The 144,179-nt window shown below is 32.2% G+C and overlaps 16 protein-coding genes and 1 long non-coding RNA gene across 17 annotated transcripts; 2 read left to right on the top strand and 15 right to left on the bottom strand.

Annotated features, from left to right (window-relative positions):
* Positions 1–6,327: 6,327 nt before the first annotated feature.
* On the top strand, positions 6,328–7,031 carry LOC140043959 (uncharacterized). Its single transcript, XR_011844450.1, has 3 exons — positions 6,328–6,361; positions 6,731–6,820; positions 6,938–7,031. It is a non-coding gene; the product is annotated as an uncharacterized lncRNA (long non-coding RNA).
* A 47,307-nt stretch (positions 7,032–54,338) lies between these two features.
* On the top strand, positions 54,339–71,055 carry LOC140043263 (uncharacterized). The gene is made up of 20 exons (XM_072087766.1): positions 54,339–54,380; positions 55,561–55,668; positions 58,266–58,350; positions 58,588–58,744; positions 59,458–59,561; positions 59,946–60,116; positions 63,607–63,759; positions 64,258–64,425; positions 64,771–64,982; positions 65,351–65,440; positions 65,555–65,746; positions 65,933–66,178; positions 66,799–66,993; positions 67,097–67,243; positions 67,706–68,008; positions 68,263–68,367; positions 68,457–68,661; positions 68,832–68,912; positions 69,462–69,500; positions 70,142–71,055. Exons 1-20 carry the CDS (start codon positions 54,339–54,341, stop codon positions 70,669–70,671), a joined length of 3,333 nt encoding a protein of 1,110 aa, XP_071943867.1. The 3' UTR covers positions 70,672–71,055.
* A 9,259-nt stretch (positions 71,056–80,314) lies between these two features.
* LOC140044896 (lachesin-like) lies at positions 80,315–83,933 on the bottom strand. Its single transcript, XM_072089593.1, has one exon. The coding sequence runs from the start codon at positions 83,931–83,933 to the stop codon at positions 82,479–82,481; it is 1,455 nt and encodes a 484-aa protein (XP_071945694.1). The 3' UTR covers positions 80,315–82,478.
* Positions 83,934–84,134: 201 nt separating this feature from the next.
* Positions 84,135–85,594, bottom strand: LOC140044894 (roundabout homolog 2-like). Its single transcript, XM_072089591.1, has one exon. The coding sequence runs from the start codon at positions 85,592–85,594 to the stop codon at positions 84,137–84,139; it is 1,458 nt and encodes a 485-aa protein (XP_071945692.1). The 3' UTR covers positions 84,135–84,136.
* Positions 85,595–85,800: 206 nt separating this feature from the next.
* On the bottom strand, positions 85,801–87,333 carry LOC140044898 (lachesin-like). Its single transcript, XM_072089595.1, has one exon. The coding sequence runs from the start codon at positions 87,253–87,255 to the stop codon at positions 85,801–85,803; it is 1,455 nt and encodes a 484-aa protein (XP_071945696.1). The 5' UTR covers positions 87,256–87,333.
* Positions 87,334–88,930, bottom strand: LOC140044897 (lachesin-like). The gene has a single exon (XM_072089594.1). The coding sequence runs from the start codon at positions 88,896–88,898 to the stop codon at positions 87,444–87,446; it is 1,455 nt and encodes a 484-aa protein (XP_071945695.1). The 5' UTR covers positions 88,899–88,930; the 3' UTR covers positions 87,334–87,443.
* Positions 88,931–90,759: 1,829 nt separating this feature from the next.
* LOC140044893 (cell adhesion molecule 3-like) lies at positions 90,760–92,264 on the bottom strand. The gene has a single exon (XM_072089589.1). The coding sequence runs from the start codon at positions 92,230–92,232 to the stop codon at positions 90,769–90,771; it is 1,464 nt and encodes a 487-aa protein (XP_071945690.1). The 5' UTR covers positions 92,233–92,264; the 3' UTR covers positions 90,760–90,768.
* A 93-nt stretch (positions 92,265–92,357) lies between these two features.
* On the bottom strand, positions 92,358–93,967 carry LOC140044895 (uncharacterized). Its single transcript, XM_072089592.1, has one exon. The coding sequence runs from the start codon at positions 93,906–93,908 to the stop codon at positions 92,451–92,453; it is 1,458 nt and encodes a 485-aa protein (XP_071945693.1). The 5' UTR covers positions 93,909–93,967; the 3' UTR covers positions 92,358–92,450.
* Positions 93,968–94,111: 144 nt separating this feature from the next.
* On the bottom strand, positions 94,112–95,619 carry LOC140044891 (cell adhesion molecule 4-like). Its single transcript, XM_072089587.1, has one exon. The coding sequence runs from the start codon at positions 95,589–95,591 to the stop codon at positions 94,122–94,124; it is 1,470 nt and encodes a 489-aa protein (XP_071945688.1). The 5' UTR covers positions 95,592–95,619; the 3' UTR covers positions 94,112–94,121.
* A 156-nt stretch (positions 95,620–95,775) lies between these two features.
* On the bottom strand, positions 95,776–97,276 carry LOC140044889 (cell adhesion molecule 3-like). Its single transcript, XM_072089586.1, has one exon. The coding sequence runs from the start codon at positions 97,271–97,273 to the stop codon at positions 95,801–95,803; it is 1,473 nt and encodes a 490-aa protein (XP_071945687.1). The 5' UTR covers positions 97,274–97,276; the 3' UTR covers positions 95,776–95,800.
* Positions 97,277–97,431: 155 nt separating this feature from the next.
* LOC140044892 (cell adhesion molecule 4-like) lies at positions 97,432–98,960 on the bottom strand. The gene has a single exon (XM_072089588.1). It carries the CDS (start codon positions 98,948–98,950, stop codon positions 97,484–97,486), a length of 1,467 nt encoding a protein of 488 aa, XP_071945689.1. The 5' UTR covers positions 98,951–98,960; the 3' UTR covers positions 97,432–97,483.
* Positions 98,961–99,097: 137 nt separating this feature from the next.
* Positions 99,098–105,994, bottom strand: LOC140044032 (uncharacterized). The gene is made up of 2 exons (XM_072088513.1): positions 104,343–105,994; positions 99,098–100,613 (listed from the first exon to the last, which is right to left on the bottom strand). Exons 1-2 carry the CDS (start codon positions 105,809–105,811, stop codon positions 99,134–99,136), a joined length of 2,949 nt encoding a protein of 982 aa, XP_071944614.1. The 5' UTR covers positions 105,812–105,994; the 3' UTR covers positions 99,098–99,133.
* LOC140044899 (uncharacterized) lies at positions 100,610–102,396 on the bottom strand. The gene has a single exon (XM_072089596.1). The coding sequence runs from the start codon at positions 102,394–102,396 to the stop codon at positions 100,945–100,947; it is 1,452 nt and encodes a 483-aa protein (XP_071945697.1). The 3' UTR covers positions 100,610–100,944.
* LOC140044900 (cell adhesion molecule 2-like) lies at positions 102,639–104,302 on the bottom strand. Its single transcript, XM_072089597.1, has one exon. The coding sequence runs from the start codon at positions 104,088–104,090 to the stop codon at positions 102,639–102,641; it is 1,452 nt and encodes a 483-aa protein (XP_071945698.1). The 5' UTR covers positions 104,091–104,302.
* A 3-nt stretch (positions 105,995–105,997) lies between the features above and the next one.
* On the bottom strand, positions 105,998–107,492 carry LOC140044888 (limbic system-associated membrane protein-like). Its single transcript, XM_072089585.1, has one exon. It carries the CDS (start codon positions 107,490–107,492, stop codon positions 106,002–106,004), a length of 1,491 nt encoding a protein of 496 aa, XP_071945686.1. The 3' UTR covers positions 105,998–106,001.
* A 1,849-nt stretch (positions 107,493–109,341) lies between these two features.
* On the bottom strand, positions 109,342–110,853 carry LOC140044031 (limbic system-associated membrane protein-like). The gene has a single exon (XM_072088512.1). The coding sequence runs from the start codon at positions 110,851–110,853 to the stop codon at positions 109,363–109,365; it is 1,491 nt and encodes a 496-aa protein (XP_071944613.1). The 3' UTR covers positions 109,342–109,362.
* A 27,988-nt stretch (positions 110,854–138,841) lies between these two features.
* On the bottom strand, positions 138,842–140,245 carry LOC140044029 (cell adhesion molecule 2-like). The gene has a single exon (XM_072088511.1). The coding sequence runs from the start codon at positions 140,243–140,245 to the stop codon at positions 138,842–138,844; it is 1,404 nt and encodes a 467-aa protein (XP_071944612.1).
* Between the last annotated feature and the right edge of the window lie 3,934 nt (positions 140,246–144,179).

Genomic DNA, 144,179 nt, shown 5'->3' with positions numbered 1-144,179 from the left:
GATAAAATACAAATGCAACAAATATAACAAAAAGGCAAATGTCATATAACACGATACATACACATAGCTTGCATTCAAAAGCCTCATAGCAAATGGGAGAAACGAATTACGTAATATTTTTTTTTATTGTAGGATGAAGGTGGGATGGATAGTAGATTAATAATATAACAAAATATTTATTGAATTCACCGTAGTGTGTATTGTTGGAATTTGCAATTATGTTATGTAAATACATACATATCTACAAATTCAGTATTCATGAAAGTTTACTTGAATCTAAACGAAATGTCCAGGTGTAGGAATATGTTTATTAATTTAATAAATTATATTATTTTTAGTTATTAACCATCACCATATAATTTACGATATTTAAACATCATGTACAGCTGTCGAATTTTAGATTAAACAAGACGCTAACATCAATACATTCAAAATGATGTTCATTGCTAAATCCTCTGCATGTCTTAATTGAAATCAGTTAGTCATTATTTTTTTAATACCAGGTATTTCCATATAATTTACATTCCCTCTTAATGAATTAGAAAATGAATGTAGAAAAGAAAAATATGAAATATAATAATACTAACTTTCTTCTTTCCAGAATGGAAACACACCGCTACATGATCACGTTAGGTTGGGCAGTGGTAATGTTGAGATAGTGAACAGTCTCATAACCCATGGAGTATCAATCACAGCAACAAACAATGTAAATTACTCTTTTACAATGAATTAAAAAGGATTAATGTAATTATTTGTATTAGTTAACACTACAAGTTAATTTACATTATCTCCCGTTATAAGCAAACCCTAGATTCATTGATTGTGTTTTTCATTGGAAAAATGTATAGTTATTATCAAAGCAAAAATACAATTTAAAATATATTAAACATCGTGTAGCTGTAGCGTTTTAGATCGAAAAAGACGCTAAATTAATACTTTTAAAATGTGTTCATTGCTAACCCTTCTGCATTATAATAATTTAAATCAGCAAGTTTTATTATTTTTTTAATACCAGGTCATTCTATATAATCTACAGTCACTTTTAATGAATTAGAAAATGAATGTAGAAAAGGATATATATGAAATATAATACTACCTGTATTCGCATAAAAAATGCGTCAAGTTGTTTAATCTAACTTTCTTCTTTCCAGGATGGAAACACACCGCTACATGAACACGTTTGGTGGGGCCGTGATAATGTAGAGATAGTGAACAGTCTCATAGCTCACGGAGATTCAATCACAGCAACAGACAATGTAAATTACTCCTTTACCATGACTTAAAATCATTAACGTAATTATTTGTATTAGTTAACACTACAAGTTAATTTACATTATCTCCCGTTATAAGCAAACCCAAGATTCGTTTAATGTGTTTTTCATTGGAAAAGTGTATATAATATATCTATCTATATAATCTACAGTTAACTCTCAATGAACTACACAATTGATATAGAAAAGGAAAATATGTAATAAAGTAATACCTGTATTCTTGAAAAAAAGCGTCAAGTTTAATCTAACTTTCTTCTTTCCAGGATGGAAACACACCGCTACATAGACACGTTGCACTTGGCGATGGTAATGTAGAGATAGTGAACAGTCTTATGGCTCACGGAGCATCAATCACAGCAACAAACAATGTAAATTACTCTTATACAATGATTTAAATCATTAACGTAATTATTTGTATTAGTTAACACTATAAGTTAATTTACATTATCTCCCGTTATAAGCAAACCATAGATTCGTTTAATGTGTTTTCATTGGAAACAATATAATAGTTATTATCAAAGCAGAAATACAATTTAAAATATATTAAAAATCGTGTAGCTGTAGCGTTTTAGATTGAACAATACTTCTAAAATGTGTTCAATGCTAACCCGTCTGTATTATAATAATTAAAATCAGCAAGTTGTATTATTTTCTTAAAATGTGTTCATTGCTAACCCGTCTGTATTATAATAATTAAAATCAGCAAGTTGTATTATTTTCTTAATACCAGGTTTTTCTATATAATTTACAGTCACTCTTAATGAATTAGAAAATTAATATAGAAAAAGATAAATATGTAATATAATAATACCTGTATTCTTAAAAAAATGTCTCAAGTTTAATCTAACTTTCTACTTTTCAGAATGGAAACACACCGCTACATAGACACGTTGAACAAGACGCTAAATTAATAGTTTTAAAATGTGTTCAGCGCTAACCCGTCTGTATCTATATAACAAACAATGTAAATTACTCTTTCAAAATGATTAAAAAATCAATAACGTTATCATTTGTATTAATTAACAATATAAGTTAATCTAAATGAGCTCCCGTATAAACAAACCTTGGATTTGTTTAATTTATTTTTATTTTGAAAAAAAGTCATATTTATTTATCAAAGTGAGTTTAAATTATTTTAAACATCATATAGCTGCCGCATTTAACAAGACGTTAATACCAATACTTTCAAAATTATGTTCATTGCTAACACCTCTCCACGTCCCAATTAAAATCAACTAGTTGTATTATTTACAGTAATGATGTACTGTGGTCTATCGTAGACAATTAACAACATACTCCATTTACTTGACAATTTTTTTACCATAAACCATGAGGACTATGATGCCGAACCAATAATGGCGCTTATGTGTATGATTTCATAAAAAATAATAAAACGATGGGACCCCGTTTACATTAATGAAGTTAATTTTTTACCCCAATTAAGATTTATCATCTAACTTTCATTCTATAATCTATAATCAATAGACATGCTTCACATCCGTTGGACTCATTCCCTGCTGTCCACTTGTCAGACGCATTTCCAGTTGGCCTACACCCACCAGACAAGTCCTGGCGATTTGGCAGGGATGATCATCGAAGTCCTACTGAAAGATAATAATACAATATATGTGTTTAAACCTTAGTTCTAGTATCAAACGTGTAAAATGTATATTATAATACATAAAACTTTCTGCTTTCCAGGAGGGAAACACACCGCTACATGGACACGTCAGCTTTAGCAGTATTGGTGATTTAGAAATTGTGAACAGTCTCATAGCCCACGGAGCATCACTTAGAGCAAGAAACAAGGTACCGTCAATTAATGCAAAATTGAATTTGCATTTTTAAATTGTGCTTATTAAGCAAACCATTACGCCTATATCCAAGGTATACTCTTATTTTGATTAGGAGTATGTTATTAACATGGAGCTAAAGAATATCAGAAAGGGCGCTAATTATTTAAAGTCATTATGTTAGCATTGGGGTACATTCTCATAGATGCGATAATTAACATGTACATTTAATCAGTATCGACTATTCTTTTATACAAATTTTCAATAGCATTTTTAAAGTGTACCGTATTCAATCACATTAAACATTAAATGGTAGAGCAGTTAGTGTTGGTGTTGGCTAGTGCAAAGGTACTCAGATTGTGTCATATTAACGTGTGCACGTTATTGGCTTATAAATGTATTCATTACAATCCGGATTATGTACATTACTAGTATTAGTAAAGTAACAGTGGATAATACTTTAATACATTTTTTTGTATAGCGAGGAGAAACACCTGCATCTGTTTGCTTTGAAGGAAAATATTCTAATCTCCCAACAGACGAAAAATAAGATATTGAAGTTATTTGACAGTAAGTTTGCATTAATACACTTTTCTTGAGTTTTGCATCATGAATATTAAACAGTATATTACTAATGACACACATTTAAAATTGTACTGAACCTTTGAACTGTATGAATGTGACAAAGATGAGCAGTCATAATGACATTGTTAAAACTATGGCTTCGAATTGATTCTTAAGTGTAAAATATTTGTATTTTTACATTTGTTTTTGTATATTTTGCATTCATTTTAATTGCAATTTAGTTCCAGATGAAATATTAGCTAGAGGTGAGAGGGCAGTTAGATCATTTCAAAATGAACTTGAAAATGGTGAGATTGCAGTTGTAAATTCAAGATGTGTGTTTCTCGGGAAAGAAGGTGCTGGAAAAACTAGCTGTGTAAAGGCCATGCTTGGACTAAGGTAACAAAAGAACCAAGTTATTTTATAAGATGCACCAATAAAATATATATGGTCTTCATCAATATACAGCTTATTTACTTGTGATCTTCACTTCGTTTTTATTTTAAATATATTAATATTTTAAGATGAACAATTGGATACATTCTACTTTCATTAAATCCGACCTTTTGGAGTTCATTATTCATTATTATAGATTTAATTCCAACGAACTATCTACTGATAGTATTGTTATTACAACGACATTGTTTCAAGCAATTGGAAAAGACTGTGACAAGTGGAAGAAGGAAGATATCGACGGTAAGTTTGAAAAGAAGAATTCAACCATAACAAATGACACATTAACTGTTCGTTCAAAGTGGGCTGTCCCCACAAAAGAGAGAAACTCTCTCTTCCTTCAACATACGCATACTTGCCTGCTTTGGCCAATTTTTGTATAGAGATTTATTAGTACCATAATTAAGGTAAATAAGTACCGGTAAGGTACATTGGAAATAATATTTTTAATAAATACTTAAAAATGCATTTTGGTCAATAATTACATAAATGACCTACATATTATATTTATTTTATTTACCGGTGATTTGATGATATATCTCATTTTTCTAATTTTAGTATTTAATTTATTTTCTATGATGTGTACCGTACAACCTTATTTCACCTTGTGTTTTTTTACAGTTATGGAGCTCAACAAGAAAATACGGGAAGATGCACTTGCAGAAAAACTTGCAACACAGTTAATAAAAGAAGAAATGGATGATGGCGAAGGAAGTTCAGATATGTCAACATCTAAATCTGATTTCCAACTGGAATCATCAGCAATCTCTTCTTTGGATCCAGTAAAAACAGGTATGATGAATGTCTACTACAATTTATATTACAAGGGTATTTTTATTATTCTAAACAAACTGTATTGGTTAAGATGCACTCATACAGTATAGAAACATACATAAAAGTGAAATGTTAGACATTTTATATATTGTATCAAAAATATATATGAATGAATTGCAGGAACATCCCAGAAAACGCCTGAACACATCACAGCAAAGATGGAAAAACAAACGTCAACTGGAACCAAATTCCATTTACAAGGTGCAGTTTCAACACCTTCAATATCTGATTTTGAATGTTCTATATCTTCTGACTCTGTGTATTCAGTAGAAGGTTTGATTATTTTTTTAAATATTTTTAAAGTGTTCAAATAAACATCAATAATATAATACGTATTGACGATTATTTTGCATAAATAAAGTTTGGTTTTTCGCATTTTAATCACTTTACTATAGACCTATCAAGTCAGCACGCGAATTAATAACAGCAAATTAATTTCATGACAAGAAAGAGAAATTAATATTTTAGTTTATTGTTTAGGTTTTGTAAAGTAAATAAACCAATTTAATGTAAATAACAAATTAATGTAGTGTATTATACATGCTGATGCTGAAATAAACACTATAACTTCATAGGAGTGTTGTTTATATTATTGTTTCATTATTATTAATATAAAGTAGTACTTTAGAGCTGTGGAGCTTATACAGGCCTATAAGTGATATTTCAGTGCTCTAGTATATAAAACTATAACCATTTTATTCGTTATGAGTGCAACATGACACAAATAATTATTTTTAGTTATACATTTTCGCCGACAGAAAACTTGAGATTCAAGCAAACCCAGCGAATATTTGAAGACGCTGTAGTGGAAGAAATTACATTAAAGATGAAAGAAAGAACATCTTTCAACGAACTTCCTTTATGCGAGGCTTCTACATCAGATTCTAGAGAGTCTGATTGCACGTCATTGGCAGAGAATTCGGCAAAAAAGGGTTGGACTCTTTATATTTAATAAAATAATATGTATGGAAGAGTGCGGTTGTTCTTGTTGCAAACATATAAATGTATTAAAATGCAAATATTGCATTGGTACCGGTATTAAAACTGGGCAATGAATAATATTCGCTGCTCGTTCAATTCTTTAATTATCCTGACTAATGTATTTATTTATTGTATACACTTACTTATCCTTTATAACATTCATTATGTCTAATCACAAAAAATCAGACCAGTCCATCTATCCATATCCATATCTAATTTACACACACACCATTGATTTGTAGTAATTATTTGAATGTAGAGAGTCAACTAAATGAAAATCTGACAATTCCCGACTCAATTCAAAGAAAAGTTGTTGCTAAAATAAAAAAGCGAAGACAGAAAGATAGTTGGGCGATGAAAAAGTTTAGGAAATTTGTAAAAAGTGATGATTCAGAAAGTATTCCAAGTGACGTAACTACGATATGGGACTACGCAGGTCAACTGGACTACTACATAACGCATAGGGTATGTTCCTATTTTGTTATTTGCTATTACTTAAAAATGTCTTAAAAATTAAAAAATAAATTTATTGCTGCATGTTTAAAAAAAGGGTCTTGATTTGCTTGTTTACGTATCTATTTTATTAAACAGACCTTTAAATTATATTTTAAAATTTTATTTGATTCATGTATTTTTTCGTTTGTTCTATAGTTTTTGTTTCATATGTTAAATGATTATTAAAATATAAAGATATTTGCTCATAGTGACAGTACGACATTGTGTTGTGGTATAACATTTTCAATAAAGTATTATTGCATGTATCAATTAACACATCCCTAATAAATGTGTTGGAGTATAAAAAAAAGTTATTATTATCAATTGTATTTTGTTTAGTTTTTCCTCACAAATAGAGTATCCTACTGTGTAGCGTTTAATGCGTGTGATAACTTGGATGAACCAGCTAATCCGCGAGATTCAATTACAGTAAGTGCCTACAGTACCTACTTATTTGCTCGAATACACTTTATTAAATATGCATATCTTTGTTATTGAGAATATTTTAGATTACTTTATAAGATTGCATTTTATTTGTGATTTTAGAGTACACTAGGAATGACCAATTCGGAAATGAATATGTTCTGGATAAGGTCCATTTATGAACATACTGTGGCACAACATGGTCCAGGAAGTCCCATTAATATTGATGGCAAGATCATTGAGTCACCTCCTATCTGTTTGGTTGCTACACATATGGACACATTTAGTAAAAAGTCAAAATCCAAAAATTGGATCAAGGTAACAGACGTACATTAACATTAAATAAGCTTACAATTTTTCAATGGTACAGTATGTGGTATACACGGACAGGATTAATTCTGAATTAGTTAAAACCGATACAGTGATGAAATTTAAATAGCATAGCCTACGAATTAAATCGTATATTAAGTGTAATTATCTGTTAGACTTATTCAAATCAGAATATGAAATAACAGTTTGTAAGAATAATTACATTTTTGTTGTTGTTATAGCTTGTATTTATGAAAAAACTTTTTTATTAAAGGAAGTGGAGGATAAGTTTCGTAAAATGTTTGAAAAAATGGAAGGAATGCCATATGCCGATCCTGTAGATCGTGAGATGTACATGGTGGATAACACTGTAAAATCGCATGAAGGTATAAAACAACTAAGGAGAAACGTTGGTCGTTATATGAAGGCCATGGTGAGAAGTGTCCCATTAAAATGGGCGGATTTGCAAGAACAGTTGCAAGAAATTGGAAAAACAACACTGTGTATTACTTTTACTGAGGTAAGTATTTTGTTTAAATGTATAATCGTTTATTTTATGTTGTCACAACTGTAAACACAGATTTATAAAACACATAGAGTATGAACGCTGGTACAAAAATAATTTATTATCTTATTAAAAAAAGTGTACTATACGGTAACAATTACTTTTACTGGATAGGCTACCCTCAGTAAATATGGTAATAAATAAATAAATAAAATAAATAAATGTTGCCAAGTTCTTTTCTCGAGCCAGTGATGTGAATTAATATTACAATAGTAAATATAGATGTCTTGTCATTTTTTAGTATTTGGGAGTCTTCATCATTATTGTACTATTTTTCTTGTTTTAGTTGTTCCCGCAAAACATGAGCAACTAAAATTATTAATGAAATCAAACATTTTAATTGTTTGTTTCGTAATGTTAATAAAAGCTAGTTATCATCCTAAAAAAACTGAACAAAGATAATGTAAAATAAATATAAAAAATGCAAGGAAACAGTTACATTTAACCAGAAATAGGCGTTCTCGACAATGCGATTTCTAAAATGTCAAGTCAAAAGGAAGAATGTTAGATAAAATTATGTTTTATTCAACAATAAGCTGTTTACAATTATTTTAAAGGAAAATAACAATATTTAATCATCAAATTCAATAAATTCTATTTTGTTATTAATTTGCATTAGACATCTAAAATCGGCACTGAATGTGGAATTTCAAAAAATGGGCTATACACTGCCATAGCGTACCTGAATGACATTGGAGTTATCATGTATTCAAGTACTAACAAGAAATTAAGAAACACAGTGATAACAAATCTTTACATGATTGAAATGGTGACAAAAGTGATCACAGTGGTTGAACCAACTATTGAAGTGGTAAGTAGATAAGGTTAGCAGCAAAATAATTGTCACAAAACGGATTTAAAATATTGACATGTGGATACATGATTACTTTTAGTTAGTTGTTTGTTGTCAACATTTATTGTGGTTGTATGAATACGTTTACAAATTAGTTTTTGTATTTATTATTTGGAAACAGAAACAATTAAGAAATCTTTGGAAAAAGCTTAACAAGGAAGGGATCCTTGAGAAAAAATTGCTACGGCATTTATGGAAAAGAGAATTAGAAGAAGATCCAAATCGTTTTGATATTTTTACTGAAGTGATGAAAACATTTGGTTTGCTCTATGAGAAATTAGAAGTAAGTTGAACAAATTTGCTCTTAACTAAATCTGAGATAATTTTAGTAATATAGTTCGATGTTATATATTATATTGTTCATAACACTACAAATACTTATTTTACATTAGCATGAAAGCGAAGATAACCGGATGTTCCTGGTTCCATGTCGGATGAAAATTAAGGATGAAAGCCTTAAAGTTGAAATGGACAAGAAACAGAAGGTATCACTTTATCTTACACCTACGGACTTCCTTCCTGATTCTGTGTACAATACATTAGTTGTTGCATTTCTAAACCTGGTGGAGCTTAAAGGTAGAGGACGGGACCCAGTTGTATTTCAAAATCGTAGTGATTTTGACTTTGGAGATCATGAGGTTCGTTTAGGTCCCGTGAAAATCGACCATCAAAATGAAAACATGCATGCGTTGAAGGTACGAACATTTATTTAACTCATTATTTACAATAATTTGAATATTTATTATTTCTGTTGATTAGCTAGCATGTCTTTAGAAAGATTTTAAACAAATATCAAATTATCAATTATTTCCGATCATTTTCTGCATGTAGAAATTTGGTCTCCTAAACATTCAATCAGTTTTAGCAGTAGTGAGAGCTAAGTACGTCTGATCATGACTACACAGATGGATAATAATACAAGCTGTGATTACAACATAATTTATGTATTCTAATAATATGTATTCATTTAAGATTCTTAGAATAAAAGTAACTTAGACAATAAAACAACAAATAATTTTATAATAATATAACTAAAATTAATATAGAGGCTATTTTGTGTTACAGTTTTTAATGTTTTGGTATCTAGGTTGCCCAACGGGTATTTTTAATTCTCTGAAAAATTCTAAAAATTAAATGATACATTATATTCACCAAATAAATTTACAGTAATGAATATACGTAGACGTAAGCAGTGTGAGATAGAATATGTTAAATAATTCAACAAATCAATACATCTTTTTTAACAGCTTGAAATATCCCGTCGAAGTAAAGTTGACGAAAATAACACAGAGGAAATATTTGAACTAAAACCGAGCTTATGCATTGAGGTAAAGATTCTAATATTGTAATGTAATAGCTTATCTGAATGCAGTTATAAGAAACGTTTCATTCAAACTTATTGATTATGTATTTTTTGTTTTAGATACTAAGCTATTTACAGCTTCAACTAAAGGCTGTGCTGAAAACTAATGAAGGAATCGGTTACAACCTACGTGTGTTGTGTATCGCCTGTTATCCAGAGCACATTCATTTACACGATCTGGAAGAGTGTTTAAAAGAAGACAACAGCACTGTTCCATGTGGTGAGAAGTCGATGAAAACTGATCGCTTAAAGCGTTTATTTTTGGAAGGTGGGATTACACATTCATCAATATTGTGTTTAATGACAAAATAAATATGTATTTTATGACAACTAACTATATTACTTATATACATATTTAACCTACAAATAAATAACAATGATATATTTCAGTGACAAATGTACGTGAATATCTATGTAATGATAATAAGTATATCTACACAGCTTTTGAAGAATTAAAATTAAAATATAACATCATTTATTATCATTTCATTTCCAGGCAGAAGTAGTGTGGAGCCATCACCAATTTATCCAGGTAACTAATATACCAACGCACCACAATAGGAATGATACTAGTGAATTGAATGTGTTTATGTCCATGGTGTTCAACGATATACACTGTGTACCAAATAATGCGTGTATTCAATTGATAGTATTCATCATATTGCGCAATATGATTATTACAATTTCTAACTTGAAAATCTGAATGTAATTGTTTTCGGTTTTCTTTTTTACAGGATCATCCGAAGAGTTTGAAAAAATCGTGGTAAACATATCAAGCTGGTATGATGAACATGGCTCAATTGATAAACTGAAGGTGTTATGCAAAGATCTGATAACACCTTACAATGATTTGCAGGATGCTGACTGCATACATTTCTTCAACCTATTGAAACGATCTGGCCATCTTACCAGTACAAACGTTAAAGTTCTTGTTGACGCAATTAATGTCACTGGTACCAATGGTGTTCTGGAGGTCAACAAACTGTTAAAGGAGAAATTTGATAAAACCAACCAGTGTATCACCTCCTTCTCAACATATCGACAACACCTAATTCAGTTTGGTGACGCACTTTCGAAAGAAAATACAAGAGATCTCATCCGTTTGAAAAGTGTTCTAAAAAAACAAAGTAACAACCAATGGACTGTGATATTAGATCTTGAACAAAGGGGGATTCTAAGGGAGGATAACTTGCAATCATTTATTGCATTTTTAAAGGAGAATAACTTGACTGTTCCTGCTGAAAAGTTAGAATATAATGCTTAGAATTGATGCCGAGTATATTACCAAACTCAATGTCGGTAAATCAATCAAGTGTTTGGGTAAACAATATAAAGCTCAAAGTATTTTGAGCAAAAAAAGGTGTGATATGCCCAGACATCATCACGTCCATATATGGGTACATCAAATTTGTTTTAAAGTTTAATAATGTAGACAGAGCTTTGAAGCCAGTAAATGTTATATTAATTGATTTAAATTCGCCAAATAAAAAGATCAGTTATAAAAGGCAAGGAAATATTATTCGATAACTTTCGACTAACATTTCGGGGCTGTTTGTAAAGCAAACTAGAGGGTACTCCGAGAGTGTATACTCCCGCCTACAGTATTATTTTCTTACATAAAAATATCCAACTAAAAGAAAAGGTTTTTCTCTACACAGTTAGTAGCAGTTTTGTCCTTCCATTTGAAAGTACCTATAAATCATTGATAATTGTGGTAAGTTAGGCGAGATTCAGATGAATACTGTTGTTTTTATGTGGAAATTATTAAGAAACACTATTCTCTTTAATATTGCACTTGGTATTCATTCAATTTTAGCCAAGTTTGATGACATTATTAAGAAACGCTATTCCCTTTAATATTAAACTTAGTATTCATCCAATTGTGGCCAAGTTTAATGAGATACAGACATACGGAGTAGTATCGGTATGGTATCTACAATTCGTGTACTGTATGTCAGCGGAAAAGCAATTTTTAAGAATGCGTATAGGCCTAACTAATAATGTATATAAAAAATCTTAATTAGAAGAGGTCTCTGATACCATTTCATTTTCATTTTCTTCTTAGTTAAAATAAGTCTGATACTATATCATTTTCTTAGTTAAAAGAAGTCCGATACCAATTTCATTTTCTTAATTAAATGAAGTCTGATACCATTTTCATTTTCTTATTAATTAAAACACCTCACTTTATAATAATATCTAGTATAGTTATTAATTGTCTGAAGCACGAACATTAACAAGCAACTGAGGCTAGCTTATTTATAAATTATATTTCTTTTTTTTAATGAAGATTTAGACAACAGTGCATCACTTTCTTATTGTGTAAAATAAAATGTTTGTTTTTAATGACAAAACATACATTTTTTTTGTCTCTTTTGTGGCGCAAACACCACTTTTATTCACATTCATATTATTTCATATTACATAAAATCGTATTATTTAACTTGTAAATGTCGTAACAGTTCATAAGTAACATTTTTAGATATATGAATTCTGTATTATTCCTTTTTTCATTAATTTTCTTATATTTTGCTATACACTTTAAAAGATCATCATTATCATCTATCCCGTTTTAAAATAGTTCACACATTTTCATTTGTTTGTTTTCATTTTACAACCCGGATTATACAATATATTTATATACATGATAAAAAGAAAATAAAAAAAAACAATAATAGCTCAGTACCACCAGTACAAAACATACATTATCTACAGTTCTAAAATTATCTTATAGAAATTCAATGTGCATAATGTTAGATTTGAAAATAAATCTGCCACATAACATGTGATGTCATTATTTGATAATTTAAAAATCGTCAATATACTATATGCAAATAATAGCGGTCACAATAATTGATTCAAACATGGAATGGGTAACGATATAAATTGGTTTTGCTTATTTAGCAATGAACTGATTGAACTTATAACAGGTTCGGTTTCACACTTATTGATTATTTAATAATTCGAATTGAGACTAACTGTTTTCTTTTAGTTATCATTCTAATCAATTATTTGTATTATTTATTAAAGTGTACATATTATTATATCACATAACATAATAGTAAGATATTTCATTTACCGATTATTTCTGAAATCTTATTTAAAATGGAACTTGCAGTAATAAATACAATGTAAAAATGTATGTGTATGTATTATACTGTATTATTTACTTTCACTTTGTTTGCTTAACCTCTTTGTCGACGCTATCACCAGCTTATTGAATATGGTGCAATAATATCCGTTTAAAGAAAATCAAACGGTTTAAAAAATTCGACAAAAAGACGCTATGCGACAAAAAAATAGGGTGTCACGAAAGCTCAGACCACGAAAGCTCAGACCCCTTAAGACCTAAGATCACGAAAGCTAAGACCCAACACCTAAGATTACAAATATTTATCTTTCGCACCTGCCTTGTATTTTAACTCCCAACATTTATTCTGAATACCACACCTTAGAATTGGCACTTTCATGAAAAAGAATCACATAAAAAGTAACAAACACATTTTTAAATTGATGATTTTACAGACGTTTTTCTCGCACACAAAATGACTAGCCTACAGTACAGTAGGCCTACCCCATGGGCCATGTTCAATGTTTTTGTTTCTATGGAACGTCAAAAGAGCAAAAATTATATAGAGGGCTGAAAACTCTGCGGAGTCCATCTACAGTGTGGATGGAACAATGTAAAATTAAAATTGTAATGATAATAGTATAATCATGCAAGTACGAAGAAATAAATACTGGCAAATAAATTTTAATTTAAAAATCATGATAAGTTTTTTTGTTTCGTTTTCTTTCTGTTTTTATACTTGTACTATTATTGTTGCTTTTTTGGCGCTCCATAGAAACAAAAACATTGAGCATGGGGAGCTCGAGGAGGAGTTACATTGTCATTACAGTATACAAAGAAACACATCTGTAAAATCATCAATTTAAAGTATTTATTTATATGTTATTATGTGTTTCTCCTTCTGAAAGTACTTATAAGTCCTAATTTTAAAGTGTGGTGTTCAGGATAAAGTTAGTCAACAAATTTGGAGTCAAAATACAAGAAAGGCAGGTGCGTAAGAAAAACATCCTCTGAAGCAACACAATGGAGTAAATATATACCAACAAACAACCCGTCAAGTTTGTTTGTTGTAAAGAAAAAATATACATTTACTCAACGGGCGAAAATAATGTGAGTTTATCTATGTTTTGCGGTAGTATTAAATTATATTTATGGTAATAAATGAAACCTACTGTGTTTAAAATTATGTATGGATAAACAAGTATTGTTTTTAAGCTGTAGTATATCTTAGTATTTGTAATCTTAGGTGTTGGGTCTTAGCTTTCGTGATCTTAGGTCTTAAGGGGTCTGAGCTTTCGTGGTCTGAGCTTTCGTGACACCCCAAAAAAATACATATTGAATGAAATACATAATGGTATATCAAATTTATATAGAGTCCTCTTGCGGGCTGAATCGTTCAGAAGATATTTGAACGTAGAGGGATAAGTAAGCCACGCCTATTTATTATAACGACTCTAATTAGTCGTAGTGCGCCATCTTGTGCTTGAAATGAAAAACAAAGATGATGAGAAGGTTTAACAATGGCGACTGAAATTAATTACAGCTCAGCCTTACTGACAGTACGTACACTAATGAATCAATGGTACAAGATGTATGAGTTGAATTGAATCTTCTTTGAAATGTAATTCAAAATTGTTAACAGACCGTAATTTTAAAAAGAAGAATGCACATGATGATCGAGCTCTCTTTGTCCTCATTCTTGTCACCTTGGTGTATCATTTTAATAACAAACATAACATTATTTTTACGTTTAGGTGTATCTTATATTATTTTAAGTGTAATGTTTGTTTTAAAATACATCTTCTATAAACAATAGGTGATACACACAACAATTATTTTATGTTTTTGTTATACAATTTTACCTCTGAATTTGTTAATAATGTTTTTATTTTATTTATTTAATAAACAAAACATCATTATGTCCATTATTGCCATTGATATGCATCGAAATGTCATTGTTATAATATTATGAATTTGTAATACTTATTATAATACGAATTTATAATTAACATCACAATTGTTAATATTTAAACATATTTAAACATATTATTTATCGGACATATATCGATGCTATGTTAAAAAAATAAACTAAGAAAAGGTGGTCGATGATAGGCCTAATAATGTTAATGTTAACAATATTCAACAGTAAGTAAAACACAAAATGTAACACACGATACTATTTGAGGCGACAAACAATCGATAACGGGTTATAACCGAAGACTAATGTAAGTGTTAGTGTGCAAAATAATAGTATTATGTTACTTTTTTACCCAATTTCAATTACTTAAGGCTTTTATTTTTAACATGAAACATCTTAGTAAGGTTGATTGTACCCACAGATCATACTATTATGCTGTATACTGACGGTAACCAATATCCATAACTAACATTCCACTTGATTCTGTACATACAATTTTACGTAGTACATTTAATAATAGGCTGAAACATATAGTTTGATTGTTACAAGAATGATAAAAATGTTAGCATTCGAATTTAAATTATAGCAACCTTTATAAATCCATTAGCCAACTCAAATCAGATTATAAAATACACTGTATATAAACCAGTTAAAACAGTAGAATTAAATAATTATAAACCATTAGAATATAGTTTTAATCATGTGCTTCGAATGTTTAGGAATTGTTTAATATAAAAAAGAGAAAACAAATTATTATTAATTAATAATTTGATAAATTGTATTAAAGTTTTGAATTAATCAAAATTATCGTTACGAAGAGGATTGACGTATTGCATGTGGGCTTATTATTTGTAATAAGGCATCAGTGCCTTCTGGTAATGTCACGGCTGCAAATAGTGTGTTTATTATAGTAACAGTGTACACTGATATATTACGTTATATGCTATACACTATTTATCATAGCAATGTTGGTTGAAATAGGGATTTAATATGTGAACACTAAATTATGTTAAATGGAGTAACTAATTAAGTATGTCTATTAATCTGGTGTATTTCCAGGCTTGTTCTGTTAATTATTTGTTTTTGCTTCTTTGGTTTGAGTGGTTCATAATTGTTTTTGTCTTCCACTGCATCTGTGTCTACTGGTTATAGAAGAAATTGTAGTGCAACACACGTTTTAAAAATGAAACATATGAATACTATAGTAAATTCCTACATGTATACATTGTAGAGCAGAATAACTTCCTACATGTATACATTGTATAGCAGAATAACTTTAACCATTTAACGGACCATTTCCATCTAACATCTTTTCTCTGACTCGTGACTACAGTGTACAGTTGTTGCAATTGATTAACTTTACCATAACTCACACCTATTAGGTTTATGGCTAACTATTCATTACGTTAGCATTTTTAAAACAATGTAGGCCTAACTAAAATTTGTCTGGAAATTATGTTCAATAAATATACACATATCTATTTATTATTATATTATATTTAAAATATATGGTATGTTTTTCACACAAATGAAGAATCATTTTGAAGAACAATTGCTTTTTACTTGAAAATTAAAATTAAACTTGAACCTAAACTAAATGTCAATTTCTTATTTTAACCACTTGACACATAAAACGTATGATAATCGATTATAATACGTTAACGCCCAACACACAGTAATTGTTTTGTTCTTCATAGATGTTCTTAGAAAATGTATCAAACATTTAATTTAATGGTGCTTATTTAACAATATACCTATAAAAAACAGTTGTGTTTCTTTTCCTGTATATGTTTGGTCTTTACAAAATAAGCTTAGTCATTTGTTAAACCCATTGAGTTGAAATTAATATATTCCACAGTAATAGTGTGTTTCGATTCATTGAGATTTCACCTATATTATTTGTTTTGCTGCCTTTTGTATTGGAACAAAAACCTGTTAGCTGATCTCTGATCTGTTACGTTTCTATAAAGTGCGAATGGTAATGCAATGCAGTTACGACCCATATGTAATTGAGTGTTTTAGGGCATAAAGAACAGCTAGAGTTTAAAGGTCATGTACACATTTTGTTACTAGACTAGTACTTGTACTTCAGATCAAGATCAAATGTTAGTAAAAAATGTTTTTCTCTTTTAAATGTAAATTAAATGAGAGGTACATGTGTACATAATTGGATACATATAGGCCTAGGTTACCTTAGTTAACAAGGTGACTATTACTGATTCATTTAAAAAAGTGTTTTATTAACCATGGTCGTACTTTATGCTTGGTTTCTTATTTTTATGTACATTCTAATTTTTTATTAAATTATTTTTCTCAAACATAATATTTCTCTTTCAAAATTTTCTTATTCACAAAGTTCTTTTTACTGAAAACAGAGATTAAATTGATTTCATAATTATTATTATTATTATTCATATTCAATATTTTATAGAAAAAAACTTAGATTGTTGACACTGAGTTATCTCCACTTTAAAGTAGCAATATATTATGATTATTCTAAATGTTCTTTAAATCAGGCCTACTCATAATATTATCAAACTTGTTTTAAATGTTACCTTTGCATCATTTTCTCCATTAAAATAAATGAACCAAGCACTCTATTACCAATGCTAATAATAACGTACTCTCTATCAGGAAATTGAGTAAGAATTAAAAATCAAAGGCTGCTCTAATGGAATGCTAGCTATTCGTCTCATAGTAGACCTACCTCTTTCTGCTTCGATAAACTTCTTTTTAATATCAACAATACATTGAGTACAATATAGTTCGGTACCTAATATTGTTATTCGACCCCTATTATGGAATTATTGTTATTCAGATCTACTACCTGTTGTGTTTATTCAGCATGCCATTTCCAGTCGCTTTTATGTTTTTGAGCGAAAAAATATACTCGGTATTCTCTGTACCAATCTAGTCACAAACAATGTTGTTGATATTGTGCAAGTCGTACACATACACGGCAACTTATGGAGAAATAAAGGATTTGAAATAAGGAATAATCATTTACTTATAAGATGAATTGTAAGTATTTATTTTATTGAAATACTGTATTACCGTAAACATATAATCATTAGAGATTACTGTAAGATTACACACTCTATTATGTACGATAACAAGTCCTAATGTTGACCTAAATTAGGAATACGCTAGCCATTTTGCATTCCTTTGTAAGCAGATAAAGACAGGATGCGTAGACGACGAACACATCAATACATTATATATTACGTTTTGAAAGAATGAATAAACGTAATTTAAATGTTTATAAAATATATAAAAAGTGAAATTCCACCTGTTTTGAACATAATGTTATAGGCCTACTAAATTCAATATAGAGCAAAACAATGTATTACTTAGTAGACAAGTAGGCCTAATTGGTGAAACTTCTCATAAACAGATAACGGACAGTAAAACAAAAATTAAATTTTCTATTATAGATTGGTAAGCCTTAAATGTCTCTTAGCGGACCGTGTAATTTTTACAGATTTGTTAGACGAAAACATTTCTCAAAACACTAAATCAATATATTTTATAAACAATTTTATAATGATAAATAAATCACAATATATTTAATTTTACAGTAGATGAACTTTAAATTATCTCACAGGATATTCGTTATAGTTTAGAGTTAAATTATAATGTTTAAATTGTTTCTAAAAACAAATACAATTGATTGTAAATGATATGTTATATAATTTAGTTACCGACAATTTTAAATTTGTGATTTATAATTACTGTTTTGAAAATATAATGATGAATTACAATAAACAGTTAACATAACATATTATTATCTACTATAGATTAGCAACATATTAAAAACTGGGGTATATTACATAATCGCCCAATTCTTAGGCTGCCCTAAATGTTTTGAAATGTTTACGAAATTAAAAATAACTTTTATAAGTGCCCACAGATGTACTCACAACTATGAAAATAAATGTTGTAAGCTAGATACATATCGTCAACATGGAATGGCAGATACAGGCACGATGTTGATATGTAGTAAAATAGAATTGTCACTCCGGGAATGACATATCGAGAGAATTGAATCCAAATATTGAATTAAATTAAGTCGAAGAAGAAACGAATTCTACTTATTGCAACATGGTTCTAACCGATTTCTTGTCTTGACACTTAATGAATTCGAGAAGGTACTTTCACAAATATAACATTTTTATCAAATAACCGATCATTGAATGCCACACTGAGCGCTTCTGGCAGCACAGTGTTGATCGCATTTATACGCTTATTACACTTATTTCACCAGTATATAAAGTTATTTATATATTGTATCATCTTAGTGACTTACATGAACAGTATAATAATTAATCAGAGATTTTGTACCTGAACTGTGTGTTAGGCTGTTTTTAGCTTACCTAAGCTACCATTGTCTTAGCTGTTATTGTTCTGTAGCATAGGCTGTGTAGGCTGTTGTGTGCCTATCTGCTTTGTTGTTGTTTGTGCTGATATGTGCTGACATTCTTTAGCCTAGCTAGGAATGTGTACTCTTCATCATTTATTTATTTATTTGGTTCAATGTACAACTACACATCAAAAGTTTTATACAGCATATCTAGCTGCTGTTTGAAATCTATCCGATTGGATTCATCTACTTGGAGTTACATATGTAGGCTTGGACTTAACAATAAAAAACGAACGAGACGGAGATGCCGTGGCGGCGCATCAAAGCGGAGAAAGCAAAATATATCGTTTTTTCAAGAATACATCCCAAATCCAAGCAGTGCACAAACCAGAATTTCTTTTTGCTTACTTAATGCAAGATCAATTTGTGATCCGAATCAAACCGGAAAATCCACTTCAATATTTGAGCACATTATAGATAACGATTTGGACATTTTTGCGCTAACTGAGACATGGTTGCGTGATGATGACTCAATTTCTGCTGGCTGCATAACTCCAGATGGTTACATGTTTAACCATGTTCCTAGAACATGGTCGTCATGGGGGAGTCGCCTTCATGTACAAAGCTGGTCTAAAAACACGCTCTCTGGACTTACCTGACTGTAGTACTTTTGAATCGTTGGGAATTCAATTTAGTAACGGAATTCGAACACTGCAAATTATAGTTATCTATCGTCCTCCTCCTAGCAAGAAAAATGGTTTCACCGTCTCACATTTCTTCAATGAGTTCTCTAACATGCTTGATACCATTGCATTAGTACATTCCGACTTGCTCATTGCCGGGGATTTCAACTTTCACCTTGACAAATCCGAGAATAGGGAGGTTATGCAGTTTATGAGCCTTCTTAAAGTTTATGATCTTAATCAACATGTTAAGCAACCAACCCATGAGGCAGGTCATACTCTTGACCTGCTTATTACCAAATCAACTGGCACTTTTCTAACTGATGTCAATGTGGGCATCCCACGTATATCTGACCACTCAGCCGTACATTGTAAGTTACAGTTAAATAAACCGCCGCCAACTCAGAAAATAGTTTCTAGTCGTAACTACAAGAATCTCTGTGCTGACTCTGTTGTCAGCGAGTTACTACCACTAACACTGACTGTATCTCTTCCATGTGACATTGATGATGCTATATGTATTTACAACTCTACATTGCGTTCAATCATAGATAAACTTGCTCCAACTAAGTCACGTCTGGTGACTATTCGACCGCAAACTCCATGGTATACTGATGAAATACGAAAACAGAAAAAAGTAAGAAGGCAGCTGGAGAGGAAATGGCGTAAGAGAGGTCTCGAAACTGATTGGCATGCTTACACACATCAACGCCAATGTGTATCATCACATATTCATACTGCAAAGTTGGAATATCACTCAGCTCTAGTAAATAATGCTGTAGGCGACCAGAAGCAATTATTCAAAATTGTAAACACGTTACTGCATAGAGGAAATAAGACACCCTTACCTACCTGTAAATCAATCAGTATTCTTGCTGAACGTTTTTCAGAGTTTTTTAATGAAAAAATCACTAAAATTCGATCAGGATTTCCTCAATCTGTTCTCCAAGATGCGCATACATTTAGTACAAGGGCTCCTTTAAGCTGTCAACGGTCTATTCTTGAACCAACCACAGATGAGGAGATCGAGAAATTGATCAAGGCATCCCCGATAAAGTCTTGTGAGCTAGATCCTATTCCAACTTGGCTTTTAAGGGATTGTGCTCCTGTAATAGTTCCAGTGCTAATGAAATTAGTTAATCTTTCACTTATCACATCCACAGTACCGCAGAATTTAAAGAAATCGCATGTACGGCCTTTGCTGAAGAAGACTGGCCTCAACCCAGAAGTTCTTAAAAATTATAGACCGGTGTCAAATTTATCCTTTGTTTCGAAGCTTATTGAGCGCGTTGTTGCAGTTAGACTCTCTAAGCATATGTCAAATCACAACCTCCATGAAACTTACCAATCAGCATACAAAGCTAACCACAGTGTGGAGACAGCGCTTCTACGTGTTCAGAATGACGTTTTGACATCAATAGATAATCAAGAACTTGTTATTCTAGTTTTACTAGACTTATCGGCTGCTTTTGACACAGTAGATCACTCACTGCTTCTTCATAGATTGTCACATGATATTGGGGTAAGAGATCAAGCATTGTCTTTGTTCACATCATATCTAAGGAACAGAACCCAGGCCGTCTGCATTGGTGATGTTTCATCAGATGACCTTCCTCTATTATGTGGCCTCCCACAAGGGTCGGTGCTTGGACCACAGCTGTTTTCCATCTATGTTGCCCCAGTTGCTGAAATAATACGAAGACACGGATTATGTCATCATTTCTATGCAGATGACAAATCTACGTTTCTGTCAAGCCTTGCCAGACCAAGTTTCTGTCCGCCGTAAAACGGTTAGAAGTATGCACTGCTGAGATTAGAAAATGGATGGGCTCCAACTTCCTCAAGCTAAATGATAAAAAGACCGAGGTGATCCTATTTGGTTCTTTTCAGCAGAGAAAAAAGATCCGGTTTGATGGCCTACATATTGGTGGCGTACTAGTCAATCTATTATCAGAAGTTCGTAACCTTGGTGTACAACTTGATTGTAAAATGACCATGGAATCACATATCAACAAAATCTGCCGATCTGCTATTTTCCATTTATGTAACATCGCCAAGATCAGACGTTACTTGAACCATTGTGCAACAGAGCAGATTGTACATGCTTTTGTTACCAGTCGGCTTGATATGAGAAATTCCCTGCTGTATGGTCTGCCAAAGAAGCAGTTGCGGACTCTCCAGAAGGTGCAAAATTGGGCAGCTCGCTTGGTGATGTGTGCCAAGAAGTATGATCACGTCACACCATTGTTCAAAGAGTTAAATTGGCTACCCATGGAGTCACGTGTTAAATTTAAGATCCTGCTGCTGGTGTTCCGATGCCTAAATAGTTGCGCTCCAAAATATCTCTCAGAATTGTTGACAGTCAAGAAGGGAAAGCGAGAACTAAGATCTAGTCATCAGGTGCTACTGGGCATTCCAATGAGCAAACATAGTTGGGGAGATCGGCCTTTCAGTGTTGCTGGACCTAGGCTCTGGAACCACCTACCCTTGAACATTAAACATACATCATTATTGAGTCACTTTAAGTCACTACTCAAAACTCACCTTTTCTGATTTTTTACAGCGCCATGAGCAATGAATGTTGGAATGGCGCTATATAAATCGAACGATTGATTGATTGATTGATGGGTTTATTAATAAATACACGTTTCGATCAGTTGGAAACAATGGAACATATTCTAACATCCAAGTTTATACAATACAACAATTAAGTTTGCTATCATGTCGAAGCTTGTGCCACGCTTTTCGTGAATAATAATACCACCACCGTCCGCATATAATACTAGTGTTTGGCACTGACCGTGCTCTTGTCTTATCAGTCTTTTCATTCATAAGATCCAAAAATATAACAGAAATAAATGTGTATGAATCCTCTTGATTTATTTATGCATAAATTTAGGATACTACCGTTTAGAACGATAGCTAATTACAAAAACAAATAAAACATAAATAATAAAAGTAAATAAAATAAATACAATGGAAAAAGATTATGACAATCCAATAAAATGGTTCAAATGCAGAATAACTTGAGACATAAAGAAATGAGATTTAGAGGGGGAAAACCGTCAAAAATCTCCGACCAAGTTTTTTATGTAGTAAATAAGTAAACACTACTTATTATGTAAATAATACGAAATCAAATTTCCAAATATTATTAGTTTGGTATAAAAAATAATCTAAATATTTCATAATGCAGTTTCGTATCCATAGCCTAAAATTGCTATTGTTATTAAATATTGAATCGCTAAATTTATTTTATTGCTAATGCTATGCTACATGGTTGGGTAGGTATCGTATCTTGCTATGTGCAAATTTGTCAAATAAATTGTAGACAATTAACTTTTTTGTTTGTATATGTATTTTTTTTTTATTACATATTTCCCTATGCCCTGTCGGGTATCCCCTGCTGCGTATAGACGTGGGATACCACCTACTGTAAATTCATCACTATATACTATGACATTCTCCTACCAAATTCACAAACGACATTTATTTTATCTCTTGCAATAAGCCCGCCAGATCCCCTAATGAGGACCTAAAGAATGGGCAGTATATATGAGTAAGATACCACTCACAATTAATGTAAAATAAATAAGTTGAGTTCATACAGTACTAAATGGGTAACAACAGACTAATTGTCCACGGCACCGCAAGTACCAGACGCTCTATAATTTGACTATAGAGACCCCCTTTCTCCCAACTAAGCTATTCTATTGTAGATAGCATCAGAAACCATTATGATCTAGCACATTGGAATACCAAAGGACCCGCTTAATTTTGATTACAAACCCCCGGACGCGATATTTCTTTTCGTACATAAGTTGGGGGGGGGGGGGACCCCTCGTGAAACGTCACAAAATAAACATGAATATTCATTAGTCATATCTATAAGGTGTGACGTAAGAATTAAGATAACTACAATTCGCTAATGCAAACGATTTCTGTCGAACCTTCTGTGTAGTCGAGTGGATAACACTATGGACTTTACATGCCGATGTATGGGGTTCGACTCCCATGAGCTGTTTGCTTTACTTTATAGTATAGGGGTTGATAGTTACTTTTGCCTTTTTACTCTTCTGTTAATTGTTATATTTTATATTGTTATTGTGAAGGATGCACATTTGTGCTAAGTGTGCCACCGATCTAAAGGTGTAATTCCAAATAAATAAATGATTACATAGTGAGAGAGATTATTTATAGGGTTAGGTTTAGTTATATTTAGGAAGTCGTTCGGCTATCTTTCACATGGGGTCCCCAACTTATGTACGAAAAAAAAATCGCCCCCTGGACCAATGGAGCCTACCTTAGATACAGTATTGCATATGCCACCGGCTACCAATTTTAGGATTTCGCACACATGAATACATAATGAATAGTACATATACATTTACTATAATGCAGTGACGGCTGTGAGTTTCTACTATGTATACGGTTTCAATACTGTAAAATACAGCTTTCTAATTCGCTTATATGTCTGACTGGTTTAGGCATTCAGACAACCTTTTTGAAGATGTATCTGTGACCGAAAACAGTAAAGATGATACAAGTTCTGAGCAATGACTAGGACAGGACAAATTTAAATGTAAAAATATACTGTTTTTAGGTAACCATCTAATCGTGTAAATTTACAGAATAACCCATATTTCTCTCATATACCGATTTTATGGTTGCCATCGGTTTAATATAAATATATATATACTGAACCTAAACAAAACTATTATTTTAAAGTTATTTTCTGTAAAATTGAGTTTGGTCAGTGAATATGTTTAAATGTTAGATAGTGGATTCCAACCTCATCATACGTTGGAAACTGAGATTTTCTTATTAGCTTATACATTTTAAAAGAAACTGTTAAACAAGTTTCCCTTTATAATGGCTTTAATCTATTTTTGTTTATGATCATTTTAATGACTCTAATTTGCAAATAGATGAATGTACTGATATACATCAACTTTATTCAATTAAATTTGTTTTATTTCTTGCGGGAAAATTGGTAATTATATTCTGGTACCAAAGTATAGCTCAGATGAGATATTGTACCCTATATTCAGATGGGGATGATAGAACTAAGGCAGTACTGTTACAGCTTGAGTACGACGCATTTGGCGTCCCATACTTTATATTTAAATTACCTTTCTTGCTTCTCATGTTACCGAGGTTACTGTGTTGTTTTCTCCGAAAGAGAGCAGTCATCTTCACCATGTTTCATTCCAAAAGGCATAGTCACAGATAGATGTATGTTTTTATATGCTTTTAATTATTATCATACATTTAATTAATAACTTAGGAATCATATGACGTAAGATTTAGTATTTGTAACTTTATAGTTTTCTTTATTTTGTAAGTTTAAGTTTCGATCATCCTTGATTGTTACCATCCATTGTGTACAGCATTATGCTAGCCTAAAAGATGCGATTAGCGCTGTTCGCCCGACTATATAGATTAGTTGGAAGCTTTTAATTATATTATAACTTTATATATTATGATTGACATTCATCGTATTCTGTGGTAGATTTACCCACGATATTGTAGTTTATGTGATCAACATTTTAGTAGTTCATGTGTAGTTAGTTTAGCTATGTAATTGGAAACTTATATTTCATAGAATTCTTCATGGATAGACCATGTGAGTTATCACGGCGTGCAGAATTATGTTCGTTACGCTTGACTGATCACAAGTAGTGCGCAGCTGCAGAATAGGCCAATAAGATTGTTTATATGTTATATAAAGGAATCGACTATAGAAATCATCAGTATGTACAATACAGTGCTTAATTAGTATTTTGATGTTAATTCTTGTTTATTTTTTCTATTAAATTTCAGTTAAAACCGTTTGACACAATAACGCGTTACAAGTTTCTGTTATTTGCCTTTTACACGTGACTGGAGGTCACATTTTAAGTTTTAAATCTTTGTGAGTGGAAACTTGCAAGAATACGATGTCACAAGCGGGATCGTCAGTGAGCAGGAGTGGTAGTCATGTGAGCATAAGCCATGCTCGTGCGAGAGCTGATTTGGCCATGGCAAAGGCACGTGTTGAATTTGCTAAGAAGAAAGTTTCTCTATTAAGAATCAAAGCTATAGCTGAGGCAGACGTTCAACTGTTAAATGCAGAAGAAGATGAGGCAGTTTGTCAGGCAAGAGCAGACTCCTATTTGCAATCATCTGAAGATGATGATTATGATTTCGACACCTACAGCGTGTGCGATGATGTCAGCGATGTGATGAGCAAAGAGTCTAGTATTGAATCTCTTGAACCAATTCAATCTTCATCACACCTTGACCCTGAACAATTACCATCACCATTGTTGAACCAAGTACCTGAATACAAGCCAATACCACCACCACCATTATTTACCCAAATTAAAGATTACAAGCCAGCTTCACCACCACCACTGATGAAATTTGCTCCACCTCTACCAAACCTTGACCAATTACCACCAACATTGTTGAATCAAGTATCTGATTACAAGCCAGCTTCACCACCACCACTAATGAAATTCACTTCACCTCTACCAAACCTCGATCAAGCACCAGAATTCGAACTGATTGCACCTCCACTGCTATACAGAGATGAAGTACCAACCAAGCAGCCCGACCAAACTCAAATAGTTATGACAGAAATTGGTAATGTACTATTTCGAAAGGAATTATTAAGTACCAGTCTCCGGCAGTTCGATGATACTCCAGCCTCATACCGTGCTTGGAAAATCACACTTTCCAATACAATCAAAGAGTTGAATGTTCCGGTGAACCAAGAGGTAAATGTTGTAATGAAATGGCTTGGCGATAAATCAAGAGCACTAGTTGCTCCTCTACATGCAGTTTATATAGAAAACCCTAGTGAAGCCTTACGACACATTTGGACTTTACTCGATGAAACTTATGGTGCCCCAGAGGCAGTTGAGCTAAGCATTACTAAGCGACTACAGGAATTCTCAAGGTTTAATCTGAAGGACGTGGAAAAGCTGCGTCAATTAAGTCATTTACTGTTGGAGGTTCTCCACGTAAAGGAGACAGGGAAATATCCAGGTCTTGCGAGTCTGGATTCGTCTCAAGGTATAAGTCACATTATACAAAAGTTGCCACCCAATCTAAGAGAAAGTTGGGTCAAGAAGGGATCTAATTACAAGGCGACTCATCAAGTGTCTTTTCCACCTTTTCGATTCTTTTGTGATTTCATACGGTCGGAAGCCAAAATGCGAAATGACCCAAGCTTCATTACTCTGATCAACACATCAGAAGTTAAAAAGTCCTTCACCGCATCGACCACAACAACCACAACCACAAGAAATGGTATCAAGTGCCTGATGTGCAATGAGCAACACTGGTTGTCACAATGTAAGGATTTCAGGTCAAAGTCTGTTGAGGATAGACTTAAGTTTGTCAATGAAAAGAAACTCTGTCGGAACTGTTTAACGCATGGACATTTTGTTTCTTTGTGCCCGAAGAACAGTTTTTGCAAAAATTGTACCCTGAAACATTCGGGCTTCCTTCATACTCCAAAACGACCTGTTAGAGCTGATGCTAATGCGACTGCACATGCAGCAGCAGTTCCAACTCCAGATCAAAGTAGTAGTGCAATCACCACTCAACTCAATAATTCAAAGTCATCAATGGCAGTTAACGGAAATGCGACACGAGTAGGTCTAGCTGTAGTACCTGTCAAAGTAAGGTGCCCAGGAACCAGAAAGACAATCAAAACGTACGCATTTCTGGACAATGGATCAACTGCAACCTTCTGCACAGACGCCCTAGCTCACAAATTAAATGCGAAAGGCAAGAGAGTCCAGTTAAAATTAACCACAGTAAACGGTCAATCATCATCGGAATGCAACCTCATCTCATTAGAAATTTCAACCCTGAATGGTGATGCAGTCTTTACAGTACCAAACGTTCACACAAAACCAAAATTGCCAGTCTTAAAAAGTGCAATTGCCACGATAGATGATATTAAGAATTGGGTGCACCTGGAAGGGGTAAACATAGATACCATTGATGCAAATGTTGATTTGCTGATTGGGGGAGACCTACCAGAACTACACCAACCATATGAAGTGAAACCAGCTATGAATGGTGGGCCATACGCCACACGAACAGCTCTTGGTTGGGTTGTGAATGGTCCGTTGACTTCAACTAGATGCCAAGTTCAAAACTGCAATTTTATCTGTGCAGAACCACTGGAAGAGCAGTTTAAGCAATTTTGTAACATTGAGTTCAATGATATCCCAACTGAGAAGACAGTTATGTCTCGGAACGACCTTCAAGCACTACAGATGATGCAAGCATCGACTAAATTCAAAAACGGCCATTACCAAGTATCGATGCCATGGAAAAGCCCACCTGAGGAATTTCCAAACAACAAGGCTGTGGCGCTGAAAAGACTCAATCTTCTAAAATCTAGGCTGATCAAGGACAGTACACTTCACACGAAGTACACAAAATTTATGAACGACCTGTTGTTAAAGGGCTACGCAGAAAAGGCGTTGCAGAAAGACCAACCTAGATGGTATTTGCCGCACCATCCGGTGTTGAACCCACAAAAGCCAGGAAAGGTTCGAGTAGTGTTCGATGGGTCAGCTAAGTATCAAGGTGTTTGCTTAAATGATAAACTTTACCAAGGTCCTGATCTTACAAACACATTAGTCGGCGTACTACTGCGCTTTCGTCTGGGACCCATCGCCTTTGCAGCGGACATCGAAAAGATGTTCTACCAAGTAAAGGTTGGAGAGACTGATAGTCACTACCTATCATACTTATGGTGGGAAGACGGCAATCTGAATATGAACCCACAAGAGTACCAGATGGTTGTACATCTTTTCGGAGGAAAGTCTTCACCTAGTTGTTCCAATTTTGCTCTCCGGAAGGTTGCCAAAGACCATGCGGATGATTTCGATCCTGTTGTAACTAACGCAGTCAACAACAACTTTTACGTAGACGACTGTCTCAAATCCGTAGACAGCGAAGAGACAGCCATTGAGCTTGCCAAGGGATTAAAGAATTTGCTGACTCGTGGAGGTTTCAACTTGACCAAGTGGGTCTCAAACTCCAACCAACTTGTATCCACGCTCACAGACAGTGGACAGAATGCTTCAACATCATTGTTTGGAGGGGAACAACAAAGAGCACTGGGAGTACACTGGTTTGTAAAACAAGATGCACTTGGTTACGTTATTTCTCCAAAGAAGCAACCCAGCACAAGAAGGGGAATTTTGTCTGTAGTAGCATCCGTCTACGACCCTCTAGGACTAATAACACCATTCATATTAAAGGCAAAGCTGCTACTCCGAGAACTGTGTTTGATTGGATGCAAATGGGACGAACCTATTCCAGTAGAACTACAGATTAAATGGCATGAATGGTTAAAGGAACTTCAGAGTCTCGATAAGTTGAACATTCGACGTTGCTACAAACCGTCAGAGTTCGGCAACGTCACGTATAGAGAGTTACATCATTTTGGAGATGCATCATCCACGAGCTATGGAGCTGCATCCTACCTTTACCAGAAGGACGAGTGTGGAAACGTATGCGGGACCCTTGTGACTGCGAAGTCAAGACTTGCTCCGGTCAAGACCCAGACAATTCCTAGATTGGAACTACAAGCAGCTGTCCTGGCAAGTCGCCTTGACAGAATCATTCGAGAAGAGCTGCATGAAATAAAAATCGATAGAACAGTTTGTTGGACAGACAGCACATGCGTGTTGAGATATTTGAACAATGAAGAAACGAGATTCAAGACATTTGTTGGGAATAGAGTGACAACAATTCTTAACCAAACAACTAAGGAACAGTGGCGACACGTCAGTTCCGCTCAAAATCCAGCCGATCTAGCCTCACGCGGAATGTCTGCAGAGGATATGATAACAAGTGAAATGTGGTTCACTGGTCCCAGTTTCTTGATGGAAGATGAAAGTGAATGGCCTCAAATGCCTACCGACTTTAATACTATCGTAGAAGATCCAGAAGTAAAAACTGTAAACGCTGTAACCGTTAAATTAGATGACGACAGAATAAATGACCTCATCAACCGCTTTTCAAGTTGGACCAAGTTGATAAAGGTTTTTGCTTGGATACTACGATGGCGACGCAGAGTAAAGAACAAAGGTACCAACATTAACAGTTTCATATCCGTTGATGAGTGGAAAAACGCTGAGACAGTAATTTTCAGATACATACAAAATCAAGCACTTCACTCAGAAGTTAACCATCTCCAAACCAATCAACAAGTCAAGAAGGGTAGCTCTCTCATAAAGCTAGATCCAATTGTAATGAACGGTTTGATGCGAGTAGGTGGTAGATTGAAAAGATCTGAAATTAGTGATGCAGCAAAACATTAATTATCCTTCCAAAGAATCACCATGTAACCTTACTTATCCTACGACACTATCATGCTATTTCCGGACATTCTGGCGTAGAGCATACACTGGCGGCGATACGTCAACGATTCTGGCCGATCGGTGGAAGAGTAAAATTGAAGTCAGTTGTTCGCCGATGTGTTAAGTGCCGTAAGAATACAGCGCCAGTAATGCAACAAAAGATGTCCGATCTACCAGCTGATCGCGTTAAATCTACACCACCATTTACCAACATTGGAGTGGACTGTTTCGGTCCATTTTACGTGAGACAGGGAAGGTCAAGTGTTAAAAGATACGGAATCATCTTCACTTGCTTAACTGTCAGAGCAGTTCACCTTGAATTATCAAGCTCCTTGGACACTACCTCGTTTATTAACGCTTTAAGGAGATTTATTGCCAGAAGAGGAACTCCAGTAGAGATTCGCTCTGACAATGGAGGAAATTTTGTCAAGGGGAATAAGGAGTTAAAGGCTGCAATTGAACTGTGGAATCAAGACCAAATTCACCAATACCTCCTGCAACGACATATTGTGTGGAAATTTAACCCTCCTCTAGCCTCTCATTTCGGCGGAGTGTGGGAAAGGTGTATTCGAACCGTACGTAAAGTTTTAAGTGGATTAATACAGGAACAAATATTGAAGGAGGAAGGATTAAGAACCCTGTTTTGTGAGGTAGAAAGCATTATCAATAATCGACCACTTACAAAGGTGTCTGATGATCCGAAGGATAGCGAGCCATTGACTCCGAATCACCTATTGCTGTTACGCACAGGTTCTCAACTACCACCAGCAACACTTACGCAAGATGATGCTCATGCAACCAAGCGCTGGCGGCAAGTTCAGTACCTGGCCGACTTATTTTGGCGTAGATGGAAACGAGAGTACCTGCCCTCTCTACAGGAAAGGCGCAAATGGCATCACAAGCATGGAAACCTCAAGGTCGGTGACGTTGTAATCGTTGCGAATGAGTTAACTCCACGGAATTCATGGCCGCTGGCAGTTGTCGTGGAAGTATACACAAGCACTGCAGATGGTCTTGTTAGATCTGCTAAAGTGAAGACTAAAATGTCAACTCTCGTTCGACCAATCTCAAAATTGGTATCGCTTGAAGTCGCAAGTGATTTGTTTTAAGATATGAACTTTATGAACATTTATTTAATCTTTGTTAGTGTAACTCAAGCTTATTGTTTGAATTTGTAAAGGCTGGTTAGTGGCGCCTTTAGGGGCCGGTGTGTTACAGCTTGAGTACGACGCATTTGGCGTCCCATACTTTATATTTAAATTACCTTTCTTGCTTCTCATGTTACCGAGGTTACTGTGTTGTTTTCTCCGAAAGAGAGCAGTCATCTTCACCATGTTTCATTCCAAAAGGCATAGTCACAGATAGATGTATGTTTTTATATGCTTTTAATTATTATCATACATTTAATTAATAACTTAGGAATCATATGACGTAAGATTTAGTATTTGTAACTTTATAGTTTTCTTTATTTTGTAAGTTTAAGTTTCGATCATCCTTGATTGTTACCATCCATTGTGTACAGCATTATGCTAGCCTAAAAGATGCGATTAGCGCTGTTCGCCCGACTATATAGATTAGTTGGAAGCTTTTAATTATATTATAACTTTATATATTATGATTGACATTCATCGTATTCTGTGGTAGATTTACCCACGATATTGTAGTTTATGTGATCAACATTTTAGTAGTTCATGTGTAGTTAGTTTAGCTATGTAATTGGAAACTTATATTTCATAGAATTCTTCATGGATAGACCATGTGAGTTATCACGGCGTGCAGAATTATGTTCGTTACGCTTGACTGATCACAAGTAGTGCGCAGCTGCAGAATAGGCCAATAAGATTGTTTATATGTTATATAAAGGAATCGACTATAGAAATCATCAGTATGTACAATACAGTGCTTAATTAGTATTTTGATGTTAATTCTTGTTTATTTTTTCTATTAAATTTCAGTTAAAACCGTTTGACACAATAACGCGTTACAAGTTTCTGTTATTTGCCTTTTACACGTGACTGGAGGTCACAAGTACTATGCAAAGTAGGTAGTCTGTAATAGCTTATTTTATATTCCTTACAATGTGCTAGATCATTCTATCAGCAATAGGTAGGGGATGTCTATCTTTTGGAGTGTGGTTCTCGGAAGAACCAAAGCAGTGTATATGTATAGATCTTTAAGGTCATTTGTAATTAATTACAATGTAATTGGGTTTCTAGTCTAACTTTTATTTTGTGGTCTGGCAGGACCAAAGCAGTGTCTTACTTCACTTAAGGCGAGTAGAGATGATATGTTTCTTATCTTTGGGAAGAAACTTCTTATATCTGATATTAGCAGTTTATCTATTAGCTCCCACCGAGAATTATATAATTTATGTTAAAATACAAACTTGAAAAATGTATATAAATCCTAACATGTTTTTATTAAATTATTGGTACAATGCTTTGACAAAAATACTAAAATTGACAGTAAATGATATACTAGAAAAAAAAAACCGTTTATGGTTGGTCTGCTCGAATAAATATCAAATCTTGTAATTTCATCTAAAGACAATTAGGCCTAATATATACAAATGTATTTTATTTTTGTGTTCTCTTCATTTTTCAATTTAGTTTAAAATATTAGAAGAAGAATTTCTAGTATTGAAAAATATTGAAATATTGAAAAATGAACAGCAAAATAAAAATAATAAAAACTAGAATTTAAGAGCCATTGTCTGTAAAAATCAAAGATTTTGTGGCAGATGTAAAAAAATGGACTTCTCTCAAATTTTTACTAAGAATAGACATTTCAATAAAAAGCATATCTACAACATTCATTTCAATTTTTAACCTCCGTTGCCATGACAACGGTCAATTATCCAAATTTTGATGTTTTTGCCATTTTTCACCGATTTTCTATAGTGAAAAAGTACAAACTTGTATACTTATTTTAACCAAAAATACTTACAGTATACAGTTTTTGTTTATAACAGTGTAAACAACATGTATTGAGTTCCATTTAATGTAGAAAAAAAAAATTACAAAATGGAGTTTGGTTAATACCATTATTTTAAAAAGGAGTGTTTAAAAAAAAAAAAAATTTTATTAAAGTATACCTCATAAACGTACCTATAACTTCCAAAGTGGTGTTTTTAAATCAATGAGGTTTTTTAATTTGATAGTCAATAGGTTTGTCAACAATAATCACGAAAAAAACACTGGGGTAAATTTCGTACATAGGTTTTGTGTTGCCACGAAAATACGAAAAATACAAAAAATATAACAAAATATCAACAAACAAAACACATGAAACACAATTTAAATATGGCTAATCCAATAATAAAATGTATATGTGGCTTGTCATAATGCTACTAGAGTCATACGAATAGTTTAGATAAAATAGGAGAATGTGTTGCCAGGTTTATTTCAATTAATTGCCAGAAAAACAGTATTTTGCATTGAAATATTTAGTTGATGGAAAATAATGTTAAACTTGGAAATAATTGCGTCAATGGTTTTTATAAATGTTAAAATCTATTTTGTGTAAAGAGATACAGAAAGACCTCCCAAAAAAATCTGACCTTGTAAATAGGTCATTTGAGGTCAAAAGGGGTCAGAATGCAAAACAGGACAGGTCCCCACTTTACTACAACTATTAATATTTGATCAAAATTTACAAGATAGTTCATAACAATTCTCAACAATTTTCATATTTTACCTATAGTGTTACCTTAGCAACCATTTCTATGTGTAACTAAGGAAAGTAATTTTTAAAAAACGTAAAAAATGGCGTTTTTATAAATACAAAGAATTTATTGCATTTGTAATTTTACTCAATTTTACTTCTACTGCATTCCATTAATGACAAACTTGACCTTATAAATTCATTCATTTTGAGGTCAACATTTTACCATAGTAACTGTTTCTATGCGAAAATTTCAAAAAAATAAGGGGTTTTTCCTAAATACAAAATATTTTTTCTACATAGTTTTACATTTCTACTTTTTGCCAAATTTACTTTAAATACTGAATCCTAATAATCTCAGAAAGAAATCTGAATAAAGGTAAAAAAATGACCTTTAGTGTTATCTTAAACCTGTTTACGTAACTTAAATGATATTTAAAAAAAATAAAATAAATATGGAGTTTTCATGAAAAAAAAAAAATTTACATATTGAGGTCAAATGACATCAACATTTTACCTATAGTTTATTGTAGCAACTGTTTCTATACGTAACTAAGTACAATATTTTTAATATGGGGTTTCATGACTACAAACAATTGATTAAATAGCTTTACTACCTTTTCCCAAATTTACTTATCTACTGAATCCCAGAAAATGTCTGACCTTGTGAAAGGGTCATTTGTGTTGGGTCAAGTTATGTCAAAATGTATTATTTATGTTATCTTAGAACCTGTTTCTATGCATAACTAAGGATAATTGTTTTTTTAAATACAGTTGAACCTCCCGTAAGTGGCCACCCTCGGGACCTGGAAAAGTGGCCGCTTACGGGCGGTGATCCCTTACGGGAGGTTCTGCCGATAAAGGGCCAAAATCACTTATTATGGCTATATACGATATTCTTAACGAAACGAGCCTCTCAATTTTCCAGCTAATTGTAGGCCTATTATTATTTATAATCAGGTGGTTTAGTATTTTTTAGCATTTTCAGACAAATTTTAAAAACTTTTATCATATGAAAAATGGTCGGTCAAAATCTGTGTAGTTTTCTCATCTCTTCACAGTAATGTTTTTAAACCTCTTCAAAATAAAGCTAATATATAAAGAAATACAATAAACATGCACCTCTAATTCATAGGTCCATGCAATAAGTATCACATTTTTCGATTGGCCGCTTACAAAAAATCTCATTTTTAGTCGTGTGGAAGCGACTCTATAGTTCACTATGTCGGTCGCTCGGTCGGTCGGTCGGTCTGTCGGTCCGGTATCACTATGCGTTTTATTGCTTTTCTGTACTTTTTGAACTGTTTTGATGTTAACATGTGGGCATTTACGTGAAATTGTGCTATTGTGAATGACGTTAGAGTTGCGCAACGTGATTTACGCGCGATTTAACGATTTTCTCGTATTTAACATAGGTCAAAAACCAAATAACATTTTAAATTGAAACTTTGCAAAAGTTTAATTTATATCAGGCGCTAATTTTCTGTTGAAAAAAAAATGTGTGTTTTACACAAAGTTACGCGCGCACGCGCATTTAAAATTTGAAAATGCGCACAATTAATTTTTAATCAACTTTCTACGCGTTTCTTGTCATTTTGAGCATGTCGTCAAAAATTCCCATACGCGCGCAAATTTGTACGTGCGCGTGCGCACGTAGCGTTAAATACATACTTTTTTCGCGTGATTTATGTTTTTGCAGCCTTTTCTAATAATTTTACCAGCTTTTAAACAATTTCGACTTAAAATTACGACATACCAGCACGTCGAATTGAATAATTTGCGAACGTTTTTGATGAAAAAGTTCAAAAATTCGTCAAAATTATGCCTTTTTAGTCGCGTGGACGCGTCTCTATAGTTCACTATGTCGGTCGGTCTGTCGGTCTGTCGGTCGGTCTGTCTGTCGGTCCGGTATCACTATGCATTGTAGCACGCGACTTAATGGCTGTTGGCCTTGTTAGTATAAAAAGGTGCCCGCAGCTGCTTACGGTAAGCACCAAATGCACTAATTAGATAAGAAGAACAAACAGGCTTATCAAAGTGCGTCCGTTAAGGGAGGTGGCCGCTGTAAATGAAATATGGGGTTTTCATGAATAAAAATAATCACAGAAGAAAATGCTTACAAATATGACATTGTGAAACGGTAATTTGAAAATTTGTATGAGATAAATATGCAAAATCTAAAGAATATCTCATTTTTAGTTACCATAGTAACAGTTACTATTATTAATAATTATCTGATAATTAATAATTAATACTGAATCCAACCATCACAGTAAAAAAAATATAGAATTTAAAACCAATATTTAATAATAAAGTGTGATATTTTACATGCTGACCTTAAATAAAATGAAATTTCAAATCAGGGCTTCAATATTTGTTATGTAGCATTAACATACCTGAGTAGGCCTATATCATTGACTTTTGATTGGTTCTATTTTGGGGAGGGGAAAGTGGTGGATCCAGGACTTTTAAATAGTTAGGGGGTTGAAGGCGAGGGTCTAAAAACTTAACTTTATGTCCTATCTTTTGCATTGCACTTTTTAACTTGGGGTGGATGGGGTCTTGGAGAAAGGGGAAGGGGTGGGATGGAGGAGTTTGAATCCGTCTATTCATAGGGGCGATGGTAGCGGCAGTGTGGGTGGTGCTTGAGTGCATGCATTTGACACTCTATAGTGGATGATCGACCAGTGTTGCAGTTTATCTTTTTGTGGTTATTGTCGGGGTGGGGAGGGGGGTGGTAGTCAAAAGTGGTGGTGGATGGGCACGTGGGATCTGCTTAGGTTAGCAAATAAAAGAAGTAAACAAATGAAAGAGGAGCTTTAAAATAAGTGAGGAGTAATCTGTTGCAAGGATTAAAATCGATCTGATAATTTATTCAAATTTCCAGAGGATATAACCTATAACATGACATTAAAACTGAGAATTACAGAATCTATAATTAAAAATATTGGGTTTTTTTTCTCGCAACACAACTAGAACTATATAAAACATTAAGAATTTTTCTGACCAATGAGTTTCAAATCAAATAATCAAAGAAAATAAAATGTTTTTACTAACATACCATGTTTTTTTTAAAAATAAAAATGCCTATGTTTCTTGCAACACTGCTTGTAGATTTTAAATTTACCCCAGTATTTTATTTTAGAAATCAATTATGAAACATTAGAACTACCTATTTGTAATAAATCAGCTAAAAAAATACAACAATTTGGGCGTTATGGTGAAGTAAAGTTTAGTTGCATTGAACAATTTAAAAAAAGTGAAAAACACCCATTTTTAAATAAATGCTATCTCCCAAAGTATGAAATAAAAAAAATAAAACAATTTGAAACAGGTACACAATGCATTGTTATTATGCATACACTAATTATTTTTTATAATTAAATGAACAAAACAAAAATATCGTTCATCAAAATAGTACCAATATTCATTCATTCATTCATTCATTTATTTATACAAAGCAAATTTCAAAATATGTTGACAAAGTATGAATCAAGTTAATATAAATGCATTGTATCTGGAGAAAACACAAATAAGCTCAAAGAGCTTTACGACAGGTTCCACCAGGAAAAAAGTTGTATAAAAAAATTCGGATCAAATGTTCATAGACAGAGACAAACAGGGGTTACAGACGGTACATACACTACGCAAGAGACCAAGTATAGACAAAGACAAGACAAACAAACAAATAAATAAATAAGGGTAAAAGAGGTGTTTGAAATAGGTCAAAATTTGGGTGAAATATTAAGTTGGTTTGTATTTTGATATTAGGTATTTTTTGTATTTTGATTTAAATATGATGAAACTATAATCAAATAAAGACTTGTTAAGGGAGTTCCATAGTAAGGGGCCTGTGTGGATAATTGAATTTCGGGAAGAGTTTCGATTTAGGTTAGATTGGACGTATTTGTTTGAATTTCGGGTATTATATTTGTGAAGCTCGTTATTTTTTTGAAAAAATCTTTTTAAGGTATTAGGAAGTGTGTTATTGGAAAGTCGATACATGAAAAGGGCTGTCTGTAATTTGTTTATGTCAAAGATATTTAGGGTGTTTAGATCATGGAAAAGCGGTTTAGTATGTGAGAGATAATATCCATTTTAAAAAACCTTAAAAAAGGAAAAAATTTGTCAAAAACACAAATTTGGCCGTTGCCATGGAAATATACGTGTGAAATAAAAAATACTTCATATTTGATTTCTCTCAACACATATATAGCCATGTGCAAAATTTGAAAGAAATCCATTTTTTTTAGTCTGCCACTCTTTTTGATATTTCTTTGATTCTTACAGACAATGGCTCTTAATTCGTCACTTTGACGAATTATACGGGATCATTTTTATAATTTTAATGAAATTAAATTTTTTTAAACATGCATGTACGTTAACATACGATCGTAAAAAGTTGATGTACGTCATCCTATGACATGATGCATTATACACTTATAGTGCTGAGTTGTACCTACAGTATTATGTGTCATATATAATATGTACAGTATACTGTATATCCATATACAGTGTAGCATAGATGAACTTACGGGACCCACATAAAATAAACTTGAAGATGACAATTTCGAAAGATAATGAATTGAGCAAAAAAATATAAGGTTTGGAAGAAAATTTCGCAGTGCGCGCTATTTAAAATTGTTATAAATGTGACGAAAGAGATGAAAAAACTACTTTTTAAATTCAACTGGCCATATCATAACGTCACAACATTCGATCGATTTAATTGTTTAATCTAAATTTCATCAGCTGTTCACAATAAATTAAATTAATCAAGGTCACCTGTAATTCTGAAGAGCTGTGAGATATTCAAATATACGCTGAAGGTGAAATTACTCGACCAATGTTCCTCAAGTTTTTACGCGTGATGACGTCATCAAACAAATATAGTGGCAAGTTATGATAAAGATAATTAATGTAGCAAGCACATACTAAAATTTGAGCGAAAATTGGGATCAAATAATGGAGATGCGCTCTATTGAATGTGATAACCTATACAAAAAGATAAAAAATCCCAATTTTTAAATTCAAGTGGCCATTTGATGACGTAACAACATTTTGGACGTCAAATGTGTACATGAATTCATATCTACAACTCAATGGCTTCCCGTATAAGTGGGTCATCTTGCATTCTGAAGAGTTTTTTCCATTTTAAAAAAGACCTATTTTTCATCATTTTCGGAATTTTTGTGAAATTAATGTGCGCATTTTGTTATCTTTAACGTGCTCGTAGAGCGTAATTTTAAGTCGGAATGGACTCAAAATAAGTGAATGTACTAAGGATTGTGAGTAGAATGCGATTTATACATCAAATTTAATTTTTTACGCTTTCTAAGAATCGCGTGCGCAAAAAGCTCAGTAAATTTTGAAACACGTAAATCCTAATTCATGCTCAAATCATTGATCAAAACTTAACTTTGAGCTTTTTCAATTTTTAACGCGCGATTTCACGATTTGCTAATATCTTTACATTGACCTGAAGTTTACGTATAGTGAATTTCATTAATATGTGATAATGAATTTATGGAGATATGATTGATAATGTGATTTCACAAAATGGCGTATAAATGACGTCACGGGTGAGTGATCGCGCTGAAAAGCTTATTTGGACTAAGTTAAAGTATTTGACATTGTGAAATTTTTGTGATCATTGACATTAAACTTTTTGAGATAATTGTTACACAAAAAGAGTACAGAAACAATAATATTAAAGATTTCATACAATAACAATATGTGATCATTTTATTCTAAATGATCACCTAATAATTTAAGTTTACGTTTCATTTTTCAGCAACCACTCTTTCAATGGATGAGTAAGTTATTTCTTCAAACTGACTGCATTTTTTAAATGGAGAAGTAAGCTTTACATTTTATATCCAACAAATTTTTAATATTATAAAGAGTTCAAAGAAAAATTGTATTTATCATTGTTTAGAAACATGACAAATAAACATATTAACATCATCGACCGAGTATTCTAGCCATGATTTATTTTTATCTTCTTTTTTTTTCAGAAACGTATTGCAAAGAGCTGTAAGATATGGAAATTTGGAAGAAATTGAAGAAATATGTAAAACATATCCACATCTTGTGAACTCCGTAGATAAGGTATAGAAACTATATTTATTTGAATGTGAATATGATATAAATCATAACCATGTTTACGGTAAACTCAAGGGAGAAAAACAAGAAAACCTTTGAATAATGTATGACAACGAACTATATAATATCATGGGACTCATAAATACCACAAATGCTTTAGGATTTGTCATTCAACCGTTATACTTTTTCCCAGACATTTTTTGGTGGTACCTATAAATTACAGTCGAGTATGCATTTTAGCAAAACTGTCAACCTTGGATATATAACTGCTGCTTTACTTTCGGTTTCTAAATGAGTCATCCTCCTGGGACGTAGCGGGCTAAAGCAGCAGCGTGAAAATTTATGCCTTACTACTTGTTGGCTACTTTAAGGGGAATGAACATTCAATACATTTTATCTGTCTGTTATAAAACCATTCTGAAACAATTAGTGTGGAATGAGCGAATATATTTTAGTTCTGAAGCAACAACTATACGCGATTCGTCATCGATTTCGGCCAACCGCCTTATGTAGAACTACTCACCCCATCTGGTATCTGAAATCAATTGCTTACTGTTAGCACGCACGGCTATACTGACTATCACTCGGATTAGAAGATGTTTTCTATGGAAGTTGCATCGTTGATTTGTTGTATACCCGGTTAGCTACATACACTTGATATCTTGTTTTTTTAGCTGGGGTAACTTTGGCGTCAGCTAATAATAGAGAAATAGAAGAAATATTATCATGAGGGCATCAATCTTAAATACGTGCATTGACCACATACTACTTCACTAGCATCTGAGATATAATGAATTTCTGCCTGCTAGCCTTCTCCGAAACTTTGTGGTTTGTAGCATCGACTGACTTGTAGTTTTCCAGCAGATGAACAATGTCTTCATACCACTTGGATTATATTTTGATTTTAGAATAAAAATATCTTTTAGGAATAGAAAATTCTGCTCCAAGTGATGTAATGAAAAGAGAATGTCGAGGATTCCCTATCCAAACTCCAAGTATCATTAAATTAATTCGTTAGTGGCTGAGAGTAAGCCAAATAGATTATTAAAAATTCATTAAACAATGTTATGATTTCAACATAGAAAAACGCAACAAAATGAGCGATTTGGGTCAATGATGTAAAACTTATTATGTATAAATGGATTTGACAACATGGCATGCTCAACAGGTCAACAATATTTTTTTATTTCAAAATTTAAACAATGGCGAGGCTTATTGAACGACACAATTCTATGAGATAATAGTTTGCACTCTCCATAAGCTCCAATATTTCACACGCATTCAATGTCAATTATGTTGGAATTATGGAAGAATACTTAATTAAAATTAAAAACATAGACACACTGTGACTAAACAAAGACTAGGAATATTATAACTAGAAAAAGGAAGATGGAATCGTATTAGGCCTAATAGAAATGATAGACTATGCAAATTATCCTCTCTACAATCAATTGAAGATGAATTTCTTTTAGTTTATTCAGAAAGTAGAACTAAGTATATGTTTTCGATCCTATTACACAAATAATCCATCTAAATTAAAATATATTGTCCTTATGTCTACTACAAATACTGATCTCATTACTAAGCTCAGAAAATATTTAAACGCACTCAATACATTGTATGTTTGCCGTCTGCCAAAGTTTATTGAAACTACCCCCTCTATAATTATTTAACGGCAAGGTTGAGGGAAAGAGACGAGATACATTGTTGTTAAATCTCACAGTTGATAAATAGTAGTTTGTTATTATTGTTTGTTTGATTCAATTTTAACGTATTTATTGTGATTTTGAGATCCTCATCTCTCTTCCAAGAAGTTTTTTTATGACACTGGCCAAATGTAGTGAGACAGATTTTGCTACTTGTTTATTTGTTAGGTAAACGAGTATGTTATGCGACGTTGGCAAGCATCTACAGCTAGGAAAGGTGAAATACAGTACAAAGAGGCAATGAAGTACTGTATATGAGAATGTTTGATAATAACTATGTAGGCCCTAAACCACAATATTTTAATTCGTGAAAAATGTAATAATGGTGAAATACCAACAAGTTCTGAGAAATGTAAAAATAAATTGTCCTGCTTGTCACATATTAAATAAATACAGTAAAGATATGATAACATTGGTAAAATACAGACAGTACGACACTTTATTGATACAGTTTGGTAGCCTTTGACAGAGATTTACTATTATTTAAAATCATTAACGATATTATTCGTAGTAGTTAAAACAAAATTGGTAAAATACAGACAGTACGACACCTATAGGATAAAATACAAATGCATCAAATATAATAAATAGGCAAATGTCATATAACTCAATACATACACATAGCTTGCATTCAAAAATGGGAGAAACGAATTACGTAACTTTTTTTTTTCATTGTAGGATGAAGGTGGGATGGATAATAGATTATTAATACTAGATGGTACGCTCGCTTCGCTCGCGTACCATCTAGGTCTTGCCCACAGATGGTTCTCGAATACACAGTAATTTCAGGGTAAAAAATCTGGCGATTTCAAATGCACGTACCGCAGGACTAAATACAGACACGAATAAGTAGACACAATGATTTATGTAGTCAACCAAAATTAGCACCCTGGGAATTACTTCCGAAAGAGAAACTTACCACAAAATGAGTCCAAATTGTTTATTCATTTAAAGAAACCTAATTAGGGTTGTGGGATGGGAAAGAGGATAGGTACAAAGAGGAACAGTTTTTTATCCACGTTAGTAACGAAATATTGTTTTCATTTTTTATAGGCCTATAAATAATATACCACTAACGGTGACTAAATATAGTAAAACATTTGCGATTTAATACTTTGTTAAAACTGTCACTGTCATAGTCGATTGAAATAGTAAAGTACATGTAACGATACACCACTACGACGTTTATATTTTTTGTAATTATTAATTAATGCAAACGTTGAGAAGCAACTGTCAGTAATAAAGTTTATTTGTATATTACGTGTTTATATATCTAACAGTAGAGCCTACCCATAATCACAGTAATAAAGTTTATTTGTATATATTTTTTTACATCTAACATTATTCACAGTAAGAAATGTTTGTATATATTTTTGTACATCTAACAGTATTCACAGTAAGAAATGTTCGATTCAAATGACGACCAAAAATGGTTAATAGGTATTTGCAGTACTGTATTGTCAAAGTATTGTAAGTTTATTTTCCAAGGGCTCATAAATTTACCTACTTGTGTTAAACCAAACTGGCAGACTGAGAGATTGGAATGTTCCATTCATCGCAAATCAATACATTTGTAAAAACGTCAATTAAATCTATCAAAATAGTATTTTTTAAAGAAAATCGGCCTGTCTTCAACATTATGATGCTGTACTCGAGCAGTTCAACCGGTTTTCAGCTATTAAAAACAATTTTCGTAGGAGGAGATAGGAAAATGCGAAGCGTCCTCGTATTATTGTGTGCGGGTATTTTTCAAGTTGGACATCCATTAGACAGTGTATACCCCGATCGGAAAACACCCCTATTTGGGGCAAATCGTTGAACCTAAATTCGTTTTAATCGTCAATAACTAATTATCTAACTCAATTTAATTAGTAAACAGGGTTACATCAGGTGGTTAAAATCAGTACCGAAAGTATGAACCAACTTTATATACCATCGAGTAAAAATTCTAGAAGTAAGGCGCGATTTACCGAATTTTGCCCTTACGTAAATTTATATATAGATAACAAAATATTTATTGAATTCACCGTAGAGTGTATTGTTGGAATTTGCAATTATGTTTTGAAGGCGGTTTGGTAAATACATACAGATCTACAAATTCAGTATTCATGAAAGTTTACTTGAATCTAAACGAGATGTCTAGGCGTAGGAATATGTTTATTAATTTAATAAATTATATTATTTAAAGTTATTAACCATCACCATATAATTTACGATATTTAAACATCATGTACAGCTGTCGAATTTTCGATTAAACAAGATGCTAAAATCAATACTTTTAAAATGATCAATGCTAAATAATCTGCATGTCTTAATTGAAATCAGTTAGTCATTATTTTCTTAATACCAGGTATTTCTATTTAATTTACATTCCCTCTTAATGAATTAGAAAATGAATGTAGAAAAGAAAAATATGAAATATAATAATACTAACTTTCTTCTTTCCAGTATGGAAACACACCGCTACATGAACACGTTGAGTCTGGCAGGAGTAATGTAAAGATAGTCAACAGTCTCATAGCCAACGGAGCCTCAGTCACAGCAACAAACAATGTAAATTACTCTTATACAATTATTTAAAAATCCATAGCGTAATTATTTGAATTATCTCCCGTTATAAGCAAATCCTAGATTTGTTTAATGTGTTTTTCTTTGGAAAAGTGTATAGTTATTATCAAAGGAAAAATACAATTTAAAATATATTAAAATTGTGTAGCTGTAGCGTTTTAGATTGAACAAGAGCCTAAATTAGTATTTTTAAAATGTGTTCATTGCTAACCCTTCTGTATTATAATAATTAAAATCATTTATTATCAAAGCAAAACTACAATTTAAAATATATTTAAAATGGTGCAGCTGACGATAGCATCGTCTCAACTAACTACACTAGCTAGTGAGATTTCTAATATACGTAGGCTAACATGGTATTTTATGCAAATTATTCCCGATGAGCATATCTTCAACAACAATTACATAATCATTAACTCAGTTACACATACTGCCGGTACATGGCTCCTCGCAATATTTACACCAATCTTTTCATATTAAATTACTGCATGTGTTTTGTTGTCTTATATCACTGTTAAGTTTACCTTTGATAGGCATATCTAAAAAGTATGCCTTACTACGTGTTGGTTCCTCTAAGGCGAATGAACATTCAATACATTTAATGTGATTTATAGTTCATTTTATCTGTCATAAAACCATTCTGAAGCAACTTTGTCAACATTAGTGTGGAATGAGCGAATATATTTTAGTTCTGAAGCAACAACCTTATACGCGATTAGTCATCGATTTTGGCCAACCGCCTTTGTTTGTTAAGAACTACCTACTGGTGAAGAAGTGTAGAACTACTCACCTATCCGGTATGTGAAATCAATTGCTTACTGTTAGCACGCACGGCTCTACTGACTATATCACTCGGATTAGAAGATGTTTTCTATGGAAGGTACGTCGTTGATTTGTTGTATACCCGGTTAGCTACATACACTTGATATCGAAAAAGAAGAAATATTATCATGAGGGCATCAATCTTAAATACGTGCATTGACCACATACTACTTCACTAGCATCTGAGATAAAATGCATTTCTGCCTGCTTGACTTCTCCGAACCCTTGTGGTTTGTAGCATCGACTGACTTGTAGTTTTCCAGCAGATGAACAATGTCTTCATACCACTTGGATTATATTATTTTGATTTTAGAATAAAAATATCTTTTAGGAATAGAAAATTTTGCACCAAGTGATGCAGTGAGAGGAGAATATCGAGAATTCCCTATCCAAACTCAAAGTATCATTAATTGAATTCGTTAGTGGCTGAGAGTAAGCCAAATAGATTATGAAAAAATCATTAAACAATTTTACGATTTTCAACATAGAAAAGCGCAACAAAATGAGTGATTTGGGTGAATGATGTAAAACTTATTATGTAGGCCTATAAATGGATTTGGCAACATGGCATGCTCAACAGGTCAACAATATTTTTTATTTCAAAATTTAAACAAAGGCGAGGCTTATTGAACGACACAATTCTATGAGATAATAGGTTACACTCTCTATAAGCTCCAATATTTCACAAGCAATCAATATAAATTATGTTGGAACGGAAGAATACTTAATTAAAATTACAAACAAAGACACATTGTGACTAAACTAAGACTAAGAATATTATAACTAGAAAAAGGAAGATGGAATCGTATTAGGCCTAATAGAAATGATAGACTATGAAAATTATGCTCTCTACAATCAATTGAAGATAAATTCCCTTTAGTTTATTCAGATAGTAGAACTAAGTATATGTTTTCCTCTTACACAAATAATCCATCTAAATTAAAATATATTGTCCTTATGTCTACTACAAATACTGATCTCATTACTAAGCTCAGAAAATATTTTTAAACGCACTCTATACATTGTATGTTTGCCGTCTGCGTCAAAGTTTATTGAAACTACCCCCTCAATAATTATTTAACGGCAAGCAAAGATCTTATAATACTAAAGATGTAGTCTGGGCTCCAGACGGAGTTTTGTAAAAATATAAATATGTTTGCACATATGGCGTTTCATACGTGTATTACTTGAGTTGTATTTTATCGCGGTCGAAATAAAAACAAATAAATAAAAATAAAGACAATAAATACAGACTTGGGGCAAGTCTACTAAAGATGGGACACTCTCGGAATTTCACGTGCAATTCATGTAACACACATGGAGCTCATTTTATAGGGCGCCCTCTCGCTCAAACAAGTAGATTTATGGATCAGATATGTCTACTGTATTGTAACTGAATACTCAATTTTTTTCATCACAATAATTGCGGTAATGTGCGATTAAATTATAATGATAGACTTATTTCCTGTACTTTGTATATCTCTATTTGTTTTAATTACTGAATATTGTTGTTATTATTGAATGTTTATCATCCTCAAAAATTATCATCTAGGAGTAATCATCACTCTCATCCGCACTACTACTTATTTATGCGAGTCGGCTCTGGTATTAACACTAAGCGCATCGTATTCCGTTTTTGTTCTTGATGTGTTCTTCTTTTTCATCCAGCAGCAAAACAGTGCAGATTAGGAAAATATATTAGTCAAATAGTGTGTTATAAACAATTTTATTATTTATTTATTTTACTTTATGTCTTTAGGCAATGTGGCCAAGGATTACCAATAGTGAATTAATCACTGTCCTATCAGATAGGTGGTAATCCCCCTGATACAGAAGCTATTGTGTAAACCAGTTCACCGGGGTAACCCCCTACTCTTTTTCGAATAATGAACTGGGTTCTTTAAAGTACACACAGGTTATAACTGTGTACACTGGACCTACGGTTTATAGTCCTTATCCGAGAAGACTTGTTCCACCACCAGAACTAGGAGCGAGTCGGCCTCGAACCCTTGCCAATTAAAAAAGAACAAGTCACTTTTTAAAATCACTACTTCGACTATTTTATTGCAGTAATTTTTCGGAATATATTTATAAACAATCATAGGCTTAAGCCTACAGGCATGATATGAAACAGATTATGATAGTCAATTCTGAGATAATTCATACTAGGCCTACTGTATTATGTACCCATCATTCGCCATGACATTCATTTATTATTATAATTTATTTAAAACCCGAGATAACAATTAGTTATGTTATAGTAGTCTCAGTTTTAAATTAACTCAATAACTATTGCGAAATGATGCACGGGCCACCGAGAGGAAATATAAAAAATGTAGAAACATTGAATTAAAATCATCATATTTACAATTATTCATCATACCAGACCGTCGTAATGATCATCATTTCTAGCCGATAATGCACAGACCGGGGCGCGTACAGACCTCCTACAACTTTACCATACCTAAGAAATGTAAATTTGTTACTCTTCTTCTTCTGATTATGTCTCTGTTGAAGAATTTAACAGCATAGAATATGCGTAGGTTTACTTATGTTTCAATTAGCAATGTTTCAATTGCTGGTGAACAAACATTCAACTTCATACCAAATCTATGTAACATGGTAGCGATTTTTAACTTTATTTTTCTGATGATGTTTGATGTATGTATAAGTATTTGTTAAAGTTAGAAACAAAAATCTTTTCACATATAGATAGGACATTAACTACATTGTCAGTAGGCATAATTAATCCTCCGAAGTCGGTACTGGTTGATGGGCATATAAGACTTAAAATGTTTTAGGAACTGCTTTGGGTCTTCCAGTTTTCGATTGGTTTCTCGCATTGCACTGTTACAGATATCGCAGTTGTGCTTTACACTTACTTTCTTGACGACGTAATCGGCTATACATAATTATACTAAAGTATAAGTAGAGTCATCTCAAAGTCTAAGCAGCAGTCGTCGTCAGTGGTGGCATCGTTGTCTTCTTGATCGGCAACATGATGCGATTGTGGCGTTGATGATAATGATGATGATTGGGTCATCATTATTGCATCAATTCCATTTAGCTGTACTTTCGATCAGTGTCTTCTAGGCAATTCGAATTCCCCTAACGGAACAACATCCTGTTGAACATAACTTCCTTCAGGGAGGCTCTAAATTCATCTACCATCGGGTTATAGCGATGACCCCCTCTCCCTCTGACAATAGAAAATAAGTTCTCAATGCAATCTTGATTTAGTCTGCCTGTGACCATCACTATTTGAGATTACTCGAAATCAAGTGGCAATTACGGTGTAAATAGGAACTTGGTTTCCTTCTCAAATCCGCGCGTCGTGTGTTCTGGGCCCATTTTGCACACCTGTAAATTAATAATTGTCCAGTGAGTTTTTGCTTTATCATAATTAACGTTTACGTAATTATAGGACGTCTGCGTGCATGCTAATTGATTTTCAAGTTGGTTAGGGCCTAAAGTCAAATACTTAAGCCTAACTTAAAACCACTAACTAACTAACGGTTGAATTTCATAAATATTAAGTATAAGATTCAATTAAAAATTGTTTGTTAGGGCTACTCAACGGATAAGTAATATAACCAGGGAACAATAAAAATAGTGTAATTTCACTGTTATTATAACTAATGTCCTAGCCTAATAATGATAATAATAATCATTCCATGCGTTAATATACTGTAATATACGTAACGGCTAGTTAAATTAAACAAAATAAAATAACCATGAGACAGAAAGCAAATATTAACCATGAGACGGAAAGCATAAAATAATTAAGATCACAATTTGTTTATATTAAGTATTATTATTATTATTATTTGTATAATGTAAAAAGAGGGACTACAGCGACATGCCAATTGGGCTTCTTGTAGTCTTTCGACCAAATTTTTACTTATAATATGCCAACAATTGTAATGATATAATATTTGGTCAATACATGCTTCTTGTATTGAAAGTTTTAAAAGTTGTTTAAGGTACTAAATTTTAAAGGATAAAGTAATATAACCAGGGAACAGTGAAGAAATTAGTGTAAGTTCACTGTTATATAATTAATGTACTAGTAGTAGCCTAATAATGATAATAATAATCATTTCATACCTACGTTTAAATAATAATTATTAATAATAGGCCTACCTAGCCTAGTTTATTAATATATGTATAAATTGAATACAGTAAAGTAAGGTTAGTCCCTACATAGCATATGTTAAGATGTATAGGCTACTTATTTAATTACATAAATTTACCTGTTCTTGTCTTACAATTAATTGCAGCACAGTACATCCCTCCACTTTTTCTCTTTTAATTCATTGTTTGTTAACCATACAAACTTTGGCGCGAATACTCAATCCCTAAAGAATACTGCGATCGTCACGCAAAAGTTCGTTACTTGTTTAAGCGAGGGGGCGCACTATAATTTGACGCTTCTAAAGTGTTACGCGTAAACGCGGGTAGTGTCACATCTTTAGTATATAAGATCTTTGCGGCAAGCTAGAGGGAAAGAGACGAAATACATTGTTGTTGACGGTTTTGCTTGCTCTCAACTCAAGCATGCATTTAAATCTCACAGTTGATAAATAGGCCTAGTAGTTTGTTAGTATTGTTGTTTGATTCAATTTTAACGCATTTATTGTTATTCCAAAAAGTTTGTTATGACACTGGCCAAATGGGGTGAGACAGATTTTGTTACTTGTTTATTTGTTATTTGATAGTTAAACGAGCATTTTAGCCGTACTAGCCCTAGAGGCTAGCCAAATTGTGAGGCCCTTATACTCCGTATATGTGTACATTGGAAAATTTCATTTGAAAATTTTGTTTAGCAAAATTGCTAATCAAACTGATTTTTTAGTCAAGAAACATAGTTTTGTATTGTATTTTTTGCTACACAATTGTAGAAATGTGTAGCAAAAAGGCTGTTTTGTATAGCTTTTTGCTATGCTACACTGGCAACGTTGTAGGTTTTATTTAATCCTGTTGTGTTGCATTTCTTTCTAGTTTTCACCGGATTGTAAGAAAGTACACTAATAAAGAATAGTTTCCGAAATGTCATATAGTGTGTATCTTTATTGACCTTACCTCGGGTTGGCACCGGCACACGTAGGCCTAGGCCTAGGCCTATATTATTTCGGCCAAAGACCATAATAATAAGTGTTTCTTGGATCATTCAAAGGAACGAAAGAAATTAACCAACTGGTCCGTAATTCAGATGCTAACGGTTCGTCTAAGTGTAAATTCTGCTTGCACATAGCCTGTAAAACTTTCCTGTAATGTACAGGAGCTGCGAAACTAAATGGATCATAAATCGAACAAATAGAACCTAAAATAGTTCTTCTTAGCTCAGTTCTCATCTATATCTATTAGTATCTTTTAAAATACAAGCAACAAATAAAATATATAAAATGCATATAACTGGAAAATAAAGAGAAAGAACAGAAACGCGGACATTGGTGATAACTGATAACTGTAGATGCACATGACTTGAAGTCACTGCTTTCGGAAGCGTAAACCCAACAATGGATCGTAAAAACCAGCCGATCACTGACGGGGGTGAATTATGCGGCGTTGGCAAGCACAGCTTGGAATGGGGAAATACAGCACAAAGAGGCAAAGTACTGTATATGAGAATATTTGACAATAACTATCTATTTAGGCTCTAAACCACAATATTTTAATTCGTGATAAATGTAATAATGATGAAATACCAAATAGCTCTGAGAAATGTAAAATAAATTGTCCTTCTTGTCACTTATTATATAAATATAGTAAAAATATGATAAAATGGGTAAAATGCAGACAGTACGACACCCATAGGATAAAATACAAAAGCAACAAATATTTAAAAACCGTTCACCCGAATTACGTAATATATTTTCTTTTTTCATTGTAGAATGAAGGTGGGATAGATAATAGATTAATAATATAAACAATATTTAGTGAATTCACCGTAGAGTGTATTGGTAGAATTCGCAATTATTTTTTGAAGGCGGTTTGATAAATACATTCAGTATTCACAAAGTTTACTTGAATTTAAACGAAATGTATAGGATCATTTGATGTTTGTATCATTTCAATTAGCCACGTGTGAAAAAGAGGAATTCAAAACCGGGTAAAATCATGAAACAAATTGTCAGCAACAAGATTAAATTTTGTCGGCGACTATCACAATTTAATTACCGTATGTACTGTGTAAATCCTTGCGGGTCCAGTTTTGTTAGGCACTTCATTTCAAAAGATGCCATTTACCTACGGAATTTTATAGGCAATCATAAATAAATTCTTGTAATGTTAACCGTGTCATGCATCGTAAAAGCAGGAAAACATTTCAACTCGACCTAACGTCATCTTAATCTTTGCGGTCCAACGCGGTCATGATCATTTTTTGTCCACCTTAGTTTTTGGTCAACTGATCGGAAGGCAAGCGTTATCGTAAGAAAATGGCTCAATCGGAAACAGAAGCAGGTCTTACGCCGACTGGAAACCAGGCTTAAAAGGTGATGTGCTGGATCGCTTCCCGCAAGTTGGTGTCCTTTCCACTAATGATATCGTTCAGTCACATTTCATGTGATGCTTTATTGATAGAGTTTGGTAGCGTAGACAGAGATTTATTATTACTTAAAAATCAGTGACTTTATAATTCGTAGTAGTTAAAAAGTTAATTTTAGTCAGCTCTCGTTTTAAGCAAACCGGTAGCATCATAGAACCATTTTCAAGATCAAGTATACAAAATAATAATATTAAGTTCACTAAGCACCAAATTGGTCGGCCATCTCTATTTTTGTCATTACATTTTGTAATAAAATGATAAATTAAACGTCCTTTATTAAATAATAATAATAATTAAATTAATTATAGTTATTAACTATATCACCATAAAAATTACGATATTTAAATACCATGTACAGCTGTCAAATTTTAGATTAAACAAGACGCTAACATCAATACTTTCAAATGTATGTTCATTGCTAACACATCTACTGTACATGTTCAAAGTTAAAATCTGCTTTTAAATGTTCATTGCTAAACACTTCTGCACGTCTAAGTTAAAATCAGCTTTTAAATGTTCATTGGTAACACATCTGCACGTCTAAGTTAAAATCAGCTAGTTGTATTATTTTCTTACTATCAGGTGTTTTCTTTACAGTTTACAGTCACTATTAATGAATTACAAAATGAATGTTAATTACTAAATTAATGAATTAATATTATTAACGTTATTGTCCGTATTAATTTTTTTTAACACCATATTTAATGAGGGTGATCCATCCAGCTATTGCTGATCATTAGGGACCCTCAGAGGTTCACAAGACAAACATACACAAGATGCTCTACATAAACAAAGTCTTATTACAAGTCTTTGGGAGTGAAGTAATTTGGTCCTTAGAAAAAATCCTGACATGTGACGGGACTTGAACCCACTCAATAGTTAATATAAATGAGCTAACGTATAAACCAACCCTGTATTTGTATAATTTGTTTTTCATTGTGAAACACAAGTAATATTTTTGTTATCAAAGTAAGATAATTATAATTTAAAATTATTTTAAACATCATTTAACAAGACGCTAAAATCAATACTTTCAAAATGATGTTCATTGCAAAATCCTCTGCATTTCTTAATTGAAATCAGTTAGTTATTATTTTCTTAATACCATGGTATTTCTTTATAATTTATATCACCCGATTCTGTAGCTGTTAGTACACTCAGTGTGGAAGACTGTCGACAGTCTACCAGAGACCTATCTGACTGTATTAATGACAGCGATATCGTGTATTAAAGGTACAGTACTTAATATAGTCAGATAGGTCTCTGGTAGAGTGTCGACAGTCTTCCACACTTCCACAGCTACAGAATTGGGTGTTTACATTCACTCTTACTCAATGAATTACAAAATGAATGTAGAAAAGGATAAATATGTAATATAATAATACTAACTTTCTTTTTTCCAGGATGGAAACACACCGCTACATGGACACGTTAGGTATGGCTGTGGTAATGTAGAGATAGTGAACAGTCTCATAGCCCATGGAGCATTAATCACAGCAACAAACAATGTAAATTACTCTTTTACAATGATTTAAAAATCAATAACGTAATTATTCGTATTAGTTAACACTACAAGTTAATTTACATTATCTCCCGTTATAAACAAACCCTAGATTCGTTTAATGTGTTTTTCATTGGAAACATTGTATAGTTATTATCAAAGCAAAAATACAATTTAAAATATATTAAAAATAGTGTAGCTGTAGCATTTTAGATTGAACAAGACGCTAAATCAATACTTTTAACATGTGTTCATTGCTAACCCTTCTGTATTATAGTAATTAAAATCTTTAAAAAAATGCGTCAAGTTTAATCTAACTTTCTTCTTTCCAGGAGGGAAATACACCACTACATGAACACGTTAAGTTTGGCGATGGTAACGTAGAAATAGTGAACAGTCTCATAGCTCACGGAGCATTAATCACAGCAACAAACAATGTAAATTACTCTTTTACAGTGATTTAAAAATCATTAACGTAATTATTCGTAATTAGTTAACACTACAAGTGAATTTACATTATCTCCCGTTATATGAATTTTGAATTTGAATTGAAATTTATATTTATACTGGGTAACCTCTTCAGTCAAAGACTGGTCTCCCAGAGGGCCCAGTTGGTGATCAGTGGCAAACCCTAGATTCGTTTAATGTGTTTTTCATTGGAAAATGTATAGTTGTTATCAAAGCAAAATACAATTATATTGAAAATCGTGTAGCTGTAGCATTTTCTTAAAACCATGTCTTCTTTATAATACAGTCACTCTCAATAAACTACAAAATGAAATATAGAAAAGGATAAATATGTAATATAATACTACCTGCATTCTTTAAAAAAAATGTGTCAAGTTTAATCTAACTTTCTTCTTTCCAGGGTATAGTACAAGTTGTATTATTATTTTCTTAAAATGTGTTCAATGCTAACCCATCTGTATTATAATAATTAAACTCAGCAAATTGTATTATTTTCTTATTATTTTCTTATTACCTTATTATAATTTACAGTCACTATTAAATAATTACAAAATGTATGTAGAAAAGGATAAATATGTAATATAATAATACTTGTATTCTTAAAAAAAATGCGTCAAGTTTAATCTAACTTTCTTCTTTCCAGAATGGAGACACACCGCTACATAGACACTTTCGGCTTGGCCGTGGTAATGTAGAGACAGTGAACAGTCTCATAGCCAACGGAGCATCAATCACAGCAACAAACAATGTAAATTACTCTTTTAAATTGATTTAAAAATCATTAACGTAATTATTCGTATTAGTTAACACTACAAGTTAATTTACATTATCTCCCGTTATAAGCAAACCCTAGGTTCGTTTAATGTGTTTTCATTGGATAAATGTATAGTTATTATCAAAGCAAAAATATAATTTCAAATATATTAAATATCGTGTAGCTGTAACGTTTTAGATCGAACAAGACGCTAAATTAATACTTTTAAAATGTGTTCAGTACTAAGCATTCTGTATTATAATAATTAAAATCAGAAAGTTATATTATTTTCTTAATACCAGGTCTTAATATTATAATTTACAGTCACCCTCAATGGACTAATAAATGATTATAGAAAAGGAAAATATGTAATATAATAATACCTGTATTCTTTAAAAAAATGCGTCAAGTTTAATCTAACTTTCTTCTTTCCAGGATGGAAACACACCGCTACACAGACACGCATTTAACAAGACGTTAATACCAATACTTTCAAAATAATGTCCATTGCTAACACCTCTCCACGTCCCAATTGAAATCAACTAGTTGTATTATTTACAGTTACTGTTATACTGTGGTTTATCGTAGACAATTAACAACATACTCCATTTACTTAACAATTTCTTGACCATAGACCTTGCGGACTATGATGCCGAACGAATAATGGCGCTTATGTGTATGATTTCATAAAAAGTAATAAAACGATGGGACCCCGTTTACATTACTGAAGTCAATTTATTACCCTAATTCAGATTTATCATCTAACTTTCAATCTATAACCGATAGACATATATGCTTTACATCCGTTGGACTCATTCCCGGCTGTCCACCTGGCAGACGCATTTCGTTGCCACCAGAGGTTAAATAATTGTACTTGTATAGTCGCCTACACACGCCAGACAAGTCCTGGCGATTTGGCAGGGATGATCATCGAAGTTACTACTGAAAGACGAGTAGCCCACGAGAAGCAAAATATACATTAGATGTAGTAGTTAATTGCTTGTTATAATTGTAGGAGCAGAACGAATACATATTAAATTTGTTTAAACCTTAGTTCTAGTATCTAAAGTGTAAAATGTATATTATTATACATACAACTTTCTGCTTTCCAGGTGGGAAACACACCGCTACATGAACACGTTAGGACTGGCAGGAGTGGTAATATAGAAATAGTGAACAGTCTCATAGCCCATGGAGCATCACTTAAAGCAAGAAACAAGGTACAGTCAATTAATGCAGCAACATTGCATTTGCATTTTTAAATTGTGCTTATTAAGCAAACCATTACGCCTATATCCAAGGTATACTCTTATTTTAATTAGGAGTTTCTATCAACTTAAAATATTACAAATCTTTTGTTAACTAATACACAGTAATCATTGTCTTGATGGAGCCAAATAATATCAGAAAAGGCGCCAAATGTTTAAAGCCATTACCGTATGTTAGCATCTATATTAATGCTACTATTTTGTTTATTATGTTTATGTATCTCTTCTAAAACCACTGAACGGTGCGTGCTCACATTTGGCACACTGATGTTTATTGATGGGCCGCACTCGATAGGCTATGTCACTTTCCTGAATTTTAAGGATAAACACTTAAAACGGCAAAAATAGGAGTCATTTTACGTCCCAGGGACCGTGTTACGTCACTGTATAAACTACGCATCCTCCTCTTTGTGTACCGCCATGGCCGGATCTACAAATACCATGCCAGGCCGCCAAAACACCAGTCTTTAGTCAACCGTATCGAATAATCGCGTCGTTAATTACACCTATTGTTTGAACAGCATGATTTTTGTAAATCACGGTATGGCTCAGTGAGAAATCGCCGTGACCATTGGTACCCATGTTTAGTACGTTCGAGTTCGAATCCACGACATGCTTAAAGCTAAAAATCAAACCTAGACCTCAATATTATAATCTAATTGCAAAACTAGCAAAAGGGTTACGAAACCTCACTCACACACACAAAAAATCAAAATATAATAAACCATGAAATAAAAAAAGTGTAAATGAACAAAAAAAAAGTAAAAAAATAAAAAATACACCCCGAGCGCTACTACTTTTTGTGTTGATTTATTCCAATACTTCATTAAAATGTTTTAATCTCATGCACTTTCTATTCCGTTCGATTTTTGTTCACTTTTTGATTTATTTCAATGTATCAAATAATTAATACACCACGAAAAACACCCAAAATAATATAGTTCACCATTTTATACTTTCGTTATGTTATTGCGCGCATCATCTTATTCACACAGTACAATTTGTCCATTTTCGTAAAGTCCCATATCCAATATTAGGCTTTCATTTTGTAGCTCGAAGTTACTTAAAAGTGAAGGAATACTTGGTGTATAACAACATCCATGGCTTTTTATGAGGGAAGAGTGGGCTTATATGATACTTACTCATCCCATGCGAATTAGTATAATATAACCATATGTTAAAGCCGACGAAGACCATGCGGAGCACGAGTTACTGCTAGTGGTGGTAAATTCTCATAGATGCGATAATTAACATGTAGGCCTACATTTAATACAGTATCGACTATTCTTTTATAATATTTTTTTTAATAGCATTTTTAATAATAATAATAATAACTGGTGCTTGATATTGCGCATTATGCTGAAAGCCTTAATGCGCTTTACATAGACAGAACAATTTAGAAAATTAAAAATTCAAAATGTGGCTTTTGAGAGATTTTTAAAGACTAAGTGTATTCAATCACAATAAACATTAAATGGTAGAGCAGTTACTATTTTGTTTGTTAGTGCAAAGGTACTCAGATAGTGTCATATTAACGTGTGCACACTATTAACTTATGCATGTGTTTATTACAATCCGGATTATGTAAATTACTAGTTTACTCGCTTCGCTCGCATCTAAGTTGTCCACAGATGCTTCTCGAATACATAGTAATTTCAGCGTTAAACAAGGCCAACAGCCATAAGTCGAGTGCTCTCAGAAAAAACATCAAAACAGTTCAAAAAGTACAGAAAAGCGATAAAACGCATAGTGATACCGGACCGACAGACAGACAGACCGACCGACCGACATAGGCTAGTGAACTATTGCGTCCACGCGACTAAAAACTGGCGATTTCAAATGTACGTACCACAGGACAATGTCATTTATTTACAATAACGAATAAATAAAAACGGTGATTTATGTACTCAACTAAAATTAGCACCCTGTGAATTACTTCCGAAAGAGAAACTTGTCACAAAATGAGACCAATTGTTTGAGTCAAGTTTAAACAAACTTAATTTGTGTTGTGTATGTAACATTAGGGTTGAGGGATGGAAAAGAGGATTGTTTTCATGTTTTACAAATAATATATCACTAAATACATTAAAACATTGCGATTTAATACTTTGTTGAAACTGTCACCGTCATAGTCGATTGAAGTATGTACAGTACAGTACATGTAACGATACACACTACGACGTTTATATTTTTTTTTTGTAATTACATTATTAATTAATACAAACGTTGAGAAGCAACTGTCAGTAATAAAGTTTATTTGTATATGTGTTTATATAATGTAAAACAATTTGTGAAAAAAACCTATTCGGGGCAAATCGTAAATTTGCTTTAATCGTCAATAAATAATTATCTAACTCAATTTAATTAGTAAACAGAGTTACATAAGGTGGTTAAAATCAGTACCGAAAGTACGAACCAACTTTATATACCATCGAGTAAAAATTATAGAAGTAAGGGACGATTTACTGATTGTTTCCCTTACTTAAATGTGTATATCTATAGATTAGTAAAGTAACAGTGGATAATACTTTAATACATTTTTTGTATAGCGAGGTCAAACACCAGCATCTGTTTTGAAGGATAATGATGATATCTCCAAAGAAAAGAAAAACAAGATATTGAAGTTACTTGACAGTAAGTTTGTATTAATACACTTTTCTTGAGTTTTTGCATCATGAATATTAAACTGTGTATTACTAATGACACATATTGAACACTGTACTGAACCTTTGAACTGTATGAATGTGAAGAAGATGAGCTGTCATAATGACAGTTTTAAAACTCTGGCTCTGAATTGATTCTTAAATGTAAAATATTTGTATGTGTACATTTGTTTTTGTATATTTTACATTTATTTTAATCGCAATTTAGTTCCAGTTGAAATATTAGCTAGAGGTAAGAGCGCAATTAGATCATTTCAAAATGAACTTGAAAATGGTGAGATTGCAGTTGTAAATTCAAGATGTATGTTTCTCGGGAAAGAAGGTGCTGGAAAAACTAGCTGTGTAAAGGCCATGCTTGGACAAAGGTAACACAAAAACAAAGTTATTTTATAAGATGCACCAATAAAAAATACATGATCTTCATCAATATAAAGTATTTATAATACAATTTGAATGGTGTTTTTACCATTACAGTAGATTAAGTTCTCATTTATTTCTAATCCTGTATTCATGTTCTCTATAATAGTCATGGCATAACATTCCTTATCAAAAAATATATTAAAATCAATCTTTTGTTCTTTGAACCATTTAAAAAACTTTATCTTTTTTTCATAAGTATCTCTAATGCAATTGACAACATTTAACGAGTTGTTTGGATTTCTTGTTTATAATAAGTTTGGTGCTGAGTATTTTAATTTAATTATTCAATAAAATACAAAAATTGGCATTATTGAGGTTCTTATTTTAAATAGTTGATACATGAAGTTTCGTCTTTGAATAACGGGTTTTCATTCCTTTTCGAATAATAAAAATGATGATGATTATAATGGCAATTATGATGATAATGACGATGATGGTGACATAGACGGTGATGGTGACGACGATGTTTATGCAAATTCTGCTGCTGAAAGTTTCAGTTTGTTTTAAATATCCCCAAGAGGTGTGAAGCATATGCTTATTTACTTGTGATCTTCACTTCGTTTTTATTTTAAATATATCAATATTTTAAGATGAACTATTGGATACATTCTCCTTTCATTAAATCCGACCTTTTAGAGTTCATTATTCATTATTATAGATTTAAATCCAACGAACCATCTACTGATGGTATTGCTATCACAACGACATTGTTTCAAGCAATTGGAAAAGAGTGTGACAAGTGGAAGAAGGAAGATATCGACGGTAAGTTTGAAAAGAAGAATTCAACCATACCAAATAACACATTAACTGTTCGTTCAAAGTGAGCTGTCCTCACAAAAGAGAGAAACTCTCTCTTTCTTCTTCCTTCAACAAACGCATAATTGCCTGCTTTGGCCAATTTGTGTATAGAGATTAATTAGTATCATAATAAAGGTAAAAACGTACCGGTAAGGTACACTGGAAATAATATTTTTATCAAATACTTAAAAATGCATTTGGGTCTATAATTACATAAATTACCTACATATTGTATTTTACAGGTGATGATGATGATATGATGATGTATCTCATTTCTGTAATTTTAGTATTTTTATTTATCTCTATGATGTTTATCGTACAATCTTATTTCACCTTTTTTTTAAACAGTTATGGAGCTCAACAAGAAAATACGAGAAGATGCACTTGCAGAAAAACTTGCAACACAGTTAATAAAGGAAGAAATGGATGATGGTGAAGGAAGTTCAGATATGTCAACATCTAAATCTGATTCCCAACTGGAATCATCAGCAATCTCTTCTGTGGATCCAGTAAAAATAGGTATGATGAATATCTTAGTCAGGCAGCATTTGTATTTTACTTCATATATTTAGCCAAGTTTGATTTTTCACTTTTAAGTGATCAAGGACATCACAACGAACAACTTCCAACTTGTTGTCCAAATTCTAAACGCGTTTTTCATTCGCTGGGGGCACTTTTTCAAAATGGCCGCTTATGCTATCAAGTACTTATATCTCGGCAACCACTAATCGTAGAGACTTGGTTTTAATCTTAAAATGTTTGCAAGGTACATATTTCTATTTACTCTAATCCAATATTTTGACCAGAAATGACTGAAAATGCCATTTCTGACCATTTGACCTTTGACCTTCTATCATCATATCTCGGTAACTAATGGTCACACAGACTTAAAATTTGTTTCAAATTGTTCGCAGTATGCCTTTTTATATTTACTGTAATTAAATGTTTTGTTTTAAAGCAAACAGAAATGCCATATCTGACCTCTTGCCCTAATGCATGTAATATCCACAACTGAGAGACTATAGATTTGTCTAGTATTGTTTATAACTTTTACCGGTACTTGTGGTTTTGTTGATGATATCCCTTGTTCCAAAATCAATTTTTCAAATCACCAATGGAACTGTTATAATAAATAAATAGATACCATAAATATTGAATATAGTCAGATTACCCTCTCCAGTCAATAAAGTTCATCGATATTGTCTACTAGCTCTACATTCCAGTCCTTTGTATTCTTACATCCATCACCACACTCACATGCATCAGTACAGAGCAAGTTGTTTTTCTTACAACTACAGCGATTTGTTGAACATGAACCATTGGAGGTACATCGACGAATTTCTAGAAGAGCTTTTGGTGCTTGTGGATTGTTGCAAAATACCGGCTTCAAGTGACCATCTTCTAGTTGCCAGGAGTAGTCAGTTGCTGGTGGAATAGATGGAGTTGGCTTGCATGATGAATTCCATACAATAGACATGTAGTATGCTCTTTCCACATGTGATCTAAGAGTTCCCATGGTTGGAGGTAATTGTTGTCCTTCCTTGCCTTTCTGTGCAAATAACATCCATCTCAAGTCTGTGACATAATCTGCCTTGATCTTAGAAGTACTGTATAGTATGCAAACATATCTTTCCATTTGCCTGAAAATCCAATTTGGTATTTCAGAGGTCAGTCCATATACAGCATATGCATCTAGTATTTCATCGTCACATTTCAAAAGTGCTTTGAAATGGGCGGACACTCCTTTTCAAGCAAATGTACCTGTGTTATCTGTACCTTTAAATGCGTACCATCCAATCAGTGCTGCTGATATTTGTTTTCAAAGTCGGTAATAGCATTCCCATATAGGTATTTTTTCCCCTCTTTTCCTACAAAATGTGGTCATTGGAGGAAGTAGAGGATAGCTTCCTGTTAAAAGGATAAAGACATCAGTATCTACAGAAAATATGTCAACATTGGCACTTGGGTCTTTGTTCATACAATCAAAGGCATACAATAAGACCAGTTGGTCCCCTTCTTCCAATGTGTGTTGTCCGTGTGTCATCTCTGGCATCATGATAACTTCTGAGAGATTGCAGTTTGCCATCATGGACGTGTGATGTGTTACTAGGACCTTCTTCGTGTTGTTCTTGAAGAGATTAGGTATCTTCTCTGACAGATATTTTGTAAGTTCAGCTTTGGTCTCTTTGTGCGATAAAAATGTCTTAATGTTCTTAATCTCAGTGTTGTCATTGACATGGTAGTGAATGGTAGTTGTTTTCTGTGTTCTCTTATCTCGTGTAGATTCTTTTAAAGATCCTGATAGATATTGATCAAATAAAAGACGAACTTCATCATATGGTTTGCTCATACCAACAATCAGGTTAACAAATTCAGATGCAAAGTCAGAAGTATTGAACTTATCAGACACCTTTTTTACCATATTGACGACACACATGCCAGCAATAATTAGGATTGATGCTGCTTTTTATCATCTTTCTGTACAGGCCTGCTGACATTATCTGGTAGAGGGAGTTCTGTTATTGACTGCAATACCTTGGATTTTCCAGAAAGCATTATCATTCTTCCATCTGGATGGAAATTTGATGGTGGAGTGCTATTGAACTCATAGTTGCCTATGACATCCTTTAGAGCGAACTCTGGCCTGCTCTTCGCCACAACTAACAATCTAGACAGCAGCTTTCTCTCTTGCTTAATTGAAACTAGTTGACCTTTAATTTTGGTTTTCACCACTGCTCCTACATGCTTGAAATAAGAGAAGTTGTTTTTCTTTTGAGGGTCTCAAAATGTTACGGTTTTTTCAACCATTCGTGAAGTCACAAATTTATCCAATGCTTCTTTTCCTAATTGGTCTCGCTTTTCAATCGTTTGACTGACATCATCGGAGGTTACCATGCCAGGCACTGAGTTGGCTTGTCACTGAGTTCCACGGGGATCTCACCAGGCTAGCATTGTTTGCTAGGTGTTAGCGACAAGGCCTAGGCTGGAACTATAGTTTATAACTATTTAACTAAGGCCTCTCTGTACAACATTTATATCAGCATAGGTACATTATTATACAAGTAAATGTATAGGCCTATGTACTAATAATAAGTATGATTTCCCAGCAAACACTGTTTAAATCGGTTTAAAAAACACTTACCATTTAACCTCATGAAATCTAATCTGCTTGAACTTTCAGCCAATCACAGGCTAGGATTATGTATGGAGATAATGAGTGGCTTTTATTTATTTTAAAACTTTAATTTCCAAGCTTAAGTGAATGATTTAAAGCATCAATAATTGAAAAATCAATAATGTGTTACAAATATGGATGTTCTGAGCAATCTGTCGAAAAATGTTATCTATAACCAACATGTTGTAGATATCACACAGGTTATGGTCAAAGGTCAGATATGGTTTTTCCGGCCATCTTGAAACAAACCTTTGCATTAAAGCAATTAGAAACATGTATTTTCTGAACAATTTGGGATAAATGTCAACTCTTTCTGACCAATAGTTATTGAGATATGATAAGATCAGGTCAAAGGTCAAATGGTCAGAAATAGTATTTCCGGTCATTTTAGGGCAAAATGTTCCATTATAGTGAATAGAAGTATGTACCTTACGAACATTTTAAGACTAAAACCAAGTCTCTACGATTAGTGGTTGCCGAAATATAAGTACTTGATAGCATAGGCGGCCATTTTGAAAAAGCGCCCCCAGCGAATGAAAAACGCGTTTAGAAATTGGACAACAAGTTGGAAGTTGTTTCTTGTGATGTCCTTGATAACTTAAAAGTGAAAAATCAAACTTGGCTAAATATATGAAGTAAAGTTAATATAGTGACAAATGCTGCCTGACTATCTACTACAATTTCTATTACAAGGGTATTTTTAATATTCTAAACAAACTGTATATGTGATCATAATCAAGTTAAGATGCACTCATACAGTTTAGAAACATACATAAAAGTGAAATGTTAGACATTCTATATATTGTATCAAAAATATATTATAATGAATTGCAGGAACATCCCAGAAAACGCATGAACACATCACAGCAAAGATGGAAAAACAAACGTCAACTGAAACCAAATTCCATTTACAAGGTGCAGTTTCAACATATTCAATATCTGATTTCGAATGTTCTATATCTTCTGACTCTGTGTCTTCAGTGGAAGGTTTGATTAATTTTTAAATATTTTTGACGATCATTTTGCATAAGTAAAGTGTGGTCGTTTCGCATATAATCACTTTACTAATAGTAATAGGCCTAACAAGTCCTCGCACGAATTAATAAACAACAAATTAATTGCATGACAAGATCTAAAATAGTAATTTCTTTTCTTAAAAAAAGTAAATAAACCAACTTAATGTAAATAATAAATTAATGTAGTGTATTATACATGCTGATACTGAAAGAAACACAAAATTATCACACTATAACTTCATAGGAGTGTTGTTTATATTATTGTTTTATTATTATTAATATAAAGAAAAAAATAATAATTAAAAAAAAAAAAAAAAAAAAAAAAAGTAGTACTTGTTAAACTGTGGAGTTTATACAGGCATATAAGTGATATTTCACTGCTCTAGTATATAATAATATAACCATTTTATTCGTTATGAGTGCAACACGACACAAATAATCATTTTTAGTTATACATTTTCGCCGACAGAAAACTCCAGATTCAAGCAAACCCAGAGAATATTTGAAGAGGCTGTAGTGGAAGAAATTACATCAAAGATGAAAGAAAGAACATCTTTCAACGAACTTTTTTTAGGTGAGGCTTCTACATCTGATTCCAGAGAGTCTGATTACACGTCATTGGCAGTGGAATCGGCAAGTAAGGGTTGGACTCAATATTTGGTTTTCTTTATATTTGATAAAATAATATGTATGGCATTGTACCATTAGTATGAAACATTCTGGAAAATTTTGTTCTCAAAAAGTTAGTCCAACCAGGAAAGAGTGAGATTTCTTTTCTTGTTGCAAACAAATAAATGTGTTTATTCACTGCTCGTTCAATTCTTTAATCATCCTGACTGATGTATTTATTTATTGTATACACTTTTTTATCCACATTAACATTCATTATGTCTACTCACAACATATCAGACCAGTCCATCTATCCATATCCATATCTAATGTACACACACCCCATTGATTTGTAGTCATTATTTGAATTTAGAGAGTCAACTAAAAGAAAATCTGACAATTCCCGACTCCATTCAAAGAAAAGTTGTTGCTAAAATAAAAAAGCGAAGACAGAAAGATAGTTGGGCGATGAAACTGATTAGGAAATTTGTAAAAAGAAGAAGTGATGATTCAGAAAGTATTCCAAGTGACGTAACTACTATATGGGACTACGCAGGTCAACTGGACTACTACATAACGCATAGGGTATGTTCCTATTTTGTTATTTGCTATTACTTAAAAATGTCTTAAAAATTAAAAAGTAAATTTATTGGTGCATGTTTAAAAAAAGGGCATTGATTTGCTTGTTTACGTATCTATTCTATTATACAGACCTTTAAATTATATTTTACAATTTTATTTGATTTATGTATTTTTTCTTTTGTTCATAGTTTTTGTTTTATATGTTAAATGATTATTAAAAAATAAAGAGATTTGCTCATAGTGACAGTACGACATTGTGTTGTGGTATAACATGTTCACCAAAGTATGATTGCATGTATCAATTAACACATCCCTAATAAATGTCGTGGAGTATAAAAAAAAGTTATTATTATCAATTGTATTTTGTTTAGTTTTTCCTCACAAATAGAGTATCCTACTGTGTAGCATTTAATGCGTGTGATAACTTGGATGAACCAGCTAATCCGCGAGATTCAACCACAGTAAGTTGACTACCTACTTATTTTGCTCGAATACACTTTATTAAATATGCATATCTTTGTTATTGAGAATATTTTAGCTTACTTTGTAAGATTGCATTTTATTTGTGATATTAGAGTACACTAGGAATGACCAATTTGGAAATGAATATGTTCTGGATAAGGTCCATTTATGAACATACTGTGAAACGACATGGTCCAGGAAGTCCCATTGAAATTGTTGGCAAGATTATCCAGTCACCTCCTATCTGTTTGGTTGCTACACATATGGACAAATTGAAAAAGTCAAAATCAAAAATTTGGATGAAGGTAATATTGGTTCTGCATTTATATTAAATAATTTTGCAATGTTGCGACGGTAGGATGGAAAAAATGGTAATTAATAGTATACGGTCTAGATGTATTCAAATCAGAATGTGGATGAACATTTTGTAATAAAAGTTAAATTCGTGTTGTGTTGTTTAAGCTTGTAATGAAACAATATTTTTATTAAAGGAAGTGGAGGATAAGTTTCAGTTAATGTTTAGAACAATGGAAGGAATGCCATATGCCGATCATGTAGATCGTGAGATGTACATGGTCGATAACACTGTAAAATCACATGAAGGTATAAAACAACTAAGAAGAAACGTTGGTCGTTATATGAAGGACATGGTGAGAACCGTTCCATTAAAGTGGCTTGATTTGCAAGAAAGGTTGCACGGAATTGGAAAAACCAGACTGTGCATTACCTTCATTGAGGTATGGTTTTTATTTTTTACAGATAATAATCATGTATTGACTATTATTGCTTTTAAAATATACTGTAGGTCTATTCTATATATCGGACAATGTATATCTTTGTGGCTTGCCCGTTTTAGAAGAATTTTGTAATTTTGCAGAAATGGTAGAACGTTATTAGAAATGACGATGACGACGGTGTCGACGACGACGACGATAATAATGATAATGATGATCTTTATAAAGAGCCACATTTTTTTAATGCTCTAAGCGCTGTACATATTATTACCCAGGTCATGTTTTACACCTATTGAAACAACTCCCACAATGCAGCTAATAAAATAAGTTGACATCAGACAGAATAGAGTAAGTTTAAAGACACTGATAATTTTAGGTTTCTTTATATATTTTACATCAATTCAAATCTTTTTAATTTGGTCAAAACTTCTCTTTCCCTGACTAGAACGAAGTTTTACAACAATGTGAAAGACAAGTTTACCCAATTTATTATTTTTATTTCTAAAAACAATCGTCTACATTTAATCATAGAGATTTATAATAAACTATAGTAAGATCTATAATATATCTATGATTTAATAGAGAGTACGCAAATTCTTTAAATAATCTCAATTTGTTATTAGGCTTCTGGGATTTGCATTGAATGTGGAATTTCAACAGATGGGCTATTACATGCATTAACGTACCTAAACGACATTGGAGCAATCATGTATTCAAATACTAACAAGAAATTAGAAAACACAGTGATAACAAATATTCACATAATGATTCAGATGTTGACAAAGGTGATCACAGTAGTTAAACCGACTATTAAAAAGGTAGGCTGGAATTGCATTGTTGTTCTTGACTTAATTTCATTGATTCGTCAAACATAATTATTACCGTGTGGTTAGTGATACAGCTAAGACGATTTTTACACAGAAGCAACTGATGCAGTTATGGAATAAGCTTAGTGAGAAAGGGATTCTCGAGGAGAAGTTACTACGTTATCTATGGCAACAGGAAGAAGGCCACATTGAAGTGTTTATAGAAGTAATGAAGGAGTTTCGGTTACTTTTTGAAATGGCGGTAAGTACTTTTTGATTCACAATTATCAACAGTTTAATTATAACACAAATTAAACCAGGTTAAAAATTGTATATGGAAGTACAAAGTAGCGTACAGATAATCTTACAAAGACAAAGCTAAACATTAACTGTACTGTTTCTCCACACATTTTTTAACATAACAGTTATAGTTAAATAAATAATCTTTTAAGAAAGAAACGCATGTTTTGGAGATGAATCTGTAATGTTGTCCGGAAGTTGTTCCATATGTTACATTCAATAGACTGATATCATTTTATGTTTAAATTAGTTTTTTATTTTTAGGAATAAAAATGATAGTATCATTATTATGGACATCATTATTGTATGAAAATAAACATAAGAAGAAAAAACTGTACATATTAAAACTAGTACATTATTTTAATATTTTAAGAATAAAAAAAATTAGTTTGTCTTTTAAATTATGTAACTATGTTCATAACAGGGGGTTGAAGATAGTAACCGAGTGTTCTTGGTTCCGTGTCGGATGAAAGTTGACAAAGAGCCTCTGGAAGTCACCAAAGATGATAATGTGCAAATGGTATCAATTTACCTTACTCCGACCGACTTTCTCCCTGATGCTGTGTATCACACTTTAGTGGTTGCATTTCTTGAATTGATGACGAAAGCCGACAGTGATGATCCACAAGTATATCGGAATCGTAGTGACTTCAACTTTAAAGAACATAGAGTCAGTCTAGGTGCCGTCAATATTAACAATACACAAGAAAAGCCATATGCATTGAAGGTATATACATTCAGTACCGGTATCTCTATTGACATGCTTTTGAAAATTTACATTTTTCAATTATGAATTATGCAAAAGGAAATATCAAAAAATCTGGATTACTTTAATAAACACCTGCCTCATCGAATGTGTCCGTTAATGTTAGCCCTACTTTAAAGTTGTGAACTTAATGTTGTATTTTGTATTCAATTTAACAAAAGGTGATTCTGAAATTCGTAATTGCCCGATCATGCTTACATGTATACATGTTTCAGCTTGAAATATATCGCCTAAGAATCTGGAGTCCTACTACAGATATTGATGACACTAACATAGCGTTGACATTTAAACCAGAACTACAACCAAGTGTCTGCATGGAGGTAATTAACACAAAATTAACAAATTAAATAATTATAATGACATGTAATAATAAATTATATCTTGAGAGAAAATGTCCGTCTCATTTTAGGTACTAAGCTACTTGAAGAAACAACTAAAAACTGTCTGCACTATATACGAGGGTATCGGTTACAAACTTCGTGTATTATGCACTGTTTGTGATCCAAATAAACATCACTTACACAATCTCAAAAGGTGTTTAAACGAGAATTCGGTTAAATGTGGAAAGAATGACGCTATGGATACTGCTCATATCAAGCGTCTGTTTTTGCCCGGTACGTTTGTCTGAACATTTATTGCTTTATTTTATGTTCTCTAAAGTAACTGAAAAGTATTGTTTACACTTATTTTTTGAATTTATTATAAGCATTCTAGAAGGTTGGAAAGGAATTCAAAACAATAACTATTATGTTGCTTTTTTACAAATGAATTGTTTTTTTTACAGCTGAACAAATTACTGCTGTCACCGAAAGAGAAAGAGAAAAGACATTTGAAACATGCATATCTTCAACAACAGAAATAACAAGTATGTATGTTGATTACACAGTTTCACACTTTTACTATTGGAATGATATCTGTATAAATAATGAAAACATTATTCAACTTTTACGTGCAATCTATTCATGAAACCTAACACAAATAATTACTTACTATGATCATTATTATACACATATTGTACTATCTCACATACTGTACCAACCACTATTATTAAATACATGTATTAGAAATATTGAACTATACGTTATCATCTGACCATACATAAGTCTTTTAAAAATGAATGAGTGTTTTTAAAACATAACTTGTTTTCGAAAGTTATGAAGAACTATGTTATTGTATGTTTTCTTCTTTCTTCCAAGATTTGAGTAAAGTCTTGATAAATTAACTATCTGTTAAAATGCATTACACATACCAGCCCTAGAAATACCATTACTGTACCCTACAATTTAAAAACTAGATTATCAATAGTGATGCCAACACAACTTTTGAAACTGTTAGAAGTAGGAAAACCCAAACAAATAAGAGCAGTAAAACAGTTTCTATCAATCATTATCGTAATTATCTTTTTCATTTTCAGGAAGAAGTTGTGTAGAGCCAGCAACACTGCACTATAGAGGTAGCTTTATATTTTAAATAATGGTATTGCCACAAGGTCATTTTAACGTTTGAATACCATATAATTTACCCTCTTTAAATGTGATGTGAAGTTATCTTTATCTTTAATGATTCCCACTTTTGGGTAGTTCAATGGAAGCCTGTCCTAACAATCTGCGTCACACAAACACTTGTGTAGGATTCTCATCATGATTTGTGGCATATCATTTCATAAAAGAATTAAAGTTGAACATATTGCGCTGAAAATGTATTTTTATCATATAGATTCCGTATCAGTAATCCATACTGGTGGAAGCTTACTAAAACTTTTATATTTGAACACACTTTGAAAATGTGTTAACACTTTAGAAACTGTGATAAATGTATCCTAATCACAGATTTATTCAATTGGTTCATTGAGTCATTCACTTTAGGTTTGCAAAATAAATACAGAAAACCGTATACAGTAGGCCTAATAGTAAACGCACTTGGCCTACTGACATTGTCTACGCTATTTAAAAGACGGGCATAAGTAAAAAAATTGTAATGTGTGTTTCTTTGACTATACCTTTATTCGTTTGTTTATAACAAAAGTGTATTTGTTTATAATGATAAGTACAATGTTATTCAATATTCTTTTCTTTCTACAATGCCTTACTGCAGGATCATCTGAAGAGTTTGAAAAAATCGTGGTAAACGTTTCGAGCTGGTATGATGAACATGGCTCTCTTGATAAACTGAAGGTGTTATGCAAAGATCTGATAACACCTTACAATGATCTACAGAATGCTGACTGCATAGATTTCTTCAACTTATTGAAACGATCTGGCAATGTTACCACTACCAACGTGAAAGTTCTTATTGACGCAATTAATGTCACTAGTACCAATGGTGTTTTGGAGGTCAACAAACTGTTAAAGGAGACATTTGATAAAACCAACCAGTGTATCACATCCTTCTCAACATATCGACAACACCTAATTCAGTTTGGTGACGCACTTTCGAAAGAAAATACAAGAGATCTCATCCGTTTGAAAAGTGTTCTAAAAAAACAAAGTAACAACCAATGGACTGTGATATTAGATCTTGAACAAAGGGGGATTCTAAGGGAGGATAACTTGCAATCATTTATTGCATTTTTAAAGGAGAATAACATGACTGTTCCTGCTGAAAAGTTAGAATATAATGCTTAGAATTGATGCCAAGTATATTACCAATCTCAATGTCGGTAAATCAATCAAGTGTTTGGGTAAACAATATAAAGCTCAGAGTATTTTGAGCAAAAAAAGGTGTGATATGCCCAGACATCATCACGTCCATATATGGGTACATCAAATTTGTTTCAAAGTTTAATAATGTAGACAGAGCTTTGAAGCCAGTAAATGTTATATTAATTGATTTAAATTCGCCAAATAAAAAAATCAGTTATAAAAGGCAAGGAAATATTATTCGATAACTTTCGACTAAGATTTCGGGGCTGATTGTAAAGCAAACTAGAGGGTACTCCGAGAGTGTATACTCCTGCCTACAGTATTATTTTCTTACATAAAAATATCCAACTAAAAGAAAGGTTTTTCTCTATAATTGCACTACATAGTTAATAGCAGTTTTGTCCTTCCATTTGAAAGTACCTATAGATCATTGATAATGGTGGTAAGTTAGGCGAGATTCAGATGAATACTGTTGTTTTTATGTGGAAATTATTAAGAAACACTATTCCCTTTAATATTGCACTTGGTATTCATTCAATTTTAGCCAAGTTTAATGAGATACAGACATACGGGGTAGTTTCGGTATGGTATCTACAATTCGTGTACTGTATTTCAGCGGAAAAGCAATTTTTAAGAATGCGTAAAGGCCTAACTAATAATGTATATAAAAAATCTTAATTAAAAGAGGTCTCTGATACCATTTCATTTTCTTCTTAGTTAAAATAAGTCTGATACTATTTCATTTTCTTAAAAATTAAAAGAAGTCCGATACCAATTTCATTTTCTTAATTAAAAGAAGTCTGATACCATTTTCATTTTCTTATTAATTAAAACACTTCACTTTATAATAATATCTAGTATAGTTATTAATTGTCTGAAGCACGAACATTAACAAGCAACTGAGGCTAGCTTATTTATAAATTATTTCTTTTTTTAATGAAGATTTAGACAACAGTGCATCACTTTCTTATTGTGTAAAATAAAATGTTTGTTTTTAATGACAAAACATACATTTTTTTTTGTCTCTTTTGTGGCGCAAACACCACTTTTATTCACATTCATATTATTTCATATTACATAAAATCGTATTATTTAACTTGTAAATGTCGTTACAGTTCATAAGTAACATTTTTAGATATATGAATTCTGTATTATTCCTTTTTTCATTAATTTTCTTATATTTTGCTATACACTTTAAAGGATCATCATTATCATCTATCCCGTTTTAAAATAGTTCACACATTTTCATTTGTTTGTTTTCATTTTACAACCCGGATTATACAATATATTTATATACATGATAAAAAGAAAATAAAAAAAAACAATAATAGCTCAGTACCACCAGTACAAAACATACATTATCTACTGTTCTAAAATTATCTTATAGAAATTCAATGTGCATAATGTTAGATTTGAAAATAAATCTGCCACATAACATGTGATGTCATTATTTGATAATTTAAAAATCGTCAATATACTATATGCAAATAATAGCGGTCACAATAATTGATTCAAACATGGAATGGGTAACGATATAAATTGGTTTTGCTTATTTAGCAATGAACTGATTGAACTTATAACAGGTTCGATTTCACACTTATTCGGATTATTTAATAATTCGAATTGAGACAAACTGTTTTCTTTTAGTTATCATTCTAATCAACTAGCTTATTGAATATGGTGCAATAATATCCGTTTAAAGAAAATCAAACGGTTTAAAAAATTCGACAAAAAGACGCTATGCGACAAAAAAAATACATATTGAATGAACTACATAATGGTATATCAAATTTATATAGAGCCCTCTTGCGGGCTGAATCGTTCAGAAGATATTTGAACGTAGAGGGATAAGTAAGCCACGCCTATTTTATTATAACGACTCTAATTAGTCGTAGTGCGCCATCTTGTGCTTGAAATGAAAAACGAAGATGATGGGAAGGTTTAACAATGGCGACTGAAATTAATTACAGCTCAGCCTTACTGACAGTACGTACATTAATGAATCAATGGTACAAGATGTACGAGTAATTGAATCTTCTTTGAAATGTAATTCAAAATTGTTAACAGACCGTAATTTTAAAAAGAAGAATGCACATGATGATATCGAGCTCTCTTTGTCCTCATTCTTGTCACCTTGGTGTATCATTTTAATAACAAACATAACATTATTTTGACGTTTAGGTGTATCTTATATTATTTTAAGTGTAATGTTTGTTTTAAAATACATCTTCTATAAACAATAGGTGATACACACAACAATTATTTTATGTTTTTGTTATACAATTTTACCTCTGAATTCGTTAATAATGTTTTTATTTTATTTATTTAATAAACAAAACATCATTATGTCCATTATTGCCATTGATATGCATCGAAATGTCATTGTTATAATATTATGAATTTGTAATACTTATTATAATACGAATTTATAATTAACATCACAATTGTTAATATTTAAACATATTTAAACATATTATTTATCGGACATATATCGATGCTATGTTAAAAAAATAAATAAGAAAAGGTGGTCGATGATAGGCTTAATAATGTTAATGTTAACAAAACAGTAAGTAAAACACAAAATGTAACACATGATACTATTTGAGGCGACAAACAATCGATAACGGGTTACAACCGAGGACCAATGTAAATGTTAGTGTGCAAATAATAGTATTATGTTACTTTTTTACCCAATTTCAATTACTTAAGGGTTTTATTTTTAACATGAAACATTTTAGTTAAAATTATTGTACCCACAGATCATACTATTATGTTGTATACTGACGGTAACCAATATCCAATGACATTACACTTGATTCTGTACATACAATTTTGCGTAGTACATTTAATAATAAGCTGAAACATATAGTTTGATTGTTACAAGAATGATAAAAATGTTATAAGCATTCAATTATAGCAACCTTTATAAATCCATTAGTCTATTTAATTAATTCAAATCAGTTTATAAAATACACTGTATATAAACCAGTTAAAATAGTGGAATTAAAACATTGTAAACCATTAGAATATATAGTTTTAATCATGTGCTTCGAATGTTTAGGAATTGTTTAACATAAAAAATAATAACCATCCTATGGATAATGAGATCAATAGTGTATGCAATTGGCCTATAACCTTATTGGCTGTATAAGTGGGCTAGGAAAAAAGATTAATGTTGGCGTTTTTAAATTATAAAAAAATAGAAAACAAATGAATATTAATTAATAATTTGAAAAAGTTTTACATTTTTTAATTAATCCTAATTATCGTTACGAAGAGAATAGACGTATTTTGTGGGTTTATTATTTGTAATAAGGCATTAGTGCCTTATTGTAGTGTCACGGCTGCAAATAGTATGTTCATTATAGTAACATTGTACACTGATACGTTATATGCTACACACTATTTATCATAACACTGTTGGTTGAAATAAGGATTTAATATGTGAATACACAATTATGATAAACGGAGTAATTAATTAAGTATGCCTATTAAAGCTGGTGTATTGCCAGGCTTGTTATGTTAATTGTTTGTTTTTTCTTGTTTGGTTTGATTGTTTTTGTCTTATAAATTTTGATGATTGGTCAATTAATTTCCCATTTCTACTCCTGGTGGTACCTATAATTAGTTCACAATGGAATTCATGCGGATAATAAAATAAAGCTCAACAACAAAGTAAATACCATCATGACCTGCCTCACTTTTTCGGAGTTTGGTTTATATTATCATATAGGTCTACCAGAGCGCACAATGTGTTCATTTACTTTATAACGTTGAATTCTCTGGTCAGATGCCGCGAGTGCTCTTTAAAATATGCAGTTTGTACAGCCTCCGTATCCGTATACGCATGGTAAAACTAAACTACGTCATACATTATGTGTGCAGAAAATACCGTAAAGTACGTGTTTCGATGCGTTTTAACGTGGATAGCATTTTACACGTTTAAGAGTTGAAAATGACTCGTTGAAAATTAAGTTGTTAAACGTGCACACATAGATCACATTTAATTTAAACATAGATTATTCAAGAAAATTCATATTTTCCTATAAAAATGATTTGATAAACACCCGTCAAAAAAGATAGGAAACTCTAGTGTTAACGTATCATTGTGCAATTCTTTCTTTTTAATATTGTAGTTGTAATAGTTTTAATAATTTTATGATAAAAGCTTCTAATATGTATGTATTATACATAACCTAGCTTTTAATGTATATTTGTGTATTTTGTTGAATTTTCTGAATTTGTATAGTATATCCTTTTTTAGTCGCGTGCAAACGCAACTCTACAGCTCACTATGTCGGTCGGTTAGTCGGTCGGTCGGTAAACACTAACTCAAATTTGAGCACGCGACTGCAGCCATGTATATGGCTTGTTTTTATATTTCATGCCAGTTTCAAATGTATTACTATGGACATTAAAATAATATCAGTATCAGTATCAACATTACACTAATGACATGTGTTTTATATGAACCGAATAAACCGATCAAATCAGACGATGCTTTGTAGCAAAACAAATAATTCGCTTTCTCTTAGCGAGAATTACAATAAGCATCAGCAAAAGCATACATTACTGTTGACAGCACGTGCAATAATTATGTATGTTTCGAGTGAAATCCGAGTGTCAATTGTATATCGATATACGTTGTTAAAATTAGCTAAACCTCAATTTAACATTGATAAGAATTACAGTGTGTTGCGCGCGAGAAGAACTCCAATTATTATAAACACCGTATTGAGTACGTCATCAAGCATGTTCAGTCTCTTTGTATAATATATCATTTTGTATGCAATCCTATTTCGTATGAGTCGAGTATCCATCGTTAAACACACGCATGAATTCCGTGTGTTGATTTTAAGATGCACTGGTACAATGTGTTGTGGAATGTTGTTTAAATATTGTTCTCCATGCTTTGAATAAAAACATTCTTTTATTTATTTAAATCAGTTTTTTGTTTGTTTTTTTTTTATTGTAGGCCTATTCCTTCCCATTTCTATATACAGGGATCACAAACCTAATCACAAAAACAGCAGATTAAGTAAAAAAAAACTGTCACAATACACTAGAATTTGTATCTGACATTACTGTATTACGGTATTCTATAATTCTAAATGTCATTAATTCCTCCATTTAATCAATAATTTGAACATGGCATTTCTTGTAAGTAATTTCTTGAAATTACTACCAATCTGCTCTATTAACTGCCAGTTCAACTTTTAATGTTATGCTTATAGTAATATAATTTTATTAAAAGAATTATAATTATTCTAATATAAATTTACATGAGTTATTATTCACAATTCTGTCATATCATATAAATCCGATAAATATGCCTATAATAACTGAATTAACTTCTTTAATGATATTAAAACATCATTGGCATACTTTAAAGAACCGGTAGAACCATTTTAAGATATAAAGAACACTATGTACACTTACTAAGCATGTTTTTTTTATAAGCAGTAACCCCAATGTTACACAATATGCCGTATATACTCACATATTGATATTATAAACATGATTTTCGTCATGCGACATAATATCTTTACTTTCATTAATGTGGATATTGCATATAACTAATACTGTTTTCGTTTCAACTCAGTTGTTATATTATAATGGTGCGCCTGTTTGATGAGGCTGTTAGTGAATCCAACAATCATCATCATCATCATCATCATCATCATCATCATCATCATCATCATTACTACATGCAATTGATGTTATTCTTTTAGATTTATTATTATTATTATTATTTCTCCATAATAAGTTTAATATATTGGTTATAATGATGGTTGCATATACAGTTTAATACATATTAGGCGGCACACAGTCTCGGGTTTTCACGGAGACAAACTCAACACAAGAGTTGGGGTTCAGCCATTTTACAAACGTGCAAACATTGATAGTCGACACACAGCCGTTACGTGGTATTAGTATACAAATAAGAAATATTTATGAGTGTGATGGTTCAAATTATTTCAAGAGGTGAAAGATGAAAGGACAACCGAGTGAGAATATGAGCTTTTCATCTTTCACCGAATGAAATTATTTGTACCATAACACGAATATAAAACATTCATTATTTGTTTTATATAACATCTTCAAAATCATTTTAGTCAGATTGAATGAAAGTACGTTTTCCTAGTGTAGGCTAAATTTGAAGAAAAAAACATTATAATTTTGCCAGTATTTTTTAATATAACTGCTATCAATATTGCTTTTATTATAAAATCTTTCGCCGTTTTGCTATTGACATTTATTTATTAGTGACGGTTTCCATTATTATATTAATTATTTAATTATATATCCAATATATTATATTTTAATCAATGCAATAACAAAATATATTGCTTATGCATTAGATAAATTATTTAATTAAGGACCATCTGTTTTCCTAATGTAATTATTCAAATAAAGAGTACTTCTTGAATAATTTACAATGGCTTAAATCACTAATGTGTCTGAATAATTTAAATATTACCAATTATATTATACATTATGCGCAATAATATCAATACATTAAATATTCAGAACAGATTCATGAATGCTGCTATGTTAGTCCGTTGTCGATCTAATACGAATTTCCTATATTGAGGATACATTATTATCAAACAAACAAACATTAGTAACCACAATAGATGCCATCAGCCCGTCATCACTACCATCATCTGGCTACTCTTATTTACTTGATACGATTATTCTTCGACACGATAACACTATTTATTTACATTCTCTGTACTCTTTTATCTGCCATCAAATGATTTCAATGAATATTACATTTTATTTAATCCAGCATCATTTACAACAACATGCAATGACGCATTTTGAATGAGTGATACACAATGTATTTATGTTACTGTGTATTTATAATTCATTGTATTATAAGACCTACATTATATTTCAAATTATGTTGTTAAGTTATAAGCCCACTTTTAAATACTATTCCCCGACTGATTTTTAAATTAAAATGGCTACCAGGTAGACATGTTAAGAGCAATCAATTTGAGAAAATGTATACGTTTATGATATAATTAATTATCACAAACTGTGAATTCTTGCAGCTTGCGTGGTTACCCTGATATTCATAATTTATTCAACCGTTTTACTGCTGATGCATGACAAAAGCAGAAAACGTACGGCATATAATTGTGTAAATAAGTGTAGCGTGTCTACTGTTGGGTCTTTAAGACCACATATTATTACCAATTTGAATATATTTTAAAATTTGAAGAAATGGTATGATATGATTGTGTCACGACTTAAAAATATCGATGGTAATTGGCTTTGTTATCCTAAATACGTATTGATGATGATGATGATGGTGGTGGTGATGATGGCGGTGATGTTGGTGGTTAGGATGATGATAATGATTATAATGATGATTAGGATGATGATGACGATGATGATATATTGACGGTAACGATGCTGCTGATGATAATGATGATCTTGATGATTATGATGACGATGACGATAACGGTGATGATGATGATGATGATAAATGTCAAAAATGTGTTATGCCTGGTGTGTGTAGATGGATATCCGTGATAGTGATGAAGATGATAACTATTATGATATTGCTATGATGCTAATGACTGAATATGTATGTATTGATAACAATGAAGGTAACAATAAAATTAATGTAAATTGTAATAATTATGCATGGTGCTCCATGATAACCTTTCATTTCATTATAGATCAGATGGAATTGCCCACTATATTGTTATAACCAATTCACGTCGGTGTAATTGACATTGCAATCTCCATATCCATGACCATCTTCCCGGTTTTCTAATTGGCAGGGTACATACATATTGTACAGATATCCCAATTGAACCTCTGCAAATGTAATGTTCTTGTTAATCTTGTAAAATAAAACATCTTTCTTAAAAATAACACACTCAGTATATCGCTGCTATCGAACGATTTAAAACTGTTTTATCGCTAAGCGAAGTATATTGGGTTTAATGGATTATAATTATGTAGACTGAAGAATATGGTCACAAATTATTATTATTTATTTTCGAGAAAGGTCGACCAATATCGACGTTACATTGAATTATTTCACTGCAGTTATTGTTTAGTAACATGTAACGCTAGTCTTAGTCCTTTAGATAAAAAATGCCATCAGACATAGAAACAGCATTTAAAAATAATCTTACTTTTATCGCCTCATGAATGTATTCAACCTAATTGTATTTTCGATTCTCACACGGTCTTGATACTCCAGTTTTGCCAATCGATAAGATAGGCCGTCAACTGTATAATGTCATTTGCATTATTCACTTATTCACAAGTTAATTAACTCTTTTTGAAGCGCATTTAGAAAATAGCTTAAGTACAAGGTAGAGTAATATAAACCGTTGCTAATTAGTGAACAAAGAGCTATATCGAATTTGTTGTCGCCATCATCTGCACAATGGTTTCCGCTGATTGTATGCATTGGCATAGTTTCATATTGTTTTCTTTAACCTTGTTTAAAGTGTTGTTAACCATCTTCAACATTAAAATCGTCTTCATCATGTTCATCATCATCATATTCAACATCATCATAATATTATTCATCATCACCATCATCATTACCATCATCATCATCATCATCATCATCACCACCATCATCATTATTGTCAATACTGGTTTGCTTGTTTAATTTATTTTCCACACATTGAATAAAACAATAACAGATATATTATACTTTAGAAAAGAAACAAAAAGATACAAGAGGACAATGTGTGAAAAGAGATCAAAATAAGTTATAATTACTTTACGCATTGGCCACCTGAATGCAGTTGTCGACATGACAAGAAAACTAATGACTCTAAAATGTTGACAAAAACAAACATTAAAAAGAAAACAATAATAATAACTGGTAATGTCATTGTAATAAGTAATTGTTTTTTGCCTTACTTCATGAAACTATCCATATGTCCTCCCCTCCCCAAGGTTAAAAGATAAACAGTTATAATTATATTCTTATAATTATAATTTGAAATTATTTTACAAGTGCATAATAAACCTGATTCATTACCGTCATTGTATATGTGTAATCTTAACATCATCATCGTCACCATTATTTCTATTCACTACACAAAGTGTAATAAATAAAAGAGAAATCACGAATCATTCTTAAATTTGTCCCCGATTGAGATATTAATAGAAATACTATAAATTATCATCCCACTTCTATATTCCAAATCATCCCAGGGTATATGTTAAGATTGTGTGTTAACATTCACCGACAATAGACCGTAGACCAGTACATACCTATTCAACAAGATAAAGGTGAAAACGTAATTGTGTTACTACGCGTTGGCGTTACTCGAACGAACGAGCGAAAGAGAAAATAAAACAAAGAAGCTACAAAATCGAATGTATTTTGAGGTTATGTTTAGAAGAACTAATTTTGCTTGCCAAAAGAGAGGATGAGTGAACGTCCACTATAACGTAACGTATCAATATATCAATATCAGGCAATATTGTATAGAAGCATCACATGTCGTAAAGCAACCGTGGTTGTTGAGTTAGCGAATAGTAGCCCAGTACGCGCAAGCCACATAGCAAAAAAATAACAAACACCATATAAATTAAACAAGGATCAAGTACATTATATTTGACAAATAACTTTATATCGATATCAGCAATAAAATGAATTGGGTGTCACTCATTACTCCATTCATTAAGTGCACACAATAATAACATTTATAGTAATCATGAATATAATAACGGTAGTATGTAAAATTTAAAACACTCTAGGACCTATTTAAAAATATCTATGATATAAGAAGCCTAAATATTGTTATATGTTATAACATTGTATATGTACAATATGTGGTAACAATATTTGTTTAATTAACACACACACAGATATCCATTAACTAATAATATTAATCTAAAAGGTAACAATAATCTATTATAAAGAATCTCTAAATACATACTATTATTAATATAATTATATCAGACTACAATAATTATTTACAATTAAGTTGACATAAATGGTTATTGTATAATGATAACAAACCTAGTAACCACATTTTAAAATTAACGTTTTTAATATAATGATTACATGAGAACATTATATTATATTATTATAATGTGTCATTCTATCCAGATCACAGTTTCGCTAACATTATTGGGCATACATTTTAGTTTCTGGCAAATTATAGTGTAATAAGAGTTGGTTGCCAGGTTCTTGCTTGACATTTTAATAGCAAAAACTCTATACATTTTGTAAATTTACATAATTTATTACTGTACACAATATACTGCTAAGCAACGTAGCGGAAAGAGCCATCGATTTCAATCCTCTTGGTAATAAGAGCATCGATGCTCTTGTCTTCATGAGTCATCTATTCAGGCAATATGGCCTATAACTATGAAAAGCATGTCATGTCTGAAATAGATAATTATTGATCCTATTAAACTGTACTCTTTACCCTTATCACTAGTGACAACATTATTTGATGCCTATTTTACAATATTTACAATGATAAATGTCAACATCGAATCAGATTTACAAAAACGTACATAGGCCTATTCAAATATTATGGTAAATAATCAAGACGACTTGGAAAATAACCTATGATTTAACATTATTTTTTTTTTAGGTTTATACATGAATTGTATTCAAAATATTGACAGAAACGACACTGATTCACATTTTAAATTTAAAATATACATTTTACGGTAATCATTGTTTCGTATTGTTATAACATTTAAAAAATATAAAATAATAATCATATTTTAGATATTGTGCTTCATATAAAAAACTACTATTAATATTGTATAAACACGTATTACGTCATTCATAAATTAACATTGATATAATTATTATTATTTGTATGTTGCAATGTTTATAATTTATATTTATGGGTAAATAGAGAAAGAAAGAACATAGAACAGTACAGAGTATGAGTCCAAATAGTTACACAGTACATTTCACAAACTCAAATTATGTAGGCCGATTGCAGATCAATGTATCATAGTCGTTATCATTCAGTATTAAGAGGATCATTATTACGTAATTGTACACATTCAGACAAATAAATACATAATTGGTGGGGTTGTTTAAGTTGTGCTGTACTAAAAACACAAATCATGACAATTATATTTATTTGAAGTTGTGCTACATTGTTAACATTACTGAATACAGACGTATAAAGTAAGCTATAATAACTACTGTATTTACATAATTATAATAATTCATTTATAATCCTCATTATAATATACATAATGATGTAGAGGGGAACAAACTGTGGATGGTATGTTTAAAAATGTTTGCCTTTAATAATTTGCAGTTATCAAATTAATATTGAACATTATTATAACATTTACAAAAACAATACCAATTGGTGCTTTTTTTATTTGACTATTTACATAATTATAGCAATTAAGCCTTATAATTCACATTGTAATACGTAATGGCGATTGGTTTAACCCATGGATGGTACATTTAGAACATCATTTTGTCACTTACAATTGAGGAAAACACTACACATTTAGGCTTTATTTGTAATGAATAAAATGATCATCATGTTATATAAAGCAATCGTTTCTCCGTACTGTAGATTTTACAAGTATCAAGGAAAATTCCGAAATATAGTGTCATATGTTTCATACACCATAACACAACACTTAACCTCTTACATGATGTATGCATTACGGAATTGGCGGATATAATTGGTCTGTGTGAGAATAATGATACATGTTATCATGGTTAATATGAAAATACTCCAGGTACAGGTAATTAAGAAATCAGCAATAATAAGCAATCAGTTTTCAAACAATAACATAATCTACAGTGAAGCTGCTGGGTACATTCTTTGTGAGTAGTAAACCTGTCGTAACTGTGGCATAACTTGTGTATTATACGTTACATCATATTCACATTCACCAGGAACTTGAACTCCTACTGTCCTCATCCATGGAGCTGCTAAGCCTAACTGTGGTAGCATAGGATCTATGTGATCTCTAGGTTCAAAGTATACATCAGGTATTGACACAGGTCTTCCTCTATTGATGATGTCACTGGGTTGTCTACGTGTATATCTCATGTAACCAACAGGTATCAATGCCAAACCTAGAATTACTATAATACATACAACTGCAATGATGACAACTAGAGATATTGAAATATCTGAATTCGTATTACTGTTGTTTATAGTTGGTGATCTTGTTCGCAGCAATTGCTGATTTTTATTTACCATTTTACTATCAGATATATCTATATTTTCTTCGAATGTTTTGTCATATTCTACATCTTCATTGTCTGGCATATCTCCTCTCGTTTTTACTTTGATTATTAATTTGTTTGACTCACTTCCAATAGAATTCGTTACTTTGCAGATAACTTGTATACCATTTAAACTATTTACTGTGTTTTTAATTCTCAAAATAAATTCATTTTCTAAATAATACATAGTTTCGTCTATGGGTGGATCAAAACTCCATTGATATGTAGCTTCTTTTGGATTTGCATCACTATAACAAATGAAGATGGCTTCATTACCAAGTATGACGTCACTCGTTTGTTCAATACGAACAACAGGCGCATATAAAACATTGATAGGTCCAATAGAACAATTCCTTCTTATAATTGGGTTAACGGATGTTGTTAATTCACATATAAATATTGCTCTATTATTGGATTGTCTTGCAATAAATGAATACGATACTTTGTAATTACCACTAGATGTGTCTTCACTTAATCCTGTCGTAACATCAATATTACTGTGTCTCCATTTTAAATGAGCAAGAGGAGATGTCTTTTCAGATATACATGAAAGAAGCACACTTTGTCCAGCGGAATAGCTTAGCTTAGCGTTATGACAAAGAGGGTAAGGTTCTTGAGGAATTTCTGAAACTGTTAAATTAGCTGTTCTAGATTTGACCACAATGCTGTCACTGCTATCATAAACTGCGCATACGTATTCTCCTTTATCTTGCCTTTGAGTATTCTCAATTTCAAAGTTGTATTTTCTAGAATTAGAATCAAACTCGATTGAATATCGATTGTTATCTGATATAATGTCATAATTTTTACTAATCTTGCGTCCATTATGCAACCAAGAAACATAGTGAGTTTCATCGAGTCCTCTTACAATACAGTTGAAATATGTCAAATCACCTTCTGCTTGATTTTCATCCGCAGGCTCCTTAATGAATCCGGATAAGGAACATATTCTCTGAAACATCAACAAATACAAAACTACCCATGTTCCAAAAGGCATTCCAATGCCTAAAACGTACATAATGTCATTGTTTAAAAGTATATTATGGAAACCTTACGCCATATTCGTAAAACAGAAGTCGAGCAACATACAGTGTATAGTTCGCAATACAGTATACCTGATAAGTTTTGCATATGCATAAACATACTATGAATATTAATGATTGTATTAAGAAGGTATGGCAAATCAGTTTAAATGTTGTGTTATTAGTTCTGAAACAGCAATCATTGCAACGAAGAAGCTGGGTACATCCGTTGTGTATAGTATACCTGTCGTGGCTGTGGCATAACTTGTGTATTATATGTGGCATCATATTCACATTCACCAGGAACTTGAACTCCTACTGTCCTCATCCATGGAGCTGCTAAGCCTATCTGTGGTAACATAGGATCTATATGATCTCTAGGTTCAAAGTATACATCAGGTATTGACACAGGTCTTCCTCTACTGATGGTGTCACTGGGTTGTCGTCGTGTGTATTTAATGTAACCAACAGGTATCAATGCCAATCCTAGAATTACTATAATACATACCACTGCAATGATGACAACTTGAGATATTGAAATATCTGAATTATTATGACTGTTATTTATAGTTGGTGATCGTGTTTGCAGCAATTGTTGATTTTTGTTTACCTTTTTGTTATCAGATATATCTTTATTTTCATCAACCGTTTTGTCATAATCTACATCTTCATTGTCTGCTATGTCTCCTCTCGTTTTTACTTTGATTATTAATTTGTTCGACTCACTTCCAATAGAATTCGTTACTTTGCAGATAACATGTATACCATTTAAACTATTTACTGTTCTTTTAATTCTCAAAATAAACTCATTTTCTAAATAATACATAGTTTCGTCTATAGGTGGATCAAAACTCCATTGATACGTAGCTTCTTGTGGATTTGCATCACTATAGCAAATGAAGATGGCTTCAGTACCAAGTATGACGTCACTCGTTTGTTCAATACGAACAACAGGAACATATAAAACATTGATAGGTCCAATAGAACAATTCCTTCTTATAGTTGGGTTTACGGATGTTGTTAATTCACATATAAATACTGCTCTATTATTAGATTGTCTTGCAATAAATGAATACGATACTTTGTAATTACCACTAGATGTGTCTTCACTTAATCCTGTGGTAACATCAATATCATTTTGTTTCCATTTTAAATGGGCAAGAGGAGATGTCTTTTCAGATATACATGAAAGAAGCACACTTTGTCCAGCGGAATAGCTTAGCTTAGCGTTATGACAAAGAGGGTAAGGTTCTTGAGGAATTTCTAAAACTGTTAAATTAGCTGTTCTAGATTTGACCACAATGCTGTCCCTGCTATCATAAACAGCGCATACGTATTCTCCTTTATCTTGCCTTTGTGTATTCTCAATTTCAAAGTTATATTTTCTAGAATTTGAATCAATATCGATTGAATATCGATTAGTATCTGATAAAATGTCATAGTTGTTACTAATCTTGCGTCCATTATGCAACCAAGAAACATATTGAGTTTCATCGAGTCCACGTACAATGCAAGTAAAATAGGTTAAATCACCTTCTGCTTGATTTTCATCCGCAGGCTCTTTAATGAATCCAGATAAAGAATATGTTCTTTGAAACATCAGAAAATACAAAACTACCCATGTTCCAAAAGACTTTCCAATGCCTAAAACGTACATAATGTCATTGTTTAAAAGTGAATTATGGAAACCTTACGCCATATTCGTAAAACAGAAGTCGAGCAACATACAGTGTATAGTTCGCAATACAGTATACCTGATAAGTTTTGCATATGCATAAACATAATATGAATATTAATGATTGTATTAAAAAGGTATGGCAAATCAGTTTAAATGTTGTGTTATTAGTTCTACAACAGCAATCATTACAACGATGAAGCTGGGTACATCCGTTGTGTATAGTATACATGTCGTGGCTGTGGCATAACTTGTGTATTATATGTGGCATCATATTCACATTCACCAGGAACTTGAACTCCTACTGTCCTCATCCATGGAGCTGCTAAGCCTAACTGTGGTAACATAGGATCTATGTGATCTCTAGGTTCAAAGTATACATCAGGTATTGACACAGGTCTTCCTCTACTTATGGTGTCATTAGGTTGTCTCCGTGTATATCTCATGTAACCAACAGGTATCAATGCCAACCCTAGAATTACTATAATACATACTAATGCAATTATGACAACTAGAGATATTGAAATATCTGAATCCGTATTACTGTTGTTTATAGTTGGTGATTTTGTTTGCAACATTTGTTGATTTTTATTTACCTTTTTGCTATCAGATATATCTTTATTTTCATCGATTGCTTTGTCATAATCTACATCTTCATTGTCTGCTATGACTCCTCTCGTCTTTACTTTGATTATTAATTTGTTTGACTCACTTCCAATAGAATTCGTTACTTTGCAGATAACTTGTATACCATTTAAACTATTTGTTGTTTTTTTAATTCTCATAATAAATTCATTTTCTAAATAATACATAGTTTCGTCTATAGGTGGATCAAAACTCCATTGATACGTAGCTTCTTGTGGATTTGCATCACTATAGCAAATAAAGATGGCTTCATTACCAAGTATGACGTCACTCGTTTGTTCAATACGAACAACAGGAGCATATAAAACATTGATAGGTCCAATAGAACAATTCCTTCTTATAGTTGGGTTAACGGATGTTGTTAATTCACATATAAATACTGCTCTATTATTGGATTGTCTTGCAATAAATGAATACGATACTTTGTAATTACCACTAGATGTGTCTTCACTTAATCCTGTCGTAACATCAATACTATTGTGTTTCCATTTTAAATGAGCAAGAGGAGATGTCTTTTCAGATATACATGAAAGAAGCACACTTTGTCCAGCGGAATAGCTTTGCTTAGCGTTATGACAAATAGGATAATTTTCTTGAGGAATTTCTAAAACTGTTAAATTAGCTGTTCTAGATTTGACCACAATGTTGTCACTGCTATCATAAACAGCGCATACGTATTCTCCTTTATCTTTTCTTTGAGTATTCTCAATTTCAAAGTTGTATTTTCTAGAATTAGAATCAAACTCGATTGCATATCGATTGTTATCTGATATAATGTCATAATTTTTACTAATCTTGCGTCCATTATGCAACCAAGAAACATAGTGAGTGTCATCAAGTCCTCGCACGATACAGTTGAAATAGGTCAAATCACCTTCTGCTTGATTTACATCCCCGGGCTCTGTATTAAATCCAGATAAAGTATGTGTTTCCTGAAACATCAATAAATACAAGACTATCCATGTTCCAAAAGACTTTCCAATTCCCAAAACGTACATAATGTCATTGTTTAAAAGTATGTTACGGAAACCTTACAAAATATTGGTTAAACAAAAGTCTGCAATAGGAAGTGTATATTTTGCAATCAGTATTGTATATGCACAAACAAAATATGAATATTAATTATATTAAAAATGTATGGCAAATCAGTTTAAATGTTGTGTTATCAGTTCTAAAACAGCAATCATTACAACGAAGATGCCGGGTACATCCGTTGTGTATAGTACACCTGTCGTGATTGTGGCATCACTTGTGTATTATATGTGGCATCATATTCACATTCACCAGGAACTTGAACTCCTACTGTCCTCATCCATGGAGCTGCTAAGCCTAACTGCGGTAGCATAGGATCTATGTGATCTCTAGGTTCAAAGTATACATCAGGTATTGACACAGGTCTTCCTCTACTGATGGTGTCACTGGGTTGTCGTCGTGTATATTTAATGTAACCAACAGGTATCATTGCCAAACCTAGAATTAATATAATACATACCACTGCAATGATGACAACTTGAGATATTGAAATATCTGAATTACTATGACTGTTATTTATAGTTGGTGATCTTGTTTGCAACAATTGTTGATTTTTATTTACCTTATTGTTATCAGATATATCTTTATTTTCATCAACCGTTTTGTCATATTCTTCATCTTCATTATTTGTTATGTCTCCTCTCGTCTTTATTTTGATTATTAATTTGTCTGACTCACTTCCAATAGAATTCGTTACTTTGCAGATAACTTGTATGCCATTTAAACTATTTACTGTTTTTTTAATTCTCAAAATAAATTCATTTTCTAAATAATACATAGTTTCGTCTATAGGTGGATCAAAACTCCATTGATATGTAGTTTCTTGTGGATTTGCATCACTATAACAAATGAAGATGGCTTCAGTACCAAGTATGACGTCACTTGTTTGCTCAATTCGAACAACAGGGGCATATAAAACGTTGATAGGTCCAATAGAACAATTCCTTCTAATAGTTGGGTTAACGGATGTTGTTAATTCACATATAAATATTGCTCTATTATGGGATTTTCTTGCAGTAAATGAATACGATACTTTATAATTACCACTAGATGTGTCTTCACTTAATCCTGTCGTAACATCCAAATTATTTTGTTTCCATTTTAAATGAGCAAGAGGAGATGTCTTTTCAGATATACATGAAAGAAGCACACTTTGTCCAGCGGAATAGCTTAGCTTAGCGTTATGACAAATAGGGTAAGGTTCTTGTGGAATTTCTGAAACTGTTAAATTAGCTGTTCTAGATTTGACCACAATTCTGTCACTGCTATCATAAACAGCGCATACGTATTCTCCTTTATCTTGCCTTTGAGTATTCTCAATTTCAAAGTTGTATTTTCTAGAATTTGAATCAAACTCGATTGAATATCTATTGATATCTGATATAATGTCATAATTTTTACTAATCTTGCGTCCATTATGCAACCAAGAAACATAGTGAGTGTCATCGAGTCCTCGTACAATACAAGTAAAATAGGTTAAATCACCTTCTGCCTGATTTTCATCCCCAGGCTCTGTATTGAATCCAGATAAAGAATGTGTTCTCTGAAACATCAATAAATACAAAACTACCCATATTCCAAAAGACTTTCCAATTCCTAAAACGTACATAATGTCATTGTTTAAAAGTATATTATGGAAACCTTACAACATATTGGTTAAACAAAAGTCTGCAATAGAAAGTGTATAGTTTGCAATCAGTATTGCATATGCACAAACAAAATATGAATATTAATGATATTAAAAAGGTATGGCAAATCAGTTTAAATGTTGTGTTATCAGTTCTGAGATAGCAATCATTACAACGAAGAAGCTGGGTACATCCGTTGTGTATAGTATACCTGTCGTAACTGTGGCATAACTTGTGTATTATATGTGACATCATATTCACATTCACCAGGAACTTGAACTCCTACTGTCCTCATCCATGGAGCTGCTAAGCCTAACTGTGGTAGCATAGGATCTATGTGATCTCTAGGTTCAAAGTATACATCAGGTATTGACACAGGTCTTCCTCTACTGATGGTGTCACTGGGTTGTCTACGTGTATATTTCATGTAACCAACAGGTATCATAGCCAATCCTAGAATTACTATGATACACACTAATGCAATTATCACAACCAACGAAATTGAAATATCTGTACTGCTGTTGTTTGGCGATCTAGTCTTCAATAGTTGTTGATTGCTGTTAGAATTTTGATTGTTCGATTTATTTTTGTTTCCTTGATTTGGTTTTTCAGGCTTGTTCGTTTCTTTTCCATTGTTCGTTTCAACTACATTATTAATAGATTCTTTAGATTTTACGTTCACTATCAATTTACTAGATCCACTTCCAATGGAATTAGTAACTTTACATATGACACTTGTCCCATTTAAACTACTTACAGTATTTTTAATTCTCAAAATTATATCATTTTCCAACACAAACATATTTTCACTAATAGGTGGATCAAAGTTCCATTCAAACGTAGTTTCTTGAGGATTTGCATCACTATAACAAATAAAGATGGCTTCATTACCAATAATGACATCACGTGTTTGTTGGATACGAACAATAGGGGGATATAAAACATCAAGAGGACCAATTGTACAATTCCTTTCTATAGACGGATTTGCTGATGTTGTTAATTCACATGTAAATATTGCTCTGTTGTCAGATTGTTTTGCAATAAATGAATAAGACTTTTCATAATTACCAGTTAACGATTCTTTTAATCCTAATTCAATGCCTCCAACAATATTTTGTGTCCATGTAAGAATAGGTAGAGGATTGGTGTTTTCCGAAATACAGTTAAGAACAACATTCTGGCCAACATGATAACTCGTTTTAGTCGAAGAACAAATCGGATATTGTTGTTGAGGAATTTCTAAAACTGTAAAATTAGCTGTCCTTGATTTGTCCACAATCCGATCGTTGCTATCGTAAACTGTACATACATATTCCCCTTTATCGCTTCGTTTTATATTTTGAATTTGTAAGTTACATTTAACAAAAAATGTTGAATCATAATCAATTGAATAATGTGCGTATGTATTGATGATAATTTCGCCATTTTTACTTATCTTGCGTCCATTGTGTAACCAAGAAACATATTGAGTTTCATCAATTTCTCGTACAATACAAGTAAAATATGTCAAATCACCCTCAGCTTTATTCTCATCTAGTGGCTCTTTTATGAATCCTGAGAAGGAATAAGTTCTCTGCAACATCAACATATATAAAAATATCCAAGTGCCAAAAGTGTTTCCAATACCTAAGGTGTACATGATGTCATTTCGAAGTATAATTATTATCCAAATGTTACAACATACTTCAGAAAACAAGTCAGATATACCAGCATAGTGTGTATTGGTCGCGATATACATTACATATTCTGTATGTATAATTATAACATGAATATTTATGATCTATTTACAATGGTATTGCAACATGGCAAATCATTTAAAAAGTTGTGTTAGTTGTTCTGAAACAGCAATCATTACAACGAAGACGCCGGGTACATCCGTTGTGTATAGTATACATGTCGTGCCTGTGGCATAACTTGTGTATTATATGTGGCATCATATTCACATTCACCAGGAACTTGAACTCCTACTGTCCTCATCCATGGCGCTGCTAAGCCTAACTGTGGTAGCATAGGATCTATGTGATCTCTAGGTTCAAAGTATACATCAGGTATTGACACAGGTCTTCCTCTACTGATGGTGTCACTGGGTTGTCTACGAGTATATCTCATGTAACCAACAGGTATCATAGCCAATCCTAGAATTACTATGATACACACCAATGCAATTATCACAACAAGAGAAATTGAAATATCATTACTGCTGTTGTTGTTGTTTGGCGTTCGAGTCTGCAATAGTGGTTGATTGCTGTTAGAGTTTTGATTTTTCGATTTATTTTTGTTTCTTTCATTTGGTTTTTCAAACTTTTTCGTTTCTTTTCCATTGTTTGTTTCAACTACATTATTAGTAGATTCTTTCGATTTTACGTTTATTATCAATTTACTAGATCCACTTCCAATCGAATTAGTAACTGCACATATGACACTTGTCCCATTTAAACTACTTACTGTATTTTTAATTCTCAAAATTATGTCATTTTCCAACACAAACATGTTTTCAGTAAGAGGTGGAACAAAGCTCCATTTAAACGAAGATTCCTGTGGATTTGCATCACTATAACAAATAAAGATGGCTTCATTACCAAGAATGACGTCACGTGTTTGTTCAATTCGAACAGTAGGAGCATATAAAACATCAAGAGGACCAATTGTACAATTACTATATAATGACGGATTTGCTGGTGTTGTTAATTCACATGTAAATATTGCTCTATTGTCAGATTGTTTTGCAATAAATGAATAAGAGTTTTCGTAATTACCAGTTAACGATTCTTTTAATCCTGATTCACTACCTCCAATATTATGTACCCATCTTAACAAGGCTGGGGGTGTGGTCTTTTCCGAAATACAGTTAAGAACAACGTGTTGGCCAACGCGATAACTCCTTTTAGTTGAAGAACAAATCGGATATTGTTGTTGAGGAATTTCTGAAACTGTAAAATTAGCTGTCCTTGATTTCTCAACAATTTGATCGTTGCTATCATAAACGGTACATGTATATCCTCCTTTATCTCTCCGCTGTACGTTTTGAATTCTTAAGGTGCATGTACCAAATACTGAATTATAATCAATTGAATAATGTGCGTATGTATTTATAATAATTTCGCCATTTTGACTTATCTTGCGTCCATTATGTAACCAAGAAATATATTGAGTTTCATCAAGTTCTCGTACAATACAAGTAAAATATGTTAAATCACCTTCGGCTTGATTCTCATCTAATGGCTCTTTTATGAATCCTGAGAAGGAATAAGTTCTCTGCAACATAAACATGTAAAAAAATACCCAAGTACCAACAGTTGTTCCAATACCTAGCATGATGTCATTGTTTAAAGTATATAATTACATAAATGTTACAACTTACTTGAGAAAAAAAGAAGTCGAACATACCAGCATACAATGTATTGATCACGATATAAATTACTTATTCTGCGTGTGCATAATTATAACATGAATATTTATGATCTATTTACAATGGTATAGCAACATGGCAAATCATTTAAAAAGTTGTGTTATTTGTTCTGAAACAGCAATCATTACAACGAAGATGCCGGGTACATCCGTTGTGTATAGTATACCTGTCGTGGTTGTGGCATAACTTGTGTATTATATGTGGCATCAGATTCACATTCACCAGGAACTTGAACTCCTACTGTCCTCATCCATGGAGCTGGTAAGCCTAACTGTGGTAGCATAGGATCTATGTGATCTCTAGGTTCAAAGTATACATCAGGTATTGACACAGGTCTTCCTCTATTGATGGTGTCACTACGTGTATATCTCATGTAACCAACAGGTATCATAGCCAACCCTAGAATTAATACGATACACACCAATGCAATTATGACAACGAGAGAAATTGAAATATCAGTACTGCTGTTGTTTTTATTGTTTGGCGATCTTGTCTGCAATAGTTGTTGATTGCTGTTATAGTTTTGATTGTTCGATTTATTTTTGTTTCTTTCATTTGGTTTTTCAGATTTTTTCGTTTCTTTTCCATTGTTCGTTTCAACTACATTATTAATAGATTCTTTCAATTTTACGTTCACTATCAATTTACTAGATCCACTTCCAATCGAATTAGTAACTTTACATATGACACTTGTCCCATTTAAACTACTGATAGTATTTTTAATTCTCAAAATTATGTCATTTTCCAACACAAAAATATTTTCACTAATAGGTGGATCAAAGCTCCATTCAAACGTAGTTTCTTGAGGATTTGCATCACTATAACAAATAAAGATGGCTTCATTACCAAGAATGACGTCACGTGTTTGTTGGATACGAACAATAGGAGGATATAAAACATCAAGAGCACCAATTGTACAATTCCTTTCTATAGACGGATTTGCTGATGTTGTTAATTCACATGTAAATATCGCTCTATTGTCAGACTGTTTTGCAATAAACGAATAAGATTTTTCATAATTACCAGTTGACGATTCTTTTAATCCTGATTCACTACCTCCAATATTGTGTACCCATCTTAACAATGCTGGAGGTGTGGTCTTTTCCGAAATACAGTTAAGAACAACGTATTGGCCAACACGATAACTCGTTTTAGTCGAAGAACAAATCGGATATTGTTGTTGAGGAATTTCTAAAACGGTAAAATTAGCTGTCCTCGATTTCTCTACAATTTGATCGTTACTATCATAAACGGTACATGTATATCTTCCTGTATCTCTCCGCTGTACGTTTTGAATTCTCAAGTTGTATGAACCAAATGCTGAATCAAATTCTATTGAATAATGTGCGTATGTATTTATAATAATTTCGCCATTTTTACTTATCTTGCGTCCATTGTGTAACCAAGAAACATATTGAGTTTCATCAAGTTCTCGTACAATACAAGTAAAATATGTTAAATCACCCTCGGCTTGATTCTCATCCAATGGCTCTTTTATGAATCCTGAGAAGGAATAAGTTCTCTGCAACATAAACATGTGAAAAAATACCCAAGTACCAACAGTTGTTCCAATACCTAGCATGATGTCATTGTTTAAAGTATATTATTACATAATTGTTACAACTTACTTGAGAAAAAAGAAGTCGAACATACCAGCATACAGTGTATCACGATATAAATTACTTATTCTGTGTGTGCATAAATATAACATGAATATTTATGATGTATTTACAATTGTATTGAAACATGGCAAATCATTTTAAAAGTTGTGTTATTTGTTCTGAAACAACAATCATTACAACGAAGATGCCGGGTACATCCGTTGTGTATAGTATACCTGTCGTGGCTGGGGCATAACTTGTGTATTATATGTGGCATCATATTCACATTCACCAGGAACTTGAACTCCTACTGTCCTCATCCATGGAGCTGCTAATCCTAACTGTGGTAGCATAGGATCTATGTGATCTCTAGGTTCAAAGTATACATCAGGTATTGACACAGGTCTTCCTCTATTGATGGTGTCACTGGGTTGTCTACGAGTATATCTCATGTAACCAACAGGTATCAATGCCAACCCTAGAATTACTACGATACATCCTAATGCAATTATCACAACCAACGAAATTGAAATATCAGTACTTCTGCTTTTGTTGTTTGGCGACGGAGTCTGTAATAGTTGTTGATTGCTGTTAGAATTTTGATTTTTCGGCTTATTTTCGTTTCTTTCATTTATTTTTTCAGACTTTTTCGTTTCTTTTCCATTGTTTGTTTCAACAACATTATTTATATATTCTTTCGATTTTACGTTTACTATCAATTTACTAGATCCACTTCCAATCGAATTAGTAACTTTACATAAGACACTTGTCCCATTTAAACTACTTAGTGTATTTTTAATTCTCAAAATTATGTCATTTTCCAACACAAACATATTTTCACTAATAGGTGGATCAAAGCTCCATTCAAACGTAGTTTCTTGTGGATTTGCATCACTATAACAAATAAAGATGGCTTCATTACCAAGAATGACGTCACGTGTTTGTTGGATACGAACAACAGGAGCATACAAAACATCAAGAGGACCAATTGAACAATTCCTATATAATGACGGATTTGCTGATGTTGTTAATTCACATGTAAATATTTCTCTGTTATCAGATTGTTTTGCAGTAAATGAATAAGTCTTTTCATAATTACCACTTAATGATTCTTTTAATCCTGATTCACTACCTCCAATAGTATTTACCCATCTTAACGAACCTAGAGGAGTGGTCTTTTCCGAAATACAGTTAAGAACAACATTTTGACCCACACGATAGCTCATTTTAGTCGAAGAACAAATCGGATATTGTTGTTGAGGAATTTCTAAAACTGTAAAATTAGCTGTCCTCGACTTCTCTACAATCTGATCATAGCTATTATAAACGCTACATATATATCCTCCTTTATCTCTCCGTTGTACATTTTGAATTCTTAAGTTGTATGAACCAAATGCTGAATCAAAATCAATAGAATAATGTGCGTATGTATTTAAAATAATTTCGCCATTTTTACTTATCTTGTGTCCATTATGTAACCAGGAAACATATTGAGTTTCATCAAGTTCTCGTACAATGCAAGTAAAAAATGTCAAATCACCCTCCGCTTGATTCTCATCCAAAGGCTCCTTTATGAATCCTGAGAAGGAATAAGTTCTCTGCAACATCAAAATATAGAAGAATATCCAAGTACCAACAGTTTTTCCAGTACCTAAGTTGTACATGATGTCATTTCGAAGTATATTATCCAAATGTCACAACATACTTGAGAAAACAAGTCAACATACCAGCATAGAGTGTATTGGTCACAATATACATTACATATTCTGTATATGTATAATTATAACATGAATATTTATGATCTATTTACAATGGTATTACAACATGGCAAATCATTTAAAAAGTTGTGTTATTTGTTCTTAAACAGCAATCTTTACAACGAAGATGCCGGGTACATCCGTTGTGTATAGTACACCTGTCGTGATTGTGGCATAACTTGTGTATTATATGTGGCATCATATTCACATTCACCAGGAACTTGAACTCCTACTGTCCTCATCCATGGAGCTGCTAAGCCTAATTGTGGTAGCATAGGATATATGTGATCTCTAGGTTCAAAGTATACATCAGGTATTGACACAGGTCTTCCTCTACTGATGGTGTCACTGGGTTGTCTACGAGTATATCTCATGTAACCAACAGGTATCATAGCCAACCCTAGAATTACTATGATACACACCAATGCAATTATCACAACGAGAGAAATTGAAATATAATTACTGCTGTTGTTGTTGTTGTTTGGCGTTCTAGTCTGCAATAGTGGTTGATTGCTGTTAGAGTTTTGATTTTTCGATTTATTTTTGTTTCTTTCATTTGGTTTTTCAAACTTTTTCGTTTCTTTTGCATTGTTTGTTTCAACTACATTATTAGTAGATTCTTTCGATTTTACGTTTATTATCAATTTACTAGATCCACTTCCAATGGAATTAGTAACTGTACATATGACACTTGTCCCATTTAAACGATTTATTGTATTTTTAATTCTCAAAATTATGTCATTTTCCAACACAAATATATTTTCACTAATAGGTGGATCAAAGCTCCATTCAAACGTAGTTTCTTGTGGATTTGCATCACTATAACAAATAAAGATGGCTTCATTACCAAGAATGACGTCACGTGTTTGTTCAATTCGAACAACAGGAGCATACAAAACATCAAGAGGACCAATTGAACAATTCCTATATAATGACGGATTTGCTGATGTTGTTAATTCACATGTAAATATTTCTCTGTTATCAGATTGTTTTGCAGTAAATGAATAAGTCTTTTCATAATTACCACTTAATGATTCTTTTAATCCTGATTCACTTCCTCCAATATTATTTACCCATTTTAACAAAGCTAAAGGAGTGGTCTTTTCCGAAATACATTGAAGAACAACTCTTTGGCCAACACGATAACTCGTTTTAGTCGAAGAACAAATTGGATATTGTTGTTGAGGAATTTCTAAAACTGTAAAATTAGCTGTTCTCGATTTGTCTACAATCCAATCGTTGCTATCGTAAACGGTACATACAAATTCCCCTTGATCGCTTCGTTTTATATTTTGAATTTTTAAGTTACATTTACCAAATGTTGAATCATAATCAATTGAATAATGAGAGTATGTATTGATGATAATAACGCCATTTTTACTTATCTTGCGTCCATTGTGTAACCAAGAAACATATTGAGTTTCATCAAGTTCTCGTACAATACAATTGAAATATGTTAAATCACCCTCCGCTTGATTCTCATCCAATGGCTCTTTTATGAATCTTGAGAAGGAATAAGTTCTATGCAACATCAATATATAAAAGAATATCCAAGTACCAATAGTTGTTCTGAAACCTAAGGTGTACATGATGTCATTGTCAAATTATAGTATTAAAATGTTACAACATACTTGAAAAAACAAGTCAGACATACCAGCATACAGTGTATTGATCACGATATATATACATTACATATTATGCATATGTATAAAGATAACATGAATATGTATGATCTATTTACAATGGTATTGCAACATGGCAAATAATTTTAAAGTTGTGTTATTTGTTCTGAAAAGCAATCATTGCAAGGAAGATGCCGGGTACATCCGTTGTGTATAGTATACCTGGCGTGGCTGTGGCATAACTTGTGTATTATATGTGGCATCATATTCACATTCACCAGGAACTTGAACTCCTACTGTCCTCATCCATGGAACTGCTAAGCCTAATTGTGGTAGCATAGGATCTATGTGATCTCTAGGTTCAAAGTATACATCAGGAATTGACACAGGTCTTCTTCTACTTATTGTGTCAATAGGTTGTCTACGTGTATATTTCATGTAACCAACAGGTATCATAGCCACACCTATAATTACTATGATACAGACCAATGCAATTATGACAACCAATGAAATTGAAATATCTGTACTGCTGTTGTTTGGTGATCTTGTCTGCAATAGTTGTTGATTGCTGTTAGAATTTTTATTTTTCGGTTTATTTTCGTTTCTTTCAGTTATTTTTTCCGACTTTTTCGTTTCTTTTCCACTGTTTGTTTCAACTACATTATTAATAGGTTCCTTCAATTTTACGTTCACTATAAATTTACTAGATCCACTTCCAATGGAATTAGTAACTGTACATATGACACTTGTCCCATTTAAACGATTTATTGTATTTTTAATTCTCAAAATTATGTCATTTTCCAACACAAATATATTTTCACTAATAGGTGGATCAAAGCTCCATTCAAACGTAGTTTCTTGTGGATTTGCATCACTATAACAAATAAAGATGGCTTCATTACCAAGAATGACATCACGTGTTTGTTGGATACGAACAATAGGGGGATATAAAACATCGAGAGGACCAATTGAACAATTCCTATATAATGACGGATTTGCTGATGTTGTTAATTCACATGTATATATTGCTCTGTTGTCCGATTGTTTTGCAATAAACGAATAAGAGTTTCCATAATTACCAGTTAACGATTCTTTTAATCCTGATTCACTACCTCCAATATTATGTACCCATCTTAACAATGCTGGAGGTGTGGTCTTTTCCGAAATACAGTTAAGAACAACATATTGGCCAACACGATAACTCGTTTGAGTCGAAGAACAAATCGGATATTGCTGTTGAGGAATTTCTAAAACGGTAAAATTAGCTGTCCTCGATGTCTCTACAATTTGATCGTTGCTATCATAAACAGTACATGTATATCCTCCTTTATCTCTCCGTTGTACATTTTGAATTCTCAAGTTGCACGTACCAAATGCTGAATCATAATCAATGGAATAATATGCGTATGTATGTATAATAATTTCGCCATTTTTACTTATCTTGCGTCCATTGTGTAACCAAGAAACATATTGAGTTTCATCAAGTTCTCGTACAATACAATTGAAATATGTTAAATCACCCTCCGCTTGATTCTCATCCAATGGCTCTTTTATGAATCCTGAGAATGAATAAGTTCTATGCAAAATCAATATATACAAATATATCCAAGTACCAAAAGCTTTTCCAAAACCTAATGTGTACATGATGTCATATTCAATCTATATTATCCAAATGTTACAACATACTTGAGAAAAGAAGTCAGACATATCAGCATACAGTGTATTGGTCACGATATACAAATATGAATATTTATGATCTATTTACAATGGTATTGCAACATGGCAAATCATTTTAAAAGTTGTGTTATTTGTTCTGAACAGCAATCATTACAACGAAGATGCCGGGTACATCCGTTGTGTATAGTATACCTGTCGTGGCTGTGGCATAACTTGTGTATTATATGTGGCATCATATTCACATTCACCAGGAACTTGAACTCCTACTGTCCTCATCCATGGAATTGCTAAGCCTAACTGTGGTAGCATAGGATCTATATGATCTCTGGGTTCAAAGTATACATCAGGTATTGACACAGGTCTTCCTCTACTGATGGTGTCACTATGTTGTCTACGTGTATATTTCATGTAACCAACAGGTATCAATGCCAACCCTAGAATAACTATAATGCATACCAATGCAATTATGACAACCAACGAAATTGAAATATCAGTACTGCTGTTGTTGTTGCTGTTATTTGGCGATCTTGTATGCAATATGTTTTGATTGCTGTTTGTATTTTGATTTGTCGGTTTATTGTCGTTTCTTTCATTTGGTTTTTCAGACTTTGTCGTTTCTTTTCCATTGTTCGTTTCAACTATATTATAAATAGATTCTTTCAATTTTACGTTCACTATCAATTTACTAGATTCACTTCCAATCGAATTAGTAACTTTACATATGACACTTGTTCCATTTAAACTACTTACTGTATTTTTAATTCTCAAAATTATGTCATTTTCCAACACAAACATATTTTCACTAATAGGTGGATCAAAGCTCCATTCAAACGTAGTTTCTTGTGGATTTGCATCACTATAACAAATAAAGATGGCTTCATTACCAAGAATGACGTCACGTGTTTGTTCAATTCGAACAGTAGGAGCATATAAAACATCAAGAGGACCAATTGAACAATTCCTATATAATGACGGATTTGCTGATGTTGTTAATTCACATGTAAATATTTCTCTGTTATCAGATTGTTTTGCAGTAAATAAATAAGACTTTTCATAATTACCATTTAACGATTCTTGTAATCCTGATTCACTAACTCTAGTATTATGTACCCATCTTAACAAAGCTGGAGGAGTGGTCTTTTCCGAAATACAGTCAAGAACAACACTCTGACCAACACGATAACTCGTTTGAGTCGAAGTACAAATCGGATATTGTTGTTGAGGAATTTCTAAAACTGTAAAATTAGCTGTCCTCGATTTCTCTACAATTTGATGATCGTTGCTATCATAAACGGTACATGTATATCCTCCTTTATCTCTCCGTTGTACGTTTTGAATTCTTAAATTGTATGAACCAAATGCTGAATCAAAATCCATTGAATAATGAGAGTATGCATTGGTGATAATCACGCCATTATTACTTATCTTGTGTCCATTATGTAACCATGAAACATATTCACTATCATCAAGTTTTCGAACAATACATGTGAAATACACCAGCTCACCTTCTGCCTGACTAATATCCGACGGTTCAATTTGAAAACCAGAAAAAGAAATCACTTCATATAAAACAAATGTAAGCAACAGTAAAGGAGTACAGAAGAGTTTATAAAAAATGTTTAGTGCCATGCTTAAATATCATTATCCATTGATTTGACTGCTACGCCGTTATTGAAGCAAGTTTATAAGTTATGTAGTCTAGTTGGTTCAAACAATACATGGTATATCAAACTGCATAGAATTAAGTAAAAATTAAGAATACGTTGAATATTGATGATGTAATTGTTTAATATTATGTGTCCAGATAAGATTGTTATTGTGTTACAGGTTTATATGAAAATCAACTTATTAATGTTAAAATTAAAACTGCTGGATACATTCTTTGAGAGTAATTTTACGTGTGGCATCTCACATTTACGAGGAATATTAAATTTGTGTTATTATATCTTGAACAACAACCATTACAACGAAGATGCCGGGTACATCCGTTGTGTATAGTATACCTGTCGTGGCTGTGCCATAACTTGTGTATTATATGTGGCATCATATTCACATTCACCAGGAACTTGAACTCCTACTGTCCTCATCCATGGAGCTGCTAATCCTAACTGTGGTAGCATAGGATCTATGTGATCTCTAGGTTCAAAGTATACATCAGGTATTGACACAGGTCTTCCTCTACTTATGGTGTCACTAGGTTGTCTCCGTGTATATCTCATGTAACCAACGGGTATCAATGCTAACCCTAGAATCACTATTATACATACCACTGCAATTATAACAACTAGAGATATTGAAATATCTGTATTATTACTGTTGTTCTTTGTTGGTGATTTAGTAAGCAATATTTGTTGATTGCTGTTTGCATCTTTATTTTGTTTGATTGGTGTGTCATATTTAGAGTGTGTTGTGTCTTTGACACTATTTCCATTAGCAATATGTATGGACTCTTTAGTTTTTACGTTCACTATCAATTTATTAGATCCACTTCCAATGGAATTAGTAACTTTACATATAACACTTGTCCCATTAAAACTACGTACTGTATTTTTAATTCTCAAAATTATTTCATTTTCCAATAAATACAAAGTTTCATCAATTGCTGGGTCAAAACTCCATTCAAATGTAGTTTCTTGTGGATTTGCATCACTATAACAAAGAAAGATCGCTTCATTGCCAAGAATGACGTCACGTGTTTGTTCAATACGAACAACAGGAGCATACAGAATGTTGATGGGTCCAATTGAACAATTCCTTTTGATAGATGGATTTGCTGGTGTTGTTAATTCGCATGTAAATATTTCTCGATTGTTTGATTGTTTTGCAATAAATGAATAAGATACTTTATAATTACCACTAGATGTGTCTTCGGTTATTCCTGTCAAAATATCAATATCATTTTGTTTCCATTTCAAAAGAGCAAGAGGAGAAATTGTTTCAGATATACATGCAAGAAGCACGCGCTGTCCAACGATATAACTCATTTTAGTGTTTTGACAAATTGGGTAAGACCCTTGGGGTATTTCTAAAACTGTTAAATTTGCAATCCAAGATTTACTGACAACGTTCTCATTGCTATCATATATAACACATTCATATTGTCCTTTATCTATACGCTGAATATTTCTGATTTTCAAATTGTATTTTCCAAAGTCTGAATCAAAATCTATAGTGTACCGATCCATATATTGGTCCAGAACAATGACGTCATTATTACTTATTATACGTCTATTATGTAACCAAGAAACGTATTCGTTGGTGTCGAGAGTTTCAACAATACAGTTAAAATATACACGTTCACCTTCTCCACGACTGTCATCAGATGGTTGACTTACAAATCCAGAAAATAAAATCGCTTCATGAAAAAATAATGTGAGAATAAACAAAACAGTACAATATAACTTTGAAAACATAATTATTTGCAAGAATATAATGTTAACGTATGTTTAAATCTTTAAACGATTTTCCAAATGATTGTCTTCCTTACATCGGAAAGCATAGTTCGGTTGTTTATTTCAGCGACATATTTAGTTTGTAAACATCTAAAACCACTATCATTTAATATTCAACGGTGAACATTACTATTTTTTGCAAGATGTCTTGATGAGTTTGTTATTGTGTTACAGGTTTCTGTATAATGCTAGTTATTGAGTATTCAGAGTGGAGCTGCAGGATACATCCGTTGTGTATAGTACACCTGTCGTAATTGTGGCATAACTTGTGTATTATACGTTACATCATATTCACATTCACCAGGAACTTGAACTCCTACTGTCTTCATCCAAGGAGCTGCTAAGCCTAACTGTGGTAGCATAGGATCTATGTGATCTCTAGGTTCAAAATATACATCAGGTAATGACACAGGCCTTCCTCTACTGATGGTGTCACTGGGTTGTCTTCGTGTATATTTCATGTAACCAACAGGTATCATAGCCAAACCTAGAATTACTATAATGCATACCAATGCAATTATGACAACCAACGAAATTGAAATATCATCAGTACTGTTGTTGTTTGGCGAGTTAGTCTGCAATAACTGCTGATTGTTGTTTAAATTTTGATTCTTCGACTTAGACTTATTTCTTTCATGAGGTTTTTCGGACGTGTCGGTTTCTTTTCCATTGTTTGTTTCAACTACATTATTAATAGTTTCTTCCGTTCTAATTTTCAATATTAATTTACTAGATCCACTTCCAATGGAATTAGTAACTTTACATATGACACTTGTCCCATTTAAACTACTTATTGTATTTTCAATCCTTAAAATTCTTTCACTTTCCAACAAATACATATTTTCTTCAATGGGTGGATCAAAGCTCCATTCAAATGTAGTTTCCTGTGGATTCGCATCACTGTAACAAATAAAGATGCCTTCATTGCCCAAAATGACGTCACTTGTTTGTTGAATATGAACTATAGGAGGGTATACAATGTTGAAGGGCCCACTTGAACAATTTCGCCTAATCGATGGGTTAGCTGGTGTTGTCAATTCACATATAAATATTGCTCTATTATCAGACTTTCTTGCAGTAAATGAAAAAGATGTTTGATGATTTCCGTTCACCATTTCATTGACAACCTTTTCCTTAATAATGTCACCATATTTCACCCATGATAACGTTGCTGACGGCTTTGTTACTTCTGATATACAGACAAGTACAACAGCTTCTCCAACAATGTAAGTTTGTTTTTTCAGTGTACATATTGGATAATTTAGTCCTGGAGTTTGCAGTACGGTAAAGTTTGCTGTTTTTGATTGTTTTACTATAATCTCATTTTTATCATAAACAGCACAAGTGTATTGTCCTTCATCGCTTCGATGGATGTCATATATTTGCAAATTGTATTTTTTAAATACAGGATCAAAGTCTATTGAGTAGCGAGTAGTAAGCATTTTATTAGTTATTATATCATTTTTGCTTATCTTCTGAGCATTATACAACCAGGAAACGTATTCACCACCATCAAGATTCTGTACAATACAACTAAAAAATGTCAGCTCACCTTCAGCTACGCTCTCGTCTGACGGCTGTTTTAAGAATCCAGTGAATGAAGATGCTTCGTACAAAAATGGAATAACAATCAACATGTAGCTTCGAAACTTCATTTTAAAGGATAATAAAGCTTAAATAAAGGTGTTCATAACAACTGTTAATTCAAAGAAATAGTTTGTCAAAACTCATGGATGGACTGATATCTTAGTGTCTACATTGTATCTGTCATATTGATTCAGTTTTCTACTTATGATCTAATTTCCTTTTTTCCGTAACATGGAACAACTGGTTTAATTATATGTTACCAGTTTAAATAAATACTTTACATTGACGATTAGACTAGTTAGAGTGACACTGTTGGATACATACGCTGTGAATAGTAAACATGTCGTGATTGTGGCATCACTTGTGTATTATATGTTACATCATATTCACATTCACCAGGAACTTGAACTCCTACTGTCCTCATCCATGGAGCTGCTAAGCCTAACTGTGGTAGCATAGGATCTATATGATCTCTAGGTTCAAAGTATACATCAGGTATTGACACAGGTCTTCCTCTACTGATGGTGTCACTAGATTGTCTTCGTGTGTATCTCATGTAACCAACAGGTATCAATGCCAACCCTAGAATTACTATAATACATACCACTGCAATGGTTATAACTAATGATATTGATACATCGGTGCTGTTTTCCTTGTCTTGGGATCGTGTCTGTGTTGTATCTTGATTACTATTTTGATTCTTTGATTTTTCTTTATTTCCTATCATCGCACCATCGTCCTTTGTACCTTCTGTTTTAAACCCATTTGTATCTTTGTTTGATCCGCCTTTTCCATTTCCCTTGTTGGTATTAACGTTACTATCAAATGAGGTTTTTCTGATTATATTGATGTTTAATTTACTATAGCTACTTCCAACAGAATTATTTACTTCGCAGGTAACAATTGTATCATTTAAACTGAGTACTACATTTCTAATTCTCAGAATGAATTTATTTTCTAAGAAATACATCTTTTTGTTGATAGGTGGTTCAAAACTCCATTTAAAAATATTCTCTTGTGGATTTGCATCGCTATAACAAATAAAGATGGCTTCGTCGCCAAGAACAATATCACTTGTCTGTTTAATACGAACAACAGGAGGATATAAAACGTTGATAGGTCCAACAGAACAATTCCTTCTTATAGATGGGTTTGCTGATGTTGTTAATTCACATATAAATATAGCTCCGTTGTCGGATTTTTTTGCAATAACTGAATAAGACACTTTGTATGTATTTTTTGATATTTCTTCTTCCAATGGTGATACAATATTGATATCGTCACGCTTCCAAATTAAACTAGGCAGAGGATAGGTCTTTTCTGATGAACATACAACAACAATATTTTGGTTAAGTTTATAACTTGTTTTTATATTTGAGCATAATGGGTAATATTTCTCAGGAATTTCAAGTACTGTAAAGTTAGAAGCTTTACTCTTTGCCACTATGTCGCCAGAATCATCATAAACTGCGCATGCGTATATTCCTACATCTTGCCTCTGTATATTTTTAATTTGCAAATTGTAAGTGCTAAATACTGGATCAAAGTATATTGAATAACGATCTATTAAACTTGTATCAGTAATTAAATGATTTGTACTTATTTTCCGACCACTATGCAGCCATGAAACATATTCATCTTCACCAAGATTTGTCACCATACAATTAAAATACGTAAATTTTCCTTCGGCTCGGCTTTCATCCTCTGGCTGTTTTATAAATTCAGGAAATGAAAACGTGTTGTTGAGCAGTAACAATGCAATAAACCAAAACGTTGGATATAATATCATCTCAAAAACAGCTTTTCTTGTGTGTATTATCTTGATTCACAACGTATATTTTCCAACATGAATCCAAAACAATTTCATTGTGTTACGGTTTCTGTAGATTCAGTTTGATTGGTGTATTTAAACTATTATTCATATGTGCCATTTCAAATATTAAATTGTGTTACTGGTTTTAGAAAAATTGGAAAAATCATTACAAAGAAGATGGTGGGTACATTCTTTGTGAGTAGTAAACTTGTCGTAACTGTGGCATAACGTGTGTATTATATGTTACATCATATTCACATTCACCAGGAACTTGAACTCCTACTGTCCTCATCCATGGAACTGCTAAGCCTAACTGTGGTAGCATAGGATCTATGTGATCTCTAGGTTCAAAGTATACATCAGGTATTGACACAGGTCTTCCTCTACTGATAGTGTCGCTGGGTTGTCTACGTGTATATCTCATGTAACCAACAGGTAGCAATGCCAACCCTAGAATTACTATAATACATACAACTGCAATGGTTATAACTAATGATATTGATACATCGGTGCTGTTTTTCTTGTCTTGGGATCTTGTCTGTATTGTATTTTGATTACTATTTTGATTCTTTGATTTTTCTTTGTTTCCTATCGTCGCACCGTCGTCCTCTTTACCTTCTGTTTTAAACCCATTTGTATTTTTCTTTGATCCGCCTTTTCCATTTCCCTCGTTATCATTAACGCTACTATCAAATGAGGTTTTTCTTTTTATATTGATGTTTAATTTACTATAGCTCCTTCCAACAGAATTTTCTACTTCGCAGGTAACAATTGTATCATTTAAACTGATTACTACATTTGTAATTCTTAGAATGAATTCATTTTCTAAGAAATACATGTTTTTGTTGATAGGTGGGTCAAAACTCCATTTAAAAATATTCGCTTGTGGATTTGCATCGCTATAACAAATAAAGATGGCTTCGTCGCCAAGAACGATATCACTTGTCTGTTTTATACTAACAACAGGAGGATATAAAACGTTGATAGGTCCAACAGAACAATTCCTTCTTATAGATGGGTTTGCTGATGTTGTTAATTCACATATAAATATAGCTCTGTTGTCGGATTGTTTTGCAATAACTGAATAGGAAACTTTGTATATATCTCGTGATGTTTCCTCCTCCAATTGTGATACAATATTGATATCGTCTCGCTTCCAAATTAAACTAGGCAGAGGATAGGTTTTTTCTGATGAACATACAACAACAATGTTTTGGTTAAGTTTATAACTTGTTTTTATATTAGAGCATAATGGGTAATATTTCTCAGGAATTTCAAGTACTGTGAAATTAGAAGCTTTACTCTGTGCCACTATGTCGCCAGAATCATCATAAACTGCGCATGTGTATATTCCTACATCTCGCCTCTGTATATTCTGAATTCGCAAATTGTAAATACTAAACACGTCATTAAATTCTATTGAATATCGCTCAAATACACTTACATCAACAATTAAATCATTACTACTTATTTTACGACCATTTTGCATCCATGAAACATATTCACCATCACCAAGATTTTTCACCATACAATTAAAAAACGTAAGTTCTCCTTCGGCTCGGCTTTCATCCTCTGGCTGTTTTATAAATTCAGGAAACGAAAACGTTTTGTTGAGCAGTAACAATGCAATAAACAAAAATGTTGGATGTAATATCATCTCAAATACAGCTTTTCTTTTGTGTAATATCTTGATTCACAATGTATATTTTCCAGAATGAATCCGAAACAATTTCATTGTGTTACAGTTTCTGCAGATTTAGTATGATTGGTGTATTTAAACTATTATTCATATGTGCCATTTCAAATATTAAATTGTGTTACTGGTTTTAGAAAATTTAGAAAAATCATTATAGAGATGATGGTGGGTACATTCTTTGTGAGTAGTAAACTTGTCGTAACTGTGGCATAACTTGTGTATTATACGTTACATCATATTCACATTCACCAGGAACTTGAACTCCTACTGTCCTCATCCATGGAGCTGCTAAGCCTAACTGTGGTAGCATAGGATCTATGTGATCTCTAGGTTCAAAGTATACATCAGGTATTGACACAGGTCTTCCTCTATTGATGGTGTCACTAGGTTGTCTTCGTGTATATCTCATGTAACCAACAGGTATCAGTGCCAAACCTAGAATTACTATAATACATACCACTGCAATGGTTATAACTAATGATATTGATACATCGGTGCTGTTTTCCTTGTCTTGGGATCTTGTGTGTATTGTATCTTGATTACTATTTTGATTCTTTGATTTTTCTTTGTTTCCTATCGTCGCACCGTCGTCCTCTGTACCTTCTGTTTTAAACCCATTTGTATTTTTCTTTGATCCACCTTTTCCATTTCCCTCGTTTTCATTAACGCTACTATCAAATAAGGTTTTTCTTTTTATATTGATGTTTAATTTGCTATAGCTACTTCCAACAGAATTTTTTACTTCGCAGATAACAATTGTATCATTTAAACTGAGTACTACATTTCTAATTCTCAGAATGAATTCATTTTCTAAGAAATACATGTTTTTGTTGATAGGTGGGTCAAATCTCCATCTAAAAATATTCTCTTGTGGATTTGCATCGCTATAACAAATAAAGATGGCTTCGTCGCCAAGAACGATATCACTTGTCTGTTTAATACGAACAACAGGAGGATATAAAACGTTGATAGGTCCAACAGAACAATTCCTTCCTATAGATGGGTTTGCTGATGTTGTTAATTCACATATAAATATAGCTCTGTTGTCGGATTGTTTTGCAATAACTGAATAGGACACTTTGTATGTATCTCGTGATGATTCTTTCTCCAATGGTGATACAATATTGATATCGTCACGCTTCCAAATTAAACTAGGCAGAGGATAGGTCTTTTCTGATGAACATACAACAACAATTTTTTTGTTAAGTGTATAACTTGTTTTTATATTAGAGCATAATGGGTAAAATTTCTCAGGAATTTGAAGAACTGTAAAGTTAGAAGCTTTACTCTGTGCCACTATGTCGCCAGAATCATCATAAACTGCGCATGTGTATATTCCTACATCTTGCCTCTGTATATTCTTAATTCGCAAATTGTAAGTACTAAATACTGGATCAAAATCTACTGAATAACGATCAAATACCCTAGTATCAGTAATTATATCATTTCTACTTATTTTCCGACCACTATGCAGCCATGAAACATATTCACCTTCCCCAAGATTTGTCACCATACAAATAAAAAACGTAAATTTTCCTTCGGCTCGGCTTTCATCCTCTGGCTGTTTTATAAATTCAGGAAACGAAAACGTTTTGTTGAGCAGTAACAATGCAATAAACCAAAACGTTGGATATAATATCATCTCAAATACAGCTTTTCTCGTGTGTATTATCTTGATTCACAACGTATATTTTCCAAAATGAATCCAAAACAATTTCATTGTGTTACCGTTTCTGTAGATTTAGTTTGATTGGTGTATTTAAACTATTATTCATATGTGCCATTTCAAATATTAAATTGTGTTACTGGTTTTAGAAAATTGGAAAAATCATTACAAAGATGATGGCGGGTACATTCTTTGTGAGTAGTAAACCTGTCGTAACTGTGGCATAACTTGTGTATTATACGTTACATCATATTCACATTCACCAGGAACTTGAACTCCTACTGTCCTCATCCAAGGAGCTGCTAAGCCTAACTGTGGTAGCATAGGATCTATGTGATCTCTAGGTTCAAAGTATACATCAGGTATTGACACAGGTCTTCCTCTACTGATGGTGTCACTAGGTTGTCTTCGTGTATATCTCATGTAACCAACAGGTATCAATGCCAATCCTAGAATTACTATAATACATACAACTGCAATGGTTATAACTAATGATATTGATACATCGGTGCTGTTTTTCTTGTCTTGGGATCTTGTCTGTATTGTATTTTGATTACTATTTTGATTCTTTGATTTTTCTTTGTTTCCTATCGTCGCACCGTCGTCCTCTGTACCTTCTGTTTTAAACCCATTTGTATTTTTCTTTGATCCGCCTTTTCCATTTCCCTCGTTATCATTAACGCTACTATCAAATGAGGTTTTTCTTTTTATATTGATGTTTAATTTGCTATAGCTCCTTCCAACAGAATTTTCTACTTCGCAGGTAACAATTGTATCATTTAAACTGATTACTACATTTGTAATTCTTAGAATGAATTCATTTTCTAAGAAATACATGTTTTTGTTGATAGGTGGGTCAAAACTCCATTGAAAAATATTCTCTTGTGGATTTGCATCGCTATAACAAATAAAGATGGCTTCGTCGCCAAGAACGATATCACTTGTCTGTTTAATACTAACAACCGGAGGATATAAAACGTTGATAGGTCCAACAGAACAATTCCTTCTTATAGATGGGTTTGCTGATGTTGTTAATTCACATATAAATATAGCTCTGTTGTCGGATTGTTTTGCATTAACTGAATAGGAAACTTTGTATATATCTCGTGATGTTTTCTCCTCCAATTGTGATACAATATTGATACCGTCTCGCTTCCAAATTAAACTAGGCAGAGGATAGGTCTTTTCTGATGAACATACAACAACAATGTTTTGGTTAAGTTTATAACTTGTTTTTATATTAGAGCACAATGGGTAATATTTCTCAGGAATTTGAAGTACTGTGAAGTTAGAAGATTTAGTCTCTGCAACCACATTGTCAGAATCATCATAAACTGCGCATGCGTATATTCCTACATCTCGCCTCTGTATATTCTTAATTCGCAAATTATAAGTGCTAAATACGTCATCAAACTCTATTGAATAACGATCAAATATACTTGTATCAGAAATTATATCTTTTCTACTTATTTTCCGACCATTATGAAGCCATGAAACATATTCACCTTCATCAAGATTTTTCACCATACAATTAAAATACGTAAGTTCTCCTTCGGCTCGGCTTTCATCCTCTGGCTGTTTTATAAATTCAGGAAAGGAAAACGTTTTGTTGAGCAGTAAAAATGCAATAAACAAAAATGTTGGATGTAATATCATCTCAAATACAGCTTTTCTCTTGTGTAAAATCTTGATTCACAATAATATATATTTTCCAGAATGAATCCGAATCAAATTCATTATACTACATTTTCTGTAGATTTAGTATGATTGGTGTATTTAAAGTATTATTCGTATGTGCCATTTCAAATATTAAATTATGTTACTGGTTTAAAAAAAATGAAAAAAGCATTACAGAGAGGATGGTGGGTACACCCTTTGTGAGTAGTAAACCTGTCGTAACTGTGGCATAACTTGTGTATTATACGTTACATCATATTCACATTCACCAGGAACTTGAACTCCTACTGTCCTCATCCATGGAGCTGATAAGCCTAACTGTGGTAGCATAGGATCTATGTGATCTCTAGGTTCAAAGTATACATCAGGTATTGACACAGGTCTTCCTCTACCGATGGTGTCACTGGGTTGTCTTTGTGTATATCTCATGTAACCAACAGGTATCATAGCTAGGCCAATAATAACAAATATACATACAACAGCTATTACAACAATAAGTGATAGATCAAAACTATTTTCCATTTCTATCTCTTCAACATTCTGCGTCTTATGCATTTTTTCATTTTCTCCAACTTTATCATCGTTTTTATTATGAATGTCCTTGTTAATGTCACTTTCTAAATTACCAACCTTAGTTGATTGTTCATTTGAAAAGATGATATTGTAACTTTTACTTCCAATTCCTACTTCATTATTCACTTCACAAAATAACTGTGTACCATTAAGATCTACCGTTAACAATAAAATTCTAAATATTATGTCATTTTCTATTTCATATTGGTCTCTTCTTAATTGAGGTTCAGTTTTCCATATATATGTCACTTTATCAGGATTGGCTTCACTGTAGCAAATATATATTGCTTCGCGGCCAATTTTAAGAACACCTGTGTGCTCGATACGGACTTGAGGAACGTAGCGAATATTTAATGGCCCGATACTGCAGTTATTCCTAAAGGTAGGATCAATTGTGGAAGTAAGTTCACATGTAAACATTCCACGATTTGAAATTCGCTCAGCTTTGAACGAATAGGCTATTTTCATTATTTTTTGATCAAACACATTTTTGTACAGATTAGGTGATATTCTGATACCATTTTGGATCCAATTTAAAACAGATGGTGGTTGTGTTATTTCCGAAGAACAAGCTAGTGTTACCATGCCTCCTGGTACGTAGAATTGTTCTACAGGAGAGCAAATTGGATACAATTTTTGTGGAATTTGGTTAACAGTTAAATTAGCTGGTTGAGATTGCGCAACAACTTTTTTATTTTCCATATTGTAAATTGTGCAAGTATACTGGCCAGCATCTTCTCTTTGCACATCTGTTATTTTAAGGTTAAAACTGCCATAGTCTTTATCAACTTGTATAGAATATCTATTTTGAAGCTTACTTTCAACAATCCTATCTTGTTTACTGACTTCAATGTCACTGTGCATCCATGAGACGTAATCGTCTTGAGATAAATTATCAACTACGCAAACGAAGTAAGCTTTTCCGCCTTCCGTTACTGTATCATGATCCGGGTTCTTTGATATTGAACTTGCTGAAAGCGTCACATCTATGAACGTACAGATGCACACTAATGTACAAATATCGCAAAACATTATTTCACAATTATGGCATATACATCTGGCTGTTTGATTATTTTTCCTCTACTTATTAGCGTCGCACTCCGTCAGTTTCTTCGGCCTACAATACTAGAACACAACTCCATGGAGTTGCCTTTTTTTGCAACAAATGTATACGCAATTGTTACCTGATTAATATTAATGAGCGTATGCCATGAACATTTAAATTTTCGTTTCTGTTTTTCAAAATTTGATTAAATATGCGTTACAGTACTAATTTCCCGTAACATTCAGATACATTTAACTGCAAGAACAGACAAAGCGCATCACGTATCAGGTTCTTAACGTTACATTTGTTAGTATACAAGTCCAAAACTCTAGACATAACATAGGCCTACCAATAGCAAAAACAAACAAATTGATCCGATTATTGAGTATGCCACAAGAATGCATTTCGTACAGGTACAGAATATTATATTATTATCCTATCGATTATTAAGCAATAAACGACTGAAGCTAGATAAGATAAGGTGTGCTTAAATTGTGCAGCCGATTGTCCAAAATGCGATAAATACCAAGAATTATGTTTAAATAAAAGTTGTCATCCGATGAAGTTAAGAAATGAAAGAAATTACGTCGAAATAAAACGCTAAATCAATTGCAATAGTCCAGTTTATTACCTTTTTTTAAAAACGGCTTCTACTTCTAATTGGTCTATGTTCGTCAGTTCATTCTGTTCTATTCTATACAGATTTTTATATGGTGCCTTACAAAGAACAGAGCGCCTAACAATACTATTAATTAATTAAAAAGAAAAGGTTTAAGTTGTATAATAATAATATAGTACTCTGTACCTGTACGGAATGCATACTGGTGGCATACTCAATAATCGGATCAATTTGTTTGTTTTTTAACTTAATATGTAAAAATATTAAAAAAACAAACGTAAAAAAAACAACCTTTACAATGTTTATGATGGTTATTGTATCTATTCTAATTTCAACATTGTAATTATTATGCAGTATCTTGACTGTTTTACTATCAATTAAAGAGTTTAGTATACGACTTTTATTATAATTTTTAAAACGTGTTAACATTGTAAAAATGTGCCGAAAGTTTACTGCGAGTGTTATTTGAACAACGAATAATATGGCAATATACGGTTATACTTTCAATGTGTTATATATTTTTATACAGTACCGCGAAACCAAAAGTAATAGATTTACTACTGGTAGTACATAGGCATTAAATGCATTTTTTGGCTTTTTTGAGTGCAGATGTTAAATTTAATTTTGAGTTGGCCAGAGTGCGCCACCAATGAGAACACGTCATTCAATAATTGAATATTCATTACGCTGTGAATTGATTGGCATAGTTGACGTTAGGGTGTGTGATCATCGATTTCAATCCCATGATCCTCTAGCGACTGCTACGACTGTATCAGGAATTATTCAACGAAACGGAAATAACTGAACAAAAGACTATTTCGAGAAGAATATTGAGTCTGATTACAACAATAAACTGGCATGATTAGTAGAGAATTTTCATATTGTGCTCTCTGTAGCCTACACAATGTCGTTTAATCAATTCACAACCATATGTGGCTACTTTTCAATGCAGTAGCACGTACTTTTTAAATCTGTTACAACAATATCAACTATTTTTCGTTGTAAAATGAATAAAGATATAATGTAAACAAACAAAATAATAATGAGTTTAAATTTACAATTGTAAGAACTGACTGACTTATAGACCTAATAAGTTGTGTCATTTTTTACAATATTTTCTTGTGATGGTAGTGGTGATGGGTTACTATGAAAGATTTGGATTTTTTGTTATAGATTAGCTTTCGGATGGGTTACTAATAATAGTAATGTGTTACTATTAAAAGCATTACTGTATTTTAATTATTGCATAATTTATATTTTAAACATATTTTATTTTATAACAAGATGCGTTATAATTTCGGACAACTGTTAAAATAATAATATTAATATTTGTTTAATATATTATATAATAAAATAATTAGAAATATAATATTTTTAATTTTAATGTAAATGCACCTCTCACATGCATATAAATAATATGATGAAAATAAGCCTTTATTCGCGTGCATAAGGACAAACATAGGAAGACACAATTAAATAATAATAATAACGACATATGGAACAATAATTTTAGTAAAATAATAATATAAACAAACAATTAGCCAATGTTAATGTTAGGTAAAATGTTTTTTTTTTTAATATCAAGTTTATAATATGTATGCTATCTATCATATTTAGCGAGTCAAATGGCTGAGTGGTTAAGGCAGATACGCCGTTTATCGTACCTAATAAATAATAATGGGCATTGTCTTCTTGTCGGAGGCACGTTAAAGAAACCAGGTCATCATTCGGGACTCGTAGGGGTTTACCCCGGTGTACTGGGTTCGATAAAACATCCCCTGTTTCCTGGGGCTATATTTCTTTTCGTACATATGTTGAGGACCCCTCATGAAACGTTACAAAAAACATGAATATGAATTAGTCATATCTATAAGGTGTGACGTAAGAAATTGAGCTAACTACAATTCGCTAATGCAAACGCATTCTGTCAAGCCGTCCGTTAGTCGAGTGGATTAGACTATGTACTTTACATGTCAATAATAATATGGGGTTCGAATTTCAAGATCAACTTCTTTTTACTTTATAATGAGAGAGAGAGAGATTGTTTAGAGAGTTGTGTTTAGTTATATTTAGAAAGTAGTATCTTTCACAAAAGGGGTCCCCAGCTTATGCACGAACAAAAAGCTGAAACGTCGATCCCACGTTTATACTGACTGGTTAGTTTACATTTTGGTGGTATTTATGTGCTTAAAGGGGTTTGAACTACCAATATCATTTTATTGATGTTTTCAATGTTGATATAATGTAAATAATCAAAAAGTTATTTATTATACTAATAAAGGCTAATGAAAAAAGAAACCAAACAATTAAACAAATTTATTTTATATACCTATATGTTTATAACAAATAAATTGACCATGCCGAATAGTATCCGGGTCGAATTGTCCCGCTACCGTATGTGCATGGAATGATATACACAATATCATTTTTTGTTTGCTTTTAATATGTAAAATTTAAAGTTAAAATCTAAAAAATGCCTAGACTTTTTTGCTGTTTTTATGCTACAACGATTGTCTTAAACCGTGTTTGTCACGTTTCGAAAGCGTCAGCTTAAATACATATGCAGTGAGTACAGTATTCATATGTCCTTTTATTTCTTCAAGGAATTTTCAAACAATTTCAGTTTTTAGTCTCTACAGCTCACTATGTCGGTCGGTCGGTAAACACTAACTTGTATATGGCGTTGTCTTTTTTCACAGTATATTCCTTATGACCAGGAATCGATGTAGTTATATTTTCACGGTGCGCAATCAAAAATTACGCGGTCTACGCACGATTTAACAAAATCACGTTTGTAATCATATCTTCACAAGCATGAATCACAATTAAATAAAATTTGGTACTCATAGATTTCATGGCATAAATCATCATATGGCAAAACAATTACGTGCGTAGCACATGTAACGCATGCGTACGCGCGCTTAAAATTTTCCATTTTTTTTCGATGAAAAAAGACAACGTTTCAGGCAATTTTAAGTGTTTAAAAAATGGCCATGAGTGCGCAGATTTTTGCACGCGCACTGCGCGTTAAATGTTAATGTGCACTATTTTTGCCCGATTTCTGTTTTACAAACTTTCTTTAGTAATATCATCATATTTGATCCACTTTTCAACTCGAAATTACGTTATACGAGCACGTCAAAAGTGACAGCCTACGCACGTGTAAATTAAAAATGTTTTTTCAACATTTTCAACATTTTTAAACATGTTCAGCAATTTCGGTCGGTTGGTCGGTCAGTTAGTCGGTCGGTTGGTCGGCAAACACTAACTTGAGCACGCGACTGCAGCCATCTATGGCCTTGTTTTAAACATGGCTTATGACGTCGTTCATGATTTCTAAGCGAATTGAAACGTTTAGTATAGAAATGAAATCGCAGTTATCATCAAAAAGAAATCCCTAACAAACGTAATATTAAAACATCTACCGTAAATCTTATAATAGTAACCCACACTCTAATAGTAACCCCCCTTCTAATAGTAACCCCCCCCCCCCCCTTCTAATAGTAACCCCCCGTATAAGTCAATATATAATAATAACCCACTACTCTAATAGTAACCTCTCTTCTTATAGTAACCCACTCTAAAACACAATACAAAAATAATAACCCAGAGTTACAATTAGACGATTTATGGTATATATTATATATAATATTGAACATCTATTGAAACATTTTAAAATAAATAGCGCCACCGATATACCTAATAGATGACAGCTTGGTTATCTCTATGAGAATTAGTATTGTAAGGTATATTTGGTATAAATTGGACTGTATATAAACATGGAAAATGTAAGATTTTTTTTTTTAATATTCTTATTGACCAAATAAAACATCAAATAGTTGTAAAAAAAAACTATTAATCGGCGCTTTTTTTCTCTTCATTCATGCTGTAAAACTTCCAACTCCTGACAGTTTTAATTTTCTATTTAGATATTCTCAATCCAAATACGTTTGTACTTTGTTGTGCTTTTCATGATCTTATTATGTATGTATGACGGGCATTGTTAACACATTTTGAGATCCGACGTTCTCGGGCTACAGCCTGGCGTATGTTGTGTCTTCGACCCCGCTGTTCGGGATCAGAAATAATTGCTCCAATCTACTCCAAGCCAAGTCCGAATGCCACTGTATCGCATGCCTTATTGTAATTTAACAAACGTTTTATTCAGATATGTAACAATTATAAAAACACGTCTCAGGTCGGCTGTGATGAAGAAAAGCGCATCCTCTCTCACAGCCAAATTCGTATGGCGCCGCCTATTTGCTTATAATTTTTCTAAAAACAATAACATTCAAAATGTCACTTGATAACGAATATAAAATATACTGCAGTCACATATGGTGTAAATTAACAGTCAATACACAAAAAGCACTTTACTTACATGTAAATTGTTTTTATACTATTATTTTGATTTAGTAATGGAATCGTTGGTAGAATTAGCTCAGTTTCTATCGCAATCGATTGTTCTTATGGTTAACTGTCTCGCCTAGCTAATAGGGTCTATAAGCCCATGATATTCCACTGTTAACATAATTTTTTTTTGTAAATTATATTTTATATATATTGTGTTTTTCCGTACTTTTGTGTGTCTAGTAGTAGTACGTCAAAACACAAATTTCCAATTTTAATGTTTTATGATTATTAGACAATAAAAAAAATGTTTTGTTTTAATTTGAATTGAATTTGAAATGCTTTATAAAACAAATAATAAATCGTTTGTATTCGTTGAATATTTCTTGGATTTTTTAAATGTGACAGAATGTTATTGGATCATTATTAGATATTCATATTAGGCCTATAGAATAATGTTTTACTTTATATCAATGCATTTTGTAATATTTCGGGGTTAAATCTAAATAAAGGAAAATGTAAAGGAATCTGGATTGGATCAATTCAGAATAACCTAGACATCCCTCTTGGTATCATTTGGACGAAAGAGCCAGTGAAATTTCTCGGAATTTATGTTGGCTGTAACAAAGGTTTTTGTAAAAAAAACTGGGATGATAAAATTATGGATTTAAGGCTATGGGAAAAACGTCATCTTACCTTCTTTGGAAAAATGATCATAATTAAAAGTCTACAAATTTCAAAATTAATATACAATGCTAGTATTACCGATGTTCCAAAACATATATTTTTAATGGTTGAAAAGTTACTGTATAGATTCCTATGGGGAAATAAAAAAGAAAAGATTAAGAGGAAAACACTTATAAATAAAATAGAAGAGGGAGGTGTTAGTAATTTGATTGATGTTTACGTAGTTGTGAACTCGTAAAGCTAAACTGGGTTAAGAGATTACATAGCCCAGACCCATGTAAGTAGAAATGTATTCAAAATATTACATGTACCCTATAGAAAGTACATTAGAGATAAGTAAGCTTAATTTTGAAGAGCATAAACAATTACAAATTATGCCTGAATTTTATTTAAATATGATTAATGCAATTCCGCCAATTCCAGCAACAATTAGTGATCAAATGCGCTGTGGACTTAGATGTTAGTCTTTCCAACAACATTCTTCTCCCCTAAGGGTCACATCGTGTCATCGGCAGTCAATTTCATTTATGATTCTGGTTTAATGGCAAAATTGGTTGTTTTATGTTACTATTTATTCATCAGGCATCATATCTAAAATAAGGCCATTACATCATAAAATTAGACAAACAAACACTATACTAAAACCAAGATATGATAGAAATATATGTATTAGGGTAAAACATAGACTGAAACACACGGTCAAACATATAAGTAATCAAACAAATGAATAATGGCCAACACAGTAAGAACAGAATTTTAAGGTTTAGAAATAGTGGAATATCGAAACGTGGCAGGCTATAGGCGCTTGACCTTTGACAAGATCGCCTAAAATTTATAATTTAAAACTACGATACTTAGTATTGTATATTCAGGAATAGCCGCTCCATAGTCTTTTTGAAGTTATATCTTATTCTTATTAACTCAAAATTATTTTTACTAACAAACATTACTATTTATATGCCTAGTGTGTAAACATTATTTACATAATGTCAATAAACATCCACATACATTACAACTCTTCTTAACAAAATGTTTTCAATCTTCTATCAACTAAAAGTCGTAGTTAGTCATGTCTCGGATCACATCCTATGGTCACCATACAGATAGGCTACTACATCAGTACTTCTATGAATGGATGACTAGTTGGTGACAATAACGCTAGTTGGTCATACCCAGTACCGTTTTGATGTTACGATCATTCGGGAAACCACCTCACGACCAAAACATAAAATGTAGCATATAATAATATAGAAACTATGTAAACTGGTTGGTGAAGGTAAATAGGTTTATTAATGTGTGTATTGGTGTATATATTTGTAATGGATGTAATATAAGGTCAAACCAAAAAAAAAGAAACATAGAAATTGTGTGTACTGAATTAAAATTTAATAAAAGAAACAATTTGCTCAAAATGTAAATTGAATCAAACCAAAATGAATACATTTCTTAATATAGAGTAAATTTAAATGGTAAATAGTTGTACTTTCTAGTCTACTGCCCTCCTTTTTACGTCACACGAATACGGTACTGTACCAACAGTGTGCTGATAATGCAGAAATAAATAAAACACATGAAATATCCAAATATATGTCTTTCAAATCTCGTTTTCTTTTACACAGGCAAAGTTTATTATAGATATATATATAATATGTCATTTAATCATTATTTTTTATATTCATAATTCTCGTTTATCGCCCTCCCTTTTTACAGCTTACGAACTATGGTACCTTACACCAACAGTGATAATATTAAAGAACCACAGACAACAACAACAACAAAAAAACATATGAAATATCCAAACAGGCGTGTTTTAATTCTCGTTTTCTTCTACACAGAGGCTAATTTTTATCATACATGTTTTTTTTTTTCAAATTATAATATACAGAAGTGATAGCATGTTATTGGACCATTATTTGATATTCATATATTCTTGTCTACCGCCCTCCACTTTACGTCATATGAACTACCGTACTATTATTATACCAACAGTGCTAATAATACAGACAAAAAAAAACATATAACCGGTTTTTAGAAAAGCAGATGTATTACGAAGGTTTAATCTAACTACAAAGCATCAATTACTTCCAGATTGTGCGTGTATTGACCTTTATTTTAGGATTTACTTTTTAGGTTTGTTAATTTTACAATGGACAGTGTCACTGAATCTCTGTTCTAAACAAATATAAATGAATAAAGCAAAGGCCCATAGAAAACTTAAACTAGATAGATTGTCATTCTGTCTATTTAGAATATCTAGCCCAGTCTAATGGTTTTACTCTAAGGATTTCACGGTAAGAACATTATTTTAGATGTCTAAATTAATGCTATTAGATCATTATTTGATATTCATATATTCTTGTCTACTGCCCTCTCCATTTTTTTTTGTCATATAAACTACTGTACTAATAATATAGAGAACCACAAAACAAACCGTAGTATATATTCGAAATAGGCATGTTTTAATTAGGCCTATTGTTTTCCTCTAAACTGGCTAATTTTTATTATATATTTGTTTGAAAGTATATACGAACAATGTGTAGTTAGGTATCACATCTTTTGCATGTACTGTAAACCCAACCTGTGTGTGTGTTATTTTGTGGGGTATGCACAATTTTCGATGATGATCTGATGTTAGTGTTTTCAAAATGCTACAGGAGACATTTAATTCAAATTGAAGTATGAGCCAATACAGTTTATTATGTAAATGTTGAATGTTTACCTATATGGAAGATAGTTTTTTCTTTTTTCTAGCGCAGTTTTAATGTTTTTAGTCTACAGCTCACTATGTCGGTCGGTTGGTCGGTCGGTCGGTAAACACTAATTTAAGCAGGCGACTGCAGCCATGTATATGGCCTTACTGTGTCGCAAGGATTGTAGATTGCCCTAGAAATGGCGTATACAAATTAAAATAGTCTTAAGTAGTCAACCATTTAGATCAGTTAAGCTTTTGTGAGTTTCATTGATAGTAATGTGAAGGGTGAAAATATCATACAAAAATATTCATTTGGTATAAAGTAATACACAATCACATCTTGTTTTCTATAAAAGAAACATATTTCGGTTATTATTATTATTTCATCATCTTTGTAATTAAAGTTGTACTGTGTCTTTCCTTTGTGATCTGGTTTATGAACTAATTTGTCCCTGTTTCCTCTTTCAAAAATAGAATTGCTATAGAAAGTTTTCCCGTGGGTAGATGATTAGGTAGTTATCAGTTCTCTACAGTGCTGTGAAGAGGTATCTTAATTACGATGATTTCTCTCCATACATCACAGGTTTAGAAACTGGAATTACGATGTATCTTCTCACGAGAATACATGTGCGGGTTAGAACTTCTGGTATATATGCAATTGTACGTGGTAAATCATGATTTGCTTTCTTAACAATGGTAAGGTACAATTATACAACGTAGTTATGCATTTATGTTGATCTGTCCTCTGCATTGACCTCATGTTGGCATATATTAATCTGTTTCTCAATTACATATATTTGCATCATCATTCTGTATCATAATCATACGATACCGTAAGCATGTTTTAATACATGTATCTAATTTAGTATATTTACATTCAGTCAATATTCTACTAGTTAATAATTAAAGTAGGCCTAATACGTATTCCTTGCCTTTGTATTATCAACTCAATTATACATAAACCAATGTTTAATTATTAAAACAAAATAGATATAACAACTGTATTACGAATGGTTTATATTTGACAGAAATATGAATTATTTGAAAAACTAAATTGTAAAACTAAGCGGTGTAATGAGTAATTTATCTCACTGCAATGATCAATCCATTTTCTGGGTTATACAAACAAACCGGTTGTTTCTTTTACATAATCGTGACTGCAATAAATAAAGTATTATGAAGATTAGTGTAGGCCTTAATGTACGTGTATCAGTAATCTTGAGCTACAATCCACATCTTAAAGATTCTTTAGCAATAACAACCAAAATATGTCTTCTTTTCCGCTGGAGTATACGAACCAGAATAAACGAGTTCTGCATGCAATGTATGTAATAATCTGTTCGGTAGAGTAAGAAGAAAACATTAAAGGCTAGAGATTCGTGGTTTAACATTTTCTTTTTTTTTATAAATCATTGGAACAGCATCGATGATACTCTAGTTAGTCTTCTTTAGTTGTAAAAAAAGAACGATCGTTCGTGAAACAATATTTTTTAAGTGGTGCTATGACTTTCTTGCAATGTTATAAGATAGGAGATTCACAAAAAATGACTCCATAATACTTTATTTTTGTAAATTTAGAATATTTTCTGGGGGAAAAAGATACCCAGAGTAGGCATAATGGTTTAAGATGTATTGACCCCAACAAACATGAAAAATGAAGATTAATAATACAAAAATAATTAATATGTCATTTTGTAGTTAAAGTAATCACATAAGTAGAAAAACAATTAAAAGTTCCGAGATGTTTTTACTTATAATAAAATAACCCACCGAAAAGCCATTGAAATAATTATTTATCATTTTTTCAGGTAGACATTTTTTTAACCAAAGTGAATAACTATCATATGATATTAAAATGGCATATTTAACAAAAAATGTATTGTTTTATTGTTTTTTTTTTTCGGGGGAACCAAATATCTTTAAACATTTCTAAAACTTCGTTAACCAACTAGGCCTATAGGCCTACTGCTACACAAATGACGTCCTCTATCTTCTATAGGCCTACGATTAGAATAATTTCTGAATACCGTGTGTTTTCTTGTCAATCTGCCAAATGCACATGTCAACATCTGTTCTAACATGAATGGTCTGGACGAGACGAACTATCGAATTTTTTTTCTCGAATTTTCTGCTAAATTGTCCCATCGTACATATTTTGATTTATTTAAAGCTCGTAAGTAATAACACTGGCCTGGATGGGTGACGTAAAACATATTCGTCATTTACAAAGCAAATAGAGTCTGCAAGCAATAACATTGACCTGGATGAATGACGTATGCGTTGTAGTGATGGATTGCCTGGATACGCACTGCACTTAAGTGCTCTATGCTTAAAATGTTAATTACAGAGGGCGTGAAATTTCACAATTACTAACATTTACAATATCTACTCAATGCTCTTAAAACTTAATGTTTACCTCGATGTGTATTAGTTACCGCATAATATTTTTATCCGTACATCAATAATTATGCCTAAAAGTACAGATCCAGGCAGATTTACTGAGAATGTATTTTTCTAAAAATATACAAATCAATTTAACTTCGGTTACGATAAAATCAGACTAAGATTGCAAATGTCATAGTGCAAATTTTCTTTAAAACCATGGTGCTTCTTCAAATTATTTCATTTTATATCATGTAATTTTAATAAACAACAACAACAACCTTAAATTGTAGCAATAGTAAACAAATATGGCCCTTTTAATGATGGTTCATAAATACCAGCCCTAATACTAAATAACAATGTTTGTCATTGTGTTCTCTGTTCCTTTTGTTTAGCTCTGCTTTATTAGAAATCATTGTTTTTATGGTGTTAATTGTTAAGGGTCTTCAGCGGGTAAAAATTGGAATACACCGCCGCGATACCTGGAGCGATTGATATGACATTTACTTATCATGTAACACGCAATCGTCCAATCAAATAACAGGAATCTATTTAGGCGTTATATAAACCATTAAATTCAACATAATATCAGAATTATTAGCTTTGCATTATTTTTCCCGATTATGTTGGAAAAAACAATATTATTGGTTGATTTACCAGTACAAAGTGCAAGTAGCATCGTTCATTTGAAGCGCCATCGGCATTATGACAATTGTCTAACAAAAATCAAACCAGTCCTTGAACATTTTTACTAAAAAAATGTATAACATATTATCCTTAACAATAAAATATCTATATACATTATCCCACATTTCTTTATCATCTCAATGGAAGGTACTGAGATAATTATAAAACTGTACCGTAATCCGTAAAGTGATATATTGTTTTATATATTGTAATTCTTCGAATTATATGAAATATAACCTTCGAAATGTCAAAAAATAATAAAAACGATTGATCGTAATAAACATAATCTGTATTGCTATAATCTATAGCATATTAACCAGACTATAGTTCTAAACATGATTTATAGGATTGTAAAAGTGTGTACAGGTGAAAATTACCCGGAGTTTATAAGTCAAGTACCAAAGATGTATTATACTAATGAATAATGATCATACTTTGCCTAGAAGGAACAGTTTAAGAAATCCAACACCTGCTATATTTAACATTATGCTATACTACATTTTAGTAAATTATTTTCTAAATATTACGTATGTTGTTTCAATAGACAACTTTCATACACAGAATTTCTTCTGAAACAATTGCAGTGCCTTTTCACATTGTATTAATATTTTTCACATATTCCAGACTTACACGTGCCCCTCAATTGTAACAAATTGTTACATGAATCTCCCGTGTTATCTGCCTGCCATGGTATAAACGTCATGTAAAAACAAGTCAGTAGATACGCACGTACTTATGCGCCAATATTGCTATGTACAGGCCTCACCGAGATTACCACCGTATTGTTTCGAGATTCTATATTTCATACGTATTTACTATAGAAGTGTGTTACACCATTTTGTAAAATGTGTGTATGTTAGAATAGGGTATTAGTTGTGAAACTCATAGTATTAAAACATAACTTAAACTCTACACTATCAAACTAGTTCGACAAAACAAGTGTGATGTGCCCAAATATTGTAGTGGTATGACATCAATATGTCCATATATGGGGACATCACATTTTTTTTTCATTATACAGTTTGATAGTGTAGACAGAGCTTTATCGACACAATTGTGATCGATTCATGTTAGCAATGTGATGTTATATTTGTTCTATTTATTTGTTTACTGTTGTTTCATTGCAGGACCATATTGACAAACAGAAAGTTTGTGATCTTTTCGTTTCTGAATTATGTTATCCTGCCTCAATATGTTTTAATAAATAAATATATAAATAAACAAATGTGTGGCAATTACAGATATAACTTGTTTGGGTTTTTATTTTTATGTTTGTATTTAAACTTAATCCATTTAGTTCTTTTCCGAAAACGTGTTACGGTCCATGTCACAGTAGTTAGCTGGACTTCTAATCAAGCAGAACGAAATTAGATGAAAACACTGATAACATGAGGATTAATAAATACAAACACACTTGGGATAGTTAGGGTTAACGTTACATCCATTAACAACATTATCTACGGCAACAAATATAACTACGTTAATATCAAAAGCACTTTACCACTGATTGCGTAGTATTCTTTACAATTGCTGGATTTTCTACAAGCTTCCTTTAGAAAGAAGACATCAAACATGTGCTGAGATATAAAAACCATACCATTGTTTATGTAATATTAACTAAACTATTATTAAAAAGGGAAATGACGATTCCCACTAATGAATTAATATTATCAACAAAAATGCATAGGCCTATAAATCTTTCCATGTTTTAATGATACTTTCAATGTTTTTTATATTCATTATCCTTTTTTAAATTTCATAAAGCGTTCATGTTGTTTTAAATCAGTCAAAACGGTTTTGGTTATTGTATATATGCATAATTTAAAAAATGGATAGATACATTCCAATTAATACACACAAGCAAGACAATACACAGAACAAAACGGAAAACAATTCAATGTTTAGAACGCCCGCAATAAGAGTTTCAGATAATTATAACGGTCATAAGAAAATGATTAAAGCTATCATTATATTCAGCATACTGTTATTTAATATTATTTGCTATTTTTGCATTGCAGTCGAAAATACAATATACAAATGTTTTATAAAAACAAATAAAGCCGAGCATTCTTTATGACAATGAGTCATAAACACCGTATATTACCAATATCATTTATGAGCGCTATAGGATCTCGGACGTTCAATCCCATTATTTGAAAAAGCGCTCAAATTGTTTCTGTCGGCTAGCAGATTTTAGGAGGCTATCTCTAGAAGAAACAGAATAAATATTATTATTGTTATTGTTGCTATTCTTATTTTATTTGGAGAAAAATGAATATTTATTTATTTTATTTATTTATTCAATTTCCAGGTATACAGACAACAACATTAACAAACGAAGTGTGGATGGAGTACCCTGTGGATTGCCAACAGTGCAAGCACTATCAAAGTGGCTCTCCAATACTCCAAACTGCTGGAAAAAGGTTAAAGCATTCCCTCATTTTAATAATGCCTAGTTGATATTTTGTTAATTTGTATATTGTGTGTTTTATATTCCTATCTTGTGCGTTGCTGATGTATGTTTATTATTAATAGCCCTAAAAAACACGAACAATACAATTATCTAGACTAGCTTAATAAATGGAAACAATTTGACATTAATTTGATAACAGTATCTTAGCCACATTATCATTGCTGGAGATTGGCGTCATGAGCTTAAGTCTGCTTGAGAAACTAACTACTAGCCCAAATGTTAGTTGATTTGAATGACAACTATCTACAACACAAACTAGGTTATGTACTGCACTTACCTAACTCTAATGTTTTGTTCTCACTTTTCACAACGCAATGATGCACGCGCAACATAAGCGAGTTGACCAATCACAGGCGACTGTTCGGATGGTCCATCGCTTTTGATTGGTCTAATCAGGGAGTTAATAACAACTCCCTGGTCTAATTATCTAAATTGCGCTTACGTACGTCTCTGAGTTGAGTTTCTAGCGAAATAATAATAATAATAATAATAATAATAATAAGCTTTATTTAATCACGGATACTTAACTCAACTAAAAGTTGTTTTTCAGTAAGACCGTGCTCAAAGGAAAACACCAACAAAAATAAATGTAAAAAGCAAATATCAAAGCGAAAACCAATGATTAGGACCGTTATGTTTCACTATTTATGGCTAGGCCCTACACTATATATAATTATATCGTTTATAAGATTGCGTTGTATCAATCATGAGTTTATATGAGTTCAGTTTTGATTAATAAACATATCTTCATGAGTATGAACTTTGTATTGTAATAATTAACAACGTAAATTGGCGGCTTCCTGGTAAGCATATTTCAAATTCATGTTCTGTCCTATGTTATGAAATTATGGCATTTCTAATTGTCGGCATTGCTTGATTGCGTGCGACGAATTGAATTGTTCTGTTTCCATCTTTATAGTTAGTTATGATTGTTAACATTGATATTATGAATGTGATCATGTCTTACTTAAAATCATCAACATCTGTGATTTTATAACGTTAAGGTAACATACACTAATGGCGTTTCACAGCGAGATTGCTAACCGTACATTCGAATTTTTCCACACTGTAAAATCATTATTAAATATTTTGACAACAGCGATTTGGTATTTGATTGATGTCGTGCATGGTTTATTTCAAATTACGCATGGTATTGTTATTAATTTTTTTATCAATAATACAGATGCCGTAATTCCCGCCTGTGGGGATTATATTCAAAATGAAAGTGAGGTAATCAATCCGAGATTACAATCACTCGCCATATTATGTCATCTATAGAATACCAAAGGTAAATCTTTACATTTTCTACATCCGAACCCCTGATAAATCATCAAATTTGTTCATATGGAGTGACAGAATAACTGATCGATCATGATAAATCAGAAGATTTAAGGGTTATATTATAACATTTTTATATAGTATTCATATTAAAATAAATATAATGTAGGCCTATGTACAATTATTGATGAATGTTATTATAACTTTAACCACACTTCAAACAATTGCAATTTAAGGTGTGAAAGTGGTTAATAAAGGACATCTTTTACTTAGGAAATACTTTTGGGATTAAACCTGATAGGCCAACTATTGCATTATGAGATTTAGTGGGTATCAATACTAACATATACAGACAAGCCGACTTTTATCTTAATAAATCAATAGAGATAGATTATAATTGCAAACAGTTCTGTCATAACTTAATTTTCATTAATTAACGCTTACGCATCTGATGCTTTAATTCCAAAGCCATAAATATACTTAGCTACTGGTTGGAGGTACACACTTAATTGGTGACAATAGCTTAGGCTGCTTCTGTGCTTTCTCCTGGCAGCTAGTAGGCCTACTATAACTTTATATTTTCTTCTTGTGTCGTATTTGCTTAATTTGTAAAATGTATATTTTGCCTGAATATAGAATAATAATAATTTATCCGTGTTGTTAAATTTAGACTGAGGACAATACCCACCAGGACAATAACCACTAGGACAATACCCACCCATCATGGGCTGTGCTATTGTTATAGAGTTCGGTGGGTGTATGACAATGTCAGGTGTTGTCTTGTTTTTTTTTATATCAATCTTTACAATAGAATGGGATTACATTTTGTTACTTCATATTACACGCCTTTGATTTCTTTGGAAATTCAATTCAGTAGGGTGTTGGCAGTGAATCTCCACTGGCAGTAATAATTTAAATATCTTTTTTATTTTTATCATCCGTTCTGTTTTGATTAAATTAATTTAATATATAACTATGTGAACAAACAATTCTGAACATTCACTCATATATGACGAACCAAATTGATTGGGAGATATGAAACAATCTTAAATCATTTTCATGTAAAATAATCAAGAATTGGGTTGGGAACACAATTCTATTTTGAGAACGGAGAGGGTGGGTTTTCGACCTCTTTGATCAGATACCCTCTCTGTTAACACGATCACTTTAAGTTGAAGTAAATTTATACTTATAAGTTTTGATTACTATATTGAGATATCCTATTAATGTATGTACTTTTAATGTTTAATAAATTTGACTTTATAAAATATTACGATGTTACGTACAATGTTACTTTACGATGTTAAGGTAGATAATATATTAGTTTAATCCAAAATAAGAAAGATATACAAACATATACTGCAAAGACTCCTTTGCATTGTCACACAAACCTCCAACTATAGACCTATTATAGGTCAATGATATAATGCCCTGGTAGTTATTGTTTCGATGGTTATTGTCTGATTTGCTATTTGGCACATGCTCTTTTATACCATCGGTTTTGGTCAGTCGTCGCTCTCTTGCCAACGACCTCTCATTCTGTATGAAAACAATAAACATTGAATAAGACATTACATATAGAATATATAATATAAAAATTACTATTTGTAAAAAGAAGACATAGTGCCGTAATATAAATAAAGGTTTAACCTGTCTCAGACCAATTGTTGCAGGCCCTTAAAATATATGCCGCAAACAATTTGCGCAGTTATTGAAATTGCACGACACAATTAGAAATATACTGTGCTTCCTCCATGAAGAATTAAAAAACTTCACTCTTTCATAAGTTTATTTTTAGATTAGGCTGCAATGTAAGTCCAAATATAGGACCATAAAAGTTAAAGACTAATTCCAAACAAATTAAAAATAAAGATTTCGAAAAAAAGTGGGTCATTTTGAAGTATCTAGTTATTAACTTTCACCAAAAATTAGTCTAATAATGCAACGCGCTTGTTTGGCTACTCTGTATGCATAATCATAAAACTTGAGACGAGTTGTAATTAGCATCATGTAATGTAAACACATTAATTTACCTGTTAATTACGTAAACTTGTTGTTGGCTCGTTTTTTTTACCTAAAGTGAATAACTTTAATATTACTTTGATATGGCCAATTTAAATTTAGAATATTTTGACCTTCATTTTTTTGTGTTTCAAGAGACAATACATCTTTAAGCGTATACCTGTGTGTATATTACATTACACAACATAACATAAACATAAGCTGACTCGTTTCTATATGACTGACAGTTAGTGACAGCTACCGAATCCAAAAAGGTTACTTCATTGTTCCTTTTCCACGTCTTGTAACATTCAGGGACAGTTTTCTATATAGGCCTAAGGTATGTCTTTGCTGAATGCAATACCCATCGGGATCTGAAACTCAACATTATTTAATATTTTTCGACTAAAAAACTATCTCACCCCTAAATCTGTTATGGCTATATACACTAACCTTGAGGTTTCGAAATGTTCATATATTTACAGCATTTCATTTTATCAGTAATTTGCCTTTGAATTTATACATTTTATTAGTCTATTTTGTCCCCTTGTTTTGTTATTCTCTTTCTTGTGTTTCGTATTTGCATCGTTACTGTTTTTTAAGTGTTGAGGGCCTCATGCATGTCAGACTCGGCTGTTTTGAGTCACCCTCTTAAAAAAAGTTTAATAAACAAGGCCATACACATGGCTGCAGTCGCGTGCTCAACCGACCGACCATCCGATCAACCGATGGACATAGTGAGCTGTAGATTCGAGTTGCACGCCACTAAAAATGAAACAATCGGGTGCATAAACCATGGACCAACATATTATAGGTAAACAATCCCCAGCTTCTCCCTGTCCCACTCGCTTATCGTTAACTATGACGGAAAATTGTGTTCGGAATCTTCACACAGCTGCTTAAGCAATCAAGTTGGCAAAAAAAAAAAAACATAATTGCTGTATGGTGGATCGTAAAAATGTTATTGCCATTGTTCATGTTACAGGTTAAAGGGATATTTCATGTGTAGGCCTTAGTATCGGTTGTGTATTATAAATTTGTGTCTGAATTACATTATTTCGTGTTTCCCCTTGGATGAAATATTAAATGCAATGGACTGCACATCACTTTTTTTGTTTAATAAAACAAATATAAACAAATACACCGACAAATAAAAAAGTAGCTTAGATCGATAGATAAAAACATAATAAATTATACTATAAAGGACATTATTGTAATTTCACTAATTTAAATGAATGTAACACTAGGCCTATAAGTGTGTCGTATAACAATAAACAAATTATAAATCGATGATTAGAAAAAAACAGATTTCTTATTCTTAGCGTTAATAATCAACAGAGGCGATATGTACAGCAAGAAAAGATGACAATTCAAGTCGAGTCACTTATGACATATCTATTCATTTCGTATCAATGCTGTTTATACTGAAGACATTTCAATTGGTAAGTGATAATGTATTAATGGTAAAATACGCACATCTACCCTACTAAACAAAACAAAACACAAACAAATGATACACTACTATCATCAATCCAGAGTGTATCATCTATTTATAATTAAGCGTCACATTTTTTAGTTACTACTTGATGTTGATGCCTGGAACTTAATTAAAGTGTTTCCAATAAACACCAGTATTGAGATGACTGACCGAGTTTGATATTTCATTAAATTCTTTAGATAAACATGAGTTCGAAAGTGATTTCGAGCTACTAAATATAAACAAAAATGTGAATAGTAACACGCTAGGAAATTGAATTACAAGACTCATTTAAGATACAGTAACCATTCGAATTCGAATACCTTATTTTTAAATATGTTGCCTGGACCCCACATTTTAAAACTTAAGCTTCCAGTGGGGTACCCTTTTTCTCATTTATTATCTATTATTTCTAGAAAATGTAACTGTATTTTGTTTTTATTTGAGAAATAAATTTATTGATTGATTGATTGATTGAATTTGATATAATTAAATGGTGGATGTTACCGGCTGCACGAAAACCATGGTTATACCATGGAGTAAAGAATTATTCTTTACTCCATGGTTATACCTAGGCTTGGTAGGCCTATATGGCGAACGTTTAATTCTGTTATTCGTACATCACCAATATTCATTCATTTGTTTATTCCAAGGCCATATGTTGTATTGTCTTGAAATTACAACAAACTCAATAAAAAGTGTATTGTCCCCCTGAAAAATAAATTCTTAAAAATCTTGAGTTGAATAGTGTTGAATATGCTGTTATAATGTTACATAATAGTTATCGACTTTGAACAAAATTGGATTAAAAAAAAAATTACCTGAAAAGATATGTAATTTAATGCAAAACTCGTCAATTGGCTGACAGCCATTGGTTTTAGTTGAATTTAACCTTTATTTTGTCATTGTTTAAATGAAAACATTATTTGTTTTCGTGTTGTTTTTTTTTTCTGTCACAAATGATTAACTTTCATAAAACTGCAAAATAACCTATTCAAAGACTGACTTAATTAATTTTCATTTTTCATGTTTTTTAAAGGGACAATACATCTTCAATGGTTCTTCATTATAATATTCTAATATTCAACTATTATGCCTTTAAATTACATATTTGTAACTGAACAACGTCACTATAATGAAATCATAACCAAAGTCAGTTCTCTTGGCCTATTGTCCTTTTTTTTTGTGGTAAACAATTGATTGTTTCCAGGTCTTTTGTGTATTCCTTTGTTTTGATTTTTGTAAAGGTGGTTAGAATCCCTCAGGAAATGAACATGCATAATACACGGGCAAACTAGGACATCATGGATAGGAGTTTTCACTAGGCGTAAACATGGTGTCTGGTATTTGATACGCAAGTAAACGTGTTAAAAAACACACACTTAAATGTTTGAAATAACACCATGACCGTGCTGCCCTCAGCGGTCTAATTACCTAACTGTGTTGCTATGATTATGAAAGACAATTTCACACTTAATTAGTACGTATAGTTATTGAGGTTTACGCTTCAGAATAGATTGATCATGGCCAGGCACTGTTAATTGGTCCGTCAGCTAATGTCTTTGGAAGCCGGTAACAGCAAATTAAAAGGCAGTCTGTGTTTAGTCAATAATTTCTCATCATTGTCTTTGTTTCGCACGCAGCAGGGGAACCATTTACTTTTTTTTAAATCCGACGCGTTCACTCGCTTGCATTTTAAAATGTCGATATGATTTTTAAACAAGTTGTAGTGATTTTGAAACTGAACGATTTTAGACGACCCATTGTTATTCAAAATATTAAACGATAAGCTGGCTTGTTTTATTAGCTAACCATGCTATTGTGCTAAATCATTTCGAATGCAACGATTTCGTTCTAAAATAATATTACCATAGTATTTTCAATTCATATTCAAATATTTAAATGTACTCAGATACTCGCAATGGCATTTGATATCGTGTTTCAAATTAGCTTAAACAGATATTAATAGAGAACACGATTTAACGATGATTTTAAAATAGTAAATTTGACATTGTTTTCATAAGAAAAATATAATTATCATACATTTTAGATGATTGTTTGTTGAAGGTATATAACAGTGTACAGATTTTCCGTATTGAATTATTATTTAGTTAGACCTATATATTTAATCATCATGTTAGTGCAGCCTTTGATGGCCACAAGGAGATGAATAAAAATGTTGTCCTTTAAAACATATAGCGGTAATTTGGGATTTAATCGGCAATTATTAGTAAAACAAAATATATGGTTTCAAATACAAGCAAGGGAGTGTATTTATGTTCGTTTTAATTAATGTAATTAATACACATCAATATGTTAGTAATACAGTGATTAAAACGAACATAAATACACTCCCTTGCTTGTATTTGAAACCATATATTTTGTTTTACTAATAATTGCCGATTAAATCCCAAATTAGTGGGCAGAGGGGACGTGCTCTTCGACAAACTTGTTTTGGAGTAGTCAGATAAGTAACAAAACAGATAAAATAGAGATAACATAGTATACATTGAACAAACAACTAAAGCAGTAGATTCAAACTATGATTAATAGTTTCATAAAAAATAACTGAATAGTAGGTCCCAACCATGACATTTCCTCCATGAAGTAGACATACTCTGTGTAGATATTACTAGTGCCCTAAAGCACGAACATTGACCGTACAGGAGAAGAAACTCGTTATTAAAATTGCATAATATTATTGATTAATATCCACAACTAAAATAGTAGCATTAGTATTTTATTCATACTCGTTAAATAATTGGTTAGCTTAAAGTTCAAACTGTCACAATTAGTTTTAAACAATTATTATTGAAGGAGAGACTCTGAACTGGATCGAATGCATGTAAGCTTGTTGACGTTACGCTACGTGAGAAAATACTGTTCATCAATTCACATCCTCCTCGAAATCTTGGTTCCCACTTGGAAGCAACCTAACGATGTATAGGTGGTGTAAACGCGGGTTATTTGACTAATCAACCATCGACAGTTCGGATGTAGACCATTGTGTCGTGATTGGTCAGATTACTTGCGGTACGTTTACGCGTCCTTGCTTGACGTCTAATTGGGAACCAGGTTTTACGAGTTGCGACGTACACAAAGGAGAAACAGTTGCTGAAAAGCATCTACGACACCGTTCTTATTACGTCGTAGGTTTCCACTTGTGACACGCAAGGTTATGTTCATACGACACGGTTACGTCAAAGGCGTTGCATATAAGTCCTTGTGTTGCGTTCCAGTGTGAACCTAGCTTTAAGGTGAACGACATTGATAACATACACTCTGTAATGTTTTAAAAGCACTCCCTTAGTTCTAAAGATAATTGTTGTAATGTAATTTGGTCTTTGTTGAACCGAGAGTGTTATAATAACTAGGATACGACTAAAATATTAATAACTTAACTTGCTTTCACTACATCGCAACAAAATAAAAAAAAACGTGAATGTTTCAATCCCCGTTTTTGTATTAGTGTTTTTTTTTAAATGACATTAATCAACTACATTAAAACATTGTGTTCATAAATGCCGAACAACCTTGTTTTTTAATAATATTATATTTAAACAATGATCTAATATTGAATTAAAAATAACAGTATTATCAATAAATATATATTTCCAAGAGATGATTTTGATGAAAAAAATGTTCTTGGTTATAATCATATATTTAGAACTTTCTATAATTTGCAACAATAAGGAAACGAAAAAAGTAGATGCCAATATAATCGGATGGATATAATCTACCTCAGAATTAATGATCATTAGGATCAGTCTTATTCCAAATTATGCGTTTAAATTATGCAAAATCACCGGGGGTCGCACAAGAATAGAAATGATACCATTAGAGTAATAATTAATAGGTCTTCATCAGAAACCTGGGATTACAGTCGACACGTCTCATTGCTCGGGAATGCTTAATATTCAGCGTTAAGTTCCTCAGTCCTGAGATCTAACGCTGGTTTTCAGCTTGCCTGGATGCAGTTTAGCACGTACTTTCGGCTTTAGCTAATTTTGGTTTCGCATTGTTTAATAGAAAAGTAGTCATTTTATTATTATTAATAATAGCATTCTTGTAATGATGAGCATTATATTTTCCCAATGCACAATACTGAGTTATATTGGAAGGATTATCGTATATACGATAGTAAACATAGTCTGAACAATAATAAAAACAACAACACACGCTAATATTTAGTAATATAGACATAATCGTAATTTCCATGAATACAATAATAAAATAAGAACATACTTTTTTTCATAATGAATTCTTTACAAACAAAAAAAAACCAACAAAAAACAAGATATCGTACCGTGGCCGCATTGACCAATCACATCAGGGAAGAGTCTATGAATATTAATCATTTCACTTTACATTATTTCACTACTTCACATATAAGGGTTTAGATATGTATATTGGAAATAATATTAAACTGTTTGTTTGAATTATGTTATCTCTTGAATAATTCGCTGGTATATGCAGCGCAGTGCCATAACATAGAACGAACAGTAGGCACCTAACAGGTATAGTTGAAATAGAAACTACCAAAACACGTTGTGTTCTGGCCGGTTGAAGAACATGAAACGAAAGAACTATTCATGTACCCATTTATCGATCTACAATAATGTTAATTCTGTTTTATCTTCACGTAAAAGGTTTATATAAAGCTGCCTATAATATCACGTTGTCTGAACACATGACGCCGATGGACTCATATCGAAGTTCTAAAAGTGTGAAAATGTTGCGGATAAGAAGCGTAAATACACACTGTAAAGCATCTACTTAGTTGTTAATAGTATTTTACGTTTTGCATTAACGCTTTTTGGCGTAGTTATACAGGCTCAATATAAATCTGCTAGTTATTCCATTGTTTGTTTTGTTTATGCATTAGTCGCGTGCTACGAGTTCATTAGCAAAGGTTGTAGGAAAGTATATATATACAATGTAAACAATGTACAAATACAAATTGTATGAACGACGGTCTTATTGACATAAATCTAAACTGACTCACAAAAATCAATAATTGATTAATGACGATTGTAAAATTACTGTTCTAATCCTTCTTTACGATTACGTATATTTCAATGAACTTTCCAATATAATATCGCATACGTGATAGATGATTTTTTTCCGTTTGTTTTTTTTTTACGGATACGTGTTGGTTATTATCATCGAGTTATACAATATGTTATACCTCCATGGTTATTATGATGTCATTGATGTCTGACGACAAAGCATTACCGAGAATTTAAGCTCCCGGATGTATTAATTACATTATGTATGGTTGTGAGAAAAACAATGCTGAAAGAGACGAGTGGAAAATGAATTAATACAATAAACTTATTATTGACAAAATAAGGCCCGATTTCAATACTGTTGATTTTGTCTGTACCGATGCACCACTGCAATTAGTATGTCATGCAGATGTATGCATTAACGGTCGATAACAAACCCGGTTATTGACATGCATCTTGAAATTATTCCTGGACCTAGCATGTGTATGAACATCATTATATCATTTCCATAATCCGATAATGACGGCACAGATTAGTAAAGTTCAATGAATAAGTAGTCATTATATTGAGCATACATTTCTTGATAATAATAACCTACCTAATTATAGAGAGAATAGGGCCGTTACAACACATGATATAAGTTATTATCATCGTCACTATTTTATTATCATTCGTCATTATTATCATCGTCAAATAAGCTATAACATCATTAGTGCCATCATCATCGTCATTCATCATCATTCATAGCCTAAATATCCTCAGAATGTTTATGATTTTAGATGGTGATAGATGGAATTCTATTTCACGATATTTAACTTCTTAACGTACTATTGCACGCTACGTGACCCGTGAGTGTCCAATCAAATGAATTTACATCATCATGCACGAGCGTTATAAAAGCCATCAGTATTGTCATAATCAACATCTATTCTGATGAAGCAACCTGTGTTAGAAGTAGACCAGTACGGTACTGTAAACCTTTTTTTGGCCAGTGCTATTCAGACACAGGTAAATTAATATTAAAACAAAAATTGTGACGAGCGACGTCTAAATAATAAAGATCGACGTAATTCGGATAAATCGTCTAATAATTAATACGACCATGATTCCAATTAAAGATCTCTAGGCTATAATAATATTTTGCATATCTAAATAAAGCTCAATTTATTAAAACAGCAGTGATATTGTGTTTCTTAGATTCGCTTAAGGCATCGCATCACTTATTTGGCCGTTGATCAAAATGTTATTGTCAGTTAGTATTATGATCAGTGTTTTGCTTTGATTAAAGCAGATCATTAGCTATGATTTGAATATTCCGTTATATTAACATTATACAAAGTTCCCATGGTTTCATGAAAGATTTACTAAATAGTGACATTGCTGATGAATATTACGGTATTACAATGTATGTTTTAATCGTGTGGCATTCAGTGAAGACATTATAACCAAAAGGCCTACTTTCTGTAGATTTAATGTAGAAAAAAAAAACAATAATTTTTTTTTGCGTAACATTCTGAATTTTGAATATTCTAAATATGTATTGCTCTTTTATTTTAAATCTTTAAATGAATTATTCTCCAACGATTTGGCAAGGCAATCATTATACACTCAATAGTTAATTTTACGATAAACGAAATAATAATATTATTCCAAATCGAAAAGCACCATCTTTTTAATAATAAAACTTTATACAATACAAACAAAATTAATGTTATACTGAATTTTAATTTAACTATAATTACATTGGTTATAGAAAGAGAGTAGTAAAATACAGCATGCTCTCTAACATGAGTCTTAAAATGATGACTCGTCAATGGTCACGTCCCAGATTGTATTGATCGTATAGCGATCGAACTCGTAAGATGTTGTATGATTATCTAGCCAATACTTGGAGTTGATTACACATCCTGCACACGGAGTTAGAACTTGCTTGTAGGCAAAATGATTAAAATCAATTTGACAATTTTAATAGCAATGCAAATTCACCATCCTACAGGAATGCCAATATTTATAGAGGTAGGGCACTGTGCTATTTACAATTGCATTCGACAGAGTTTAAATGCCGTCCTCCTATCGCAATCATCATCTCGCATTGCTATCATCAATAATATAAATTTACTGTCATCATTCGCGAAAAAGCATCGTGAATGGTTAAACATTATAATTAACAGTAATCAACAACTAGTACGAACGAAATCTCATTTTAATAGATGCGAAATACGCATAACACATAACTCAACAGACGTGAATAGAAAGAATAATCATCACACTTAATGAAATACTGATTGTAGGTAGAGCAGCACATTTATAAATCTAGAGCAACTCAGCTTACATTATTGAGTACTAGATCGGATCTTACAGAAATATTCGTGGTTGACTACAGATGTTTAATAATTCTATAGTCATACAGAATGGCCTGATTCTATAAGTAGCCTGGATCTAGCTAGATTAAAATCTCATAAGTCATAAATGTTCATTAATTTGAGGTCAACTCATGTCCTCATAAAAGTATCTCCAAAATATTTAAATATAGTTTATCAACTTTGATTTAGATGGTCATTTGCGCGGCGTTAATAATTAATTATTTTCATAGAAATTACTATTTACATTTTAAAATGTTGCATACGAGTTACTCTCAATAAAATATATGCATTTAAATTATATTTAACATTTAACTTATGTTTAGTTATACTTTTAAATGTACGTTGATCGTCTACCATATGTTCCGTAACCAGTATATGATCCATAAGCTGAACATGCTGATTTTCTACTTCCAGAAATTTCTGCATAAAACGCAGATTCACTTTCGGCTTCTCCTGGTACTTGTACACCTACAGATCGAACCCACGTCATCCCATCGGGAAGGCCTGGTAACGGAGGCATTATTCTATCCCTAGGCTCAAAATATATATCTGGCTGAGCAATTATTCTACCATCTGGCGTCATTACACGTTTACGTCCAAACATATGTATATAACAAATTGGTATTAAAAGAAGAAATAGAAAAAGCACTGAGCACCCTCCAGCCAGAGCAAGGATAAGAGGAACTGTAAAAGCTAGGCCTTCCTCTCCATTTACCTGCTGATCTGCTGGGTCGTACACTCCCCCTGTTGTGTAAGTCTTTAGTTGAGGTGGGTTAATTATTAAAGTTACATAAGCAGACGAAGAACCAACCGTATTACTAGACGTACATATCACTTTGGATTCATTTAGATCTTTAGTTGCCGCAATTATTCTAAGAATCTTATTGTTATTCTCAAATTTTAGTCGGTTAGGATCAATGTCTGGTTCAAATTTCCAATCGTAACTTGTAGCATCAGGATTCGCGTCAGATTCACAAAATAGTACAGCTTCTTTTCCTTCATTAATATCTGTTCCATCTGGTATTGAAACTCTTGGTTTGTACAAAACATTTATTATTCCAGTAGTACAGTTTACCTGAAAACTATCGTCGATTTCAGTTTTAACCTGACAAGTGAATGTAGCCCGGTTATCGTTGAAATTAGGTTTAAAAGTGTAACTATAATATGTAAATTCATGTTCGTTATTGTTTTCTTGAAATGTTTGTAGTACCGTGTTGCCTCTCTTCCATGTAACAATAGCAGGAGGGTTAGTTTTCTCAACGCCACATATAATCTTTGCCGACAATCCCTCTGGGTATGTATCCTCTACGCTTAAACATATCGGTTTTTTGGGAATTTCATTAACTGTTAAATAAGCTGAATCTGCAAAGTTGGTGGTATCACCGTTTACCACTGCACATGCATAATCAGTTGCATCTGATCGTTTGAGTTTCTTTATAGTTAATCCATACCGACGAGTTGCTTCGTCAAAATCAAATATATATCGCAATGGGTCATCCACAGTTTCTCGAATAACCTGATTTAGATTAGATATTTTAACCCTTGACCGGAACCACGCCAATTCTTCTCCCTCGTTCAAGTCTTCTGGATAGAGGCAAAACATATAGGCACTTCCTCCTTCTTTGGCCTCCTGTTTTTCCGGGTTTGTTGAAAACGACCCGGAAACAACTACCAACGAAGATACCAGGTATACACCAATAAAAGAGAATAAGTCACAGTTCGATATGTAAAACATTGTGATGCTTATCTAAACTAAACTGAACATTTTATTACAAAATCACTATCAGTCTATGTCCATATTCAATCAAAGAACGAGAATAATAAGTACACAGACCAACTGTCATCAATGTGCCTACTAACTTGTGTAAACCAGTGAAAGAATAGTTAAGGCTGGTTGAATATATCTAGCACTATAAATGTCCTGAAAGTACCGCCACGGCCTTTGCTTCGTTCGGTGAACAAAATCTTCAGTCTACAAAATTTCAACAAAAAATATTTGTTTGTCTGCTCAATCAACTGTGGCAAAATAAATTCAACGCTGATTCATCAACTGTTCAATATTATGATAGCCATTGTAGTTGATGTATTCTGAAGCCACCTGCAACAAAAGTGTTTGTTTTTTTAGATTCACACCCTTACGTTTGCCGACACCGTGATGTATAATAATACCGAATTATATGAGCATAAATATTTAGACAAGTTATGCACAATGATGATTAGATCTAAATCCGTCACCGAACATACTTTAGTCAGAATTAAATCATTATTCACAGATATTTATATTCCACAACTTTCAAACGACAGTGACTTTTTACACTCTGCACGCTCTTACGCAGAAAACAACAATGTTAGATTACTTCTGTCGCTCACTGATTTTTGTTCTTAGTGAGAGAGCTCAGTATTAGGCCTATCGATGTCTGTTCGCTTCATTTCGCAGCTTACTTGCGAATGGCCAATCAAAATCGTTAATATGGATCTCAAACTCAGTGGACTAATTACAATACTTGTCGCGATGCGGAAAAAAACAACTTCGAGCTCATGTGGACTGTTTTTATAGCGGCACGCTGTTCATTGCACTGAATAGGAAATTAATCCAGTGATTATTTGGTTCTTACCAATTGTAATCCGACATGGTTTTCCGTATGATGCTGGATCTGTGTTGGCAAATTGGTTCAGACAGTCTGCATCTTTGAATAAAACATTGATTCAAAACAAAAGCTATAAAATATTTCTAACGCAATCTTCAAGATTGTGATATGAAACATCAGTCATTTACTTATTCATTGTGTTATTTTTTTTTTATAGTTCATTTTATTATTCAGATTTTCGATATAACGATTTCAGGTACTACACACAGATTTAAGTATTTTTTGCTTTAAATTACATTTTTTTAGGTAATTCATTTTGTTTTCAAAATATTATGTGACATTAAAATGACAAATAAAAAAAATGAAAAACAAAATATTATTTTTTTATATATATCTTTAATAGTAGTATTCTTGTGAAACCGTAACACTTTCTGTTTCGAGTGTTTTCATATTATGGCCTAAGAAGATTTGGATTGATTTGATTTTAATGACCAACACATTGTTAAATGGGCGAATAACAACAAATTAAAGTATTATGGCCGGCAACAGGTGATGTCAGGAAATAAATGTAAACTATAATCCAATGAAATCAATACACTGCACTTGATTACCCAATACAGAATTACATATTTGATTACGAAATCGTGTAAAGGCAGACGATAACAAAAGGCCATTTGTTGAAATCTCATGAACTATTGATAATATGACTTCAATAAAAAAGCTATACATTTTGTGTATGCTGTACTTCTCTAATATTAATAAGTGTTTATTGCTGATGTTTGTGTTTTATATGATAGTAAACACTCACATCATTGTCAATACTAATACAGGGATCATAAAAAAACAATATTATTCAGTTATTTAAAAATCTATATTGTTTACGTATGATTTAAGGTTTATTCAGTGTTTCGTTGAAAGTGTTAGTCAGTCACTGCAATAAACAGTGTGTTATGATCATGAACTTCCTCCATATTATTATAATTGTCCAACATAAAAGCCTACTAAATAAATACATTACAGTTACTTCAACAACAATGTAACAATAATTGTTTTAAAAAAAAGTCGTGATTGGTGACGGACAATGTAACAATTGTTACATTGTCCGTCACCAATCACGACTTTTTTTTATATACTCTAATATTGTTAGGCACAATTCCACCGATTACCTTTTTGAATAATCAATGTTGTATAACGTACAACAATTCATTGTGGTTGTACCGGTAGATGACAAAGACGGGCGCTTATGTAAATGTATTAATGTAATATTTGATAACTGATACCTAAATAGAAAAATAATAATTTAAGAACTATATTATATTAAATGCGATTTAAATAGCTGAGATAGATAAAATAAAATAAAAAAGAGTTATTTTAAACTTATTATAGTTAAATTTAATCTCTATTAAAGTTCATCAAAACGTTGTTCGCATTGTTAGGGAGAATCAATACACCCTTTGTTTACGACTTTCAAACTAACACAAAAATGATCTATTGTTAACTGCTGAATATAGTAAATATATTTACATTGTTCCTTTTTCAGTGCGAACTCTCGCCTTTGTATAGAGATACATTTAGTTAGATATGCTTTTTAGAGGATTTTACGATAATGTCATTGTCAATTCTGATGTCACAAATCATTTTAAAGCAAACAAGCTTATAAGTTTAAATGTCAAATGTAACATCACGTATTGAACATATGCATTAGTAAAACAAACGATGCAATTATGATGCTGTCATCGGAATTAGGTAACGAGTTAAATCACATCACAATCGATAGCATGACCCAATAAATATGATTTTGACACGAGTGTTAACAATTGAATATCACAAATTTGTATGCAATCGCTGACTATAAGGAAGAGTACGTACGATTATCTCACTTACGTAAAAATATACAATGTTGTTGAGAAATGCATTCTGTACTACTTTAAAAGCTCTGTCTACACTAACAGACAAGTTTGACAAAAATGTATGATGCGCCCAAAATAATACGGTAATGATGTGACCTCATCGTTACCGTATAATGCGCACATCACACTTCTCTTTGGTCACATAAAGTTTGATAGTGTAGACAGAGCTTAAAACGATGACCCTGTTATCATGCTCTCTACCTACTGGACATGATACTATCTATATATAAATGGTGGGTTGGCTGGCTTTTTTTCCTTTTTTTTTTAAATTATAAATTACATCCTGATTTTTTTAGACAATCATAAAAGACATTAACAGTAGGCAATATTTGTCAAGTCAGCATCATAACGAAAAGGATTATGAGTAATGTAAATATTAATTAGTTTAAATAAACTGTTGTTTGGTTCATCCATATTCATTACTTCTTCATCGTGATTTCCAATTAAAACGAATTTATACAATGAATCTATTGAAATGGTTGGCTTATAAAAGCAATGCTGTATTATAATACAGTACTGTATAATTTAAATCAAATTGGTATTTTTTAATCTAAAAATGTTAATATTTAAAAATATTACCATTTTTTGTTAATTCGACATTCTTTACAATATTGTTCGACAATGTAGACTGTTGAGTTTTAAAGATTTAAACAAAGTCAGCATGTAATTGGGTTTGAATGGTAATCAATAATTCGACTTCACGAAGCGTGTCAGTCAACTGTCGCGTTGTTTAAAGTTCTGTGATTAGCCAATCACGGACCGTTGAATTATTACAATATCGATCAAATGGTAATCAGAAACGCATTCATTTTTGTCTTTATTTCAACTTATTGAAACGTATGGATGGGAAACTAGCTTGTTGTTTTTCCTGGTGTCATTTCCCTTAATATGAAGTCACAACAATGAAACCATGGGAAATACAACCAGGATTATTTTCAGTTAGCATAGTACGTGATATTTAACTTGTGCACAGCGTTCAATAACACGTTGAAATGTTAAACAATAACAATATTACGGGTATAAATTTGTAATTCAATTTCAATATTAGCATTGAATTCCGTGTTAGTAACTGGCAGACGGAGCAGGTCACACGCATACTTTGATTTGTCGATCGTAAAACACGAAACAATGATTTTTAATGAGAAGTGGTTGACTTTAATTATTATTTTAG

Source organism: Antedon mediterranea, chromosome 3 (assembly GCF_964355755.1).
Source record: "Antedon mediterranea chromosome 3, ecAntMedi1.1, whole genome shotgun sequence".
Lineage (NCBI taxonomy): Eukaryota > Metazoa > Echinodermata > Crinoidea > Comatulida > Antedonidae > Antedon > Antedon mediterranea.
The sequence above is the reverse complement of the archived record's forward strand: the minus strand, read 5'-3'. Positions and strand labels throughout refer to the sequence as shown.

What these genes read in the sequence shown, in the direction of transcription:
- LOC140043263 (XM_072087766.1), top strand. Translation starts at nt 54,339, where the DNA reads ATGGAGACACACCGCTACATAGACACTTTCGGCTTGGCCGTG. An exon ending in AAAAGCCATATGCATTGAAG is followed by an intron (nt 68,009 to 68,262) that starts GTATATACATTC and finishes TACATGTTTCAG; the next exon opens with CTTGAAATATATCGCCTAAG. An exon ending in CAAGCGTCTGTTTTTGCCCG is followed by an intron (nt 68,662 to 68,831) that starts GTACGTTTGTCT and finishes TTTTTTTTACAG; the next exon opens with CTGAACAAATTACTGCTGTC.
- LOC140044896 (XM_072089593.1), bottom strand. Translation starts at nt 83,933, where the DNA reads ATGTACGTTTTAGGCATTGGAATGCCTTTTGGAACATGGGTAGTTTTG.
- LOC140044894 (XM_072089591.1), bottom strand. Translation starts at nt 85,594, where the DNA reads ATGTACGTTTTAGGCATTGGAAAGTCTTTTGGAACATGGGTAGTTTTG.
- LOC140044898 (XM_072089595.1), bottom strand. Translation starts at nt 87,255, where the DNA reads ATGTACGTTTTGGGAATTGGAAAGTCTTTTGGAACATGGATAGTCTTG.
- LOC140044897 (XM_072089594.1), bottom strand. Translation starts at nt 88,898, where the DNA reads ATGTACGTTTTAGGAATTGGAAAGTCTTTTGGAATATGGGTAGTTTTG.
- LOC140044893 (XM_072089589.1), bottom strand. Translation starts at nt 92,232, where the DNA reads ATGCTAGGTATTGGAACAACTGTTGGTACTTGGGTATTTTTTTACATG.
- LOC140044895 (XM_072089592.1), bottom strand. Translation starts at nt 93,908, where the DNA reads ATGCTAGGTATTGGAACAACTGTTGGTACTTGGGTATTTTTTCACATG.
- LOC140044891 (XM_072089587.1), bottom strand. Translation starts at nt 95,591, where the DNA reads ATGTACAACTTAGGTACTGGAAAAACTGTTGGTACTTGGATATTCTTC.
- LOC140044889 (XM_072089586.1), bottom strand. Translation starts at nt 97,273, where the DNA reads ATGTACACCTTAGGTTTCAGAACAACTATTGGTACTTGGATATTCTTT.
- LOC140044892 (XM_072089588.1), bottom strand. Translation starts at nt 98,950, where the DNA reads ATGTACACATTAGGTTTTGGAAAAGCTTTTGGTACTTGGATATATTTG.
- LOC140044899 (XM_072089596.1), bottom strand. Translation starts at nt 102,396, where the DNA reads ATGTTTTCAAAGTTATATTGTACTGTTTTGTTTATTCTCACATTATTT.
- LOC140044900 (XM_072089597.1), bottom strand. Translation starts at nt 104,090, where the DNA reads ATGAAGTTTCGAAGCTACATGTTGATTGTTATTCCATTTTTGTACGAA.
- LOC140044032 (XM_072088513.1), bottom strand. Translation starts at nt 105,811, where the DNA reads ATGATATTATATCCAACGTTTTGGTTTATTGCATTGTTACTGCTCAAC. An exon ending in GTTTACTATTCACAGCGTAT is followed by an intron (nt 100,614 to 104,342) that starts GTATCCAACAGT and finishes ATGATATTTAAG; the next exon opens with CATGGCACTAAACATTTTTT.
- LOC140044888 (XM_072089585.1), bottom strand. Translation starts at nt 107,492, where the DNA reads ATGATATTACATCCAACATTTTTGTTTATTGCATTGTTACTGCTCAAC.
- LOC140044031 (XM_072088512.1), bottom strand. Translation starts at nt 110,853, where the DNA reads ATGATATTACATCCAACATTTTTGTTTATTGCATTTTTACTGCTCAAC.
- LOC140044029 (XM_072088511.1), bottom strand. Translation starts at nt 140,245, where the DNA reads ATGTTTTACATATCGAACTGTGACTTATTCTCTTTTATTGGTGTATAC.